Genomic DNA, 144,179 nt, shown 5'->3' with positions numbered 1-144,179 from the left:
GTATGATAAAACATCTTGTTTGAAACAAAACACTAACAAAAACTGTCTTAAAGCTTATATTGATGTGATTCGCTCTGTGATCCGATTCGCCCTGGTCTACCCTATTGGAAATCGCATCGATCATATTACGGACGATTTTTCTTGTGCAAAGACATATATATACATATGTGTATAACGAAAAATGAAGCGTGCGTGGAGCATATATGTTGCAAAATCAGTCTACGTTTGGTCTTCGAAATGGAATGAGATTTTTCTGTGCCGTACTTTGTGAATGGTGTATCAGCGACGGCATCGCCATTCAAACTGTTCACAAAACGATTTATCGACCATGCAGGAGATATAGCACTGTCGTGTTTTAATGTATAGGAAAATTTAAAGTCACTAGAACACTACAAGCGCGCGTTACGCGCGCGCCATTTAGCAAAAAGTTTTTCGAAATTGACAGCCACAGAAGCGACACAAGTGAAACACGCCGCGATGCAAAATTCGAGACAATAACTAATCAGCATCGCGGAAAAGAGGCCTCAATTCTTCGATACAAATGAAATTCACTCAGTTAACATGCCATTTTTAGAGAGAAGACTAGCTTTTTCGCCCGCGCTTCGCGCGGGCTCAAAAGCTCTTCCTTCTTTTCCCCGAATAGTAATATTTACCCCAAAAAAAATTTTTTTGAAAAAAGGGACCTTTTTTAAACAATTTTGTATGGGGGGCCCCTTGTCCCCGGGCTCAGACCCCTTCCCAAAACCCTCTACGGTTCAAGTTAGAGAATCATGAGATAGTATACCAAATTTGGTTGTTCTAATTTGAAAACTGTAGATTTGCATAGCGGACATACATACATACATACTTTCATTCTTATATATATATATATATAGAGATATTTTTTACAAAATACACACTAAAAGAAACAAAAATTATTACAACATGTTATAATTATTACCTTTTGTTTTCTTATATTGAATATTTAACAGTAAGATTTATTTCTTCTTGCTATCCCAAGCAATCGCTTCGCAGTCAAGTATAAAATTCTTAACACCAGATTGCTGCAAATATTCTTAAATCGTTTAATATAGACAAAGCCATTATCCCCCTCTTTCCTTCTCTCTCTCTCTCTCTCTCTCTCTCTCTCTCTCTCTCTCTCTCTCTCTCTTTTTCAATCGCTGTTTCGAAATTACTTGATGTAACTCTGTAATAATAATTAAGTTCAATTGCTTCATATGGATAGTATTTTAATATTCATTATTCGTACTGAAAATTTAAAGAATTAATTAGAGATAGGATTCTTATCATATATAATACCTGCGCAACGATACCGAAACTATCGTTAAGGAGTTACAGAATCCCGTCTCTGAACTCCCAAAGTCAACGTCGATTTGACATTGCGTCGATTGTAAAACCTCACTTGTACTGCTAAACCCTCTTTCAATTCATAAAAAAATTAAATTTAAAATTAAAAAAAGTGTGCAAATTACAAACTTGCACATTGCTTTCTCATTATTACAGATCGCTACCATTGCTCCTATTTTATTTCGCTTATAAAGCTTTATCTATGAAAAAACCAAACTAATAAATACTAATAATTATGCACCAAATAAAATACAAGCTTCCTTATAAGAGGAGTTTTGTGAGCTAAATAAAATAGAAGCAATAATAGCGATCTGTAATGATGAGGAAGCAATGTGCAAGTTTGTAATTTGCACATTTTTTTTTAATTTTAAATTTAATTTTTTTATGATTTTTTTTTATGAATAGGGTAAGTCATCACATTTGCATGATTTTGCTTAAAAATAAATAACGTTTTTGTGTATAAATATATACAAGTCTAATATATCTATTTTTTACACCTAAAAGATCTAACTACATTATAAAGTAGTATACGATATTACAAAATATTGCAAACATTTTTTTTTAAATCAGTATTTAAAAAGTGTGACAACCCGCCCCGGTCTCCCTTAGTTAGTTGAATGTTGAATTTATATATTCTTTCTTTATTATTATTGTCATACGTGTACTTTACTGAACGTTTAAAATTAAACGAAACATTTAAAATTAAAAAATCTTTTTAATAGATTTTCTTTTAAATCACTGTCAAAAAATTACACCAATAGGGTAATTCGAACTAACTACAATGGCGTAATTAGAACTTCAATTACCTCGGGTACACAAATTTTAAACGTATGACTGCGTAGCCTGTAAAAAGGCAAACAATTTCATTTGCAACTTTGGATTCGTAAAAATTAATTATAAAATGATAAAAAGACTTGAATTTAACATTTGACTGTAAATTTGATAACATTTAAAATAACATTTTAATTTATAAATTTATGAATTATAAAGTGTTTTATCAAAGTTTACATAAATCGTTCTTATAATAATTAATTGCTCTTATAATTAAATAGATAATCACGTTAACGTTGAATATACAGAATAAAATGCAGATATTTTTTCCGTTATATAACAGACATATACCATTCAATGTAAATGAATAAGTAAGAAAAAATAGATTACTTGTACTACACGTTTTTATGTCTTCAGCAGAAAATCAACATCCATTTTTGTATTAAAAACGTGGGAGAATTTATGCATAACGTATGCATAACGCGAGAGAATGGTACACGATGGAAGGAACACGATTTGCACACAATGGTTATTGTGATGATTACTTAATGCGAGTTATGCAAATTTGCGAACTTCATATCTTTCTTATCGGTTTCTATTGTTAAATAACTTTTATTACACTGAAAATTTTATCACCTAATAAATAAAAACATTTGTTAAATTGCAATTTTAATAAAATATAGCGACATGAAGCAATATGCGATTTTTATACGCCGCTTTTCTTTTAGGCAGTTTTTTTACGCGGTAAATAATTCCTCCGTTTACGCGGTGCTTTTTATATGCGGGCAAAAAATGTATCTTTCTATCATATTTATTAAACTTATTATATGTATATCAGTAAGCTAAACGTTCTTACTCCGCTTACTCGATCGTACTTATTACGATAATCTGACTTCTTTTGAAATTTGTTTTACATGAACCATTTGTTTAAATAAGTAATGTAGAGAAAATATTTATGTGTGTGTGACATTTATTTAATATCTATTTTGCATTAATTATTTAAAATAATGATTTGTAAAAGAGTTACTTAATAGTTATTTAACATCACTTGAATGTTTATTAATTTGTGGAGAGCACAAAGCTAATTCACACGCGAGTCTCAGCCGCGTAAAAAAATGCCACGTGGAACGAATATTCCGTGTAAATCGAGTAAGTGTATATATAGAATTTGCGTATCTATGTTCAGAATGTATTAGAATATATTAGAATAATGTTTAGATAAATATCACTAAATTGACCGATGCGGCGGAAAAGAAGAAGGTCATCGCACATAAAAAAATCAGCGTATTATTAGTCGTACTTTTGATTATTCGACGCAATACTTTTTTATATTAGGAAAATTCCTGTATTTACGCCGCGCCGTACAGCTTTAGAGTAACTCCGATATGTATACGCCGCACCTAAGGAAAACTTTTACCAGGTAGCACATATTAGTTCCATATATTTTTTTTGAACGTACATATAGTTTTATAACCGTAAAGAAATATTAAGAAACGTTTGAACAAAAAAGCTCTAAAAAACATGAAAAAAATTAAAAAGAAAATTAAAAAAGCTGTAAAAAGTATGAAATAATACTTTTAAGAATTCCTTTCAATTTTTTGAAGTCGGCGCCAAATTATTTGTGATTTTGTTTTCAAATGTCAGCTCGATTAAGAAATGCGATGCAAAAATATTCATACATTCATGACATTTCGTCATGCTATTTATCTACTTAATTTATCGTTAATACATGTAACCGCATTTGTGTCTCTTCATTATTACTTACATCATGAATTATACTTAAGTATCATCATTACCAAATATCTCTCAGAATAAAGCGCTAATTAGTAGATAAAGCAATATATGCGTAACATATTTATGCATACATATAATTCTGCAATTCCCATAGTTCTGTAAAAAGAAAAAGGGGCGAGGGCGAGATAGGGGAAGAAAGAGAACAAGAGAGAGAGAGAGAGAAAGAGAGAGAGGGATGAGTAATAAAATTCCAGCTCTGAACTGCGATAGGATCATGTGTGGGAATCGGTTACGGCAATTAGACAGCAGAACGTTGATTAGAGGGGGAATTTTATAACTCCTCCTTAAGAATGTATAGGTCGTACAGTCCTTGCTAAAAGTTAAACTTTCAATAAAAGAAGACTTTGCATGTATGTTAAACAACTCAAAATTTTTTATATGTTAGAAGGGATTACCGTTAACAGTTTGAGTATGATTTTTTGTTATTTAAATAATTAGTATTGTTTAAACAAGTAAAAAAATTGTTTTGTTATAAAAACTTTTGAAACTTAAAATACAATATCAATGATGTATATTTTACACATAAAAAAAGTTTAAAAAATATCTTAATGGTTTATTTATATTTTATTTATATTTATAGCTAAAATGTCGATTCTCTATAAAGGATAATGTTAATTTTATCAACTTTAAACTTAAATAATTCTTCAATAACTTCAAAATTTTGCAGAGTATTTTTAATTTAATTTAGAAACAATTTACAGCATTTTCTGAATATATTTGAAATACCTCGAGTACATCCTTAATTACAATAACTTTTAAACCAGTAAGAAAATTGTGTTGAAATTTTACACAAATACTTAGACGTAATAATAGAACAATCTATGAAATTTTTAGATTTTTGGTAATGCTTTAAGATGTCACCCATACATCCTTAACGACAGTTTCGGTATCATTGTGCAGCCTTTTTATCATACATAATATACCGGCGATACCGGCGATATCGGCACTGTCATTAAATAGTTATTTGTGTAACAAGTGAAGTTGAGAATTGGACACGAGTGCGGAGTGGACGCACGAGCCGAAGGCGAGTGCGATCATCCGCACTCGTGTCCAATTCTCAACCCGCACGTGTTACACACCCTATTTTATATTACAAAGTGCGTGGAAAGTGGCCCCTTATTGCGCGCGCGTCATCTGTGCGACGGATGGCCGATTCCGTACACGAGTCAAAACTGTGCGGTAATGTTACATTATACAGGGTGAATTTTAATGGATGTCCCATTCACAATTGTCATCTGCCAATTTGTCTCAATTTTCTTTCTATATATATAAAAAAATTTTCCATTTTGTAACGAAGACGTAAAGTTTAACATATTCTATATAAGTGAAGTGCTTATCAAAAAAAGGATGCTCGATGAAGTATTGATGGTAAAAGGATGGGACATCCATTAAAATTCACCCTGTATATACAGGGTGTCCGAAAAATCGCCTACTCCACTTCGGGAGGTGATTCGGGACCCAAAAACAAGCAAAAAAGTTCATACAAACATAGGTCCGGAAATGAGCCGTTTCCGAGTTATAGCCACTTTTATGTTCAAAAATCGTAATTTAGAATCCGCTTGGCATCCCTTTTTCTTAATTATTTTTTAAATTAAAAATTTTCATTTTTAAATATTTTTAATTTTTTTAATTTCAATTTTTTTATTTTTTTTTAATTTTTCAATATTTGTAAATACGATTACATTATTTTTAAAAGAAATCAGTTGTTTTCACGGCTACTTGAAATCAGTTGTTTTCACGCCTATTCAAAATCAGTAAGTAAATAACGGCTTTTCAATAAGTTTCAAATTATTATTTAACAACACCTTACTTTTAGATTGTATCTAATCTTTCCGTATTCATCAATGGATCGTTTAAGTTTTAATGAATTAGCTGATATTTAAAAATAAAAATTTTTAATTTAAGAAATAATTAAGAAAGAGGGATGTCAAGCGGATTCTAAATTACGATTTTTGAACATAAAAGTGGCTATAACTCGGAAACGGCTCATTTCCGGACCTATGTTTGTATGAACTTTTTGGCTTGTTTTTGGGTCCCGAATCACCTCCCGAAGTGGAGTAGGCAATTTTTCGGCCACCCTGTATATATATATATATATATATATATATATATATATATATATATATATAACTTATATATAATAACTTTTGGTTCTTACGGAAAAGCAACTCGTTGATTGGCTACCGCGTCGCTTGTTGCCGCGCGGCAAGTGTTTCCGTATCCTGTGTGCAAAAGCCATCAGAGTATTATAATGCCGGTCTTGAAACGCAATCTCAAAAGCTAAAGCCGTAATAGTACGCGTAATTAAATTGATAATTACTTCAATAACCACGATACTAAATAACCGTCTTTTAGAAACAAACTGTAAACGACTTATTGTGATTGACCACATTCCAGACGCTGAATGATTAAGTATATCAAAAGCGACGCCCAGCCCGGCCGGCTCGGCCTAGCCGGAGGAGCGTCTCTTTCACAATTCGACCATTGAGGCTGATATTTTTAAATTTGACGGTAAATGTAACAGGAAACTTTATATCAGCATTATAACTCAAAATCCGATAGGTATTATACCTATAAAAGGTAGAGTTAAAAAGTAAGTGGGGGAGAGACTAAGAAAGCATGAAGTATGCTGCCCCGTGGAGCCCCCATTAGAGGGGAATATAATCCCGTGGAGCTAGTTAGAACTGGTTTTCTATTTCTACCTGCCTGAATTTCTTTCTGGAAGATCTTCTACGATCAGATAGCTGGTCAGGTTTTAGATTTTAGACCTGTAAAAGATGGAGTTAAAAACCTAAATGAAAGAAAGAGAGAGAACATATCGGGGAAAAACGGAAGAAAATCTTCTTCGGAGGACTTCTAAAATCAATAAGAAAACAATGCTAAGAAATTTTTGCTTAAATATTATTCTTAGAATGTGTATCCAGAATTCTTTCTTAACTTTTTATTTATCTACCCAAGCGCATGATATTATTTAATATTAAGTAGTAGGTATTCTAAGCATAATCTTAGAACATCAAATACAATATTCTAGTAATATTGTATAACATTAAATAATATTTCTAAAGGATATTGTGTGAAGTGACTATATAGCATCAACAGAATAATCCTACGATATTAGAAAAAAAGTGTGCAAATTAGAAACTTGCACATTGCGGAGCTCCGAAGGGTTATAGAGCAACAGCCCGGGAAAAAAAGATTATATATAATTATATATAATTATATATAAATATATATGATTATATATGATTATATATCAAATTTGGTCCTTTATATGAAATTATATATGGGTCCATATATGATTATATATGGACATATATAATTCCAAATATAACTAGATATGAACAATAGATCATATATGCACTCATATCTCTCTCTCTCTCTCTCTCTCTCCCTCCCTCCCTCCTTCCCTCCCTCCCTCCCTCCCTCCCTCCCTCACTCACTCACTGTTAATTCTGTGTATATTATTATACTATGTGATAGATTATATAAATTGATATCTTGAAAACTATGCATCGTAGCGCATTGTGGTTTGCGGCATTCTTTTTCTCAATGAAAGATTTATCAAATACACCTATTATAAATTGAGGCGCCCCGGAAATAAAATTCTTGCCGTATTTATTAAACTTATTATATGTATATCAGTAATTACCCAACATCCCACTATTATTTGGTTTTACCCTCTGGCATAAATCACATTTTTTCATTGCTTTTTTAGTATCTTTATGCATTTTCTTCCAATAATATAATCGATCTAAATATTTTATAGTCTTATACATGCCTATATGACCCAGAGTGTTATATACTTCGTCAATTAATCTTTTTGTTACTGTCTGAGGAATAACTAATCTCCATTATTCGAATATTTTGTTTTTTGAAATAATATATCCTGATTTAAACAATAACCTTTAACATCTTTATTATTTTTTATTTTTTCAACAATCGCGTTTACTTCGCTGTTTTCACGCTGGAATCTTTTAATATTTTTAATTTTATTTTTTAAATTATTTTCCGGAAACGTCTTTACTACTTCGTGAATTTCTCACTAAAAAAAAAAATGCTGCTAAATTAAAAAAAAATGTGGTTGCTTCAATTAAACGTCGACGTCACGGGCTGCCAGAAAAATAAATAGTTCATTTAATTGTATTTGCTATTGATTTTTATTTTAAATATGTATGTTAAAAGAACAATATATAAATTTCAATTAATGATATAGGATATTGCATTAAACGTATATTGAATTATAAGAACGCTACTAAATTACGAATTGAATTACATTGTAATCTAGGATAATAATATATATGATTGTTAGAATGACGTACATTATTCTTTCATTATAAATTGTACTGGAATCGACTCATTTGAAATTAATATTAATTAAATTTAAAGTAATATACAACAAATGTTGTATTGTATCAACTTAAAATGGAATAAATGCAACCGTACTTCTACTTAAATCTTGTACAAGTTATATTTTATTTGATTGAACATATAATCCAATATACAAATTATACATTTAGTTGTTTTATACGTACGATTGATTTAATCATTGTCGCTTGCCCTGAGAAGAAAAAAGTAATTCTTTTAAAAGTATTTTTATTTAAAATGTATCAGTTTGTTTTAAAAGTAAACACAAAATTATTTGATCACATTTTTCATACAGATGAAGCTACGTTAAACTTAAATATACTTTAATTGATTAAATATGTTATTCAATATATATAACATACGTTTCGCTCAATTATTTTAACGATTAAATAAATAGTTGTTAATTGAAAATGCTTAAATAAATTGCGCATGCAAACAAAGCTACAATACGTATAATCATATTAATCTAATTATATTTTATTGGACTGGATATATTATCTAACAGACAAGTTATACCTTTCGATGGATTATATTTACGTTTGCATGAAATGAACCACTGATGCTTGCTTTAAGAATAAGAAAACTGTTGTTTTGAAAGCAAGTGAATTTATTTAGATCATTTAAGGATGTTTTATACGTATAGCTATATGTAGTATAATTTTGTTTTCTTGATTGAACAGTGTAAAGCTAGTCTCAGAAATTATTCATAAACATGTTATTATTGGGACAGAAAAAGCGTAAAAATCGCAATTTTGTCGCATTTTGTACTTGATATTGTTTAAATAAATCATTAAAAAATTGAAAAAAAATATTAGAAATACAGAAAAACTTAAAAAATCGTAATTTTTTTGTTTATAACTTTATTGGAACATCCTCATGACCTTAAAGATGTCTTGTAACATTTACCGACGACTCTACTTGACGATTTTTACTTGAAATGGACAAAAACTATCAAAACGTCGTGAATTTTGCTTCCTTTAACTTTATCTACAAAATCAATATTTAAATTTTCGAATTTTTTATTTCTCATAATGACTCCTTCTCTCTTTTATATTAGAATCCATATGCTTATAATTGTGTAACCAAAAAATCTTACCTAATTTATCTACTTATCTAACCTCGTCCTGTCAGTAAATTCCGTCGAGAAATTATGCCGCACATGTATATCCACGTCACTGTTCACCGTTACGTAAAGCCACGCATATGCCATGCTGCCATGCAGCCTGGCTCGAATCGCAACACGAGACCGGTATATTCATAGTCGGATCTTATATTTAAAACCGTCTTAAGTACGATTTTAAGATGTTATAAACCAATCACAGAGCCATATTAGCATCTTAAGACATTACCTAAAACGGTCTTGAAATAAGATCAGGTTGAATGAATACCGGCCTTATCAGCCTTAACCTCTGAGATATAAGTACACTGGAAAGGGCACTGGTTCGGCTATAGTTTGATTGGCCCGCCATTTCTCCTCAAAAGCAAGAGAAAGAGAAAGAGATATAAGAGAGAAAGAGAAAGCGATATAAATGTATATCTGATATATAAACGTATTCCTCTCTTATATATATATCCTTTCCTCTCGCAGGATTTTCGCTGAGGAAATCGCCTGATGGCCAGATTCTGATTATAGGATCTCTAAGCAAAGCGAAGGCACATTCGTGTGCTGTCGAGTGTTTCGAATGTTTCCTCCTTCTTCCTCTGATATTGGCTCTCAAGCAGTTCCGCTCCAAAAACGGCCAGGACAAACTAATAGTCGTGACCTAAATGTTTCTGAGTCTAGCCGAAGTTTGTCGAAAAGGACATATCCAGCCTCTTGCGTTGATTTCAGGGGTGGGCAAAGTGGTGAACAATTACCGCTTTATATATCAGTTAATTATATATCTATTACTTCCGGAAAAGCAAGACGGTGATTGGTCACCTCTAACCACCTTTTGTAATTCCAATGCCGACAGTATCGGAAAATACGCGATATATCTGTTTTCAACAGAAATATTGACTATATTATAAGTCTTTGGAAACGTCTCAACTACAAAATTGTGTTATCAAAAATGTAATATTCTATTTAAGAAATTGAAGGTGACTTTTATATGATCTTGAAAATAGATATTTTTCGAAAATTAATTTCACCATATATTTGCCCCCTTCAGATCATACAACTTTTGTTTGAAACACTTCTTTCTAAAATTGAAAAAATAAAAATTTTGAGAGACAATTGTTTAAAATGGGATATTTTGTATAATACATACAGGGTAAGGAAAAAGTCTGGAACCGGTAAAATATCTCGAAAACAAGACATTTTAGAAAAAACGTTTTATACATAAGTTGTAGGGCTTCAACAAATGCATCAAACGGTGGTACTTATTTGACCTTGAGCGTAAATATGAAGGAGTTTTCAAATTCAACTTTAAAATTTTAAATAGAAACCCCCACTTTTTATTTAATATTCTTATAGCTGACATCGAGAGCTTTTTAAAACACTATCAATAAACTTTTTTCGGTTAAGTACTTTTCGAGATATGGGTTGACGAAGTTCAAGTACCGCCGGCATTAGCATTATATAGCCAAGTTATACCGCGTGGTTGAAAGGTCCTCCATACTTACGCTCAAGGTCAAATAAGTACCACCGTTTGATACATTTGTTGAAGCTCTACAACTTATGTATAAAACATTTTTTCCTAAAATGTCTTGTTTTCGAGATTTCACCGGTTCCAGACTTTTTCCTCACTCTGTATATTGCTTAGGGGAACTATAATTCCATTATACTTAGTATGCATGACGCTCGTGTGTGTGTGTGTGTGTGTGTGTGTGTGTGTGTGTGTGTGTGTGTGTGTGTGTGTGTGTGTGTGTGTGCGTGTGTGCGCGCGCGCGCGCGCTTCTAAATCCCGGTTCTGTGGTAAAGTATTTAGTCTTCTAATAAAAAACACTTTTTGACAGCAGTTTAAAAAAAAATAACTTATAACAATAATTGCACACAATTAATATACCATTTACGAACAACATTGTAATAAGCAGTAACAAAAGAGTAACCTATGGGCCTATTCTGTAACTCTTAACGACAGTTTCGTTATCCTGAAAATCTATAGTTTAAATTATACACCATAGATTTTTAGTACTGACAGTGAATATCGGAACGCAGCCTGAATAGGCCTACTGAGAGTAGAGACGGTTCAATTTTATGGCTTTCGAAAACCATAAAACTGAACCGGTTCGCAATAGAGAACGTTGGAAAACCGGTTTATCCTAAACAACCGCATGTCTTAATAACGTCTGTAATTACCAAAAGACGTCCTCGAACCTTCTTCCGAATTTTTCCATATACATCTAAAAATTGTCTTTTATAAGAAATTTTTTGGAACATGTACAAGTATTTACAGTTTAACATTATCAATTAATACATACAACGTAATCAATTTGGTTATAGCATAGCCTATAAAAAAATTTACTGCCAGCTAATTTGGTACTCAGCTATTTTGCATTTGTTTAGTATCGTAACACTACAATTAAAAAGAGAAACTGTTCGGAAACGTGTTAACAAGAGAAAAAATACGAGACAGAAACTGGAATTAATTGAGAGAGATACATTGCTATATCAATGATTTAATACTCACTTAATTTTACTAAACAAAACCGAATCTCTGTTGTTTCAAGATTATTATCAAAATTATGTAAATATTAAGTTATTTATACATACCGATTTATTAAGCAACACATTCTTCCCTTTCGTATTTTTTTCCTTATTAAATTGTATTCTGTACCATTAATTTTTATTTTACAATTAATATATCTAAAAGTGGTCTAAAATAAAAAAACGTCTGTATACTTCAAAAACGTCATAAATCGGGTTATAAGACGCCTCATGAACGTATTACCATCGCGACTGAGAAGAATATGACAGTCACCAATAAATGACAAAGTTTTTGGTCCTGGTAAAATATTTAGTCTTAAAAAAAAAAACTTTTTGACAGAGTAGTTCTAAAAAAAGTAACTTATAACAATAATTGCCAGACAAATCAAAATACACCATTTACGAACAACATTGTAAAAAGCAATAACCTATGCAAAATATTAGTCCAACTTTATGTATATAAAAAAACTAAATAATGTTACTATCAAAATGATGTTACGTCTAAACCCCGGGATAGGCGGAAATTTCTGGAAAGCGAAGGAAAGGTTAGCCAGAGGTGGGGCTATAGGAGGACGTAATACAGATACTTAGGGCTTTGGCACATAGAAAAACTTAAGCAGTAAAACGTTAGCAGTAAGAAAATCAACAGTTTGAGTTTGCTAGTACTTACGTTATGCTACTTACCTTAAAAGTTCTTGACTGTAATTGGCTGATTTGCTTTTTTAAGTTTTACTGCATGATTAAGTTTTTTTGTGTGCCATGGTCTTTACTAATGTTATCTCGAGTAGGGGAGACCGGGGCGAAGTCGGCCCTTTTTTTCGGTGCCGATTTTTAACAACAAAATAAATCATTTTAGTGAAATATAGTGTACCATTGTAAAGAGTGAATCCTTGGCTACAAAATTTACATAGGCATTTTTGGCCTACGTCGCTTTGTTCAACCGGTATAGAGTAAAAACGACAAAGATGCAAAAATCGAAAAGTCAAAATTCCCGGGGCGGAGTCGTGTCTTCATTCTCGGACTGGATTTTAAATAAAGATACATAATTTTGATCATAAAAAATAATAGAATACATTTTATTCATTGTTTTTTAGTAAAAAATGGAAAGCGGAAAATAATTTCAAGAAAATCAATTTTCTTTTTTGCTATCAGTTAAAGCATGTAAAAACAAAGTCTGACGAGCGCACGCACTTGTTGTGTGCCTTACGCCTGCACGAAATGCACTGTTTTTCATCGGCTCTGTTTTCTATTATCTCCGAGCATACGCAGCACATATTATTCAGCTTTCTTGACTTCGTTTTGGCTTGGAAACGACTTCGCCCCAAACACAAGTTTTAGGTTTGGTCGCTTATAAAATAATAGAAATCAATGAAAATAAAAAAATTGCATTGGATTCGTGTTCAGCATGCATTACTCTTTAGAATCACTTACTTTGAGATTCGGAGAGACAATAATACTTAAGATATTACAAACTTTCGACGCGGAAGAAATTTTACTTTTGACCTGCGAAAACACGTTTGCTTCGATAAGAATCACAACATAGCACGTAACCTCACTAAACCGTCGGTCACGTGGGTACCATAAGCCGCGGTTACAGTACTAATGGCGAGTTCACACAACATACAGATTTCGAGATATCATTGCAAAAATGACTCCGCCCCGGGGCCGACTTCGCCCCGATCTCCCCTACACACATGGAGGCGCGTGGCTCGATCGAGTCAAACGTACTTTTCCGATGGCTCGAATCCGGTTATGGGTCAACGTCCTCATGGAACGCTACGACGCTTATCGAGAGGGATGTCACGTCGATGCTATTTCAGGTCAAAGATGCTAATCTCTATTACCTAAGATCGGACCATGTACGAATTGAGAGTGTAAAGAGCTGAGGCCGAGGTATTAATTTATAAGAAATAAATGGAAATTAAGTTTTCTTTAAAAACTAAATAATATAACATTTATTATAAAAGAAAAAAAGAATTTAAACACTAGCATTACAAGTTGAGAAAGCTGGCAATTTATACGGATGATGTGTGTAAGTGTCGGATCGCAATTGTATGGAATTAAAATAAAAATGAGAAATAAAGTGTCGCGCTTAATTAAAAAAGTTACTAAGTTTTCCTTGAATATCTCAAAAAGTATTAAGCAAATAAAAGAATTTTTTAAACAAAAGTTGTTCAAATTAATTAATAGAGAAAAATAGTACAATAAAAAAATAGAGGTTTTCATTTAAAAAATTTGACTTAAGCCCTATATTTACAAGCCATGGATCCAAAATCCAATAAGATCTTCTATTAGCCCCTTTCAAACCTTTCAACTTTTATGAAACACTTTTACAATAAACCAAGCCGTCAATTGACGAGATATTCAAGGAAAACTTGATAACTTTTTTGATATTTAGCTTGTGATATCTTGATGATTGTTTGCCAGAGAAAAAAGAGGTACAGAGGACTTTTTAACTTAATTTTATTTTAAAAATGTGCTGTTGCAATAGTATACTCCAATTTTTTTTAAATATTTGTGTATGCATCTTCTTAGAGTGTTTAGACTGAGATAATTCCTTTCCTCATCTATCTCTCTTTACTCTACTTATTTTTTTTATCTACGTCAAATATCCATCTTCCTTTATCGTTTCTTGCGCACACAAAAGATTTCTAATCTAATTGAATTAATAAAATATCTTCCAACAATCGTGTCTGTTCGTTTGAGATTAAAAATAAGTTCTAAACATAAATTTTTTTAAGTTCTTCTTATTGCATAAGTTTTATCATCTCTTGATTGAAAATATTCTTATTTTATTTTAATAATGTATTTTAATTTATTTTTTGCACAAACATGTGGATATATAAATAATGGGAATACTTGATATCAAGAAGTTTTTCTTCCATGAAAATGTTAGCCAAGCAGCAGTAAACGCTGCTAGAGTACATTACAAAAGGTAAGTGCAAAATGTGTTGTTCATGTTATACAAAATAATGCTCTCTATAAATATTAAATAAATGTTATAAATGTTAAACATCGCTGAAGTAATATAAAAATTTTATAATCAGCATTCACAAAATTATACGATATTTTCTTAACTTCTTACTCATTATTAAATGCTAAATGTATATGATTATAAATATGATTACCATACGGTTTAACTGAAACATTGAGAAATTTAAAAAAAACTATTTATAAAAAGATTTAAGACACATGTTATATAAAAAATAAATTTTTATTCTATTTAACTAGAAATAATTTTGTTGAATAAACTAACTTTGTATTTAAAAATTAATACTGTAGTTAATGTATTAATTGTATTTATTTTACATTTTTCTTAGAATGACACTGTTTGTTGCTGCATTTAAAATTTGCGTTGCCGTTGGCACATTGTGGGCGGTTTACAAATGGAAAATTTACTCATTTATTTTAGTTTTTTATTTAATTTACTTCTTTAATTATATAATATAACATCTTTATAACATTGTATATCAATATTTGAGCTTGGTGCATTAAAAGTAAGAATCAAACTAATTTTTTTGTGTAATTACATATTTCTACTTTTAATTTTGCTTTTTCCGCAACGGCTAGGTATACGTGTGCTTACACGCGTAACCTTTCCGCCGAGGGACACCATTCCTATCGATGCGTGTCCATCCGCGTCAATTTGTATGGTAATACGTTATAAAATATAAGATCTTAAAAGATGATAAATCTGCGAATGTGCGTATAATTAGCGCGATTCAGTGGCGAAGAAAATAGCTTAACGTTACGCAACGATTGTGGTGGCTATACGTGCGGCGTAGTATTAATAAGAGAATAAGCGCATGTAGATCTTTTTATTGATTTAATTCGTTATCAGTTTAATTCGCTTTACTTAGAGTCCTAGATAACAGAAAGGCGACATTGAAGAAAATGATCTAATTGACTAACAAGTAAATCACGTTATTCAACGCCATATTGTTTTCTACTATGAATAAATAAATAAGATGTAATGCTTATAAATATATTGCAAACACATTAGAAATAGAAACAAGCTCCGCTATAATTTCAATATATTGTCGTGAACTTCCAAAATATGCTTTACATGTCATCTTGCTCTAATCTGCTTTGACATCTCCTACCCAGATTCTACTGTCAGATGTGAAAAAATAAAATGGCAATTTTTCGATATATCGCACAATAATCGCACCCATCAATTTCAATGTCGTCTCTTTATTTCTAACTCTACCTGTTTACTCCCGCGACCGGTATTATATAAATTTTTAGACATTCTGTACACTTATCAGAGTCTACACGGAAATTTTTTATGAAAGTATTTGCAAACAATCATAACAACTTTGCTAAAAATTCTCACATTACTATGTGCGCTTACCGTGAATCCGCTTTAAACGTCATCGATTACGCCAGTATCAGATAGTATCAGAGAACTTTTTCACAAACATATAAATAAAATATTTTTTTACAGAAAAAACCCGTTATTTTTATTCACACACAGTGTAAATATATATATATTTATTTATAAAATTGTAAAAATAAATTTTGATTGTAAAAATTTTTATAAGACAGACAAGACTCGCCAATTAAGAAACGAAAATTACTTCAAGAAACATATTCTGCGAACAAATATGCCAAAATATGTTACGCTCTTCGTGAGAAAATGTTCAGTATTAAAGATAAGAAATTAGAGGAACAGAAACAGAGACATTATATAACGCAAAAGATGAGTTTCATAAAACAAGTGATAACAATTTAAAGATTAGAATTTTAACGTTATTTTTGGATTGGACCTTTTCAGAAATTTTAACACACTTCAAAGCTTCTAAACATATGATTACTGTGGCAAAGAAAGTAAAAAAAGAAAAAAAGATTTTATCATGCATAAATTTAAAGAGAGGAAAGCAATTGAGTGATGCATTAGTTGAAAAAATCTTACGATTTTACGAGTCAGATGACATAAGCCGCATAATGCCTGGAAAGAAAGACTATGTCATCATTTATAAAAATGGAGAAAATTCATAAACAAAAACGTTTAGTGTTGTGCAATTTGGAGGAAGCATTCACAGAATTTAAGAAACAATTTTCCGATGAAAAACTCGGCTTTAGTAAAAGGACCTATCTAGCGAAACCACTGCCAAGGGAACGGGCTTGGAAAAATTAGCGGGGAAAGAAGACCCTGTTGAGCTTGACTCTAGTCTGGCACTGTAAGGAGACATGAGAGGTGTAGCATAAGTGGGAGATGGCAACATCGCCGGTGAAATACCACTACTTTCATCGTTACCTTACTTACTCGGTTAGGCGGAGCCGAATTAAAACCAAAATATTGTACCTTAGCTGGAGCAAGTGGTAGGTACACATATAGTTTGCGTGTGTGCAATTCACCAAAATGTAAAATTGATGCTTGATAGTGGCAAAATTGTCTCAAAGTATGACTATAAACCTATAACAACTATCGCGGATTGCTTAAACCAAATTATTTGTAAAAATGCAACAGCAGATTGTAATTTGAATTGTTGCAAAAAATGCCCAGGAACAACAGATCTTATTAATTCATTACAATCTGCTTACGATGAACAATTTACTGACACAATTCCTTTCTAAAAAAAAGGCATGTTACTCGCATATCTCAAAGTTTTTTATTGCCGCTTTTCCGCGATGCCAATTGGTTCTCTCGCTGCGCTTACTTTATTTGCAGCTGTCATCGTATATTTTGACAGTTGTGTGTATCAAGAAGTTAATAGTGTAATAGTAATTGCATAATGTTAAAGCTAAATAGCGCGCGCGAAGCGCGCGTCTGTGGTGTCTACTGAATATAAACAATGGGTTACTGTTGATCAAGAAATTTTAGAAACAATCCAGACCTCTGTACCAGAATTTTTGGAAAAATTGTCATCTGTCTTACCAAAATTATTATTACATAATTTTATTGCTCAGCAACAATCAAACTTCTTAAAACATAAAAAAGAAAATTTAACAAACGAGGAATGCATTGTAACAGGTAATTGTAAAAACATTTTGGAAATATAACGTTGTTTAAGATGTAGTCAATATAGTGCTGTCTGTTAAGTATTCGGATATACGTATTTTCTAAAAAACATTATATTTCAAAAATGTTTTCACGCTATCTTGGAGCAACAAAAAAGCTACAAATTCTGGTGTATTGTTTTTTTGGATTTGAGCACTCTATATGTGTTTTTTAGTATGGGGGGAGGGCTAACTTGACGACAAGCTGCCCCCCCCCCATTTCGATCGCCGTTTCCTGCTAAACGGTTTGAGCAACAAAATCCGGAAATTTTCAAAAAGAATATTACATGGAACTCACATTTCAAAAATCGAAATAATAAACACTTATGAAAATTTTAAGCACTTATTATCAAATGATATTGGTAATTATGATATCATAGAATGGGTTAATATTAATGGTATAGATTATCGAAAGAATGATGTATATACTAAATGTTGCATGTAGCGGAAAAATAAAAACATTTTTCAAGAAAAATAACTTCATCCGCCAGTGATTAAAATATAAATGTTAGTTTATTGCTCGACTAACTGGCACACTAAGTACAAAGACTGCACAACGTTCGGTCCACGGTTAGGGCTCTTTTCAAGTGTGATCTAAAGTTGTTTATGAAACAACAATATGCAATACAAAATATATAAAATATAATAAGCGGACTAAAATTAATGATCGTTATGTTCGAGAACAATACCTATTCGTCTAACCGACTCGTCATAAGAAATCAACGGACATGCCTGTGATCACGAAAATGTTCCAGCATAATCATATATAGCAGCTGTGAACAATTATTCATAAAGCAATAACAATATGTGAAAGAAGTGTGTAAAAATCAAGCGAGACTCACGTGTCCAATGTGTAAAAATTCAATTTGCGTGTTAAAGATCTCCGTTGCGACATGTTGTGCTAATGTAAGGAGAATGTGGACAGAAAAGAAGGAGTCGGGACATCAGGGAGGTATAGGGAAGGGGGGAGGAATTATAAACATTAAACAGACGTAATGACACCGTCATATACTGAGTTTAAATTCTCCGTGTCTTTCTTAAGGTTAATAGTGTTATTGTGCTTTTTTATGAAGAACATTTCGGCAATCTCTCTCATTTTCATGTTGCATTTTATGTAGAACCTTAGGATCTGACCACTTAATATATAAAGAAAAACATTTTTCTTTAATATAAAGAATTATGTATAAAGAAAAATTTTTTTCTTTATATATCGACCCCAAGCTATCGCTCAAGCCTACTTAGAACTTGATCCGTTCACTCGTTATATGAGATCTCAACATCTCGAGTACTCGGAACTCGTCCGGTCGCGTAAAAGAGTCACGGTCGGTCTCGCTCCGCGTACTTGGCGCGAGACACTACCGTGATAATTAAGCGCGTGACACTCTTGTAAATTAAATTTTATTGCGAAAAATACTATCTCAGCTAGGTTTCGAACCTTCTCCTTTATTCCGTAAATTCCGTACGTATTCGATCACTGAGGCATGTGCTTTCAAGTCTGACATCGGAAATCGAAATATCGGTGAATAATTCAATACTAAGCACCAGTAGTTCTGTGTAGTATTAATCACTACCTATAATATTTATCACTACCAGTATTTTCCCAGTATTTCCCAAATAAATATTGACAATATTAAATCACTGAGATTTTAAGTATTTAGTCAGTAATACTTTTCTGTGAGGGACGTTGCATTGCTGGCGAAGATATTGTCGCGAATATCGTGATTTTGCTTCGCCGGAGGCCTGCTTATATTAGATCCCAACTAAAATTTACTTACGAGTTAGTTTTACCATTATGCGCCGCCTAGCGGCATCGTTGCAAACTAGCACATACAGCAGAATTCAACAAGAATTACGACAGATGCTTGTGTAAGAAGTAGAGCAGCAGAAATACAAATGATTTTGGCAAAATATATACCGTACATCTGATTTATCAATCAAACATTTTTCGAAATTCGTAACGCCAAAATGGGCCGTATAGGCGTATAGCCTACATCTTACAGCACGAAGCTATAACAGTTTCACAATCTCCAGTTAACCTACAGTAATTATTTCTATAAATATTTATATAACATAAATTAAAAACAACTTTAATAATATTGATGATAATTATTTACACTTTATTTTAAAATATTTATTATAATCTTTTAGATACTTTTATTTTCCGGACATTATAATATTTACAAAATATTCAACGTATATATTTTTAAAATATTTAAATCTTTTTTTTTAATATTTTATAAATATTTTATAAATATTTTGTGCTGTCTGGGAGTTTAGCGCGCTCGGCTGTTCTTTTTCTGACGGGCAGATGCTTGCACGCTTTTTTCACATTTCTGTCACTCGGATCTGTATGGCAAAAACAATTTAAGCGACATTATACACTTGTGAAATTTTGCTGCAAATATGTTTGAAGAGTCTAGCACACTCGACTGCTCTTTTTCTCACGGGCAGATGCTTGCACGTTCTTTTCGCGTTTTTGCCGGTCGGATCTGTACGGCAAAAACAACAAAATTTAAGCGACATACACTTGTGAAATTTTGCTGCAAATATGTTTCAAGCGTCTAGCACACTCGACTGCTCTTTTTCTCACGGGCAGATGCTTGCACGTTCTTTTCGCGTTTCTGCCGGTCGGATCTGTGTACGGCAAAAACAACAAAATTTAAGCGACATACACTTGTGAAATTTTGCTGCAAATATGTTTCAAGCGTCTAGCACACTCGACTGCTCTTTTTCTCACGGGCAGATGCTTACATGTTCTTTTCACGTTTCTGCCGGTCGGATCTGTACTCAAAACTCTGCTGCAAAAAGCAGTACCTAAGTCGTCTACAGACGATTCCGAGTCTCGACATCGAACTCGCGAAACTCATGTTCGACCGTTAGACGCCGTGCCGTCGTAAACGGTGGGGGACCGGCCGCCTAGTAAGTGTGTCACATTGTTTTGAGCCTTTCGACTCACGATTCGAGACTCCTAGAGATATCATTGCCACCTTTGACTAGAGAGGATACGGCCTTAGAGGCGTTCAGGCATAATCCCACGGATGGTAGCTTCGCACCACCGCACCGGCCGCTCGACCGAGTGCGTGAACCAAATGTCCGAACCTGCGGTTTTTCTCTAACGCGATTTGCTGTTATTTTTCGGTTGGGCAGATACTTCCATATTATTTTCACATTTCTGCTGCATGTTTACTTTTAACAAATAGTATAAAATTTCACAGTAGCTTCTTACAGCAGACTACTGCAATAGTACAGTAAGTACTCGTTAAACACAGATATTATGCACTACTGTCGCAATTTTTGACTGTTTTCTTGCGCACTTCTTCGGGCCGTATCTGAACTATCAGACTGTGTTACCTGCAGGGTACAGGTGTGCTCATATTCGAGACGAATTTTGTACGGTTCTGCGCAGATGCCAGATGCAGCCATTTTTTTAAATAAATAAGACACTTTGACATAACACCGAATTCAACTGTCGCGGAAAGATGGAGATATCTGACATCAATTTCTCATTTGTTGTTAGAAATATATGAGGACACCTGTATTCTTCCACCATGATTAGGCTCATGTTTTGCTAGCAAGATCTGTCGATATAAACATTATAGCAAATTGGCCGCAAAACCGAGTAAGTGCACAATGCGATTGACCGTTTAAAAGTATTTAAAGGTAGTTGTCACGTAAAATAAATTTCTTAAGAATGTTTTAAAATTTTAGCTGTCTATGTGTTAATTTAAACATTTAATTATCTAAATGTCACATTATCGAGCCGAACTTTGAGCTGAACTTTGCCGCGAGCTGATCATGCGTCAACATTGTCGAGCACGGGTTCGCGAAACCTCCAATCGAACATCGGTGCGAACCAATCGCGTGAATCGCGTGCTCACTCCACGAATCTGCAAGCATTTTGGTGATCGCGGCTCGCAGTGTCCCACCAAAAGTCGGTATTTCGACAAAACATCAAAATATGTTTTTTATGATTGCAGATTACACGCTTTGTCGGTTAGACTGGTAGTTAAGCTTCGAGCTACACAAATAATGACAAAAGACGAAAAATGAACGATGAAAGAAAACGTGAGTAATTGCCCGGGAAAAAAGATTATATATACATAATTATATATAATTATATATAAATATATATGATTATATGTGATTATATATGAAATTTGGTGCTTCATATAAAATCATATATGGCTCCATATATCATTATATATGAGCATATATAATTCCAAGTAAAGTAGGAATCTTGTAGGTCAAAATAGAAATAAAAGTATAAATAATAATAAATAAGTAAATATGTATAAATATTATTCTTCCAAGGAAGAATCGCAAAGAGGTTAAAAGAGCAAAAAACAGGAAGCAAAGAACACTTGTAGATCAGGCCCGGCTTACATCATGCATATACGTTCCCATTTTAAATAAATTTAAATAAATTGTAACCTTGCGCTTTCCAAGGAAGCGTTACGCAACACGGAATTGCGAAATACGAGGTAGCTTTCCAAGGAAGCGCAAGGTTACAATTTATTTAATTTTATTTAAAATGGGAACGTATGCATGATGTAAGCCTGATCTACAATAAACTTTGCTTCCTGTTTTTTGCTCTTTTAACCTCTTTGCGACTATCTCGTATTTGGCAATTCCGTTGCGTAACGCGATGTTTTTTGTTCTCTGTCGCCCAAGATAAAAATTGACGAACTTCAAAAGAGACTAGAAACATCACGTTACGCGACGGAATTGCGAAATACGAGATAGTCGCAAAGAGGATAAGAGCAGAAAACAGGAAGCAATAAAGAACACATTGTAGATTAGCCTGTAGGAATTCGGAAAACATGTATCTAAATTTAAATTCAATTTTTTGTACAAAATATCATATATATTTTATGTGATATTACTCATTCTAATAAATATACTTGAAATAATACTATTATTTTACTTCTTTTTCATGGCATTATATATTTAATTTTTTTCTTTTGTGTTTTTCAAATAAATATTAATTATTTGCATGGTCTGATCAGATCACGGAAGCGCAAGGTGACAATTTATTTAAATTTATTTAAAATGGGAACGTATGTATAATGTAGGAATTCGGTATCCTTTTGTAAATTAGAATTATTTCTTGTAATTTGATGTAAATCATTTCTGAAACCAGTCGTTTAGATTCTAACCCCTCGGAGCTCCGCAATGTGCAAGTTTCTAATTTGCACACTTTTTTTCTAATATCATAAGATTATTCTGTTGATGCTATATGGCCACTTCACACAATATCCTTTGGAAATATTATTTAATGTTATATAATATTGTTGCGTTCGCCGAGTCGTTCGTTCTCACACACACGCTCACACTCCCGACGCCCGCGGAAATGAGGAAACACTGCGGTTATTAAGGAGAACAAACTTAATGTTTATTAAAGGCTCGCGATACAGAGGAGCGTGTACCATGTCCGCACGGTCCAGCAGCTCGAGACAAAATCTCTCAGCTGTTTCCTAAAATCAATAAATCCATAAATCAACAAGCTCGTTGCTAAGGACATTTCGGAAAGACGGCTCGTCGCACGCTTCAGCTCGGACTCGAAACATACCGGGCGGCATGCACGCAACAATATTACTATAAAATATTGTATTTAATGTTCTAAGATTATGCTTAGAATACTACTTAATATTAAATAATATCATGCGCTTATAGGGCAGATGAATAAAAAGTTAAGAAATAATCCTGGATACTCATTCTAAGAATAATATTTAGGCAAAAATTCCTGAGCATTGTTTTCTTATTGATTTAAGAAGTCCTTCGAAAAAGATTTTCTTCCGTTTTTCCCCGATGTTCTCTCGCTTTTTTTCATATAGGTTTCTAACTCCATCTTTTACAGGTCTAAAACCTACCTGACCAGTTGTCTGATCGTAGAAGATCTTCCAGAAAGAAATTCAGGCAGGTAGAAATAAAAAACCAGTTCTAACTAGCTCCAAGAGATTAGAGGGGAAGGGGAGGGGCTCCACGGCGCAGCATACTCCATGCTCTCTTAAGCTCCTTGCAGAATGCCAGGCAACAGGCAATAGAAACAGGAAATAACCAAAAAATCGTTAATTACAACCTAAAAAATTTGAATGTTATAATTGGTTTGCAAAAGGCAATAGGCACAGAATTTCCAACGTGACGGAAACTCTGTGTCTATTGCCTGTGTCACTGTTTATTCTGCATTTATACATGACTTCTGATTTATATTCCCTGTTCCTATTGCCTGTTGCCTGGCATTGTGCAAGGGGCTTAAGTCTCTCCCCCACTTACTTTCTAACTCTACCTTCTCTACCCGGGAAAAAAAGATAATATATAATTATATATAAATATATATATATGATTATATATATAATTATATATAATCATATATAATCATATATAAACATATATAATAAGATTGTACATATATATGTAAATAGATATAATCATATATGACCATATATAGCCAATATATATTGAAAAAGAACCGCGGAGTCCGAGGAGTGTTCCCATATGTTAGGATGATCCAAGATTCAGGTCCACTTTTAACATTTCTGTGAAACATCATTCCAAGTATAGGGTCTTGTCAAATATGCCGGTAAAAAAAAGAGACGTAGAAGAAGAAAACGAGATGCGTTGGACGCATTTTGAAACAACTCTTCCGATACCTACTTATCTCGTGGCGATTACGCTGAACGGATTCGGCAACTCTGATTCTATTTAACGAAAGAATTTCCATATCGAGCAGACCGAACGTAAGAAAATATACAGCATTAGCTTACAAGGTTGTTAAAGAAGTTACATCGCTGTTGGAATCCAAATGGAAAAACATAAAAAAAGATTCCGAAAATGGATTACGTTGCAATTCGCCTCACATTTTTGGGGCGACGGCATGTCGAATACTGGACTCACTTTATATAGGCAACATTTAACTTAATTAAGAAGTAATATTAAAACCCATTAAATAGCAATGTTATTTTTATTATTAAGTTTCGATACTCAAGTTTTACAAATTTTTACGCTTAGACGAATTTGCCTTTATTATGCTTTTATTTAAGACAACTCTGTTTTTTCTCTATATTTGCTTACAAAAATTATTAAAAATTTTTTTTTCTAATTATTAAAGACGAGAACTAGTTTATCTAACGATGAATGACATATGTGCACATTTTCAAATTTAAATTACAATAAGTGTAATATAATTAATGATGTAATTACTGTACATATTAAGACAATTATAATACACGTAATACATTATAATTACATGTACATATGTATTATAAGAGAATTATAATATACGTAATATAAATAAACCCCTTGTGAACGCTTATGAAAGGACTTCAAAGTACTAAGATGAATCATGTTGCGATGTTTATGGAGGATATTCTTTGTATACTCAGGGACGATTCTGTTGCACGCCAAATAGAAGTGGTGCAATTAATAAAATATAATATAGCATATCAATTGTTTAGTACTATAGTCAATCCATCTTGGTGGTCTCACCTGTGGATAAACCAGGGTCTTAGCTTGTTAATCAGAATGGAGGCCATCGATGAGATTATTTTATAATTTTAGTTTTGGTTAATTATAGTTTTATCTATCGTGCTTATACGCATCTACAGAAAATACCGGTTAATATTATAATGATTCAATTCAAACAAATTCTTTTGCGAATTTTTTCTATTAAGATCAAAGTGCTGATTTTTTTTCAAATTTTTATTAAAATTGAAGTATTAACCCTTAACGGTCACACTATGGGGTCTACACCCCAGCGTTTTTTTGACTTCGAAAACGACCCAGTAAACCAATGGAAATGAGCCTTGTGCCGCTATCTACAGGTAGTTGGGACCTTCAAGTATCGATCCCCGTCGGTGGTATATTTTTCGGCCCGTTAGTTTTCTCTCGGCATTTTTTTTCTGCAAAAAATCGCACCTTCATACCTCAAAATCAACATACTTTTTGGAACGGCCGCATAAACTGCAATAATGAGTGAAAAGTGCGTCATCTGAGGATGAAAAAACCGTTTGAAAAATTAAAATATCTTAAAAATTGAAAAAGTTACATTAGTTTTTGTGAAAAGTCACTTTTCCGACTTTTTTTTCAACAATTTTTTTACATATGTTAAATTAATTTTTTGCAAATCAAACCTATACAGTCTTTTTAAGGAAGACTTAAACTACAACAGGATATTTTTTTTTCCTTAAGGTCACCTACAATTTTTTATACACGTGCAAACACGCTGGGGGTGTATTTCACCCAGTGTGACTGGTACGGGATTCTCGGGAAGTGTGACCGAAAAGGGTTAAAAAGAGATTGGTAAAAATACGTTTAAATAACAATAGTACAGAAAAGATTGTACAAGAATTTTTTCTCATTAATTTTAATGTACAGTTTTATTGTACATTATGTTAGATACAGTTTACTATGTTTAACCCTTTGTTGCGCAATCTTTTTTTAAAAATATATTTTACTGAATTTTAGTAGATGGGTGTTTTTGGGATCGTTAGTTTGAAATTTAAAAAGTCAAGATAACAGATTCAATATGGCCATTGATTTTTAAAGAATTACTATGGCTTATATAACTAACATTTTATACTTGAGATGGGTTTTTTCTATAATTGAGAATATATGTTTCAAAAACATAAAGATACCAAATGTATTACACAAACCAATTGGTGTGATTATGGAATGTGTAAAAACACGAAAGAACTGCAGAAAAGACAGGTGTTTCTCATATGTAAGTAACTATGCAACAAAGGGTTAAACTAAATAACGAAGCCTTAAATAAAATTTTTGAAACTCTTGCTATACATATAGCTTTAAGCATTTTTTCCGAATATTATGAATTATATCAAATTTTCTTATCTTTAGATTTTCGTACATTTCGAAATAATGGATTTATTTATAGTTCAAAATCAGTACGAATCTTTCAAATTAAATTCTTACTTTGCTGAAGTTCAAGACCAAGTCGATAGCCCTTCTGAAATTAATTCACTCTCGTATTTGCCTCATCATTTTAAAGGTAAGACTACAAATAATTAAATAATCGTTCATAAATTTCTGGATGCTTATTATTAAAAAATAAAAGAGTATGAATTATGATAAATATTATCTGCAATTTACCAATATATTAATTTTGTTTTGATAGAATTTTGTTTCTGATTGAAAAACGTTCAATTCAAACTTGAAATTAATTTTTTTGGCTGCAGAGAACGAAACATAAGACTCTTACGTCTATTGTAGTCATAGTTATGCATACGGTTTTCTCTGCCTTGCTTTACGTCTATGCCTACGATAGACGTAATCACGAATTTATGGATATGTTATATAATAAACTTATTTTAAATATATTTAATGTACTACTGTGTAATACAAATTAGCATCCTATTTACTGCTCATGTTGCAACATTTACTATTGCGTGACATATTTTAGAAGGGTGTCCAAATATATTTAGACAAACAGTAAGTAAAAATTGTAACATAATAATTCTGTACAACATAGAATCAAATGTAATAAGCATAACTGAAAATCCTATAAAATGTTTTTTCCTTTTGCTTTTTATATTTCGATTTATCTTTCAATATTCTTATTTCGCTATCATATACTCTTTTTTTCTCTTCTTAGCAGACTGATTCTGTTTTTATTATTTTACACACAGTTTTTACACTACAATTTCTTAAACAGAAACTTTCTCTTTGTTATTGCTGACAGATTCTTTGTATATTCAGACTATTATTATATTATTGTTTATTTCTTTTTTTTCTACTAAGTTGTTTTCTATTTCCTCTGCTTTTATTTTATCTTTTAATCTTTTTAACTAAACATTTCTTCTATTATATTCTCTATTTGTCTACCTTCAACTTTGTCTTTTCGTTTTTTTCTTATCTTCTCTTTTTAACTTTTTCTCTTATTATTCTTTTCTTATTACTAATATTTCTAAGCTTATCCCGTTATCCATAATGATTTTCTTGTTTTATGTTCTGTTCTTCTCCACCATAATCTTTTTCCCCAATCTCTAACATCCCTGTTTTGTTTTTTCTCTTTTTATTTTTCTCTTCTTCCCATTTAATCCCCTTCCTTAATTTCTCCATTTCTCCGCTTTGTTTTTCAAGTTTTTCCTCCAAGCGTTATATCTGCATCTTCTAATCACTCATTTTCCTTTCTTTTTCTTTTTTTCCTCTTATCAATCTTATCAAAGATTTTTGCAGTCTCTTCAAAGACTAAAAAATTTTCTTCTCTTCTATTATTATACTTGTTTAATTATTTTAATAACTTTAAATTTTATAAACTTAGTGAGTTTAATTCGGCAACTTTCGACAATTTGTGGGACGCTATGCAAATTGCCTTAAACGAAAAGAATGTGGTACGTGAGCCGCATGATCTAAAGGAAGTAATGAATAGTTGGACACAACAAAAGAATTATCCTGTAATAATTGCAACACTATATAATAGTGGATGGGTAAAAATATCGATGCCCAATTTCAATGAAACGGATCGCAGCTGGATACCTCTGACCTATACTACACAGTCGGTTTCCAATTTTAACGCTACGTCAATTACTGACACGTTGTGGCTACGATGTAATCCAAAAACACCTACAGCTACTACGTTTGATATATAGTAACCCTGAAGTGGATAATTGGATAATTGTCAATTTACAACAATCTGGTGAATATTATATCGATAAAAAATAATTATCCTTATCCTACGTTATATGTAACAACATTTATTCTACTACGTTTGAATGAAGATTTTACTTTATACATCTTATTAAATTTTTATATTTGCTATTTCTATAATATAAAATATCACATTATATGTGTAATATTTTAAACAATTTAAACACATGATAATGTTCGTTTATGATAATATCAAATAGTGCAAAGAAAAACTATTCTACTCTCTATTATCATTGAATTGAACCCAAATTCTTACATGTAATGTAATTATTATTTATTTATTTTTTATAACTAAATTAATGTAAGTTTATATAAAATATCTTGCTTGACTTTATTTTATATATTTTACTTTATTATTAAAAAATAGTCTTATATTTAATAATCTAATTTGCAGCTTTTTTCTTAATGTAGTATGATTTCTTACATACGTTCTTTAATTTAAAAGAAAAGTATAAAGATTCGAAAATATTTCTTGATAAGCTCAATCAAGAGATATCAATAATTAGCTAAATTTATTTGCCGCGAGTAAACAGTAATATATATGTGCCTTGTTTTAAAATTCATTTATTATATACGACATTATACTATCGCGTCAATTACAACGCGTCAATTACGACAAAAATAACTGGTTAGGGATTGCAGTATATCTGAAAAATCCAAATTACATGAAAATGCATGTTCTCAATCGTGCTAAAATCATCGATGATGCATTTTACTTTATGGTATAGCAGGCAAACTCAATCCCTTTATATTCTGGGACCTTATACGAGTTATTTATCACAGAAGACAGATTTTATAGCATATGGTATCCTATGATCAAAGTTTTTGAACACATGTCGACTATCCTTCCATTTTCAAATAAAAGAGTTGAAAAAATCCAGGTAAATAATAATATATTTCTTTAATAGAAAAAATTGAAAATATATTAGAATTTGTTATATTTAATATTAATATATTGACATTAATTTTGTCAATATTAATATATTGACTTTATATTAATATGTACATATATGTATAAAACTGTGCGTAAACAACAAAATGTTACATTTATCTAAAAATAAAAAAATATATTATAATATTTGTGTAATAATAATTTATTTTGTATATAAAATAAAAAATTGAGGACGTCTCAAAATTATTAAATAAGGCGATTTTAATACGTCTTAAAATAACGTTTAAACTACGTCTTTTTGAAACCTGTTTAAAGCGTCTAAGGAATTTTATGACGTCTTTTAAACAAATATTCCGATCATGTAATTATGTAATATTACAACATATTTATATGTATGTCAATTATGTAACTCCATATATATTTTAGTTCAATCGATGTTTGCAAGCCCAAAAATTCCCTGGCAGTTGTATAAAACTCGGCATATAATTAAACGAACACCTTATATTTATATTTTTACCCTCGATTGCGTTCGAAAGATACATTTATTTTCATAAAAGGTGAAAGAGTTACATTTAAATGTAATTCAACAGGACGCGTCGTTCGAATCGCATCGCCGAACGTTGAAACAAAAAAGTGTCAAGTCGACGATAGGGTTCCTATAAGGGAGTTGGGCAAATGTGGCGGAAGTCGCCATTTTCCTTCCTCAGCGTATAAAGAGCGGCAAATTTTAAATCCTGTATCGCAACTATATGAAATGATAATGCAACGTATAAAAAGGCTATTATAACTTTATTGTAGCAAACGTAATATGTATATATTAATATAGAATATATATATATAAAATAAAAAATAAAAATAGAAGAATAAATGAAAAATTGATGAAGTTATAAACTTAACCTAAGATGACAGTAAAAATATTGAAGCCATCATAAATTTAACACATTTATTACAGTTAACAGCAAAAATAAAAGTTATTAGTAAACCAAAATTATACTTTTAACAACGAGGGAAGAAGAAAAATAAAAATTTTTATAGTAAACTTTAGATAAATATGTATTTTATTTTAATACAAGAAACTTTTTTTTTTAATTATACGTATAATTATGTTATATGAAAATCAATTTATACTCCGATAGGAAAATTACGCAAATATTGTACAATAATTGCATCATTTAATTGAGAAGAATTTTATTGCGCAAAATGATTACTCATAACGCTGCTTTTTTGCTGAAATACTATTTAGAAATAAATTGTCCAAATATTTTTGTATTAGAATTAAATCTATTAACTAAGCAAATCCATGATGTCTTGCGTGGATGAATTAGGTTTGTTCGTATTGGTTTGCATATTAAAGAAGTTGCAAAGTTCCAGGAAAGTTTAAGTTTGGTTTAACTTCTGGTTGTGGTACAAAATTTACATTATTCTGGGGAATAATAAAGTTCCACATCAAGGTAGATTGTGGCGAGTTCCAGTTCATGGGCGCGTTCATTCAATTGGAATTCCAATTCATTGGCCTATTCAATGTTGTTTGCGAATTTAGCGTTGGAGATGTTAAAAATTGCGATTGCGTTAGACCAATGTAGTTATATTTATATGCATTTTTAGTAGCCGAGTAATCCGGTTGTGACGTGGTCGATCTTGACATAGACAGATTTAATTCGTCTAGATTGTTTTTTAACAAAGTCGCAGTTATTAAGTCCTTTAGCTGCGACTTTACAGGTTGTGGCACAGCTTTAAGAGTCAACATAGATTGAGACTGCAATCTTTGATGCGTTTCTTGCTGTTGAATTAATCTGGAAAGAAATCAATGTAAATAGCAATTAGTATGTCGAGTAAAATATGAAATTTTTCAAAATAGCTGAGACAAACCTGTACTTGTCTTCGATGGTTAATCCATTTTCAATATTTACTGTGCGTTCGGGGATAGAACTTGAGGCGATAGATTAATGTCGCTTATAGACTGTTGTTTTGCATAAAAGTGGGCGACGTCACTTGAGAAAGTGCCTGATCGAGTTGTTGCGTCTCACGGCGCACCGAATCCAATTGTCGTAATGCCTCTCGATGCTCGCTGGTTACTCGATTTATCATATCGACTAGCATGGAAAGTGCCTCGTATTGTGTCATGCTAAGGTTTTGTTCTATGCAGAGAGGCAACAGAAACGGTAGTACTTTCGTTGCCAATATTTCTTTGCCCATACATAGCTTACCGTGAGTAAGCAACATTCTGTAAATACCTGGCAACATAAAAAAAATAAACAAAACAATTTTCATCGCCAGTAAATAATTCAAAATAAGTCGTTTTATTTTCGACCCAACTGGCCAATTAAAACAAGATTGCACGACGTTTCGACCGAATTCCGGTCCTTATCAAGTGCTATTAATTTAAGTTACACCGATCCGCATAACAAATTGCATCGTTGACGTGGTGTCCTGACAACGTCAAGACAAACGCAAAACTAAACAAAAAAGAAAATAATACATTTAACTATCTATTTATAACCGGGTCATAGGTATTACTTAGTCGGCCCTGTATATTCGGTTCTGCTCGTTTTTCCATCAGAGCGCCGTTTGCTATCCGCGGATTACGTTTGACAACTTCATTTCGACTTTGACTGTCTTACTGTTCGGACATTGTGCCTCGATATGGCTGGTGACGTTTTGATTTCACCGTTTGTTTTGGAACGCATAAGAATTGTAAGCTTTTAACTAATTTTTACAGTGTTAATTAATTTTATTGTTTTTGACCAGCGCGATATTGTAACGATTTTGTATAGTTTTTCTATTGTTAAATGTATTATTTTCTCTTTTGTTTAGTTTTGCGTTTGTCTTGACGTTGTCAGGACACCACGTCAACGATGCAATTTGTTATGCGGATCGGTGTTACTTAAATTAATAGCACTTGATAAGGACCGGAATTCGGTCGAAACGTCGTGCAATCTTGTTTTAATTGGCCAGTTGGGTCGAAAATAAAACGACTTATAAAAAAAATATTTTTATCAATTTTTTTTCGGAACAAAATTGGACAAACTGCAATAAATGTAAAATTATTTTTAAAATATTACCTAATAGCCATCAAAATTGCTGGTTCGCCAGAATGAGGAACTTCCTGAAGGAATGGTAATATCTAATCGAATACCAGTGGGTTTAGTATCGGAGAGAAATTCTTTCTCTCTCTGAACCAGATTAGATATCTCAATTTCTGCAACAGCTTCGATATTGGGAACATATCCTTCATCCCCCTGAGCTGTTAATTCAGAAGCTACTACGATTTCTGTAGCTGATGTAGTATAAACGCTAAAATATAAATACCAATATTTAGCAAAACAAACAACGTAAACTGTACAAATATGACTTACAAATTTCTGTCGTATATGATATACTGATGTAAAAAAAAAAAATAAGCCATGAGTGTTAATATTATTGAATACACGGTCTTGACGAATTAATTAAAAACAAATATTATTGATATATTATTTACCTGCAACATTTTTTTTTATTTTGTTGAATGACAAGTTCTCCAAAAACCGTTGGAACAGCAGATAATTTTAATTGTTTTCCGGCCATCAACACGTTCCTTCTTATACATGTCAACCGTGAAATAGAACTATAAAATGGAACAGTATATTAAAAATGAAATATATTACGTTGTACGTCGTCAGAATCCTCATGCTTGTGGACAATAATAAATCGTTAATAAATCAACTCCTCATAAATAGAAAACGTACCTCACATAAATATGAATTTTTGTTTGGAATTCTACAGTATTTGAATCCTGAAGGTCCACCAGCATTTTCTATTCATTTTTCTTTACGTTGCAAATCTCGTGGAAAGATATGCATTACTGCGCCTTTTTTGTGCGAATTGTAGCATCCAGAAGCTACACAATGCGGCATTTTCTATTTTTCACATTAATCACAAGGTATTTTATATACGGGGCATTCCATCACTTTCACTTTAATTATCTATTACAATTACACAATATTTACCTTCAATATAAACAGTTTTCTTCGTATGTGAATAATATACAGCACTTATCACGTTATTGGGTGCGTTCAGCCGATACTCCGCTAGCCTAGCAATCGTGAGCAGTCGCTCGTTTTCGCTCGTTTCCTCTCCTTTGACCCAATGAGGTCAAACGATTGCTAAAACGATTGCTAGGCTAGCGGAGTATCGGCTGAACGCACCCATTGCGTCGATCATCGATGATAGCTATGCCAAGATTGCCAAGCTGTGCAGCTGTGCCGGTGTTGCCGGAACTACCGGAAGTTAATAGGAAAATGGCGGAGCCAATCACAATCGAGCAACGGTATCTGCCCAACTCCCTTATAGGAACCCTAGTACCAGCAGCAGTCTGTAATGATACAATTACATTCACACGTTAAATATTGCCAATTTAAAAAATTATAAATTGAAGTAAAAAAGTAAAAAATTAGTCAAATTTAACAAAGGAAATTTACCTTCGACATCACACTGTTGTGCCACTGTACGGATGAGGCAAAAGTGTCCTCCCTTCCTGCAACAGTTGGTACATTCACTTTTTCGTCCATCTGAAATATATGCATTTCATTAATTGATACAGTTTCAGATTGTATATAAAACAAATGTGAACAGTAAACAAATCAGTACATGGTTATATATATATATATATATATATATATATATATATATATATATACCGGGTGTCTCAGACCACCCGTATCACCCGATTTATTTGTAAACGCAACATTTTAGAGAAAAATGTTCCAGACCAAAGTTGTATGGTTTCAAGGGGTACATAAGATGGTGTCATTAGTTTCACCTTAAATAGTTGCTTGAAGGTCACGTAAAAGTCACCTTTGATTTTTTAAATGGAACCACCTACTTTTTATTGCATATTCTTGTAGCTTATCTCGAGGGCTTTCCAAAACACTATAAGAAAGTATTTTTTCATTAAGAACTTTTGGACGTATAAGGCTTGATAGTTCTAGTATTTTGACAAATGAATTTTGAATTTTTAAAAGACATAGTTGCTTTTAAGAAAAAGTATGCAAATGCGTGTTGCAAATTACATATTTTTTCTTTAAAAAACTATGCTTTTTTTATACCAATTGATTCGTCTCATTATTCTGTGCATAAAAGTATTAAGGTAACATTACCGAAAACTTGATGTTTTACAAGATATTTTGTATTTTATGTCAAAATACTAGAACTTTCAAGCCTTATAATTCCAAAAGTTCTTAATGAAAAAATACTTTCTTATAGTGTTTTGGAAAGCCCTCGAGATAAGCTACAAGAATATGCAATAAAAAGTAGGTGGTTCTATTTAAAAAATTAAAGGTGACCTTTACGTGACCTTCGAGCAACTATTTAAGTTGAAACTAATGACACCATCTTATGTACCCCTTGAAACCATACAACTTTAGTCTAAAACATTTTTCTCTAAAATGTTGCGTTTACGAATAAATCGGGTGATACGGGTGGTCTGAGACACCCGGTATATATATATATATATATATATATATATATATATATATATATATATATTTGTACTTACAAATATAAGGTGATTTGATGGCGAATCTCAGAACACGTGCAGCAGCGGTCTCACAAAATCTGTCCTTCGCCAGAGAATCTCTCTACGAGGACGAATCTCCGAATATGTGCAGCAGCGATCTCAAGAAATCTGTCCTTCAACAGGGTATCTCTCGTACGAGGGCGAACTCAGAACACGTGCAACAGCAGCGAACGCGAGATTATCTCGGAGGAATATTAGGAACGTCGTCACTCGGGATCACTCGGGATCCGTGTTTTTCACAATTCACACCGAACATTAGAACAACGGCACTTCAGTTTCACTTTTCCTTTTCGACTTCGTGCCCGATCGACAGTCTTCGGCTTGCTTCGGCTTCCCATTCCTGCCTGGCCCTGCCGCCATGACGTTTCTCCCCTTCTCCTACTACTTTCACCCCCGTGGTCAGTGCCGCACTAGAGAGAAACCTGAGAGAGGCCATCTCGGCCTTTTTCGTGGGGACGCATAGGGATCCTTTAATGAGGGATAAGACACCGAAGGTGCAGGATGCGGATTGGTCGTCCGCCATTAATGGGATACTTCCGCTTTGAGTATATTTTAGTAAAGATAGCTAGTGTATAGTATATGTCACTAATGGCCGCAGGGGAAGTGATCAAAACAGGCCGTATTGTTCTCTAAAAAGAGGCAAGAAGAAATATAAGAAATATTATAACTGATAAAGTGAGAAAAAATAAAAGTGTAAGTATTGTACATACTTAATAAATCCAATTTTATTACAATTAATTTTATATTATCATTTAACACTGAAATGAGAATACATAACTTCAACTATAAATCATCAAATTAACTAATATTGATAAATATAAATTTATTTTAGAAAATGCGATATTGCGAAGCAGTTAATTGTGACAATTCAAGTAAAAAAGGCTTCAAAATGTGCCATTTCCCTACCTCTCCGAACCGAAAAGCAAAATGGATAAAAAATGTGGGGCGTGATAACTGGTCTCCTAAAAAGTATTCAACATTATGTGAAATAAGTATATTCAAGTTTTTTGTGATTTGAGTTTACTTATATTTAACTTATTTCTTATTCTAGAAACATTTTTCGGATAAAATGTGGGAAAATGCACAAAAAATTGAAAAAAAAAAAAAAAATTAAAGCCAACAGCAGTTCCCAATCGTTTTGACCAGCCAACTCTTCCTTTATCTTTACTTACAACTATTTTAGGTAATTATTTATACTATTCGAATAATAATCATAAAAAGATTGGCAAGTAAATGATATTACTTTGATTTCATTTTAGAAGAGTATATTGAAGAACAAACTTCAAACAATCATTCTGAGCACAATTAATCTTTTTCGATATTTTTGTCTGACATCTAATGCAGTTAAGGAAGTATTTTTTATACCTGCATGTTTTATTTGTTATTGATATTATTTATTAATAATATTCAATTTTCATTAATTCATTTTTGTTATTTTCAGGCAAAAATATCCCAAGAACGTGTTAATCAAATCATGCAGACCATTATTATTCGTCATACATGAATTTTCAACATTAAAATCAACAAGATTTTTTGTATTCATAATTTTTGTGTTTTTTGAACACGAACAAAAATGTCTATAATTTAAATTCCGTTTAATTATAAATAATTTTAAATTGTACATATCATTTCAAATTGTCAGAAAATTGTTCATATTTGTCTTATTTGAGCGAAGCAAAAACTAATACTTCTTTCAAGAAATCTCGCTTTTGTCTTATTAAAGAAATACAAATGTTTTCTTTATTTTATTCTTAAATTATTTAAAAACTACTGAACCCATTGGATTACAAATCCTCTTTCTGAACCCTCAAAACATGGAGATGTATTATGAATACAATTTTTGTTAATTAAACTACTGATCGTAATATTTTCCTTATTTTCTAAAAAGTTTTAATTTTCAGAGCTGGAAGTTAATAATATACATTTGCTCAGACTATCGCGTCAACACATTTTTAATATAAAAATAATTTTTAAAATTTTTCTGTTTTTTTATTTATTTATTGAATTTACAAATTTGCTATATAAAAACTTTTAAATTTCTACAAAAAATTATTTATTGCATTGTTTACTGCATTTATTAACTTTTTGTGATACATTAAATTTATCAGTATTTATTGTTTGTTACTATTTACTTAATTTTTTAATTTACTGAATTTATTTTATTTAATTAAATTTTATTTATTGCTTCAATTTAATTGAATTAATTCCTCAATTTGAATTGAATTTATATAGACATATTTTCGATACAGTTATTTTATTTTATTCAAAAGTGACGCGTAATATGCCTGCCGTCACTTCCGCTCCCATTAATGGCGGCTTTGTCTCATCCCTCATTAAAGGATCCCTAGGGACGCATTTTCCGACGCGCCGCCTAAGAAAGTGCAACTCAACTACGTTGTTTCGCTCGGTAAAACAAAAAATTTTTTATTCAGGAAAAGTGTGGCTATCGTCTGAACTAGAACTAAACTAAATATTTTCATTTTGGCGGCCTTTTTATTAAAAATATTATAACTTTTTTTTAAATTTTGGAATTATTTTATTAAAAGAAAAAAGCTAATAAACGTATAATGTTTATTCTAGTTCAGACGGCAGTCACACTTCTTCTGAATAAGAAAATTTTTGGTTTTTGCATTTCTGATACCTAGAACAGTTAGAATCATTTACATCGTCTGTCATTTATACTTATTCTAGTAAACAGGATATAACATAAAAAAGAGCATTTTTGTTACTTAAAAAATAAAAATATATTCTCAAAATAAAGTTAAAAGAACATGAAAAGTTTAACGTTATTCGGTTTCTCCGTTTTCCTACAAAAAATTCATGAAAAATACCTATTTTCACGACCTTTCAAATCAGAATACTCCCTTAATTTATTATTGGTTATTAATATATTGTTGGTAATTACATATAAGTAATTAGAAAACATATAGTACAAAATAGTTTCAATATTTAAATTATTAGAAAAATATAGGAAGAGCGCAATTATTTTATCGTGGTTCGATAATAACATATGTACCGCCTTTTACTGCGAGAGCAAATGATTTTTCGTTGAAAATAAACGGCACTGCAGTCTAGGTATGAGGTTTGAACTTGTTACATATATTTGTATGATATTGTTACAAAACGTACAAAAATTAAAGTATGTAATAAATTAGAATATAATAAATATGTAATATAATAATTATTATAGACTATATTTCATTATTAATATGCATTAAAATACAAAACAAATTATTTTTTGCAAAAATTAATAAAGCGTATCACCCAACGTGGTTCAAATTACTCTATAAAAATTTACCTTCAAATGTTATAACATTAAACTTAATATAAATAAACAAAATTTGTTAGAATCACGTTGTAAAATTTAGCATTACAACTCAACAAGAACAAAGTTTAGTTATATTTAATAGTTTTCAAGTTATCTTATAAAAGGTTTAGAGTGGTTTGAATTACTCCATCTTTCTCTAATTAATATTTTCAAAAATAACTGTTTCATGTGTATGTAACAGTTTTTTTTACGTTTACCCGCAAACATATATACTGCAATTTGGCTGTTAAAAAACACTTGAGACACCTTGTACATTCTTCAAATATAAGCCAAAAATAGAAATATTTTTAATTCACGTAAGAGCACAATTATTTTATCGTGGCTCGATAACGAGGTATACACCACCCTTCACTGCGAGGCCGAAAGATTTTTCGTTGAAAATGAAAGGTACCGCAGTCTGGGAATGCGGTTTAAACCTATATTTTGAAAGAAGACTTACGAGTCCGATTTTGGTTTGTATATTGCCAAATGGTTCACCTAAAAATTAATAAGGGATAAAACTTATATATAAAACGTTTGCATGGTAACCTATTATAGATTTAGCAAGTTCTTTTTTATCAATATAAAAAATATTTACTCATTTTTTTCATTGAAAAAAACCATACAAAAATTTAGAAAATTAAATTAATAAGTTATTAATTAAATATTTTTATAAATATTTTTGCGAAAAGAGCGAAATTAACATATTTTAATTAAGTGTAATTTACCAAACTAAATATAATTTATATTTTATTAAATTTTTTTAATAAACATTCGCGTGATTCAACAATTATTATTAAAATAAAATCGAACAAAATGTTAAAAAATATGGTAATTTTTTAGATTAACGTACTCTCTTTCTTTAACCTTGACATGTGTTGTCCTGAGTAACTTTTTCTTATAACTTATCGTCGGTCATTATTTAAAAGTTATGATCAAACAAATTTAAATGAAATGTACTAATATTTTGCGTGTATCGTTTAGTTTGCGAGAAACCTTTATTTTGCGTGTATCGTTTATTTTGCGAGAACTCCTTATTTTGCGCGTATCGTTTATTTTGCGAGAAATTCTTATTTTGCGTGTATCGTTTCTTTTGCGAGAAATCCCTATTTTGCGTGTATCGCATTATCTTGCGAGGAACCTTTGTTTTACGTGTGTCGTTCCCTCAGAGAGAAACATTTATTTTGCGGGTACCGTTTGTTCTACGAGAAATCCTTATTTTGTGTATATTGTTCCTTTGGCGAGAATTACTTTTATTTTGCGGGGTTCGTGCGTTCTGCGAGGCATACTACTTTTGCGTGCATCGTCTATCCGGCAAGAGATACTTATTCCGCGTGTACCGTTCATTTGGCGGAACTTACTAACTTGGCGTGCGTCGTTTATTCGGCGAGAAAGACGTATTTTGCGTACATCAATTCCCCCGCGGGAGGTACGGATTCGGCGAGTACCGTTCCTTTCACGAGAACTCTCCGTTCGCGTGCATTATTCCTGGGGCGGACGATTTCTAGCAGCGCGTAGCGTTCTCTGGCGCGTAGTCTCTCTGCAGTGCGATTCTGTAACTCGTTATGCTGTCGTTATGTGTTTATAACGACAGTTGCGCAGGTATACTATATAAGAAAAAAGCTGCGCAACTGTCGTTATGAGCACATAACGACGCATAACGAGTTACAGAATCGCACTGCTGCGCGGATATAAAGTAGAGTCATTTTAAGTAATTGTTTCCTATTCGGTGTGACGTGGTGGATGTGGTCCTAATGATGGATCTCAGGATCGGGGCATACTTGGCCCTACGATAGAAACTGACGGAACACATAACGTCACACTTATTTTTATTTCGTCGGAGAGTACCACTCGGATTATAAACCGTCTATTCGTCTGGGCAGAGGCCCTAGGGCCCTGAAGGGCCCGAAGTATTGCGTATCGTGGATGGTTGCCCTTGGCAGGCTTTCGGCGGGGAATAGTTGATCACGCCCTCGTTAGAACCTCACGCGAACGGAGCGTGACTCCCGTGGAGTAAACACGATCAAGCGTTTTCGTAAATATTATCTCGCGTTCTGTACCGACGCAGTTACGGGCCCAGATGATGTATCCATCCAGTCGGGATTCTCCCTAGTGTTATTATACGTGATATTATGACCTTTTGATATGCTTTGTGTTGTGATCTTATATTATATCAGTTACGAACGAAGTTTGGTGTATTTCGACGCTGCCTAACCACAGCCAACTCCTCTAGACTCGGCCATCCGCTGAACCCCGACCTTTGACCGACTAAACTGAGCAGCTGTCGCGACCGGCCGGAGCCCGTGAGAGTATTGCGAGTAATTCAAGTATTGAGAGCAACTGAGAGTATTTAGCGTTTCGAGACAAAGGTGGTGTGGCCTTCTACACACCTGGCGCCCAACAATTTCGCGTGTAGTTTTTTTGGAGTTTCGAAGGGCTCTGCCACCCGGTCTAGATTTTGGGTCGTTCTCCCGTCGCGCCGAACCGCTCCGCGACCGAAGAGACGTCGCAGTGGCAAAACAAGAAGGTCTCTTATTGTACGGTCTGTCTATACACACATATCAGTAATTTACTTTCCTTAGCACTGACACAATTAAACTATTATATTTCTCGAACTTTTTTGTTCTCAACTTTTAAATAAGCAATGACCGACGATTAAGTTATAAATAAAAGTTACTCAGGGTTATATCAAGGTTAATGTTATTGGAGAGGGGTACGCGTTAATCTAAATAATTACCAAATACATTTCTTAAATATGATTAAAGAAGTCATTAAGACGCAACTATTGTGTTAAAATGCAAATATTACAAAAGACAGACGTGCCCAAGACGATAAAAATAACTTTAAATAATAATTTGATAAATAAATTATTATAGATATATTAAGGCTTAAGGTGTGTGGTTGACGTTTCGCTGCGGAGCGGGTGGCTCGGCAGGAGGAAAGCCAGGGTTAGATTTTCGTCGCGTGAAATAAACGAGTTTTAGCAAATAAATATGTAGAATGCATTCAATTACTGTTTCTTAAGGCTTAAAAAAAAGTTGGTACAATTGAAATCCAAATACGTTATTATCCACGTTAAAATGTGACAATAATAAATGTGGTCCTGTTTTATTTTTACAATTTCTTGATAACTATAAAGATAAATCACTTCAGTCTTCGAAAAAGTTCTTTCTAAATATGTAAAGCATTATTTGCACCTATTTTCATTAAATTCTTATTGTTTTTAATATGTTTTTGAGAGTTACATTAGAGAGGTTAGGTAATATTTTTGTTATTGGTGCGTTCCACTTATCGCTCACAACGCTCGCGAGCATCATTTCGTCCTTGTTTAACATTTGATAAACAACAAGGATGAAATGATTCCACAAGCGTTGCGAGCGATAAGTGGAACGCACCCTATGTCTCGTGTATAAGAGAGAAAGAGAGAGAGAGAGAGAGAGAGAGAGTATAACTTCAATAATTAATTACTCAACAATTATGCAGACAATTGTTTTCAACTTTAGCATGGACGACAGATTCCCGTAGACAAATATCCTCCATAAATTTCAACCAATTTTTATCATATTGATTTGAGCAACCACACACCTTAGTGGATTTATTCATATCCTTACCAATGCACTTTCGTCTGCCTCCTCCAAATGGCAAAAAGGTAAAACGATGCCTTTTCGCTTTCTCATCTTCTGCGAATCGTTCCGGATCAAATCTTTCCGGATCTGGGTATATCGAGGGATCTCGATGCAGCCCAAGCACCGGTATAACGATAGGAATCCCTTTGGGGATGCGAATGTTCACTATTGGCAAGTCTATATCTTTAGTGCAGATTCGGTTCAACATTGGGATAGGTGGATATTTTCTAAGAGTTTCTGAATATGTAAAAGAAAGGTATAAAGATATATTTGATCAAAAATACAAGCAATTTATCTATTAATAACAAAATATTATTGTTACTTATTGTAATACTTACCATTTATTACTTTTTCAAGATATGTCATTTCGTTTACGGCATCATAGGTCAGACCACCATGCTTTTCCAATATTTCGTCAATTTCCTGACGAACTTTGTTTTGAATTACTTGATTTTTCGCTAATTCATATATAGCGAACATTGACGTCGCCGCGGAGGTTTCAAAGCCAGCTAGGAAAAAGATAAAACTTTGGCTAGTAGCTTCTTCCATAGTAAGTTTATTTACGGTTGCTGCAAGTGAATAAAATAATGTAGTTTTTTAAATGATCTGTTTAAAAAAAAATCTTAATTATTTATTTTCAAAACTGCAACATATATGAGATAATAGATGTGAATTTTTAAGACATGTAGGGAAACTGCGGGTATTAATGTAATATATAATATGTAAAAATATATATTTACATGTTACGTCGGTCTTCTCATCATTGTCAGACTCAACCTCGTAGCCATTGTCCATCAATTGAATGAGAATATTCATAAAATCGTATCTTATTATTTCTTTATGCGCTCTTCTATTTTTTACACTTTTTTGAAATAGGTTCGTGAAAAAGGTGTTGACTGATCGGTCTATGAGGGGAATTGAAAATAAATCCATAATTCCAGGCATAGACATATTCAGGATAATTCTTGAAATTTTCATCCGTAAAATATTTTTGCTTTGTTTTCGATATTCATTATTTGATTCTTCAATGCAATTTGATTTTATACCAAATGCTGTTGACATGATTACATCAGTGGTGTATCTGTTGGTCAAATTGGTAACTAATTTTTAATAACTTTTATCAAAATGTACGAAACATTAAAGATGTTATAAAATTATAGTATAAGAAATAACTTAAATGAATAAAGAAAGATTGATATATATAAAAATTAAGTTAAAAGAATTTCATTACGTGAATATGTTATTTATTCTCTTTCATCCTATAATATTTACACTTTTCGTCTTAAAAACAATATACCTTGCAAACATATCTTTCATTTCGACGGAATCACTCATCTGTGCTTTGGTCTCCAGATAGTTTGTAAGTTCTTCCCCACATTCCTTCACAATATCGAACATTCGCTTTAAATGTTCCGCTTTAAAAGTGGGCATTAATTTTTTGCGTAAAGTTTTCCATTTTTTTCCATTCATAAAAACCAAATTGTCGAACAATGGATTTATTTTTTCATTAATGTACAGGCCACGGTCGTGGAAACTTTCAAACTTTTTTGCCAATATTATTTGAATAATGTTTGGATCGGCGATCACCAAGATTGGTTTAAAAAGCAGATACACTCCAAAAATACGATGATCTTTATATTTTAAATAGACATCATGAGCATATACACCTGTTGATAAATTTTTCTTTTACATAATTCTGCGATTTTTTTTTTAAGTAAAAATACAAATAAAAACAGTGTAAATTATTAATAATTTAGTAAAAGTACAAACATATCTGTAATGATTATAAAAAAGAAAGTGATTTACCATATTGCTATATTAAAAACTTTGTATTTGTAAATTACTTTTACTTTTAAATTTCAATTTTGTCATTTCTATCTAAATTATTTGTGTATTTTATTTAATGAAAAATGTGGAGACATTCAAAAAAGTAATTATACACTTACATTGTCTATGTCAATATTATGAAAAGTAATAGAGGTACTCGCCTGCTTGCTTTCTTCCTGTCATGATGGCTGTCATGTTTCCCATTGGAAACGAAGGTGTAGGGTTAAATACATTTCTCTTTTTCCAGAAATTAAAACGGTATTTATAATATACGTATGTAATTGTCAGGGCAATGATGAAAGCCTCGATTGCTTCAAAAAGTACCATAGTGGATCTGAAACAAGAGGAAAAACTTTTTTATAAAAAAAATAATAAGGAGATAGCGTACTGTCGACGCTCCCTATAACGATCCCTATAACAATCTCGCGCATAGATCTTATAAATATAAATAAAATTTATAAGCTCAAATAAAACAAGAGCGAAAATAAAACCGATGTAAGAATAAGACATACATTCATCATACACTTGCATATATACAGGGTGTATCATTTTAAGTGATTTAACTGAATATCTCTTAAAGTAAAAGAGATTGGAAAAATTGTTTCAGACAAAAATTGTCTGGTTCGAAGCTCCCATACAGCACAAAATATTTTTAAAATATTTTTTAGGAAGATTAAAATAATTTACAAAAATATTTTTAGAATGTTTCTATGTCCGCCAGATCATGTCAGAAAATATTTTCAAAAATATTTTTAAAAGATTGCAAATAAGTATATTCAATAATATTTGTAAAATTTTTTAGAAATATTGCTTCGAAAAATAAAATATGTTTGACCCAATCAGCACTAATTGTTTCACGTTTGAAAGATTTTTTTAATATTTGAAAAATATACATCTTTACATATCTTTGGAAAATATTTTGTATATTTATAGCATCGCAGTGGTAGATGTGTCGGTTCGATTAAGTCGTATAAATATCGACGAGATGTCTATCGTTTTAACCTTATAAAAACACATGCAAAGTAGAAGGTTTTCAAACGATTCAATTTATATCATTAATATACAATAGAAAACGAACCGATTTGCTGCCGTACAGAAGATGATAAGTTGTATGTCGGAAAATCCTGATAAGAAACGATAGATGTATCGGTTCGGTTAAATCGTATAAATATCGACGAGATGTCTATCGTTTTAACTTTATACAAACATATACAAAGTAGAAGGTTTTCAAACGATTCAATTTATATCATTAATATACGATAGAAAACAAACCGATTTGCTGCCATAAAGAAGATGATAAGTTGTATGTCAGAAAATCCTGATAAAAAACGATAGATGTATCGGTTATATAAATATCGATAAAATGTCTATCATTTTATTCTTATATATCCGTATTAATGCATACGGTAAAATTATTACCATAAATAACGATACATATTATATCGTGTATATACGATTGATTCAGACGGGCAATAATTGTACATATAGAAAACGATTCATAACTATAAAATTTGTATAGTTATTTTCTTATTCGGACCTAAAACGATAGAAACCGATTCGATTCGATTAATGTTTTATCTGTCTTCTAAATATGCAACGATAGAACCGATAAGATACGATTAAAAACGATACAGATATAGCCGTTTTTAATCGTTTTCTATCGGATATGGTTACCAGGGTGTTTAGTGATTCGGCAAAAAGGCTATCAATATGGTATTGAAATCGGAAAAGTGTCTATTCTTTTGAGCGATGAACAATGTGTATTCATGGTATTCGAAGTATTGGAGACGCTTTTTATTCCATATCTTCACGTTTATCAGATCGGAAAATGTATCAGATACGAATGTTTATCATTAGACGATTTGCCAAGTACGGAAAAACTGTACATATATAATATTGGGACCATTATTTGCGTGAAACCAAGCTACGGTATGGTTGCTCGCCTTCTGTAAAATTGAAGCTAATATTGAAGGTTGGTTTTTGCAAAGAAAAAAAAACTGCAATAAGTTATGTGTGTCTCAGAAATGGTGGAGGTGCATCACAAATTCACAAATAATTGTATCTTGACTTTTATGAAATGTTGTGCATTATGTTTACGCATTCAATATCTTTTCTTATGTTTTAGTGTTATTATTGCTTTATTCGCAGATCTGCAGATCAGCAGCATGTCACTGTTTAAAGTGTGCCATTCCGATCGTTCCAGAAAAGTAATGATAAAAGCAGCGACGCTAACAGAGCTAATTGCTGGTGCAAAAGCTAAATTGAAAATGGCTGACGTTGTGCGTATAAAACTGCTTAACACTGGTTAACACGGCTTTTCTTTTTTTCTTTATTCTTCAACTGTTGGCATTGACCGTTTTGTTGCATGTGCCGCATGGTAGATTTACACATTTGCATGAAGACGCCTCTTTTTGCTAATCTTCTGCAGGGCGCAATAAACTGCAAGAAGGGCGTCGCCGTTTGAAGAAAATATTATCCTTATAATGATATCGTATGACGTTTTTTGGAAATCTTTCGGCAACCTTTTCGAGATTTACTTTTTCACATTTAATATGTGTATGCAGTTATTGTTTTAATTAACTTACTTTATTTTCTATAACGTCTCTCATTCAGGTAGTATTAGAAGAAGACGGAACCGAAATCGAAGATGACGAAATTCTTTCTGACATTGCGAAGCTCTCTCAAACACCCATAAATCTTATGCTACTGTCGGAGGATTTATCGTGGTAATCATTGGCCAAGAACGGTGCTGTTGAGAACTCCGAAGCTGGACAATCTACTCCAACGACAAGCATTTCAGGGGGTCATGATGATCAGATTACTTCGTCGCACCCCGTAGAAGTATTGGGAAGCAACATATGGAAAATATTCCCAAGGCGTCTGACAGAATGCTGCAATAACGGTCAAAGAGCTCTTGAAGTCGACAGACGAACAATGGTAGCTGGTATCGCAGAGTACATGACACAAGATCTGAAAGACTACTCAAGAAGAACGGCTGAGCGGATTGCAAAGATCATCACTGAGAAATATCCCAAAACCTTCAGCGATGTGATCAACAATAAAACCGTGGGATCTGGAATGGAAAGTTTGCTGCAGCAGATTTATAACGCCGTTAATTATCGAAAAGAAATCGATAAGGAAACAAAAAGACGCCCCGAAATTCGGCTCAATGAGGAGACCGCAGATGATCCTGCTCCTGCGCTACCGAAGCCGCGAAAACAAGATGAATATGGTTGTACACTCTTAAGCATGTGTCGCCAAAAATTGGAGGTACATGTTAAAATTTTGTCCCTACGTAATTACGAGGGACATAAGTCACTCTTAAGCATGTGTCGCCAAAAATTGGAGGTACATGGTACCTCGAAGTTAGGAAGTACGTTATGGGCAACGAATATTCACCCGACAAAAAAAATTATTTATTTCGAAATTTTATTATTATTTTTTAACTAAATCTGTTTCTTAAGATGCAGTCTATGATTATAAATATTTTTTTGTATTTGAAAAACACACTTACCTTGGTGGGATTTGAACTCGGGACCTCTGCATCGTGAGCCAACTGCCTTACGTGGTCGACTACTTCTTAATTTGAAGTAAACGTTATATATAGTCTACATATGTCATACCAGCGCAAATATATAATTTTTCAAAAATTATCTTAAGAAACAAATTCAGTTTAAAAAGAGTTTCGAATTGGATATATGATAGTTTAAATAAAGTTTCGAATTGGATATATGATATAATATTGCCCGCTGCTATTCGCGAATGTCTTTCGTTCAACAAATGTCGCGATCATGCCATGGTTGGCTACGTATACAAGGTACGTATGTAGGAGGTATATACGGAAAGCCCCCTAAAAAACTGTACCTCCTATGACACGTCCGTGCACGCGTCCGCGTCGAGTGCTTCGCGAATGTCTTTTGTACGAGGTACATATGTAGGAGGTACACATTTGTACGAGGTACATATGTACGTACGAGGTACGTATGTACGGGGTACATACGGGAAGCCCCCTAAAAAACTGTACCTCCTAAAACTGTATCTCCTAAAAAATTGTACCGTGAATTTATAAGTGCGGTACCTCCAATCGGTACCTCCTTCTTTATCAGTACCTCGTGTATTCCGTACCTCGTGCTACTGTACCGGGAAAAGTATCTCCTAGCAGCATGTAACTCCAAATGTCATTTCCATTTAGAAATTAGTACCTCGAATTTGGAGATACTACGCGGTACATGCTTAAGAGTGTACTGAGTATCAACCACTTTTGCCGCCAACCGAGTCGACAACTTCACAAACAAACAAAAAATTGCAACTCATTCAATTCTTCAAATCTGACGAGAAAGACGAAAAAGAAATATCTCAATTAATGGACGATACCTACCCGACACAGAGAGTCGACATCAATAAGAAAACGAGAGATCTCGTCCAACTGCTCCAGGTCTGGCCGTACCTTCAAAGCTCAAAGTACCTCATAGACCATGCTTCACGTCTTCTTGGCAAATCAGTTCAAGCAACGTGGGAAGAAAGTTTGACTATGTACGCCAAGCCAATCCGAAAATACATTATCTTCAGCGAGAAATCGAAAATGATAAAGTTACGGCAATCGAATAGCATTAGCGAAACAAAACCGAATGATTCTAAGATTGACATTCTTCAAATAATATCTGATGCAAAAGCATCGAGTACAGCTACACAAAGTGAAGTCGCATTGATAGCGGTGATCTTTCCTCTAATCGCCACACAGTTGAAGGAAGATCCGCAATACTTATTCAGGGTCATACCCGTGAGTGCCATAATTTTCTATTTTTGACATTACTGCTTGCAAATAATTGTGAATTGATCTCAGCAATCACTGGCTTAGTGCTTTCCCTATATATTTTATTCACATTGACTCGATTTTGAATATTTTTATTTCCGTCAAATTCCTTTAACTAGTGCTCTATGTTTGAACGATTATATTTTTTTCGGCACTTTTGGATTTGGAATGGTTTTGAAACCATTTGGATGATTTAAATTTAGATTAGTTTGAAATTGTCACAGTACGACTTACTGTTACTAATCAATTTGTACGCTTTACTTTGCTTGTAGGAGGACGTAGAGAGCACCGAAATAGCAGATTACGCAAAACAGGACTCCCCGATTATGATTGTGAGAGGCAAGTTATAATTTCCATGAATAAGCATATACAAATTCAGTAATAATTGTATAAAAATTTGTAAAATTTTGAAAAATTAATTATATAAAATTTTTTAGTACTTTATTAGACAGCGGAATTGGTTTAATAGTTATATTGTTTATCTGAATTCAATATAATATAACAGGAAAATCGCTATTCGACATCGAAGCAAAGTGCGACGTCGTACTGGAGGAAAAGGTCGTCCTATGCGCCCGAGGTGTACTGGATGGATTTCTAATTACGTTTTTGGCATATTTATACGTATTTGGCTACGTATATCTGCCAGAGGTTCAAAAAACTTTGGAGTTTATTCAAAGGTGAGGTATTTTTGTGTATACCATTTTCTTATCAAGGGTCTGTGGCGCATACATATAACTGGAAAAAAAATATCAGATTACGTTTTCCTAATATATATTTCTCACAAATGATGTCAAATGGAGTAAGGAAACTCTTTCGTGCTGAACGTCTCTTGAACGTCTTTTTTTAAGAGTCTTATTTTCTTTTATTTCAGAGTATTACTTCAAATAAACCCTAAAACTGGACATAAGCGGAAGGAAAAAAAAAAACGCACTGTTCTATGATAGTTACGTGATGAAGCTGGCTAATGCTGTGGAGGCTTTTAAAGATTGAGATTTTCGACAAAAAAATGACAGAAACAAAATAATTAGTTTATTACCAAAAAGCAAATATATATTACAAAAAATGTATATTATAGTAATTTAGTTTAAAGAAATAAAAGTGTTCTGGCTATATATATGTGCAAATAATCGGAATTTATTTTTTATATTGAATCCACACCTTTTGTTTAGAAAAGGAATCAGAAGAGATCAAATTGGGCAAGCAACTTTAAAATGGTATATTCATTTTTAATATATATAATATAAGGTATATATATGGCTCGGGCGGCAATCACTGCACGAGTCTGAAAAAAAGCTTTCTCTCCGTGGTACACATACGATATTTTTCACAATTACCTTTACGGAAATGTTCGAATTTTGATGCCTGTAGAGCGAGGCGACAGTAGCCAACTTCACGCCAGGGCGGCTTACTTTCTCTTTCTAGGAAGAAAAAATATAAAGTCCTGGTGTGAAATTGCGGGCATCACTTTCGTCCCGCTCTACAGGAATCAAAATTCCAACATTTCCGTAAAGGTAGGAGAGACCGGGGCTAAGCCGACACTATTTTTTCAAAGGCAATTTTTAATATTTAATTAAAATTTTTAGGCAAATTCAATGATGTATATTTAAAGAGTGTTTCTTCAGGTACAAAATTGATTCAGGAAGTTTTGCTGTACGTCGCTTTGTTTTGCCGCCAGGAAAGGAAAAGTGACGCGAAGACAAATTTTCGAATTGAAAAATGACGGGGCGAACTCGACACCCCGCCGGGGCAAACTCAACACTTTGTTTGATCGACACAATTTGATCTAGAACTTATTTTTTTATTGTTTAAAAATAAAAATACATTGTTTATCAAATGAAAAGACATTGTGTATTAGAAACAAAAAGTCGGAATAAAGTAAACAATTATTTAAAATAATGAGAAAAAAAAGATTAAACTTTTAATTATCTTTTTATGAACTGTCTGAAAAACAATTTATACACGTAAACTCGCGATCAGATGTGCGCACACATTCGTCATGAGCCATACGGTTGCATAAAATGCATTGTTTGTTATTAGAAGCTAATGAAATGTTTTCCGAACACACGCAACAGATGTTCCTTAAATCGTCATCGGAATCGGACGAAACAGTGACCTTTTTTGCGATAATGTCACTTTAGGTTAGTGTCGTCTTTGCCCCGGTGGCGTCGTGTCGACTTAGCCCCGAACGTCGTTTTTTACTTTTGTTACTCCAAAAATATATAAATTTTAAAAATATGCAAAAATTATTATCGGATTCGTAAAGCATCGAATTTCCCATCAAAATCACTTAGCGGTAGATTCGCAAGAGTAAAGCTCGATGAAAGAGTAGACATTTTCGAGAGATCAGAAAAATTACTTTTCACTATCAAAAACACTTATGTCGCGTTAAAAATTACACTATAACTCAGAATATTACTAAATTCCGTTGATAATACTGGCACATAAAGACGCATTTACAGTAGCAAAGGCAAGTTTCTACGATAGATTTAAATTGGCAAAAAGCCTAGTGTCAAGTTCGCCCCGCTGTCGGCTTAGCCGCGGTCTCCCTTATTGTGAAAAAAATATTTTTATTTAATATTCAATATTTTTGTATTAAAATAAGTACAAATATGTAGGTAGTTTTTATGCAGATACCGTAAATAAAAGTTCAAATAAGATATTGAAAATTAAAAAAGTTGTATTTTGAAAATAAAAGTAACGAGCATTTATATTACTATGCGCATCTGTTTGAAAAATCAGATACTTGTAAAGCAATTTTGACCTTTAAATATACGTAAATTAAGAAACAGGTCCCAGAATTCTCAGAATCAAGACCATACAATTAATGCACTGTATGACACTTTTGTGACACTTGTTTCTATGATATTTCTACAGATTTGTCCCGTAATAACCACTATGTATATTGATAATAATATTCCAACATAGTAAAATTACAACACTTCATGTACTTGAAATTTATTTAGTCTTGAGACAATTCTCAGGTCAATGTTCATGAAAATTAGAAAACCTGTTTCTTAATTTAAATATGCTTAAAGATCAAAATTCATTTACAGGTATATGAATTTGCAAACAGATGAGCATACTAATATTACTGCTCGATACTTTTATTTTCGAAATACCACTCCTTCAAATTTCAACTTCGTATTTGAAATTTCATATACGGTATATGCATAAAAACTTCCTACATTTTTATATTAATTTTAATACAGATTTTTTTTACAGTGATTATATGTTTATATTGTTATGCAATATTGGTGTTAGTTTTCTACTACGTTCAAACAAGCAAATCTACTTAAGTTCTCAAATAATAATTCTAATTTTTTAAATCTAATATTAAATTTGCATGCTTATTAACATAACTTAAACTTTTATTAATATTTTTTATTGCCTTTAACTTATTTACCTAGGTAACTCTAATGCTATAGTGTACGTATAATAGAGACGTAAACTATAGCTCAAAGTTATCCAGATTGAATTTCTGAACGCAGCCCTGATTATATAGTTTTTCGTATCTAAATTGCTTAGGCGCACATTTGCGCAAAAAGTTCAAATTGTCTCATGTAAGTAACGCTTCAAATTTTCGATATAGACCAAAATTAACACAGTGTAACACAATGTACGTAACATAATTCAATATTCCTGTTTCTTATTATGAGATTTGTAAATAATTTGGATTATGGTATATATAGAAGCAAAAAATGCAAACTAGTACGTTTAAAAAATGTTTTGTCTTAGAATTTCAATTTTTTGGAATTTTCTTGAATTTCCTATTTAAAGCGTCAATTTTTAACCCATAAACATTGTAGTGTTTTTAATTACCTACATTAAAAAAAAAAACATTTAAATCCGAGTAGTTTTAACCGGTTCCGAGATAAAAACCTAATTTTCCTCTACTATGTTGCAAAAAATTTCGGCGCGGGTTATTGCGTAAAGGAGGGTCCACATTATCGAGCCAAACGGCGAACCGAGTCCCGAACCGAATCTCGAGCAGAACTTGCAGACGAACCTCAAATCGAACTCCATCGCGAACCGCGAACATGAGTTAAAATTTTTTGAAGTCAAATCTCGTATTGAAATTTATAATAAAATTAATATAAATTCTTAATACATGTATGCAAAATGCATATTTATATTTACAATCGTATTTTTTAACATTGCAATATATATATTATAAATTTATTGCGTATTTATCACAGGTTTAGAGTATGTTTATGCAATATTAATTCTAAATTTTGTTTTATGGTTTGAAAAGGAATTAAGTTTTGAATACAGGAAAATAATAAAAGCACATATACATATATTCACTCACCTTTTCCTGTTTCCATACTTTTTTTATTTTTGCTTTTTCTCTTTGCAGAGATGCCAATAATATCGTCATCTTTTTTTTGCACATGTCACTATCACATTCGAGTTCTTTACTTATTTCTTCTTATAAAAAAAAGTATGAGAACAGGAAAAGACGACTAAATATGTGTATACATATGCGTGCTTTCATTATTTTCTTGTATTCAAAGCTTAATTCCTTTTCAAACCATAAAACAATATTTAGAGTGTTACCAACCATATTTAATTAATATTGCATAAACATACTCTAAATCTATGATAAATACGCAATAAATTTATAATATATATTGCAACGTTAAAAATACGATTGTAAATATAAATATGCATTTTTTTAATTGTTATAATATTCGGGATTTTTAGCGTCCCGTATATAATAATCTTTTCTGCTCATAATCACTAATTAATTTTAAACATTTTTTATCAGACCATTCCATTTTGTCTATCAGTAGTCGTGTAGACTGCACATACGTGGATAGAATCAAATACAGCGACTGGGCAATTACTCACGTTTTCTTTCATCGTTCATTTTTTGTTTTTTGTCATTATTTGTCTAGCTCGAAGCTTAAATACCAGTCTACCACCCGACAAAGCGTATAATCTGATCATAAAAAGCATCTTTTGATGTTTCGTCGAAATACCGACTTTTGGTGGGACACTGCGAGCCAAACCGCGTATCATCAAAATCCTTGCAGATTCGTGGGGTGAGTACGCGATGGTTCGCACTGATGTTCGATTCGAGGTTCGCGAGCCTCGCGCGAGCCCGTCGGCTCGACAATGTGGACGCATGATCGGCTCGCAACGAAGTTCGGCTTGCGGTTCGGCTCGATAATGTGGACCCTCCTTAACGTCGCGCGCGCGAAGAGGCTTGGAGGACGTGTTTACGACACGGCCTCAACGCAGTTCCGTGAAGTTGGCACCCGACTTTAACAAAATGAATTTTAAAAAAAAGGAAATTGTAGCATTTTCTTTGTAGTTGTTTGTAGTAACAATAATTTCGTTTGTAGTTTTACCGATTTTGCAAAAACAAAGATTTTTAAAAATCACTCTTGCCTAAAATTGAGATATTTGAAATTCGCTCGCGCCATGTGTTTTAGAATCGTTTGTAGTTGTTTGTAGTAACAATAATTTCGTTTGTAGTTTTATCCATTTTGCAAAAACAAAAATTTTTTTAAATCACTCTTACCCAAAATTTAGATATTTGAAATTCGCTCGCGCCATGTGTTTTACAATCGTTTGTAGTTGTTTGTAGTAACAATAATTTCGTTTGTAGGTTTATCCATTTCGAAATAACAAAAAATTTTAAAAATCACTCTTACCCAAAATTGAGATATCTGAAATCCGCTCGCGCCATGTGTTGTAGAATCGTTTGTAGTTGTTTGTAGTAACAATAATTTCGTTTGTAGTGGAATAATTTAAAAGTTGCAATGTATTTGTAATAAACAAATTACGTATCTTTGTCAATTTTAAAGATATCTCGAATCCGCTTGCGCCATGTGTTTTAGAATCGTTTGTAGTTGTTAAACAACTACAAACTTGTCAGACAACTACAAACGATTCTAAAACAACTACAAACAACTACAAACTTGTCAGACAACTACAAACGATTCTAAAACACATGGCGCAAGCGGATTCGAGATATCTTTAAAATTGACAAAGATACGTAATTTGTTTATTACAAATACATTGCAACTTTTAAATTATTCCACTACAAACGAAATTATTGTTACTACAAACAACTACAAACAATTCTAAAACACATGGCGCGAGCGGATTTCAGATATCTCAATTTTGGGTAAAAGTGATTTTTAAAATTTTTCGTTATTTTGAAATGGATAAAACTACAAACAAAATTATTGTTACTACAAACAACTACAAACGATTGTAAAACACATGGCGCGAGCGAATTTCAAATATCTCAATTTTGAGTAAGAGTGATTTTTTAAATTTTTTGTTATTTCCAAATGGATAAAACTACAAACGAAATTATTGTTACTACAAACAACTACAAACGATTCTAAAACACATGGCGCAAGCGGATTCGAGATATCTTTAAAATTGACAAAGATACGTTATTTGTTTATTACAAATACATTGCAACTTTTAAATTATTCCACTACAAACGAAATTGTTGTTACTACAAACAACTACAAACGATTCTAAAACACATGGCGCGAACGAATTTCAAATATCTCAATTTTGAGTAAGAGTGATTTTTTTAATTTTTCGTTATTTCCAAATGAATAAAACTACAAACGAAATTATTGTTACTACAAACAACTACAAACGATTCTAAAACACATGGCGCGAGCGAATTTCAAATATCTCAATTTTGAGTAAGAGTGATTTTTTAAATTTTTTGTTATTTCCAAATGGATAAATCTACAAACGATATTATTGTTACTACAAACAACTACAAACGATTCTAAAACACATGGCGCGAGCGAATTTTAAATATCTCAATTTTAGGCAAGAGTGATTTTTAAAAATCTTTGTTTTTGCAAAATCGATAAAACTACAAACGAAATTATTGTTACTACAAACAACTACAATGAATATGCTACAATTTCCTTTTTTTAAAAATTCATTTTGTTAAAGTCGGGTGCCAATTTGACGGAACTCCTCAGCGCCGTCATCGACTCGTCGAGCAAACGAGAGTAGGGCTGTTACTGAATGAGCGAGTAGAGATAACGCGCACGATCACATATGAAAATGCTCAAGACATATGAGAACATTTAGCCTTCTGGGCTCCCCTACTATATTGTAAGCGGCTTGAATCTCGGAAGAAATATAGATTGAAGTGAACGGCGTAAACCTTATCTTCTTTTCCCACATCACTATCCTCGTCTTAATTACGTATCAAACGCGGGGTCTGATATTAATTAATACCCGTGCTACGTTGATGAGTTTGTCACGCACATTCCACCGGGAATATTAACAATAGTGAGACATTTACAGTACGAATATAAGAACTGTTTAAAAGCATTAGACATACTTTTCAAAAATTTCCATGTTATGGGTATTTATTATCCTCCACAAAGCGAGCATATATTTATGAAATTATTGAAGTAGTAATCTTTAATAGCCAAAGAAAATGTTTGAAAAGATATGCCTATATTCAAGATATTGAAAATATAAAATTTGATTAATAACTTTGATTGATACGTGAACTATCACTTACAATAAAAAATATAACTTGTTGTTATGTTCCTATCCAAAAACAATTACAAGCGTTTCTTGAACTTCCCGGTGTTTTACAACAAATTTTGGATTATCAGAAAGACACTTTTGTAACAGGTGAAAACACAACTTACTCGTGTGACTTCTTCCAGCAGTTTCACTCTTGAAGACTTGATTACAACTACACGGAAAAAGGTATTCACCGTATGAGATCATGCAAGGCGGACCATGAAACGCGCTGCGCCCTGCCACTACGCTGGGCCGTGTCCCTCACTCTCTTCCGTCGTGCGCCCATGTCAAAACACGCTGCCGCGCAACAACGTCTTAGGAAAGCAGAGGAAAGACGTTGCTGCGCGGCAGCGTGTTTTGACATGGGCGCACGACGGAAGAGAGTGAGGGACACGGTCCAGCGTAGTGGCAGGGCGCAGCGCGTTTCATGGTCCGCCTTGCATGATCTCATACGGTGAATACCTTTTTCCGTGATACCAAACAGCTCCTGTTCCATGGCTTTTATAAGAGGGCGAATCCTGATAAACGGGCCTGATTGCATCGTGAATTTGGCGTTTACGAGCTCTGGCGAAAACCATTCAATAATTAAAAAGTGGTTACATTAATTTCCATACATTAATCTCGGAATTTCGATTATATAAGACGCCATAGTGTTGCGACTGTTGCGCAGCGCCCATTGGACAAAAGCCGTTTTATGAAACGTAAAATAGAAAGTTTTTCTTTCTATTTTAAGTATTGCATAAGTAGTAACAATGTTACTACTTATGCAAAAACAATAAATAACTATTTTTTACTTTTTATTATATATTAATTAATCACTCATTGATTGTTGCTTTCTCAGGAAGCTGTTTTTGTGAAAAAAAATTTTTTTTAGTTTTCTATGCCAACGTGTTCAGAATGTTCTAAAACTAGAACTAAAATTACATTTTTACAAAATGTCCGTGTGTGTGTATGTTTGAGATATCGAGCTATTTCTAATTCTATTATATTCTTCAGTCTTTTCTACCTTTATTTTGTATATAATACTTTAAGATTTGGTTGATTAAACCAAGCTTTATATACGCGATCAAAGATTCATATGCGAAGTTCATATATGGACCATGTAGCCTGAACTTCTAAAGTCAACATCGATTTGACATTACGTCGATTGTGAAACCCCACTTGTGCTACTTTGTAAGACTCTCTATGAATTCATAAAAAGGTTAAAGTTGAAATTTAAAAAAGTGTGCAAATGCTATGCTAATTAGCTTTCTGCTATGTTTATCGTCTCGGTGTTTTTCTCTGCCTGAGGCATGTTTGAATAGTAAATTGAGGATCGATAACCGCGCTTATTTAACCGGTTATTGTAAAATCTATAAAAAACTGCGGCTATTAATAACATCATTAAAAAATATTGCGGCGTTATATTATTCAGCTAAACCGTCGTATTGACCTGTTCTAATCGATCGTACGCCGTTATACCTAATTTTTTTTTGCCGCAAAAGGGGATTTATTTCGTATATTTATCTCGTAGCTCGATAACCTTAAGCGATCGTTTCGAGATAACGTACGTTGCGCGATCCAAGTTTTGGATGTTTGGTAGATACACGATAACCGGCTAAATAATTTCTATACCGCCGTTACACGCTCCTAGAGAATTGAGGAAGCAGAGATAGATATTCTCGCTATATTCCTCCATCTCTGTCATTGGTCCAATCAGGGTCAACAAGATCGGCTTTCGTGCGAGATTTACAACCTCCGGTAAGATTCCACTAATTTTACGCTCCCGGTGGTCGAAAAGTTTAGCTCGTTCTGACGATCGCCGAAGAACGTGAATCCGAATGATCTCCGGAGACCCGTGAAGAATCCTAATCATAGAAAGGAATTAAAATAGCTCTCTGGAGCACGACTCTGAGCTCTACTTTCGCGAGCTCCATTTCCGCTCCAGATTCAAATGGCGCTCCAAGATCTCTCGAATAGAATAAGATTCCGAAATCCGGGACGGAATTGTGAGAAATTTCGCCATTGCGTAACGCGCAAAAGAACGATGCGCCGCAATTCTATTAGCGAATCTTGAAACGTGGAGGTAAGAACCTAGCCGTGATTATGTTTCTTCTATCGCGACTTAGAACAAATGACTTATTCGACGGGCGCCATTGGCGGCCGGACGATCCGGTCGCGGCGATGCAATAAAGTCGAGTTCCCCATGCCGCCGCGACACCGCGGGTGTGTGCGCTCTCATATGGAGACCGGTTTACCGTGGCTGGAATGAGCCACGAGCACTCAAGGATGGCCGCCATCCGCGCGCGAGCCTGCCCGCTTCGTGTCGCAACTTCCATCCGACCACGTCATCAGTGCGCATGTCGGACTTCAAGAAGCTCTCGCTATCGTCGTATTCAGGGTCAGTTGCAACGACATAAATTAGCTGTCTAATCTGAGACTAATTAATTTTCTTTCTCCGCTCATCTCACGCGGAATTGTAAAGAGAGAGAATGATTAATCGCTCGTGCCAATCGATTTGACGTCAACTAATCCGGAATTAATAAACTTACTAAAGGCGTATATATGTGCGTATGTATGAATGAAAAAGTATACAGTCGACTGAGCAACAATATTTATTTGAGAGATATTTATTCGACACCATTTCCCCGCGGAGAATTACAACTTCGAGATGGGACATCTCGCACAAAATGACGCGATTTCGCGAAGCGGTGTTTTTCTGGCCGCGCCATAAACGCCGGCGATAAGCAATAAAAACGACTGCCGCGGTGCGGACGGATACGCGTAGCGTTTTAAACGACGCAAGTTTTGTCACGGTGTAAACGGGCAGTCAAGGATGTCTACCGCACGGTGCAAGCTGTAGCGGCGGCTGTTACGTGTCGCAACGTTCATCGAACGGCGTCATCGGTGTCCACGAGAGACCTTAACGAGCGTCCACTCGGTCACGCTTGATTCCGTCGCGAAACAATCGTCGCGTCGGTCAAAATCTCATGAAGCATATAACACTGCCAGTGTCAATGATGCACCGAATATCTGACAATCGAATGCCACGGTTATCATGACTGCACAGTCACGATGACTTCCTGAATATCCGATTCATCGTAACAATGCGATGCCTTAGATCAACGCAATCCAAGAGAGATTCTTATAATATATGTAAATCGCTAGGCGAAAAAGTGTGGAATATTTTTGGACAAAATAGAAGTTTATTAGAAGTTCAATTAGTAATTGATATTGTTTTAGCGTTCTTTACAATTTTGTAAAGAAGAATATAAAATACATTATCTTAAAATAATAAAGATAATATAGATATATATTAAGTTTTTATTTTTATAGATTTATATGCTACGAATCTCTCTCTACTCAATTATAGTTTAATGTAAATCACGATCTACGATGAACTATACCCGAAATTTATTTCGCCGATATTATCATTATCCCCAAGAGAGAGAGAGAGAGAGAGAGAGAGAGAGAGAGAGAGAGAGAGAGAGAGAGAGAGACCGATTCCGTATAGGCGTAGGCGGGCAGAGTATTCTTCGCACCTATTTCGAAGAAATGCGCTTTACAAAATGCAAATTCGACACGCAAGTTAACACATGTTATAATTTTCTCAACCGACCTAACAGATCAATGGCTAACGAGATCGTGCGGTTTAACGAGATATAATGTATACGGATGGGCTGGCGGCGGCGCACGGGTAAATGTACGCAAATGTATCGTGTAATTAGCGTATCGCTTCTCCGGCTACGACTGTTCGCTGTCCGACCGATCGGATTACCATCTTTTCCCGCTAAAAAGTGACTGTAATCTCTCGGACGGGCTAACGTTCGAGCGAGCTGAAGAAGGGATCTAATCGGCATTGGTATCAAAATCCGACGTGGCAGAGAGAGCGAGCCCTTATATAGAAAGCCCGTCCTTGAGCTCCACTTTGAGCGCGTCGTGTTAGACGAAACGCCTTTGGTACGTTTAAGCCCCGTTATCTCGATCGAGCCTCGATCGTTCCGGCTACTGCTTACTCTCATCCGTGCGAGCCTTGACGATAATTTACCCATATATTCGCCGCAAATCGTCTTAATGGTATCGTCGTTCCAACGCGATTGGAAAATTGCGATTCCTTAGCGAATATAACTTTTAATCTTAACAGCGACTACGATCAAAATCGATCCTTACTACGAAACAATATATCGGTTTATTACTTCTTTATTATGTATACGTAGAACCTGACCACTTCTACACAAGTCGCACTTGACCATCTCAAGACTCATTTATATGTATTATGTAGGATTAACACTTATCTCATTCTTCAATCGTATTCAAATACAAACGATATCTGCTTCCGCGTCGAGACAGTTCATATTTTGCTGTTTATTGCAATTATCTCACTTCCGCCGTAATTACGGAGTCCGATACGGAGCCACTCTTCATAAAGCCCCTTGCACAATAGGCGATAGCGATAGCGATAGCGACAGCGACAAAGTTGCCGACAAAGGTATAGCTTTGTCGGCAACCTTGTCGCTGTCGCTGTCGCTATCGCTATCGCTATCGCCTATTGAGCAAGGGGCTTTAAAGCGCTCTCAGTCAGCCGCTACCGCGTTTAGCTATCTTATGCGCTCCTTCGACACCCTGCATGACGAGTCTCGTAGGAAATTTCCAGGCGCGCAAAATGTCTCGTTTATTAATCCGCGAAACCTGCTGAAAAACCTGTCGATAGCCGCCGTTCGAGATAACTCCGATACGAAACGATTAAATAGCGAAATGAAAGGAGCTATACACGGTGAGAAAAGAAAAAAGGCGGCTGTGCAACGCGGATGTGTGTAGGTGTATGTTACGGCGCGTTATATGTATTTTGCAAGGTTTAAAACCGGTATAATCTCATTGTCAGTGAGTTCATTTTTCGATGCTATAAATATGGAGATAGTCGCTTACGTCAATTATCTCGTTTTCATTGTCACGAATACCTAAACGTACCGATTGTTATCTAACATCTAGCGTCACATAATATCAATATATATATATATATATATATATATATATGTATATATATATATATATATATATATATATATATATATTTTTGCCTTTATCAAAGCAAAATTGTAAAATATATCGAATTTTCTCTTTGTTGCATGACGTCCATCTTTTACGCGCTGTAACTCACAACTGAATCGACCAATCACAAAACAGTTATAGAATAACCTATGCGATTAATACATAACGTGATATATATCACTCTAGCCATCTAGCGAAAAAATAATGGATTACTTTTTCCCCGACCTAATATATATAAAATGTCTCAATTTTTCTTTCTTCCTTTCTTTTTAATAAATATCGAGTCTCATTGTCAGATACAAGCTTACGCAACTTTTACCCATCCGCGCCGGTTCCTGTTTTCAAAAGTGCCATATAATTGTCTCTTCGTTCGAAATGAAAGAACCAATCTATTGAAAGTCTTCAAATATAAAATTCAAATAATATTAAAAATTAACAAACGTTAATTTAATAAAAAATTATTCAATTAGACAATTATTTTTCTGTTTAAGTAAAATGCCAACTAGTCTTTAAATACATAATTCATATTATTCCCAAATTATTCTCTAAATTACACCATTTTCATCATCATTAATTGTTATAAAGTTTTGTTGGGTCCACCTGAAAATCGCAAAACAGCTAAAAATTTCAGATTTCTGTATCTTTGATCCCGATCAAAGGACGTTTCCCATTGATCTTGGACGAGGAACGCGTTCACCCTCGCGCGGACGAAAGCCGGCGGAATCGTGGAAAGAGATAGTCTTGCGCTGAGAATCTCGATAAAGGGTGAATGGTAGATATAATAGATGACGGCGGCCGGTCTCTCTCTCCGAAGCATCGAAACATCGATGGGTTCAGCGTGGGGCCCTCGCCTTATCCGAAGGTATCAGCCCTAGCCGGTGGAGCACTAGATCAACGACAACTTTCGGCTTTTTGACTTTCATGTGTCCGATTGGAGGCCCCCATCGAGCGCTTATAAGAGAGACCGCAGTTAGGGGGGCCCCACCGAGGGGCCCCACCCTTTCCAACAAATAGAAGATGCACACGCGCCCTTCGTCTCTCCCTCGCCACATAATCTCTTCTTCCTCGTCCTTCTTTCCCGTGCATTCTTGCCTTCTCTCTTTCTTTTTTTCCTTCCCTCTCTCTCTTTCTTTCACTCTCTTCTCATTCTTCGGTCCTCTTGCTCAGCACGTCTATTTCCTTCTTTCCCTCGAGCCACAACTTAAACCAGAGACGAGAAAATCAAGCAAAAACGATCGCTGGGCTCCGATGGAACCATCCGCCGAAGGAGGAGGAATGGGCAAACGGCACCGGCCGCCTTCTCTTCTCCAGTCAGCGAAATAAAACGGCGCGGAAGGAATTTGGCGGAGGGCTGTAAATATTATAAAGTGACGCTATGCAGAATGAGGGAGCTCAAAAACTTGCCACGGGAGGGGAGGGAAGCGCGGGCACCGGGGGACAATGCAAGCGAGTGAGCAAACGTGAGGCCCCTTCCCCCCCTCTCGGACGTGAATTATGTCCAAAAGGGATAACTTGCGCCACCGTTCGCGATGGGGAGTCCTTGGAGCACTCTCATGCCATCCACCTTCTTCCCTGTTCTTCTGTCATTTCACTAACAATCACCGCTCCGAAGAAAATATGCTATACTTGTTTAATCAGCTTCACACATATTGTATAAGATTACTACGTACCTATACCAGTATAATCGCGGTTGTCGTGTCTGTATTTTTTTCATTGATGCAAGTGTAAAATTTAGAAGAGATAAAATTTAATTAACTACGCAATTTTTCAATTAAAAAATTTCCGTGATTTTTGTTGCCTTGTTACGCGCAAGATGAATAGGACGGACACGATGTATTCACTCGCGTTTAATCATTTCGCGCGAGCTCGTTAAATATTCATCTCTTCGGCGATCGGTCGTTTTACCCGTAACGAAATAGACAGCATCACAAAAATAACGGTAAATAAATGTAATAACCGTACGTTATATGGTGAGGAAGCTCATGGTGAAACGTATAGCGGTTTTCAACGTCTCTCGGACGTGGCACCGTGCTTGATGCACGCGTGCTGCCTCGTGGTAGACCGACCATAACTTATTCACGCGTACAGCTATGGTACCTGACACGTAACAGTGTTCCGAGGTCGAGGGCCTCTCTCTCTCTCTTTCTCTCTCTTCCTCTCTCTTTCTCTCTCCTCGAGCCGACCATACGGGCATAAAAGCCCCTTGCACAATGCCAGGCAACAGGCAATAGGAACAGAGAATAGAAATCAAAAATCATGTATAAATGCAGAATAAACAGTGACACAGGCAATAGACATAGAGTTTCCGTCACGTTGGAATTTCTGTGCCTAATTGGCCTGTTTTCAACCAATCATAGCATTCGAATTTTTTAAGTTGTAATTAACGATTTTTTTGTTATTTCCTGTTCCTATTGCTTATTGCCTAGCATTGTGCAAGGGGTTTAAATGTGGAAACGCACCGCCGTTTGTGGATCTGTTCGGAACAGAAAGTTACGGGATGCCGGCGCTAGAGTCGAAACGCACGAGCCGCTCGAACGAGCCGACGCGACGTCCATCACGGAAGAGTGCACAACGTCGAGCGTGAATCTCCTCTCTTTTTTTTTACGTGTTGTAATATGCGGGTTACAAGAGAGTACGCAGAATACAAGGTGGAATAACGAAATATTTTATAAAGCTTGTATCCCGAATTTGTATCGGATTTAAAATGCATATTTCGGAGTAAGTACTTGTAAAGCACTTGTAAAGCACATTTTTTCATATTGACGGGACAAAAATGAAGATGAGGCAGTCCCGACACTGTCTATAAAGATGCGTCAGAAGAGAGATTGGTGAAGGGTAAAAGTGAAGAATCCACCGGTCCTTTCTCCTCCCCCTCGTAGATCCCCGGAGCACGTTTAGCGCGTAGCTCACTTTGAGAGCCCCGAAGAGGTAGGCGCAGACCGTGGAATGGATGAGCGCGACGTGTGCAGTCGGAAAAAAGAGCAAATTAAACTATAGAGGATCTTGGACGATATTTACTGAGATCCGCGATGCGGAAAGTATTCCTTACGTATAAATTGCGATCGACATCAGTGAGGCGTCATTGCAAAAAATTACATTGAAGCTGAAAAGCAAACTCGCACGGTAGAATTTGATATGATTCACTCGACATTGTATCGGCTGTAATTATGGTGGAATTACATTGCGTATAATAACGATGATCCGACTTCTTGCCGCCGAGCATCGCAAGATTATATCGACGTACAATCAACGTATTTGTATACATCTGGTCATCTATTTTTCATATCGACACATCGCGAACGATTGGACGATCTCGACGCATTTCTTGCGCGGCGTAAAAAGGACACGTAGCGAAAAGAGCTATCGATCAAGCCTACTTACAACTTGATCCGTTCACTCGTTATCGAGATCTCAACATCTCGAGTACTCGCAACCCGTCGCGTCGCGTAAAAGAGTCACGGTCGGTCTCGCTCCGCGTATACTTGGCGCGAGACACTGCTGTGTCTCTTGATTCTTCATACATCAGATAAGAGGCCCGAACGGGAATATCTCCATGATATAGGAAGGTAGAGGAACGTAAGGCGAACCCGAGACGCGTAGTCACCGCAGCTGCAACGATAGCTTCGAGTGCGTCCATACGCTAACGTAACCGTTGGTTGCCCACTCGCGAGCCACTTCGAGGTGATCTCGGAATCGCGGATTCGTATCTAGCAAAGGCGTGCATAAAAGGCGCTGCGTAACAAGCAACGTTACAGCGATACGTGCGCCTACTTACAAAGAGATCGTACGTAAAAAAAAAGTAAAGATAGAAGGAAAATTCTACAGAAGAAACCGGACAACTTGCGTTACGCTCCTCTTCGGCTTTTCATTTTGACACTTTTCTTTATGGCAAGATCACGATAAAAATGTGTTTACGATGGATAATCTACCGTCCAGCACACGTCACGAAGTTTCTCCATATCTTAAATACGGCATGAAATAGGATTATCTGTCTTCGTAATTTAGAATCTTAATAAAGAAATTATTCTTTATTATCAATTAGGTTTAATTTATTCATTTAGTTAATCTGTGTAATATATTTTTTTATATACTAATCGAATTATTGTGCACGGTTGTATGAGTATACTGTTGAATAAAAGAAAATTATCATCTGTTCACATGCTTATTAATCGAAGTAAGCTGTCTTTACAATAATCGCTTGCGTGAATCGACTGGTTATAGTGGCACTCTCAAATCACGGCAATTTTCGCCGCAACGGCGGCAGTATAAATATCCTTGAGTGAGTTAAGGGGGTCGTCTGGTCAAGAGGCTGTTTTTTGGGGAAGAATTTTTTGTAAGGAATCATAAGAATACACTTTTTTGAAACTTTTACATCATATTTATTGATATTTGAAGAGTATTTAGAAATTTTTCCAAGTTGATATATGGCCAAGAATCCGCTGTAGAGCGCCCCGACGACAGCTGTGTAAAAAAAACGGTACCCACGATTCCGGATCTCCAGTTCATCCTAAAAAAAAAAAAAAAAATTCTCTTAATCTGTGGATGTGTGGCTATCGTGTGAACTAAAACCAAATAAAAATATTAAAATTTCAATTTTTGCCAACGTTTTGAAAAAAAGTTTCATTATGAACTTTTTTCAAAACGTTAGCAAAAACTGAAATTTCAATATTGTTATTTGGTTCTAGTTCACACGATAGCCACACATCCACAGATTAAGAGGAATTTTTTTTTTTTTTAGAATGAACTGGAGATCCGGAATCGTGGGTACCGTTTTTTTACACAGTTGTCTTCGGGGCGCTCTACAGCGGATTCTTGGCCATATATCAACTTGGAAAAATTTCTAAATACTCTTCAAATATCAATAAATATGATGTAAAAGTTTCAAAAAAGTGTATTCTTATAATTTCTTACAAAAAATTCCCCCAAAAAAACAGCCTCTTGACCAGACGACCCCCTTAAACTGCACGTTTAATTTTAAATGCCTCGTACGCAATCGCGCAAAGTTTCTATCGTTTTCTCAAGCACCTTCACGTACGCGCGTCCTGAGTCACGCTCGGAGCTGAGAGATACGCGGAAATAATAAGACGCACGTATCCACGGATCAGTTTTAGAATAGCGATCGAGATGGCGAATGGCGTTCCCATTCGCTTCTCGATATAAGCAATTATCCGAATTCCTATTATCTTCTGTATCGAGAAAGGAAACGGCGAAACCGCATTCCGAGATGAGGTCGCGACCGACCGATCGTCTCCGATGCGAAAAATCCGTATTCCGCTCTTACGGTAATCATTTAGTCATCGTATTAACGATTGAATGTTGTTCACTTTCGTACGACCTAAAATCGTTCGATAGCAAATATTACTCATCTATCAAATGAACGAGGAAGAAATGGAGAACCGATGGCGCGACGTGTTACCGTACGCTTACTATACGCTTCTCGACGCCGCCATTCACCAGATCCCTATGAATGAACGCACGACGGCGACTTCATACGCGGCGTGTTGCAACGTTGAAGTAAGCAGGCTGGCCGGGCGATCGAAAGACGGAGAAAGAGACGCGAGAGCGCGGGCAGGAAGGTAAGCGAGCGAAGAGGAAAGAGGAAGAGAGGAAGGCGAGGATGCAGGTAAAATGTATGCACATGCACACGCGAGCGTGGTCTCTCATTGTGTTATTATTCAATAGCGATAGAGTAATTGATCTCGCGCGGCTATCGCGTGTGCGGACGTACATGTATACGCTGCGTCTGCGAAACACACGGCCGCGGCTCCGGCTCCGGCTCCGCTTGTCCGTGGCGGAAACGCGCGCGAAAGTATTCGCCAGGGAACGAGATGGAGAGGGAAAGTATCGTTTAATGACTTTGATATGAGAGGTAGGCACGTCCCTCCGTGTAATCTTCATTATTCACGCGATGTCTCGGCGCGCTCGCGAAGCCGCGCCGCCCGGTTGAACCAGCCGGAGAGCAACAGCGATCTCCCCGAACCAATATCTTGATCGATAAATGCCGCTCTCGCGCTTCGAGAGACAAAACTCGACTTTTTTTTGTCAAGCGAGTCAATTGTGGACTTCGAGTGGTCCCTCGCTTTATTTGGACACAGTACATCTCGAGTGCGACAGATATGAAGCGGCATGCTGGTATGAATCAATAATGAGTAGTCAATAATTGGTACAGAATATTCCAATCGTCGCACTTTCACCAAAAATTTCCTAAAAATATTTCTAGATTTTCTGAATTTTACAGGATGAAATTTTTTTCGGAATTTTGTCGAGAGTTCTATCGTTTATTTATCGTTTATTTATCGTTAAAGTTTAAGATAAAATTGTAATGTTTAAGATTAATGTTTAAGATAAAAATTACGACACTTTGAAATTACACAGTCGTGAAGTTGGCCCCCCTCCCCCATACTTTTATTTGTGTTTATTGACGACTTTAATCGACGAAATTCTTTTTAATATCAATAGAGAACTCTAGAACTCTGGGGGACAATTAGAAATAGGTATGCTCATTTTTTTCAAACTTTGAAAATGTCTTTCTTGGGGAAAATTTGGTTGATGTTGATACGATGAGATATGTTAATCTGTAAATAATTGATTTTGGTAAATTTACTTTTATTTTTAAAAATTCGATATAAGTATATAGGGATGTATGTTATCCTGCATAGCGGACAAACATACATACATTCATTTATATATATAGAGAGATATTCTTTACAAAATACACACTAAAAGAAACAAAAATTATTACAACATGTTATAATTATTAGATACCTTGTTTTGTTATATTAATATTTAACAGTAAGATTTATTTCTTCTTGCTATCCCAAGCAATCGCTTCGCAGTCGAGTATAAAATTCTTCACCAGATTGCTGCAAATATTCTCAAATCGTTTAATATAGACAAAGCCATCCCCCTCCCTCCTTCTTTCTCTCTCTCTCTCTCTTTTAATCGCTATTTTGAAATTATTTGATGTAACTCTGTAATAATAATTAAGTTCAATTGCTTCATATGGATAGTATTTTAATATTTATTATTCGTACTGAAAATTTACTGAGAATTACTACGTACTGAGAATTAATTAGAGATAGGATTCTTATCATATATAATACCTGCGCAACGCGATACCGAAACTGTCGTTAAGTAGTTACAGAATCCCATCTCTGAACTCCTAAAGTCAACGTCGATTTGACATTGCGTCGATTGTAAAACCCCACTTGTACTGCTAAACTGACCCTCTTTTAATTCATAAAAAAATTAAATTTAAAATTAAAAAAAGTGTGCAAATTACAAACTTGCACATTGCTTTCTCATTATTACAGATCGCCATTGCTCCTATTTTATTTCGCTTATAAAGCTTTATCTATGAAAAAACCAAACTAATAAATACTAATTATTATGCACCAAATAAAATACAAGCTTCCTCATAAGAGGAGCTTTGTGAGCTAAATAAAATAGGAGCAATGATAGCGATCTGTAATGATGAGGAAGCAATGTGCAAGTTTGTAATTTGCACACTTTTTTTAATTTTAAATTTAATTTTTTTATGAATTTTTTTATGAATAGGGTAAGTCATCACATTTGCATGATTTTGCTTAGAAATAAATAACGTTTTTGTGTATAAATATACACAAGTCTAATATATCTATTTTTTACACCTAAAAGATCTAACTACATTATAAAGTAGTATACAATATTACAAAATATTGCAAACATTTTTTTTTAAATCAGTATTTAAAAAGTGTGACAACCCGCTCCGGTCTCCCTTAGTTAGTTGAATTTATATATTCTTTCTTTATTATTATTGTCATACGTGTACTTTACTGAACGTTTAAAATTAAACGAAACATTTAAAATTAAAAAATCTTTTTAATAGATTTTCTTTTAAATCACTGTCAAAAAATTACACCAATAGGGTAATTCGAACTAACTACAATGGCGTAATTAGAACTTCAATTACCTCGGGTACACAAATTTTAAACGTATGACTGCGTAGCCTGTAAAAAGGCAAACAATTTCATTTGCAGCCGCACTTCGGGAACATTTCGCTTTCATTAAACACAATAGAGCCGCCGTTTACACCCGAGTCAAAGACTTGGAAACGACTAGTAACGCGGGACAACATTCCCAACAGTTCCGTAAACTCTTGCGTCACTTAATAACTGATGTATCTTTTAATGTTTTCATCGGAATCTGCATTAAGTACGCATATGTTTCGCACTAAATTTTGGTCCACATTTTCGTGCGACGGTGACCCGAAACATCAGATTTCTCCGGACGATCCTACCTTTCGCTCAGTGGATCGATTTAATTTACCTACTTTTGCACGTGCGCATGGACGATCGTCGTCTCGCGGGGCAGATGTAAATCACAACGGTTGTCGAATAATGTAAAAGTATATCCGGCGTGTCATAGCGACATGTATTATTCCTTTGATCGCGCACATCCAGTCGAACGTATATAAAGCGGTACGCTTCAGAAATCACATCTCTGATAAATATTGACTTGTCGAAAAGTCAAATGCGGTACATTTTAAAGGAAATTAATAAACCTAGTTGGACATGACCGAAAATTGGCGTTTTCTCCTTTAAAAATTATTAAACTAGGTATTTCTAAAAAAAAAAAAAAACCATAGAAGTATTAATTTAATATTTCTTTGATAATTTAATAACTTTTGTTTATAAAACGCATAGAATTTTTATTTACTTTAGGAATCCAAAATTTCCAAACTATCATTGATACTACATTTTATCTTGTAGAAATGTACAATATACGTACATTTTCTTTTTGGATATATAAATATATTTTTTTGTATAGTTTACATATTTTGTGTAGTTATATTTATGTATATACCGCCGGTCAAAAGTTTGAGATTATTAATTAAAAATGTCTATCACATAAAATGAAATTACTTATGCGTTATAACTTAACATATTAATATTACGAAATTAATTGGAATATTTTTAAATTTTATATGTGGTCATCCCACTTTTGGCCAGCAGCACATCTAATATACATGGAAAAATCACAAATATGTAATCACCGCGGTTCCAGGCATGGGGGACAGTCAGAAAAAATATCGAGCGGAAACGAAGGAGCACCGGATCCACGTATCTCCCGCAAATACCGGGAAAATAATATACGAGCGCGGCGCGGGTCGGAAACGCGTCGAGACCGCCGCCCTTGGCTTATTAGACGTGAGTATACTCACGAAAGGTCGCCGATGCACGTAAATCCGCTCTCTATCGGTACTAATAAATCCGCTGAACTTTTGCCGTTACTTTGAATAACTTGTTTTATCGCGCAACCAAACTCTCTAGACCGAAAAAGTTCATAACCCCCCCGTAGTACATTAAAAGGTACGCTCAGAGATTCGCGTTGCTCATTGACGATTTAATCGTAGCATCTATAAATTTATACTATGATAAATCTGTCTAACTCATCCGATATTTGTATTGACTGGCCTCGCGTCATTTTGGTAATCACCTTTGTAATCATGTATGGTACTGTAATCGTCATAAGGTCGATTTGACTAAACGCGTGATGGGTTCAAGGGTTCTTCGTCGATTGGAATAATGTATGCAGCAGCAACCTGCGAATTGCGGTGACCACCCGTTAGTCCAGTACACGACTTCCGTTGGTATTCATGCACGTCTGGATTGTTTAGGATTGATAATAAGAACACTTTGCACTATATACGTACGTTTTTTGCGTGATGAGATTTGCATTCGCCATACGTAAGGAAGGAGGAATGGAGAACGCGTATGCGAAAAGGAGGAAAATGGGAGGCGTTAGAGAAAGTTTGCTTGGTTACCGATGAAGACGGAAAAAGATGTTACCTAGAAACGGTCCAGGGAGCATGCAAACCGGATTATTCGGATTCGTTCAACCTCGTCGGAGGAACCGGTCCCGAAAAGGGACCTATTCTATTTCTTCCGCTGGCTGCGCAGCCCACTTTTGCGCGAGACAATGATACATTGTTCAGGGATTTGCCTTCGACCTATGTATAGACGATGTGAATAATGAGCTCGATCCGCACGGTAGATACGCTAATAAGCGAATTACCGGTTATTCGCGATCAACGCTAGAAAGTCTGACAAAAGAAGGGTGAAAGTTTTTTCTCGAAAGAGATTTTTACGATCCACACCCACACGCATACACACATACACACTTCCGCATGCACTTGCATACAGGGTGTTTATATATTCGGACTCATATTCCTAAATCAAGTGATTGCGAGAAAGAAAAATGGGATTTGATTGTAGTTTGATCAATAAAGGTCAAACCGGTTGAGAGACGTTAACTGGTGGAACGCGCTTGCTTTTCAGACGATGCGGTAGTGGACAGCTTCGCAGCGGCGGAGTCCTTTTACGGGCATCGAAGGTTGAATTTGGAGAAGAGAGATATTTCGCGTGGAGCGGAGGGGAAGAAGGGAATCTAGATGCTAGGCCGGGTCAAAACGAAATAGAAGAGAGAAAGAGAGTTCTTAACAGGAAGAGCAGGCGAGGGCGAGATAAGGGAGGAAAGAGAACGAGAGAGAGAGAGAGATGGGTAATAAAATTCCAGCTCTGAACTGCGATAGGATCATGTGTGGGAATCGGTTACGGCAATTAGACAGCAGAACGTTGATTAGAGGGGGAATTTTATAACTCCTCCTTAAGGATGTATAGGTCGTACAGTCCTTGTTAAAAGTTAAACTTTCAATAAAAGAAGACTTTGCATGTATGTAAAACAACTCAAAATTTTTTATATGTTAGAAGGGATTACCGTTAACAGTTTGAGTATGATTTTTTGTTATTTAAATAATTAGTATTGTTTAAACAATTAAAAAAATTGTTTTGTTATAAAAACTTTTGAAACTTAAAATACAATATCAATGATGTATGTTTTACACATAAAAAAAGTTTAAGAAATATCTTAATGGTTTATTTATATTTACAGCAAAAATGTCGATTCTCTATAAGGGATAATGTTAAGGGATAATGTTATCAACTTTAAACTTAAATAACTTCAAAATTTTACAGAGTATTTTAAATTTAATTTAGAAACAATTTACAGCACTTTCTGAATATATTTGAAATACCTCCAATAATACATCCTTAATTACAATAACTTTTAAACCAGTAAGAGAATTGTGCTGAAATTTTACACAGATACTTAGACGTAATAATAGAACAATCTATGAAATTTTTAGATTTTTGGTAATGCTTTAAGATGTCACCCGTACATCCTTAACGACAGTTCCGGTATCGTTGCGCAGCCTTTTTACCATACATAATATGCGCAACAATACCGGCACTGTCATTAAAAAGCTATACCTAGTGTTGTCGGACTCGGTGGTATGCGGTAGCGTGTGGAACTACCGCATGCCAGCGATCCTGTTTTTACAAACAATGCGGCCGCGGCCAAGGTCAACGTGCCGAGCAAGCGAGAGAGAGAATATTATTCTCTCTTTCTCGCTCTGATTCAGCTGATACGATCTTGTTGATTCAAATATAAATTTATTTAATCTATGTACTTTGTGTATATTGCTACAAATCAGCTATTTGTCAGATATTGCACTTAAATATTGTTGATTCATGTACAATTGTTTTTTAGAGAAAATAGAAATGTGTGTATATTAATTATATAAATGCTCGATGCAATCGACACACATATGTAATCATTAATATTTTTGTGTGTGTGTGTGTGTATATATATATATAGTATAAGGGTAAAGATACATGAAGATAAGTCGGGGGAAAGGAGAATGAATGAATGAATACATTTATTAGCTTTTAGCTATCATACAATACACACATCTTCTTTTAAATTCGCTTACATTATTATCAATGTTTCTTATTTCCTCAGGCAACTCATTATAAATCCTTATACCATCATAAAACAAATCTTTCTGTCCTGTTCGCGTTTTTCTAAATTGTACTTGTAATTGGTTTACTTGCCTCGTTTTGTACTTATGTCGCTTTCCTACCTTCTCAATCTTATTACACAACCCCCTCGGTAACAATCCATTAGCTAGTTTATACATAAATATACATACATTATACTCAATTCTCTTTTCTACACTCATAATTCCTAGGACACTCCTCATTTCATCGCATGAGGTATATATATCGAACATTTAAGTACTGCCCTAATTGCCCTATTTTGACATAATTGCAACTTATCTAATTGTACTCTACTCAAACCTATAAATACTGTTGAGCAATATTCCATATGTGGTGCCACAATTGCCTTATACAATATGCTTCTTACATATAATGATAGGTCGACACCCACTCTCCTAATAAATTGTGTCTTAGCACTCATCTTTTTAATAACATATTGCTTATGCTTCTCAAATGTCAATACCTCATCTACCATTACACCTAAATATTTGTATTCATTTACTTGCTCCAATCTTTCGTTCGCAATTCTTATATTACACTCCGTATTTTCCTCGCATCACCACTTCTTAGTAACATGAACTTGCTCTTTTCCTCGTTCAATTTCAACTTATTTACACGTAACCAACCATATATTTTCTCCAGTTGCTTATTAATAACATATTCAATAGCATCTATTCTTAAGTTTTCAAAGTATACAATAGTATCGTCTGCAAATATTCTAATTTTGCATCCAAAAATCATTAAGTTTACAATATTATTGATATATAATATAAACAAAAGAGGCCCAAGAACTGATCCCTGGGGTACTCCATTTTTTACCTTCCTTAATTGCTTCAGACATTACATTCTTATATTTTACCTTTTGTACTCTATTATTCACATAATCTTGTAATCAAGAGATAACCGTTCCTTCAAATCCAAGAAATTCCAATTTAGCAATTAATATCTTTCTATCTATTGTCTCGAAAGCTCTACGATAGTCCAGAAAAACAACTCCAATCTTATTACCTTTAGTTATTGCTAATTTCCACTCAGATATTACACTTTGTAACGCAGTTTCACACGAGTAGCTATTTCTGAAGCCCGATTGGCAATCGGTAATAATATTGTGCCCCTCACAGAATTTATCTAATCGCGATTTTACTACGGTTTCTAATACCTTCTCATACATTGGCAACATATTAATCGGTCGCAAATTTTTCGCATCATTTGATCCTGTTACTTTAGGTATCGGTACAACAGTAGAACATTTCCACTCCGACGGAAAGACCCCTTTGGCTAGAGACATATTGCAAACCTCCAAAAATATTCCATTCATTGTTTCATATGCCCATTGCATGTAAAACTATCGTACTAATACCCTCATCCGTCCCACTTTTACGTTTTAACTTTCTAACTATCTTTGATAATTCATCATTTGTTACCTCCTCAAAACTCTCCATCACACCTTCTCCCTTATTACCTAAGTAATCACAAAACTTTTCATCCCCTATTTCTATACTTTCAACAATTTCATCAATACTTTCAATAAAATATTTATTTAGTTTATCAGCTATCTCTAAATCATTCTCATATCTTATTCCGTCTATCAATATACCTAGTCCATATTCAGTATTTTTACTAGATTTCAATATATTAGTCTTAACTGCTTTCCATAATTTATATGAGTCGCCTTTAAATGTGTCAATTTGATCTAACAAGTATTTTGTTTTTTTATCTATGATTAGTTTAACGACTCTGTTTCTACACCTTTTAAAATCCGTCCACACCTCCGGATTCCTACTCTCTATGGCCTCTTTATATTTCTTATCCCTCTCCTTAATTGCTTCCAATATGTCTCCATTAAACCATTTATTATGCAACCATTTTATCTGTACAATCTTTTCTTCTATCGGCGCCAACTCATTAACCGCATCACTTTATTACGCGTACTAGCCAGTCTGCCTTAACATCTATATCACATATTGTCATATTACTATGTTTATAGTCTCTTCTCGCATTACGTAATAAATAACTAAACGTCTCTACATCGATTTTATTAATGTTCCTTTTTCTAATAACCGTATTTCCTAATATTATTTCTTTGTTCCCTTTAACTTTAACACATACTATGGCATGATCAGTTATTCTCGGCGTATGAATTAACCACCTCACACATTATCTCCTCATTAGCATAAACATGATCTGTTAGCGTTCGCGATGTTTGAGTAATTCTTGTTGGTTTCTTTACATATTGCTTATATCCTAGACCCTGCATGATTTCATTTATCCGTTTTTTGTATACACTCTCCTTCATTAAATCAATATTAAAGTCGCCTACCATACTACCATACTATATCGTGAGATTATTTTATTACATAACTCCTCAAGGAGCCTCAAAAAGTCCGCATTACTAGCTCCGGGTGAGTGATACACGGTCGTAATACACTTCTTAAAACATTATCAATAATACAATTTAATGTAACTGTCCACAGATTCAATTCACATTCCCTATTGTCCAATATTTCATACTTAATATGTTACCTTTTCAGATATATTATAACCCCTCCAGTTCTTCTTGACTTAGAGTTACATCTCACTATATTATATCCAAGTATTTCAATTTCACTGCTCTCCACCTCACTTCCTATATGTATTTCAGTCAGACAACATATACTGGGCTTCTCTTCATCAATTATAAAATGTACGATTTCTTCATAATGACGTAATAAACCTTGTATATTGAAGACTATTAAACTATTTATTATATCTGTATTTGTTTGATCTACTCCATTACACTGTTGTCAATACTCGCTTTCGTATTTCGTTTTCTGCCTCTCTTTTTCGAGAGCACTCACATAACATGGACAGCATTTATCCGTAGCTCTGTGACTAATATCTAGTTTACCTTCCTTGATGAACCTATTTCTTGCTATACAATTGACGCATTTAATATCATTCATTTTATCCTTCATCACACATCTCTCTGATCCGTGGCTCCCTGCACAGTGTAGACACGTTTCCTCCTTCTTGCACTCTTTCGCCATATGCCAGAACCCCCAGCATTTATAACATCTCAGCGTCCTTAATTATAACCTATCATTCTTGACGTCCTTAATTTTTTATTTTATATACAAAATAAATTATTATTACACAAATATTATAATATATATTTTTTTTATTTTTAGATAATGTAACATTTTGTTGTTTACGCACAGTTTTATACATATGTGTATATAATGCACATAACTTAGATGCATTAAGGGGACTGGAGAGTCAAATCTTCAATTTTTTAAATTTCATTTTTTGAAATTATTATCTAATAGTTTTTTGTATAAAGTAAGTATCATTAATTAAAGTAAGTAAGTATCATAATTAAAGTATGATTAATTGATGTGTAAATCGCATTTAAACGCGCTTTTCTCCAAGTTTTACTTTTTAACTTTTTGCAGTGATTTCTCTGAAACTAAGCTTCGAATTAATTTTAATTTTAAAGCAATGTTCGTTCATCTGGCTCTCGGGTAAATCATGGAGAGACAAGCCCGTAAATATATTTTATTTTGAGATATTAATTTTTTTATTGTAAAAGGACAGAAAAATTTGAATTTTTTCTTAATAATAACTGCCATTTTGTCAATTTTTATTCGATTTATTGTTTCTTGTAGTAATTTATCGGATAATGATAAGCTTCCTCAAGATTTCTAATTAAAATTCGCCTTGATCAGACCACCGAGAGCCGAGATATTATTGCAAAACGACGATCTTGAAAGGAAAAGCGGTATTTACTTCAACCATATACATCATATATTTATATGCGTATTTGTTAATATAAAAAATATATTTTTTTCTACTTTTTATATGTTAGTGTTTATATGTATAATATACCTCTTTTACTTTCGCGCACATTTAATTGGTTTGTCACAAAATATTGTCAAAATATTGTTAAAATGTTGTCAAAATATTGTCAAAATATTTCGAAAAACAAGCATGATTTTCTGGCAATTTGACCCTCCCGGTCCCCTTAAGATGCTAATTCAGATCACCCTCTTTGTGAAACTTTTTGCATCTCTCTAAAGGCCAGTTTCACCAAATTGACACATATCATGACAAATTCATCAAACATTTGCTTGAACTCTTTGAGACGCAAAAGCACAATTATATAAAAAATGCAGAAAAAGTTATACGCATTATACGTTGAGTTCGAGAGTAACTTTTTCTGAATTTTTTATATAATTGTGCTTTTGCGTCTCAAAGAGTTCAACCAAATGTTTGATGAATTTTTCATGATGTATGTCAATTTCTTCAGGCGTGGGGTCCGTTATTTTCGGCAGTTCGATAGGACTGCCCACTAAAACAAAGTAAAACATGAAATTTGAAATAATTATATTAATACAAATAAATATAAATATAAATACGAAAAATTGTATAAACACAAAAAGAACTTTACCGACTACGGTGACAGGTAATCGCTTCGGAATAAGGCCAAATGAATATTGAAAGAACCCTCTGCCCGAGAAAACGACGGGTGGTACGCCAATGAGATTGCGAATATGATTCTGTATACGTCTAAAAGTCGATCCTTCTGGACGATATATTTGATTGTATAAATCCGTTTCACCAAAGGAGAAGACAGGAACCAATGATGTACTAAATCATAAAATTGTATTAGATTCGAATCGCATTGATTATTATGAGTGTCTATTGTTCTACGGCGTGTGATTCATGTTTTATAAAAACTATTATCTGAACAGATTGCAAGACAATATTTTCTTTTAATGTGATTTTCGCTGAACATTAAAATATAGTTCGTGTACGTTAAAAACTATATATGCAAATGTAAACAAATATCTTTAATCGTTCACCCGTGTTTTAATGCTAATTTTATGAAGCCTTTTCTTCTTTTCAAAAGAATACGATAAGTGCCTGGCATAGATTCCATCATTTCGGAAACACCACCGACAATAAGAATTGTAGCTTTTCCTGTATACGGGCTTTCCGGTGGTGTTGATAATAAATACTCGATACTTCTCACGCTAGAAGCGCAGAAACCTGTATGCGTAAACATCATTATTGTTATAATCTTATCTCGTAAAATGTGGGATAAATGCTTAATCATCGAGATTCATTTACATATAAAAATATCTCTTTCGAAGCATCCACGCTTAAATTATCATTACAATAACATATCAAACCGTTTCTTCTTAATGAAAACTCAGGGCACACTTACACAATCTTCTTTACAGACAAGAAATACGTTACGTATTATCATATGTTATTTATTAATATAATATTACTACACATAAATGTATTTATGTATTGCAAAAGATATCGAAAGCATTTACTATAAAATTCATTGCTTATTATAAACGAGGAAAATTTATAATAAAGAGAAAAAATAATAAAAGCCTTTTTACCTAGGAATAAACATATTCCCTGAACAGAGGTACTTTGAAGTGTTGATCGAGAGTAATTGGACGTATTTCAAGTCCGGGAAATAGCTTCTTGCAATCCAATGCGTCCGTTCCGAATGAACTAATTATCCCCATCGAGAAAATACCATGAGGTACACAAACGAAAAGATAAGACTTATTGGGATTTAAGTCCACCGTTTTCACTAATTTTAACGGAAAATAATTGCAAAAATAATGCCAGAATACGTTCTTTTTCACCACTCTTGTCCATAATTCACTGAAATATAAAACATAGTTAGTTTTTAATAAACATTAATAATTCATCAATAATCATTTCTATAAACACTTTTTTTATCGCGCGGCTAATATTATTCTCTTATATATAACATTCAATAAATGTCACAACAGACTTTTTATAGTTTTTATTCATTTACTGTACTGCATTAATTGTCTTCAAGCAATTGTCAAAATTTTTATTTGTACACAGTGTCGGCTACTTTAATAGTGTGATTAGTAGAATTATTACCTTCTACCGCCACGATAGCAGGTGTCCCAATCGTAATACATCCAGAGGAAGTACGGTACCAGGAAGTAACGTATTGTTTCTGTGTAGAGTAGAAGATAAGCCGTGATTATGTAACCCCAAAAAGCACCGAAAAGGGTGATGAATATCCATATCGCGGCAGTTAACGTTTGTAGTCTTCTTTGTAGAGGTACATTTAACGGTGCAAATTTCACGCCTAAAATTTCCATGCTCGATCTTCGCTAAATCTTCGTATCGAGTCCAAATTATTGCAGAAATCCGATCCTTCCTATTTAATTCATACACAATTATTCGCCTGTGATTAAATTTTTATATAAGTAATTGGAAATTGTCTTTTTTCTTTAATTCTTTAGATGAATCAAGTTGCTGATTTAATTAATCGAGAATCTTACACGAATTGGAACAATCAAGTATTCTACTATATCTACTTTGACTTTCTATTCTTATGAAAAATGAATCTTGTATCCTCAGGCCGATTTCACAGTCTCTGATTAACTTGATCTTCCGATTAAACTCACTCTTCGTCTCTTTCTAAGGGGACAGTTAGAAAGAGATGCAGAGTGAGTTTAATCGGAGGATCAAGTTAATCGGAGACTGTGAAATCGGCCCTCACTATGCCTTTTTTTTGTAGAACGTAGTAATTAGCAATTTATTATCCTTGAATACTTATTTATGAATTACTCATATACTCACTCATATACTCGTTATATAACTACTATTTTAATGCAATGATTGTGGTTACAATAGCAAAACTGCTTTCAAAACATGTTTGTTTGTACATTTAGAAATTGCGATGAATAAATTGCGTGAATAAATCATTTTTTATATATATATATAATTCAAAATAAACTATATAGAAATACTTCTTTCTTTTATTTTCATAAAAAATATTGAATCAATTACGATACAATTAGTTCTCTGCGACATATAAATAAACGGTTTTACGGGATAAATAAACTGAATAAATAGAGTATATAAGAATGCAAATAATAAAATATTACTACACTTTATCGAAATTTATTTTTCAGTAACATTTATGTAATGAAATAAATTTATTGCTCTGAATATAAATAAATTTTTTCTGATGCATCCAGAAACACATAGTACCACACTATGAAATAACACATGCTGCTCAATTTATGTAAATATCGAATATAAAAACGTGATAAACAAAATTCTGATTTATTATTTAAAAAATAAAGAAATAGAAAAATGCAGACGATGTTCTTTCTTAATATTAATTTAAAATTTTCTAAAAAATTTAAACCTTGTCAAGCCTCACGTTATTCTTTTTGAAATTATAGACAAATATATCGAAACCGGCGTACCACCAAAAAACTAATATTTTCGTTCAAAATTTCTTTCACATTCGAATTATTCAAACAATCAAATCTTCTATTATTGGAAAATAAATTCAAACAATTGGTTTTACATGTCCGCACGAGCTTGCAACTCTTCTTAATAATCACTAAATACGAATGATGAATTCTTTTTCTAAAATAAAATATATAAAAATGGATAAACATTCTAAATTAAACACACATTTTTATCTTCACTGACAAACAAGCTATGTCACGTTGTAATTATAATATAAATATATTGATAGCTTATATAAAAAAAATAAAGAAGACGTAAAGGATTTCGATAAGAAATAACTCGATAAGGATAGATTAGTAATTTTAGAAACAGCTCCTTTCGCAAAACCGCCTCCTGCGGACATGTGACAGTCCTGGTGCTTGAGCGGCACGCTCATTAGAGTCCCTGTATAGGGATTCTAACGCTCATCACTTGTGTGGTGCCAGTCGAGCGAAGATGCAAAGTGAGAGAAGTAGAAGTAGCTTTCAAAAATTGCCTCAAAAGTACAAGTAATTCCGACCACTAGTTCACACTATATACACTGGAGCTTAAATAGTTAGATCACTATGATATTCACATTTTTCCGCATTCCACTCATTACCTGCAGATCAAGCAAGTTGTCGCGGCAACTATATAAAGAATTTCAGATTGCACTCCTGTCCTACAGAACCGAAAATATTGTACCGCGGTCTCTACGGTACTGATTGTGAGTACAGTGATCTCCAGAGACCGGATCGCGGTGCCGTTTTTCCCCCTCCATCCCCCTCCAAGCACGTGCTAGCGGCTGAGCGTCGGTCGTAAGAAGCAGTACCGTCTATGCCGCGCCGGTCTAACGGTGTGACGTAGCAAAAGGGGCACCGTCGTCATATAGTGTATAATAATATTTATAATAAGAACAAATTTTCTTCAAAATTATCTGTAAAAACACTGTTTTGCAGTTTTAATGGAAACGACATCAGGTGGAAGCATTTCGATAATCAACTTTAATTGTTGCGTAATTATCCGCGTAATATTTTTTCGATAATGTTTACACGTTTTTTAAAACAGCGATTCCGCCTTTCTGGGCATTTTAAAGCTCACGGAGACTGCGCGAAAAAATTTTTCAGGACGTTTATGGTCACGACTTTAATAAAAAGGCGCCAAGTACACGCGTGGTTGTTACCTCGAAAAAAAACTGAGTAGTAGTATCATTAATTTTAAATTAAAAAATAAATATAATTTATTCTAACCTAGGTGGTAGTAGCTTTAATTTTTCTTAACAAAATTATTATATTACAAAATTTTTACTTTATTCAATCCAAGTGATATCTACCTCAAAAAAACTTAAATAACAAGTGGTATCTATTTAAAAAAAATATGTGAAATCTTTTAATACTGCGCCAATTACAAAGAGAAAATATATATAGGTATATATATACATATATACCTTGACAAAATTATTATTAGGGTAACTCGGGGGAATATGCCATACTTAAGAAAAATATAATTTTTTTTCCTATTTCTCTTTCTTTTTGAGGTATCTTTGTATACTGATGGTCTTCTTTTTCCTTCTTTTATCTGTTATTTATACATGGTTTTAATGAAATATTTTGAAGGATTTTAAAGCTTGAAATTTCTACTTTCAAAAAGTTACTATTATTTTTTAATTTCTGTAAGTTTGGTAATTTTTACATATAGAAAACTACGAGCTGGACAAAATAGAAAATTTTTCTTTCACTTTGTGGGCCTGTCATGTTTACAAAAAAATCTGAAAATTTTCGACTTTTTAACGTGAAAGCTTGAAGTTTTTCTTGCAAAATCTTTTTTTAAAAATGTTTCTACAATTTTTTGTTACTAATTTATCGCGGATTGAACAAGAAATAAGCTTTTTGACATTGATTGCTCATAACTCCCTTAGAAATCATCGTATTGCAATTAAAAAAACAGATTCTTAAAGCTGAAACTTTGCTCTATTAAACGGTAGATTGCCAAATTTTTTTAAATAACGTAGATGTGATACAAATTGATGAAAATAATGTAAAAATTAGCGATTTTTATCTTTTTCATTTTGACCCAGAAAACAATTGTACAGAACAACAACGCGCACACGTAGAAACATTTTTAAAAGAAGATTTTGGAAGAAAAACTTCAAGCTTTTACATTGGAAAGTTAAAAATTTTCGCAGATTTTTTTTTGCACGTGACAGGCCTACAAAGTGAGAGAAAAACTTTATATTTTGTCCAGCTGGTAATTTTCTATATGCAAAAGTTACCTAACTTACAGAAACTAAAAAATAATAGTAACCTTTCGAAAGTAGAGGTTTTAAACTTGAAATTTAAATTTTATTCATTTTTAACAAAGTTACAGCTGCTTGAATTTTGCCTATTTTTAAAGATAAATTTAGTGTTCCTTCAATTTTTGTGAGAAATGTATAATTTACTTTTACTTAAATATTAACAATTTTTATGTATTTGTTGTTATTGCTAATTTTGTGAATAATCAAAAAATAAAAAATAAAAATTTTTGCAGATCCTCTTGCTTAAGGCTCCTGGGTAGTCACCACGGCCATATTGGATTCTTACTATCGAGGCGAGGAAAACACCCAATTTTGTTGTGCATGCCATTTTCAAATAAAAAGACATTTCAATAAAACATCACTATAAATCGTTTCAGAACACTTCCGAAATTGGCCGAAAACTACCCTTTTCCCTCGACACGAAACAAACAGCCATAAAACGAAGCCTAATAAACATACAAGAAAAACAGCCATTTAATGACTATCAAAAGGAGGTGAAAACGTTCCTTCCGCATGCAAATCTTACTTTTCGGCCAATTTTACGACTTTCACGAATACGTTAAACGTTAGAGAACAAGCACAGAACGAATAATAAAGAAATAACATGTACAACAAAATAGGTTGTCAACATGTCACAACGGACAGAATTCTCCATTGGAAAGAGTTCTGATTTCTGCCGCGACGGTACGTCGCCACCGTCAACGCAGAGTTCTCGGCTCAGGGACCAGGAGCCTCAACACTACAAAATAGGTGATATCAGTACAAAATTACCTTTTTCAAAAAAGGTAAAAAAAAGTGCCAAGTACACGCAATGTATTTTGTAAATTCAAAAATCTAACTTAAGTGATAGCTTTATATATATCTTTTTTACAAAATTATATTATCTAACTTAACTCAAGTAACATGTATTTAAAAAAAAAGATGTAAAGTCTTTAATTTCTTCTTCACAAAATTATATTACCTAACTTAACTCAAGTAACATGTATTTAAAAAAAAATGTGAAATCTTTATTTTCTTCTTCACAAAATTATATTACCTAACTTAACTCAAGTGACATGTATTTCAAAAAAGATATGAAATCTTTAAATCAAATTGTGCCAATTGTAAAGAGAATATGTATATTGCTTTGAAAGATAATTGTTATGCAACTTTAAAGAAATAAAACCCAAGTGGTATCTTAATTCGTATTCCTATTCAAGGATCTTCCTATTCTAACCCAAGTGGTAATAGCTTTTTAATTCTTTTTAACAAATTTTTAATATTACAAAGAATCATTTTAATTACAAAGAATTAAAGAAGTAACAGTACAAAAAATAAAAATATTTAATTAAAACAAAATAAATACATTTTTCTTGTAAAAAAACTTGGCGCTGCTTTTTTACTTCTGTCGCTTTCTTCCCTAAATTATGTTTTGCTTCCTCATAGAAAAAGCTTTGTTTTCGTAAAAAAAAAAAAAATTTTTTTTTGTTTTTCTGAATGTGTTCAGAATGTTCTAAAACGTCGAAAAATTGCAATTTTAAAAAATGTCTGTATGTATGTATGTGTGTGTGTGTGTGTGTATGTGTGTGTGTATGTGCCAAATTTACCAAAATTTCTATAACTAATCATCCAAATCTTAACGAATTATATATGAAATAGGGGTAGAAAAAACTGAAGAATATAATAGAATTAATAAAAATTGCTAATAATCAAGGGGTTCTTTTTTTTATTCAATCAAAAATCTTAGTACTAATGTTTAAATTTTAATGTTTTTTCAAATTCTAGCAGCGCAAAGTTTTTTTACAATAAAAATTTATTAGATTTATATATTTTTGGACAAAACGTCGTCCGATTAAATAATTGCTAAGATTTTTTTGTTGCTTTTTTTGTTGTTATTTATTTTAACATTTTATTAGAACATATTACTTTGGAACATTACAACATTTTTGCATAATATTTCTTGCTTCACAAAATTATTTTCCGTGTCGTCCTCGTCTTCGTCCTCGTCCTCCACGCTGTTTGGTTTGCGTCGCTGCTTCCCTTTTCTCTGCTAGAATGGATTCAGATGATTCCGTCTGCGTTGACGAATCCTGTTTTTCTCGATGTTCCGTCTACCCAGTGGGAATCTCGTTAATCCATTCATGCGTGTCACTAATTAGATGACGAGGCATTTGGCTACTATAATGAGAGTCATAGTTACGACCGCACCGGGGGGTCTGGGGGGACGGTTAGCCCCCCCAGAATCCTCTCCGTGGTCGGAGTGCGATCAACGTCAGCAGTACTTCCCTTCACGCTAGAATCAGAGCCGACACCGGGAATTTCCCCCTTACAGAGCCCATACCTGACGATTACGTACTCCCGGACCAGCCGACCCTTCAAACGTAGGGACACGGTTTCCCGTAACGCACTCATGACTCACTATTGTACCTGTGGTGTTCCCCAGGTAGCAGGGTTTCTGCAGCGGGCGTGATCCACTCGGATTAGATCAGCCCAACTACCTCTCTAAATTTTTTGGAGTGAAATTTTCACTCTAAACATGGAGTTACTGACCAGTTCACTCAAAAAGAGTGAATATTCGCTCCAATAGAGTGAATTTATTTACTCTAAGGTAAAAAGAGTTGAGTTTCACTCTGATTTTTAAAGTGAAGTTGTTAGTGTGAAGTTGTCACTCCAAATTTCACTCCAACTTGAAGTGAAATCGCCTTCCCGCTTCCCGCGTGTTCAATTGTTCCTGTGTAGAAATTTGTTAGGGATGGCCTTACATAACATAAGGCCCCGATTATTTACGAATATATTTACGAACACAAAATTTCATAATGATCCGGCACTGGTTTCTGACATTCACCCGACATTAAGAAATATTATATCATATATCTAATTCAAAATTTTATTACTCTTTTTAAACTGAATTTGTTTCTTAAGATGATTTTTGAAAAATTATTTATTTGCGCTGGTTGTGATATATGTAGACCATATATACACGCTTACATCAAATTAAGAAGTAGTCTACCACGTAAGGCAGTTGGCTCACGATGCAGAGGTCCCGAGTTCGAATCCCACCAAGGTAAGTGTGTTTTTCAAATACGAGAAAATATTTATAATCATAGACAGCATCTTAAGAAACAAATTTAGTTAAAAAATAGTAATAAAATTTCGAAATAAATAATTTTTTTTATGTCGGGTGAATAATTATTCAGTGAAACATGTCACTCTTTCCAGAGTTGAACAATCACTCCAAGTAAAAAGTGAATAAGCACTCTTTCGCAAAGTGAAAATTCGCTCTATTTAGACTGGCAGTATTTTCATTATTCGTAAGAGTGGGATCTCACTCTTTTGGAGTGAGATTCCACTCCAAGAAATTTAGAGAGACAGGGTTGGGGTGCCATAACACCCCCATTATAGGTAATGCGCAACATAAGCTTCATAGCGTGACCCACACTAGGCCCCCTATGCCGCTCACTCGGCTATGCGAATCCTCTGCCCCTACGAGTCCGACACCATCTGGTAGGGCACCGGTAGCTTCCCGGCGGGGCTCCCTACCCCCGTAGTACTCGTGTCGAGCGATCTTAGCTCACGTTTGACGAGTCGCCGTCGCTGGTGCCATGCCCCCAGCTACCACGTAATCGCACAAGTCGCCCCGTACTATTAACGCGTTGCTCATCGGTTGCCCGGAGATCCGGGATTCGACAGCAGTCGACGCGCCTTAGGAATATACGGCACGTGGTGCGCCATATACCCCGCTCGTATTGGGCACCTCCCACGCACGAGCACGCCGCGCTCGCCTCGCGAAACGCTACCCTGTTCAGTACTACCGGCTGCATCCGTTACCCAGCTGATAGGACCTGGGATTGGGCAGCAGCCCAGCAGTTTTATGGGTAAAGGGCACAGGGTGCACCGTTTACCCACGCTTGCTTGAATTTCTTCACGTTGACATTCAGAGCACTGGGCAGAAATCACATTGCGTCGAGGAATCTGGATTTTCCTGCCGTAATGTCTGCGTCCCTTCAGTAGTCCTCACTTCTCCTGATGGGTGATAACGGAGGCGGAGAGATCAAGGGTGGAAGAACCCACGGATTCTTCGGCGTAGATCCTCCTGATTCTGGCGTCGACGTCCCGATTTCAAATGGCCGTTTCCTCTTTGGCGTTGTTGATTCCACCGAGATTGGGCGACTTGCGCCGAGGATTGGCGAATGGCCGGTGGGGCAACCGGCGCCGGAAGTCGGCGTTAAGCCGGGGGACGAGCGACTAGCGCAGGAAGTCGAAGAGCGACTAGCGCTAGGAGTCAGCGGAGCGACTAGCGCTAAGAGTCGGCGGAGCGACGGAGACTGGGCGACTGGCGCCGGGAACAGGGCGCCTTGCGCCGGCAGACGACGGCTTGGAGCCGTGAGCCAGGCGTCCTGCGCCGGAAGCTGAGCGACTAGCGCTTGGAAGAAGCGGCTTAGCGCCTTCCACTGGGCGACTAGCGTTTGGGGCTGCGACGGGCGCAACCACCTTCCTTTTGACCGCGAAAATCTGATCAAGAGGAAGAGGGCGAGTCTTGTGCTTCTTGGTTCGTATGAACGAGGAGGATTCTTGTTATCCAAAAGACGAGGCGTTTTGACCTGTATATGTATCGCCAGGACAATTCGCCGAATCGCCGAATTTCCTCGAAACCGCACGCCTTTATATTTCCTCACGACAGAATTTGAAATACGAGTTACGACATCCATCTATGGGCGACTTTTTGCAAAACCCGATTGCTAGGAGACACGAAGTCTTGTCAAACAAATCGGAGTAATTGCAATTTGACAGATTGCATCGATCTTTTTAACCTGTCGCGTCGTACAATGTCTCCAGTACTTTCCGCGACTTCCTGGTGGCTGACAACGGCTGCCACATATTATATATAATAAATTAGTTATGTAGATACATGTTACTTGAGTTAAGTTAGGTAATATAATTCATCAATTTCATCAAAATCGGAGGTGAGGGGTGTAAACTGAATAATTACCATATTTTGTGAAGAAGAAATTAAAGATTTTACATCTTTTTTTTGAAATACATGTCACTTGAGTTAAGTTAGATAATATAATTTTGTGAAAAAGATATAAAGCTACCACTTAAGTTAGATTTTTGAATTTACAAAATAATACATTGCGTGTACTTGGCACTTTTTTTTACTTTTTTTGAAAAAGGTAATTAATTACTCGACAACCATGCAAATGATTATCTTCAACTTTGGCATGGACGACAGATTCCCATAGACGAATATTCTCCATAAATTTGAACTAATTCTTATCAAATTGATTTGACTAACCACCCTCTTTAATCGCATAATATAATTAAATTGTCATTCATTAAATTGATATTTTTCTTTTTCCCTTTTAAATATAATTTTTCTTTTTTGATAATTCAGAAGACAGCTGCTTAATTTTTTTTAAATTTTAATTAGCCTTTGGCTAGTGGACATCAAAATTAAATTAGTTTATAACGAAAAATGTTGCAATTCGAAAAAAATTAAAAATCTTTTTTGATATTTTTGTCTGACATATTTAATGCAGTTAAGGAAGTATACCTGTATTTTTTATACCTGCATGTTTCATTTATTATTAATATTATTTATTAATAATATTCAATTTTTATTAATCAAATTTTTTTTGTATTTTTAGGCAAAATTATCACAAGAACGTAAGTATTTGTTTTAGCTGCATGTTTCATTTATTATTAATAATATTCAATTTTTATTAATTTATTTTGACGTAGAACTACGTCTTTCTCCGCGGTATGGGGAGTATCCACGGATGCAACAATGTAACGAAAATATGTCACACTTTGAACGTTTAGATCTTCGAAACTAATAATCGTAGAGTAATCATTGACATCTGATTTTAAAGCTTAAGAAGTCCCATTTATGATAAATCTAGCCCGAACTCTCTATTTCTTTCCGTTTAGATATAGTAGCGTTAGAAAATTCAGCTAAATTTCTTGTAGATGCAACGAAAACATGTCATACTTTGAACGTTTATATCTTCGAAACTAATAATCGTAGAGTAATCATTGACATCTCAATTTAAAGCTTAAGAAGTCCCATTTATGATAAATCTAGCCCAAACTCTCTATTTCTTTCCGTTTAGATATAATAGCGTTAGAAAGTTTAGCTAAATTTCTTGTAGATGCAACGAAAACATGTCATACTTTGAACGTTTATACCTTCGAAACTAATAATCGTAGAGTAATCATTAACATCTCAATTTAAAGCTTAAGAAGTCCCATTTATGATAAAACAAGAGAGAGAGAGAGAGAGAGAAGTCCAAGACGAGCCAACTGTCTCCATAGTTTAGCCGGATCAGTGATGTTATTCAGAGAACTCAAGTGAAACTCACTCTTAGCACGATTAATGTCTGCATTAAGCTAATTCCGAAGGAGTATCTAGCATATTCTGTATCTAGCATATTCAAGCAAACTATTCGAACGCTTAGTCTGTTTGTATAACAAGTTACGATCACGAAGACGCATCCTGAGCTCATACGAGAGCCACGGCACAGGGCGCCTTCTAACAACAAATGCTCGAGCAGGCGCAAAAACATCAAGTGCGCCACATAAAGTACGGGATAACAAAGCACAAGATTCCTCAACGTAAGTATCATGTGACAGATTGTTGATTACAGATGCAGCGTTATTTACACAAGGCTGAAGAAATTCAAGAAACTCAGAATCAACAATACCTTTATAACTTCGTCGTAAAATAGAGCGCTGAATGTTGACATTGAAATTAATTGAAAGCGAAAGTTCAATGAGATCGTGACCAGCTATAAAAGGACACGAGGATTTGTTAAACGATAATATTTTGTCGCGATCATCAACTACTAAGACATCGAGCCATGAGTCAGAGGAAGCGGTATGATGTGTGGCGTCCGAGTTCACAATATGTAACGATAGGCTAAACATAAGTTCGCGTAAGTAATTCGCCTCATAATTATTCGCTAGCAGATTACAATTAAAGTCGCCACCAATAATAATATTCTTATAAAGATGAGAGCCGCCAGTTAACGACTCAACAAAATCTTGGAGAAGGTGACCCTTTGGTCTTCTATAGACTGACGCGAACAATATCGATTCATTCTGTGGCAAGCAAACTTCAATAATTAAATATTCAGAATCATTAACATGGCCACTCACAGATGCAGCTATAACCATAGCCTTTAGCGAATTATGCACGTAGCAGGCAACACCCCCGCCAATCCGACCAGCTCGATCATTGTGAATCAAAAAGTAATTATCCAAAGCCACAAGATCGTCAGAGACGCCCGCATAGAGCCAGGTCTCGGATACAGAAATAATGTGGTAAAAATTAGTGTTGAAGTGAAGTCGGATAAATTCGATATGTCCCCGCAAAGAGTTAGCATTAAATTGAGCTACACGAATTGAACCAGCACGAATTGAAGATGATAAGCGATCAGGATGAGTGTGTCAAACGAGCTTATCGAGATCAACAGCAGAATTAACCAAAATAGCGGGCTCACCATCAGAGAGTCTGACATGTATACGACCCCTCCTTACCCAGACATACTTGTACAACTTATCCCTGGCAACACGCTTTGGTACGCTGCAACAATTCATGTATCTCCTTAGGCAGTAGCTCATTAACATAAATGCTCCGATCAGAGTCGTTCCCGCAGACCTCCCTCTGCATGAGTGCGCGACGTGCCCTCTTTTTGGAAATAACAATGTCGCGGATTGCACTCGAAGATAAGGTGACAATAAATGAAGTATTGATAGAGCCCGGCAACGATTGGTCATGCGGTGACACCGGCAGAGGCTTACGAAGAGAGGCAGAGAGAGAGAGAAAGAGAGAGATTGATCTTGATTGATTGAGCTTTATTTCTCGGCTATTTTTTACATAAAATATCCTTAAATTAATTCCTCTACATGAGGTACAATATATTATTCTCTTAACCTACGTTTAAATGGTACAATTCTTTCGCATTGCTTAATTTCTATCGGTAGGGCGTTATACATATTCAAACCTTCATAAAATAGATTTTTCTGTGCGCTTCTCGTCCTGCGATATTGAATTCTAATATTCTCAGCCTGCCTCGTTCGCCGTCTACTCACATCTCCTACTATTTCTATCCTATTACTTAAATGTTTTGGCATTATGCCTCTTACTATCTTAAAAATAAAAATACATACATTGTACATTAGCCTCTGTCTTACATTCAGAAACTTAAGGGTTTGCAGCATCAAATCTACCTTTGTATATCGCGAGCATTGCAGTATGACTCTCATGGCACGGTTTTGTGCCACTTGCAGTCGATTCAGTTTTGTTTCACCCATGCCTACTAACATCGTTGCGCAATATTCAAAGTGAGGCGCTATGATAGACTTATACACAGTACATCGAGTGTACGCCGATATATCATTTCTTATTCTATTCAGAAAACTCACTTTTTTCCCTATTTTCTTTAACATATAATCACAGTGATTCTCCCAACGGAGTTTACTATCGATCATTACATCCAGATGTTTCGTTATCTCGACACGCTCAATTATAGTTCCATCCAAACTTTTTACTATTATGTCTGTTTTTATTTCTTTCCTTATACTTCTAACTATCATATATTTGGTCTTATCTGCATTCATTTTTAACATATTCACATTCATCCATTCTTCAAGTATACCGAGCACCATATTTAGTTTTATTTCTAATTCCTCACAACTTTCTCCTGTTACACTTGCGGTCGTGTCATCTGCAAATAATCTAAATATACTTCCCTCCAGACAGACTTTAACTATATCATTTATATACAAAATAAACAATAGAGGTCTTAATACTGATCCCTGTGGCACGCCATATACTGTCTCAATTATTTTAGAACATATATCATTGAATCTAACTTGCTGCTTTCTGTTACTTAAATACGATATTATCCATTCCAGTACCACTCCTTTTATTCCATATCCATACTGATATAATTTTTCCATTAATCTTACCCTATCTATTGTCTCAAACGCTCTCCTGAGATCCAAGAATAACACCCTCACCATTTTTTTCTCCTCAATTATCAACTTCCATTCTTCGATAAAACTTTGAATTGCTGTCTCACACGACTGCTGTTTCCTAAATCCCGATTGGTATTCAGTTATTATTTCATTGTCTTCTAGAATTTTTTACCTTTGGTATCGGTATTATCGTGGATGTTTTCCATCCTTCTGGAAATTTACTTGTCCTAAGCGAATCATTTATTATCCCTACAAACTCATCTTTTATCACAGGTAGCACCATTTTCAGTATATCCCTTCCTCTGTTCCGTTCTTTCGTGGTATAGTTCCCTAACAATTTGTTCCAGATCACTTACACTAATTGACTCAAAATTTTCCATAATTCCCTTATTCTCAATTACATAAATAGGTCTCCTACCTGTCCCACTCGGCATGTTATGTTGCTGAAATATTGAAATATTCGTAAATAGTACAGAAATATTTCGTTAACATTTCATTTGTAACTATGCATCTGAAATATTTCAGAAATGTACCTGCATCATGTTTTTTATAATATTGCATTAACAATATTTCTGAAATCTTTCAGAAAGTTGTTTACAATATTTGTAAGTGTCTGTAATATTGCAAAAAATGTAGCAGATGCAATATTTCAGAAATATTTCTGAAACATTATAAAAGTAATATTACGTTTGCATTGCACAAATAATATTTCTGTAACATATCAAACGCAACATTGCATTTAAAATATTTCTGAAAAATTTCTGAAGGATTGCGTAGGTAATGAAAAATTGAATTGCAGGCAGTGAATTTCTACAATATTGCAGAAGAAATATTGCAGATGTAATGGTTTAGAAACATTTCTGATACATGATAAAACTATTATTTACATTTAAATTGCACGCGTTATATTTTTGAATGTTTCACATATACAACATTGCATTTGTAATATTTCCGAAAAGTTGCTGACAGACTTTAGAACTCATAAAAAATTAAATTTATTATTATATAATTATTACATTTTATTGCATTTTTTCTCTTTTATAATATTAAGAATTTTCTGATATTCCAAATTTTGTCATATGGCATTTTTAATATAAAATATAAAATACTTAATAATATTTAATACAAATTAAAATATTCGACGTTGACTGGCAAAAAAGATTTATTCGTATATCTGTATTGTTAATATTGTTATGCGATAGCTTTATGGTCACCAAAATAAGCAAGTATAAGAAAGAAAGAAGCGTCAGAGTCAGAGAATCACCACTACCCTGTTCGATCATCGATGTCAAGCAACAAGGCGCCGGTATACTACTTGGATGGGTGACCGGCTGAGAGAGCGGATTTCTTTGGACAAATGCGCGGCGGCTATACGCACATGGCTTAATATATTTTTTTTGTTCCGGTAACAAAATATTTCATTTTTCACATATCAACAAATAGTTTTTACGTCAGTAACAAAATTTTGTTTGCTAATACAAAACATTTTTCTCAGTGTAAAATGTATTTGAAATATCTCTGAAGTGTTTCTGCAATATTTCGTAAATATATTTTAGAAATATTTCAGTAATATTACCGAAATATTGCCGAAATTTTTCAGCAAAGTTGCATTTGAAATAATTGTGCCGATTGAAACATTGCAGAAATGTTGCAGAAACGATCGTGAAATATTTCTGAAATATTGATGAAAGGTGTAATATTTCAAATGGAATTTTGCAGAAATGTTTCTGAAATATTACATGCCGAGTGGGGTGCCTTCTATCCCCTTATTACTAATAGATTGCACAATGTTGCTAATACTTTTTACATAATATATATTAAATTTATCAGCTATATTGCATTCTTCTATGTCTTCTAATATTTCAAAATCTACATTATCGATGTTCTCTGAACCCCTTTGCTCACCTTTAATTAATTCTTTCAAAGTTTTCCACATTTTTGTAGGATCACTCCTATTATTATCTATCATATTCTCATAATATTCTTTCTTTTTTGCCCTGATAAGTTTAACTACTGCATTTATTCTTTCATTCTTGAAAAATTCCCAGTCCTGTTCTTTACCTGAGCTTATTGCTCTACTGTCCCTTCTATCTGCTGCCATTCTATAATTTCATCTAAATACCACATTTTTCCTTCCCATATTTTCGGAATCTTAAACTCTGGAAGTTAATAATATACATTTGCTCAGACTTTCGCGTCAACACATTTTTAGTATAAAAATTATTTTTTCAAAATTGTTTTGTTTTTTTTATTTATTGAACTTACAAATTTTCTAAATTTATATAAAAACTCTTGGATTTATAAAAAAAATTATTTATTGCATATTTACTTTTACTGCATTTACTGCATTTATTAACTTTTTGTGATAAGTTAAATTTATCAGTATTTATTGTTTGTTACTATTTACACTCAATTTCTTAATTTACGGAATTTATTTCATTTAATTAAGTTTTATTTATTTACTTCAATTTAATTGAAATAATTCCTCAATTAGAATTGAATTTATGTAGATATATTTTTGATACAGTTATTTTGTTTTATTCAAAAATGACGCGTAATGCCTGCCGTCACTTCCGCTCTCATTAATGGCGGCTTTATCCCACCCCTCATTAAAGGATCCCTAGTGGAAAGATACAGGTGTGCTCATATATTCGAGACGAATTTCGTACGGTTCTGCGCAGATGCCAGATGCAGCCATTTTTTTAAATAAATAAGACATTTTGACATAACACCGAATTCAACTGTCGCGGAAAGATGGAGGTATCTGACATCAATTTCTCATTTGTTGTTAGAAATATATGCGCATGAAGACACCTGTATTCTTCCACCATGATTAGGCTCATGTTTTGCTAGCAAGATCTGTCGATATAAACATTATAGCAAATTGGCCGCAAAACCGAGTAAGTTCCTGCACAATGCAATTGACCGTTTAAAAGTATTTAAAGGTAGTTGTCACGTAAAATAAATTTCTTAAGAATGTTTTAAAATTTTAGCTGTCTATGCGTTAATTTAAACATTTAATTATCTAAATGTCACATTATCGAGCCAAACTTTGAGCTGAACTTTGCCGCGAGCTGATCATGCGTCGACATTGTCGAGCACAGGTTCGCGAAACCTCCAATCGAACATCGGTGCGAACCAATCGCGTGAATCGCGTGCTCACTCCACGAATCTGCAAGCATTTTGGTGATCGCGGCTCGCAGTGTCCCACCAAAAGTCGGTATTTCGACAAAACATCAAAATATGTTTTTTATGATTGCAGATTACACGCTTTGTCGGTTAGACTGGTAGTTAAGCTTCGAGCTACACAAATAATGACAAAAGACGAAAAATGAACGATGAAAGAAAACGTGAGTAATTGCCCGGGAAAAAAGATTATATATACATAATTATATATAATTATATATAAATATATATGATTATATGTGATTATATATGAAATTTGGTGCTTCATATAAAATCATATATGGCTCCATATATCATATTATATATGAGCAAATATAATTCCAAGTAAAGTAGGAATCTTGTAGGTCAAAATAGAAATAAAAGTATAAATAATAATAAATAAGTAAATATGTATAAATATTATTCTTCCAAGGAAGAATCGCAAAGAGGTTAAAAGAGCAAAAAACAGGAAGCAAAGAACACTTGTAGATCAGACTTACATCATGCATATACGTTCCCATTTTAAATAAATTTAAATAAATTGTAACCTTGCGCTTTCCAAGGAAGCGTTACGCAACACGGAATTGCGAAATACGAGGTAGCTTTCCAAGGAAGCGCAAGGTTACAATTTATTTAATTTTATTTAAAATGGGAACGTATGCATGATGTAAGCCTGATCTACAATAAACTTTGCTTCCTGTTTTTTGCTCTTTTAACCTCTTTGCGACTATCTCGTATTTGGCAATTCCGTTGCGTAACGCGATGTTTTTTGTTCTCTGTCGCCCAAGATAAAAATTGACGAACTTCAAAAGAGACTAGAAACATCACGTTACGCGACGGAATTGCGAAATACGAGATAGTCGCAAAGAGGATAAGAGCAGAAAACAGGAAGCAATAAAGAACACATTGTAGATTAGCCTGTAGGAATTCGGAAAACATGTATCTAAATTTAAATTCAATTTTTTGTACAAAATATCATATATATTTTATGTGATATTACTCATTCTAATAAATATACTTGAAATAATACTATTATTTTACTTCTTTTTCATGGCATTATATATTTAATTTTTTTCTTTTGTGTTTTTCAAATAAATATTAATTATTTGCATGGTCTGATCAGATCACGGAAGCGCAAGGTGACAATTTATTTAAATTTATTTAAAATGGGAACGTATGTATAATGTAGGAATTCGGTATCCTTTTGTAAATTAGAATTATTTCTTGTAATTTGATGTAAATCATTTCTGAAACCAGTCGTTTAGATTCTAACCCCTCGGAGCTCCGCAATGTGCAAGTTTCTAATTTGCACACTTTTTTTCTAATATCATAAGATTATTCTGTTGATGCTATATGGCCACTTCACACAATATCCTTTGGAAATATTATTTAATGTTATATAATATTGTTGCGTTCGCCGAGTCGTTCGTTCTCACACACACGCTCACACTCCCGACGCCCGCGGAAATGAGGAAACACTGCGGTTATTAAGGAGAACAAACTTAATGTTTATTAAAGGCTCGCGATACAGAGGAGCGTGTACCATGTCCGCACGGTCCAGCAGCTCGAGACAAAATCTCTCAGCTGTTTCCTAAAATCAATAAATCCATAAATCAACAAGCTCGTTGCTAAGGACATTTCGGAAAGACGGCTCGTCGCACGCTTCAGCTCGGACTCGAAGCATACCGGGCGGCATGCACGCAACAATATTACTATAGAATATTGTATTTAATGTTCTAAGATTATGCTTAGAATACTACTTAATATTAAATAATATCATGCGCTTATAGGGCAGATGAATAAAAAGTTAAGAAATAATCCTGGATACTCATTCTAAGAATAATATTTAGGCAAAAATTCCTGAGCATTGTTTTCTTATTGATTTAAGAAGTCCTTCGAAAAAGATTTTCTTCCGTTTTTCCCCGATGTTCTCTCGCTTTTTTTCATATAGGTTTCTAACTCCATCTTTTACAGGTCTAAAACCTACCTGACCAGTTGTCTGATCGTAGAAGATCTTCCAGAAAGAAATTCAGGCAGGTAGAAATAAAAAACCAGTTCTAACTAGCTCCGTGAGATTAGAGGGGAAGGGGAGGGGCTCCACGGCGCAGCATACTCCATGCTCTCTTAAGCCCCTTGCAGAATGCCAGGCAACAGGCAATAGAAACAGGAAATAACCAAAAAATCGTTAATTACAACCTAAAAAATTTGAATGCTATAATTGGTTTGCAAAAGGCAATAGGCACAGAATTTCCAACGTGACGGAAACTCTGTGTCTATTGCCTGTGTCACTGTTTATTCTGAATTTATACATGACTTCTGATTTATATTCCCTGTTCCTATTGCCTGTTGCCTGGCATTGTGCAAGGGGCTTAAGTCTCTCCCCCACTTACTTTCTAACTCTACCTTCTCTACCCGGGAAAAAAAGATAATATATAATTATATATAAATATATATATATGATTATATATATAATTATATATAATCATATATAATCATATATAAACATATATAATAAGATTGTACATATATATGTAAATAGATATAATCATATATATGACCATATATATAGCCAATATATATTGAAAAAGAACCGCGGAGCCCGAGGAGTGTTCCCATGTTAGGATGATCCAAGATTCAGGTCCACTTTTAACATTTCTGTGAAACATCGTTCCAAGTATAGGGTTTTGTCAAATATGCCGGTAAAAAAAAGAGACGTAGAAGAAGAAAACGAGATGCGTTGGACGCATTTTGAAACAACTCTTCCGATACCTACTTATCTCGTGGCGATTACGCTGAACGGATTCGGCGACTCTGATTCTATTTAATGAAAGAATTTCCATATCGAGCAGACCGAACGTAAGAAAATATACAGCATTAGCTTACAAGGTTGTTAAAGAAGTTACATCGCTGTTGGAATCCAAATGGAAAAACATAAAAAAGATTCCGAAAATGGATTACGTTGCAATTCGCCCCACATTTTTGGGGCGACGGCATGTCGAATACTGGACTCACTTTATATAGGTAACATTTAACTTAATTAAGAAGTAATATTAAAACCCACTAAAAAGCAATGTTATTTTTATTATTAAATTTCGATACTCAAGTTTTACAAATTTTTACGCTTAAACGAATTTGCCTTTATTATGCTTTTATTTGAGACAACTCTGTTTTTTCTCTATATTTGCTTACAAAAATTATTAAAAATTTTTTTTTCTAATTATTAAAGACAAGAACTAGTTTATCTAACGATGAATTACATTTGTGCACATTTTCAAATTTAAATTACAATAAGTGTAATATAATTAATGACGTAATTACTGTACATATTAAGACAATTATAATACACGTAATACATTATAATTACATGTATGTACATATGTATTATAAGTGAATTATAATATACGTAATATAAATAAACCCCTTGTGAACGCTTATGAAAGGACTTCAAAATAATCATGTTGCGATGTTTATGGAGGATATTCTTTGTATACTCAGGGACGATTCTGTTGCACGCCAAATAGAAGTGGTGCAATTAATAAAATATAATATAGCATATCAATTGTTTAGTACTATAGTCAATCCATCTTGGTGGTCTCACCTGTGGATAAACCAGGGTCTTAGCTTGTTAATCAGAATGGAGGCCATCGATGAGATTATTTTATAATTTTAGTTTTGGTTAATTATAGTTTTATCTATCGTGCTTATACGCATCTACAGAAAATACCGGTTAATATTGTAATGATTCAATTCAAACAAATTCTTTTGCGAATTTTTTTTATTAAGATCAAAGTGCTGATTTTTTTTCAAATTTTTATTAAAATTGAAGTATTAACCCTTAACGGTTACACTATATATGGGGTCTACACTCCAGCGTTTTTTTGACTTCGAAAACGACCCAGTAAACCAATGGAAATGGGCCTTGTGCCGCTATCTACAGGTAGTTGGGACCTTCAAGTATCGATCCCCGTCGGTGGTATATTTTTCGGCCCGTTAGTTTTCTCTCGGCATTTTTTTTTTCTGCAAAAAATCGCACACCTTTATACCTCAAAATCAACATACTTTTTGGAACGGCCGCATAAACTGCAATAATGAGTGAAAAGTGCGTCATCTGAGGATGAAAAAACCGTTTGAAAAATTAAAATATCTTAAAAATTGAAAAAGTTACATTAGTTTTTGTGAAAAGTTACTTTTCCGACTTTTTTTTCAACAATTTTTTTACATATGTTAAATTAATTTTTTGCAAATCAAACCTATACAGTCTTTTTAAGGAAGACTTAAACTACAACAGGATATTTTTCTTTTCCTTAAGGTCACTTACAATTTTTTATACACGTGCAAACACGCTGGGGGTGTATTTCACCCAGTGTGACCGGTACGGGATTCTCGGGAAGTGTGACCGAAAAGGGTTAAAAAGAAATTGGTAAAAATACGTTTAAATAACAATAGTACAGAAAAGAATGTACAAGAATTTGTTCTCATTAATTTTAATGACATTAATTTTAATGTACAGTTTTATTGTACATTATGTTAGATACAATTTACTATGTTTAACCCTTTGTTGCGCAATCTTTTTTTAAAAATATATTTTACTTAATTTTAGTAGATGGGTGTTTTTGGGATCGTTAGTTTGAAATTTAAAAAGTCAAGATAACAGATTCAATATGGCCATTAATTTTTAAAGAATTAACTATGTCTTATATAACTAACATTTTATTATACTTGAGATGGGTTTTTTTTATAATTGAGAATATATGTTTCAAGAACATAAAGATACCAAATGTATTACACAAACCAATTGGTTTGATTATGGAATGTGTAAAAACACAAAAAAACTGCAGAAAAGACAGGTGTTTCTCATATGTAAGTAACTATGCAACAAAGGGTTAAACTAAATAACGAAGCCATAAATAAAATTTTTGAAACTCTTGCTATACCCCAAGTACCGACTTGTACATGTTAGTACATATAGCTTTAAGCATTTTTTCCGAATATTATGAATTATATCAAATTTTCTTATCTTTAGATTTTCGTACATTTCGAAATAATGGATTTATTTATAGTTCAAAATCAGTACAAATCTTTCAAATTAAATTCTTACTTTGCTGAAGTTCAAGACCAAATCGATAGCCCTTCTGAAATTAATTCACTCTTGTATTTGCCTCATCATTTTAAAGGTAAGACTACAAATAATTAAATAATCGTTCATAAATTTCTGGATGCTTATTATTAAAAAATAAAAGAGTATGAATTATGATAAATATTATCTGCAATTTACCAATACTAGACACTACAGACGCGCGCTTCGCGCGCGCTATTTAGCTTTGACATTATGCAATTACTATTACACTATTAACTTCTTGATACACAACTGTCAAAATATACGATGACAGCTGCAAATGAAGTAAGCGCAGCGAGAGAACCAATTGGCATCGCGGAAAAGCGGCAACAAAAAACTTCGAGATATGCGAGTATCGACTTAACATGCCTTTTTTTAGAAAGAGAAGAGGAGGATATTAATTTTGTTTTGATACAATTTTGTTTCTGATTGAAAAACGTTCAATTCAAACTTGAAATTAATTTTTTTGGCTGCAGAGAACGAAACATTATAGACTCTTACGTCTATTGTAGTCATAGTTATGTATACGGTTTTCTCTGCCTTGCTTTACGTCTATGCCTACGATAGACGTAATCACGAATTTATGGATATGTTATATAATAAACTGATTTTAAATATATTTAATGTACTACTGTGTAATACAAATTGTAGCATCCTACTTACTGCTCATGTTGCAACATTTACTATTGCGTGACATATTTTAGAAGGGTGTCCAAATATATTTAGACAAACAGTAAGTAAAAATTGTAACATAATAATTCTGTACAACATAGAATCAAATGTAATAAGCATAACTAGGGTTCTAAAGCATGGAAAATTTTCCGGTAAAATTGGAAAAATTTCCGTTTTTTTCGGAAAAATTTCCATTGTATTTTTTTCCAAGAAAAATATGAAAAAATATTTAATTTCTTTCATTTTGTATATTTTGCTTAAAACCGTTACTTAAAAATCTTAAGAGACTACAGAAAACTAATATTCTTCTTTACGTTGACATGAACTACATCCTACATCACATGCACATGCTATAATATTATTGTATATTGTAGGGGAGACCGGGGCTAACTCGACACTATTTTTTCAAAGGCAATTTTTAATATTTAATTAAAATTTTTAGGCAAATTCAATGGTATGTATATATTTAAAGAGTGTTCCTTCACAAAATTGATTCAGAAAGTTTTGCTGTAGGGGAGACCGGGGCTAAGCCGACAGCAGGGCAAACTTGACACTAGGCTTTTTGCCAATTTAAATCTATCGTAGAAACTTGCCTTTGCTACTGTAAATGCGTCTTTATGTGCCAGTATTATCAACGGAATTTGGTAACATTCTGAGTTATAGTGTAATTTTTAACGCGACATAAGTGTTTTTGAGAGTGAAAAGTAATTTTTTTGATCTCTCGAAAATGTCTACTCTTTCATCGAGCTTTACTCTTGCGAATCTACCGGTAAGTGATTTTGATGGGAAATTCGATGCTTTATACGAATCCGATAATAATTTTTGCATATTTTCAAAATTTATATATTTTTGGAGTAACAAAAGTAAAAAACGACATTCGGGGCTAAGTCGACACAACGCCACCAGGGCAAAAACGACACTAACCTAAAGTGACATTATCGCAAAAAAGGTCACTGTTTCGTCCGATTCCGATGACGATTTAAGGAACATCTGTTGCGTGTGTTCGGAAAACATTTCATTAGCTTCTAACAAACAATGCATCTTATGCAACCGTATGGCTCATGACGAATGTGTGCGCACATCTGATCGCGAGTTTATGTGTATAAATTGTTTTTCAGACAGTTCAGAAAAAGATAATTAAAAATTTAATCTTTTTTTCTCATTATTTTAAATAATTGTTTACTTTATTCCGACTTTTTGTTTCTAATACACAATGTCTTTTCATTTGATAAACAATGTATTTTTATTTTTAAACAATAAAAAAATAAGTTCCAGATCAAATTGTGTCGATCAAACAAAGTGTTGAGTTTGCCCCGGCGGGGTGTCGAGTTCGCCCCGTCATTTTTTAATTCGAAAATTTGTCTTCGCGTCACTTTTCCTTTCCTGGCGGCAAAACAAAGCGACGTACAGCAAAACTTCCTGAATCAATTTTGTACCTGAAGAAACGCTCTTTAAATATATATCATTGAATTTGCCTAGAAATTTTAATTAAATATTAAAAATTGCCTTTGAAAAAATAGTGTCGGCTTAGCCCCGGTCTCCCCTACGTTGCTTTGTTTTGCCGCCAGGAAAGGAAAAGTGACGCGAAGACAAATTTTCGAATTGAAAAATGCCGGGGCAAACTCAACACTTTGATCGACACAATTTGATCTGGAACTTATTTTTTACTGTCTGAAAATGAAAATACATTGTTTATTGTGTATTTAAAAAGTACAAAAATTCGGAATAAAGTAGCCAGAACAATCATTTGAAATAATGAGAACAAAAATTGTTGAACTTTCAATTATCTTTATCTAATCTAAACTCATGTCTGAAAAACAATTAATGCAGGTAAACTCGTGATCGGACGTGCACATACATTTGTCATGAGCCATACGGCTGCATGACAAGCATCGTTTGTTACACTGGAAGCCGACGAAACGGCGTGGTGTTGACTTTGCCCCGGACGTCGTTTTTCACTTTTGTCTTTTGTTTTTGTCACTTCAAAAACATGAAAATTTCAAAATCCAAAAACGATTATCGGATTCATATAGAGCATCAAATTTCCCATGAAAATCACTTACATATAGGTTTGCAAGAGTAAAGCTCGATGAAAGCAGAAAAAGTAGAAATTTTCGAGAGATCAGAAAAATTACTTTTTACCATCAAGATACAGACCTGATGTATATACGTATATACGAGCATACAGCTGGTTTAGGTCGTAGGCGCGGCGCGCCGCGCGCCAGATTCAAAACTGCAACAACTCGAAGACCGAACTAATGACGTCAGAGAAAAATTCTACAGCTGTAGACAGGTCAATTAAAAGCAAAATAACAAAAAAAAGAATTTTTCTAATTTTTCTTATTTTTCGGAAAAATATGAAAAATTTCACGGAAATTTTTCCAAAAAAATATTTTTCCAGAAAATTTTGAACCCTAAGCATAACTGAAAATCCTATAAAATGTTTTTTCCTTTTGCTTTTTATATTTCGATTTATCTTTCAATATTCTTATTTTGCTATCATATACTCTTTTTTTCTCTTCTTAGCAGACTGATTCTGTTTTTATTATTTTACGCACAGTTTTTATTTTCAATTTCTTAAACAGAAACTTTTTCTTTCTTATTGCTGACAGATTCTTTGTATATTCAGACTATTATTATATTATTGTTTATTTCTTTTTTTTCTACTAAGTTGTTTTCTATTTCCTCTGCTTTTATTTTATCTTTTAATCTTTTTAACTAAACATTTCTTTTATTATATTCTCTATTTGTCTACCTTCAACTTTGTCTTTTCGTTTTTTTTCTTATCTTCTCTTTTTAACTTTTTCTCTTATTATTATTTTCTTATTACTAATATTTCTAAGCTTATCCATAATGATTTTCTTGTTTTATGTTCCGTTCTTCTCCACCATAATCTTTTTCCCCAATCTCTAACATCCCTGTTTTGTTTTTTCTCTTTCTATTTTTCCCTTCTTCCCATTTGATCCCCTTCTTTAATTTCTCCATTTCTCCGCTTTGTTTTTCAAGTTTTTCCTCCAAGCGTTATATCTGCATCTTCTAATCACTCATTTTCCTTTCTTTTTCTTCCTCTCCTCTTATCAAAGATTTTTGCAGCCTCTTCAAAGACTAAAAAATTTTCTTCTCTTCTATTATTATACTTGTTTAATTATTTTAATAACTTTAAATTTTATAAACTTAGTGAGTTTAATTCGGCAACTTTCGACAATTTGTGGGACGCTATGCAAATTGCCTTAAACGAAAAGAATGTGATACGTGAGCCGCATGATCTAAAGGAAGTAATGAATAGTTGGACACAACAAAATAATTATCCTGTAATAATTGCAACATTATATAATAGTGGATGGGTAAAAATATCAATGCCTAATTTCAATGAAACAGATCGCAGCTGGATACCTCTGACCTATACTACACAGTCGGTTTCCAATTTTAACGCTACGTCAATTACTGACACGTTGTGGCTAGGATGTAATCCAAAAACACCTACAACTACTACGTTTAATATATAGTAACCCTGAAGAGGATAATTGGATAATTGTCAATTTACAACAATCTGGTGAATATTATATCGATAAACAATAATTATCCTTATCCTACGTTATATGTAACAACATTTATTCTATAATGAAGATTTTACTTTATACATCTTATTAAATTTTTATATTTGCTATTTCTATAATATAAAATATCACATTATATGTGTGATATTTTAAACAATTTAAACACATGATAATGTTCGTTTATGATAATATCAAATAGTGCAAAGAAAAACTATTCTACTCTCTATTATCATTGAATTGAACCCAAATTTTTACATGTAATGTAATTATTATTTATTTATTTTTTATAACTAAATTAATGTAAGTTTATATAAAATATCTTGCTTGACTTTATTTTATATATTTTACTTTATTATTAAAAAATAGTCTTATATTTAATAATCTAATTTGCAGCTTTCTTCTTAATGTGTATGATTTCTTACATACGTTCTTTAATTTAAAAGAAAAGTATAAAGATTTGAAAATATTTCTTGATAAACTCAATCAAGAGATATCAATAATTAGCTAAATTTATTTGCCGCGAGTAAACAGTAATATATATGTGCCTTGTTTTAAAATTTATTTATTGTATACGACATTATACTATCGCGTCAATTACGACAAGAACTGGTTAGGGATTGCAGTATATCTGAAAACTCCAAATTACATGAAAATGCATGTTCTCAATCGTGCTAAAATCATCGATGATGCATTTTACTTTATGGTAGCAGGCAAACTCAATCCCTCTATATTCTGGGACCTTACGAGTTATTTATCACAGGAGACAGATTTTATAGCATGGTATCCTATGATCAAAGTTTTTGAACACATATATGTCGACTATCCTTCCATTTTCAAATAAAAAGTTGAAAAAATCCAGGTAAATAATAATATATTTCTTTAATAGAAAAAATTGAAAATATATTAGAATTTGTTATATTTCATATTAATATATTGACATTAATTTTGTCAATATTAATATATTGACTTTATATTAATATGTACATATATGTATAAAACTGTGCGTAAACAACAAAATGTTACATTTATCTAAAAATAAAAAAATATATTATAATATTTGTGTAATAATAATTTATTTTGTATATAAAATAAAAAATTGAGGACGTCTCAAAATTATTAAATAAGGCGATTTTAATACGTACGTCTTAAAATAACGTCTAAACTACGTCTTTTTGAAACCTCTGTTTAAAACGTCTAATAAATTTTATGACGTCTTTTAAACAAATAATATTCCGATCATGTAATTATGTAATATTACAACATATTTATATGTATGTCAATTATGTAACTCCATATATATTTTAGTTCAATCGATGTTTGCAAGCCCAAAAATTCCCTGGCAGTTGTATAAAACTCGGCATATAAACGAACACCTTATATTTATATTTTTACCCTCGATTGCGTTCGAAAGATACATTTATTTTCACAAAAGGTGAAAGAGTTACATTTAAATGTAATTCAACAGGACGCGTCGTTCGAATCGCATCGCTGAACGTTGAAACAAAAAAGTTTCAAGTCGACGACTGTTGAACGCGACGTGACGGCCGTGAGCCGTGAAGCGCTCGCTCGGTGGCGGCGTCGCGCGATGTCGCGCTTTGAGGTTAGGTATCGATCAGTGCGCTGGCGCCGTCTCGGCAGCGACGGGGACGCGAGAGCGGTGCTCGTCATGTTCCCATCCCGGCGGATCCCGCCGATCCGCGCGAGTTAGGAAGTCCGGTGCCTCCGCTACGATGACGACGTGCTGATCGCGAAACATGGCGCAGTCTATCCTCGATGCTCTGACAGGTGAGAGCGCGCGTTGGCCCGTGAGATAGGCGGGGTTTACCCGAGCCCGGAAACGTCAACAACCCGCCCCGAGCCTCCGTTCCTTCGGGCCTCGGGGTGGGTTGTTGTCTCCTTCCTGATTGTTGCGTTCCCTCGACAAGCTCGTCTCTCGGCGACGATTTCGAATATGCTCCAGTGGCACGACACGAGAGTGTGCGGATCTTTAGACCCTTTAGACGCAAGTTTGAAGAGTATAGAGAATAGGGGTCACTGACTTGACCGTCGACTCGATGCATTTTATATACAGCGACCTGTGCTTTGCACTCTCAGCAACGTTCCGTTGCCACCATCTCCAGATGTTGTAGTTAACACTTGGTTTTAATTATTTCAACTTTGTTATGTTTTTATAGATGTCTCGCTGGACGGTTCCTCTGTGCAATCCTTGCTGGAGTCGCAAACCTTGATAGCTGAAGTCGAACAGTCAGGTATATATTCTTAAACGCAAAGAATAGATATTTTTTTATTATATAATAATTTTATTATGTACAGAACGATCTTATATCGTATATTGATGCTTCAAAGGATGAATCTGGAGTCTAAAACAAGAAGAGAATGTCAGACGGACATAGATTATTTAGATGTTATTTTCTGAGTTACAATAAATTAAGAGATCTAATTAAAAGTGCTCGTCTTTCACAATGAGATTTAGGGTATTGCGAAGCGACCTGATGTTTTAACATATATTACAGTTTTAAGATTTGCTGTAGTAAAACCGCTACAGATACTTTGAATATTTCTTTAAAATTTATTATAAATTGGGAGAATAAATCCTAAACTTGTTTATATAATTTTTGTTTTGGGTTTAAATTTATTCTTTAAGCATTGGCATTGATATTTGATTATGTTATGTTTTATTAAAAGATCTTCTCTCTTAAAAATGTAACTTTGACAATTTTTTCATAGTATCAAAGGATATGTATTCCAACTTTAGTTTAACTTGTTAGTTTGTAATTGTCTCGGAAAAAACAGAAATTCATATAAATACAGATATTCGATCTGAAATATAGATATAAGTTAATATATTTTCTAATTATTCTTTATACATATCATTTGTTATATAATACTAATTTCTTCACCAGCGATTGATCAAGATGAGGAAGACATATTCCAATGTGGCAAGTGCAAGAGCCAGTTTACGTCGCTCCAGATGTTCGTACTCCATAAGAGGACGCACCAGAAGACGCAACAGCAAGTGGATTTGACTCAGTTCTTAACAAACGACGAGAGTCAGGTGATGCACGTGGAAGATGCCGCTCAAGATGAGTCGCAGTACAATTCGCAGGAAACCTTTCAGCTTGGAGAACCTATTATTCTCGAAGAAGCAGACATGTTATTTAGGTATATCACCATTGATAATTGTAATTATAATTCGTTACATAGTACAATAAATTTGAATTAAATATTTTGTACCATTTTGAACATATAGATCATTTGTTGCTTTTGTACAATTTATTCTTTAATATGTATGCGATTTTTCATGAATCTGATTCAATTGTTACAGCGTGGACCAGGATGCTGCTAATTATTTCATGACAGACTCCACGTTCAGCGTACCGATTATCTTGAGTACAGAGAGCCTGGACACTTTCGGTAACGCTGCTATCGAGGCGACGGAAGACTCGAGCGAGGTGCCGACGATACATCTACAAAACGACATTAGCTCACAGGAGGACGCCTCCAGCCAGTCTGAACAACCTTGCGCCTCGTTGACGGACAACGAGCCATCCCTGGCGGAAAACGAGCCGCCTTTAGAGGACAACGAATCCTCTCTTGAGAACAACGAGACATCCCTCCAAGATCCACTCGGTGAATCAGAAAATGGCATTAGTCGAACGCAGAACTTAAAGGTATTGTTGTGTTAGCGACTCTCTGTTGCCAACTAAAATGAAACATAAGATCCATAAAATTCGATTGTATAATGTTAAATTAAATTGTAATAAATGTTTTCAAATTGTTTGATTATGAAATTTTACTTACTTTAATTATAATAATAAAAAATATAATACAAATTTGCTTTCAAGTAATTTTTCTAAAATGCAAGTTTTCATAAGTTACTAAATAAATCACGAGATTAATACAAACCTTTTGTACTAAGACACACATATCTGATTACATCGTTGCAGTATAAGTGTGGTTATTGCAACAAGCAGTTTGCGAAAAAATTCTACTGGCAGCAACACGAACGTTCTCACACTGGAGAAAAGCCTTATCAATGCGTGGTGTGTGGTCGTGCATTCGCGCAGAAGTCGAACGTGAAGAAGCACATGTCCTCGCACAAAGTATGGCCCGGCACCGCCATTCATTCGTTACCACCAGAGGTAAGAAATTTTTAATTAAAATTACCACGTAAGATTTACTTTTTTCTTTTTCGAATATTTACAAGGAGAAAATTTCTTATGTATTTCTTTTATAAAACTGCATTCTTGCTAGAATAACAACTTTTCTAAGAGAAAAGTTTTATATCGTATTTTATTATTGCTATATTGTAATTAACCGTTTGAAATATTATAACAAATAGTTGTATATTTTTAAGGCACAAGAAACATTTAAAAAAATTAAATTTTAATTTTATATTTTTTACTGCTTAATCTTTATATTCTTTCTTTTCACTTTATTTACTATATTTTATTTTCATTATTTTCTTCTAAACTTTTAGGCACCTCCGGATGGAAGTATCGACCGCACATACCATTGCCAATTCTGCAAGGAGACGTTTGACTCGTATAAAGCTCTGAAAGGCCACCTAATTGTCTCGCATTTAGCGCTGAAAGTGTACAAATGCGTGCAGAGCAGCTGCAGCATGATGTTTTCGGATCTGGAAGAGTTCCTGGAGCACACGCGCAGCCACAAGTGCTCGGAATACCGGTGCCACGTGTGCGGCGAAGTATTCAGCACCCTGTCGGATCTTGGTCACCATCAGTACGTCCACTCCGTCCAGAAGCAGAAGACCACGGAGAAGTATTACTGCTGCTCGACTTGCAAATCATCGTTCTCGAATCTGGAGGCATTGCAGCACCATAAAGAAACCACCACACACAATTACGCGTGCCTGCACTGCGGCAAGAGCTTTCTCATTGAGAGATTTCTGCGCCGCCATCTCAAGACTCATTCGGCATCAGCAAGATTCGCCTGCGAGGATTGTGGCAAAGCTTTTAAAACCGAGCAGTACCTGGCCAATCATAAGCTGATACACAGCGAGGAGACGCCTTTTACATGTCCGGTAAGTAGGAATAATTGCAATAATGTATGTTTAAGATGCTAAAACAATTTCCGCAATTAAGCAAATAAACTGAGATATAACTGCATATTGCTTATTTGGGAATTGATGTTTGCATTTTATATTTAAAATTACAGCATTGCCCAGCCAGATTCAAGCGGAAAGATCGACTGGGCCGGCACATGCTGATTCACGATCTGACAAAAAGGCTCAAGTGCCCATTTCGCAACTATCTGGGCTGCATGAGTGAGTTTTCACGGCCAGACAAACTCAAACGACACTTGCTGACGCACAGCAACGTCAAGCGGTTCAGTTGCAGCCACTGCAATCGCAACTTCCACCGGGCGCAAGCGCTCAAGCATCACGAGATGAACAAGCACAGTCTTAAGTGCGATATCTGTTCTCACGTGAGTCTCATTCTCGAATCACTCGGAACGCTATTCGGGTAACTCTTTAAACCTGACTATTAACATTATGCAGGCTTTTAAGACTAAGGAGCAGCTGGTTACTCACAATTGCGAACAATCGAACGAGACCAAGAAGCATACGAGCTCGCAGCTACCGAAAAAAGCATCCGGATCATTTAAGCCGAGGAAGCCCACCCCAAAGAGACAAACGTTATCAAAGACTGCAATCCCGCTCGCTGACAAAGAGAAATTAGAAAAGCTTAAGACTGATGAGATAGAGAAAAAAGTAATTTACATCTTAAATCACTTTTCGTATCTTTCTCAATATATGATATAGTATAAAACTTTTCCTTTTTGCTTTGATATTTTGATCGTATTTCAATCTTCCTGCTTGTAATCTTCTCGTTTAAGAACTTATATATTTTGCATATAAATTTTTTCCTTTTAATCTGGGATTTCTTTCTTTTTGTCTGTATATATTAATTATACTAAATTCTTTAATCTCATTGCAGATCGCCTCCGAAACATTTAAATCTGGCGATTTCAACGAAGAATCCAGCAAAAAAATAGGGAACGTCCCTCCCATCTCGAAAGCAGTCGAATCGGCCAGCGGTGAATTAAACGAGCGCTCCGACTCGCCAGTTATGGACTTCGAGAACGATTTAAAACGCAACATGGAGTTCTATTCGCCCGACACGAGCGAGTAGAGTTTTACAATATATATACCTATATACATACACGCGTATATATATATTTTTGATTCGTATTTAAATTGTACATCAATTAGGACGTAGACGAATCGTCGTAGCACGTGCAATGGGATCATCGGCGAAGGCGCAAGTTGCATTTTATATTTGCGTACGGTATTTTGTAGTTTACATATCTGTGATAATTGTATTATAAATGCTCTATCGACGTAAGTAACTTATATATACATTTGCGCGCACATCGAAGATGTTCGATGTCGCTAATTTCGATTCTTCTATGAGAAAACTTGTTGTATAGGCACTGCTGTAGTTATACTCCGAGTACCCTTTCGAACACTTTCGTTCGTTACATTTTTTAACAATTACAAGGCATACGCACGATATCAGAGCTGTAACGAAACATTTTGACAGCGCGACGTCTTTTTAATTTATTTGTTATAAAATAATAAATCTAGATCAGAAGTCGCAAATGCGAAAGGTGTAAAATAACTTAAGAAAGAATATCAATTTTATGAAATAGCCCAAGTTTGTATTATAATTATTCCTGAAGATTCTTTCCTTTAGGCTTAAATCCTACTTGATCAGTGCTCCTTCAACTCCAATGCGTTAGTTATTTCAATTAAATAAATTTATCAACTTTTTATATATATATAAATTAATATTTACATTACACCTAAATAGAATATTTTATACTGAATGAAAAAAAAAGTTGAATTTACTACTAGTTTAGGGTCAATCTAAGCATTCTGTTGTGTGCAAGCTATTATCTTGTGATAATTTTTGTGATATTTGAAAGGAAGCGGTCAGTGAAAACCGCAATCAATCTTGGAAGATTAGAAGCAAAAATACGTCGCATATTCATTACAATGTAAAATCGAGACTTTCTTAGCTGCGTTCAAATTAACGTATATAGTTCTGAGTTAACTGTGTTGAAGAAACCATGTCGCTCCGCAAAACGTATCAGATTAACAATCGGGAGCAGGGCAAGGCCGCTCAACGGGATCAGTCGTACAGAAGCTGCCTCATCACCCTGCTCATCTTCTTCTTCATATGCCTTATCCTTATCCTCGCCTGCGTACCCTGGAAGATGCGGAATCAAAAAGAATACAAGGATCGATATATTGAACACGAGCCACAGGTGTATTATATGAGTAAAATATCTTCAGACAATCTAAATATATAAGTAAATTATATAAAAAATAGGAAGCAACTTATTTAACAAATTTAAGAAAATTTTACAGAAATTATTACAAATTTTACACACAATTTTCTTCTTAATTGTTGGCTCAATTGTCTTAGCAAACATTTTCCGAAAAATTCTTAAAGAAAAAAAAATTTAATAAGATATTTCCTGCAACATGTCTCTTCTATATATTACATAAGAGTGTCTTTCTTTTTAAATTTACTTATTAATATTCATTGCTAATAAATTTATTTACCTTTAAATAATTTTATTGGGTATTTTAAACAGCATCATCATCAAGAACGCACAAAGGAAGCAGCAATCATGACAGATTCATCAACAACTCAAAGAACTTCAACGACAGAAAGGGCAGTTCTTTCAAGAACTCTGAAACCTCCAAAAACAGTAATTTCAACAATTACATCCACACACAGTACACCGATCATAGACAATAACAGAACCAATAGACCAATAGAAGATAACGATGCCATTACTATAGATTATTCTAAGGATAATATTCTAAGAAATGTTAAAGGCTCTCGTTATTTCGAGCGTTACTTCGAAAAGAGCGTAGATGAAATAACATCGTCTGCTCCTATAGCTCAAGAAGATACTGAGGACTACATCACGAAGGAAATCCTAAAAGATATAGAAACTACAGAAGAAAGCATCGACTTGTCTACATTGCCGCATGATCGGCATGATATTGTGACTGATGATGTTATCGTTAAAGAAGCAGCTTTAACATCGCCGAGTAGACCAACCATCAGCACCACTACATTAAAATACGTTACGATTGTTGATATTATAAAAGATGTGGTGACTTCAAAATTCGTTAAGAATTCTACGAACGATTCTACTGATGGATATTACAATTTGAATAAATCAGAAGTTGACATTGTAACTAATAATATTATAACTCCAACATTGTCAGCTCGGTCAAATGGTCTCGAAGACAACGCTTCCGAGAATTTTACTAAAAAATATGAGAGATTAAGGATCGGTATTGATGATATTACATTTTCAACAGTGCCGAGTTTTCATCAGATTGATCTTAAAGAAAACGCAAGTGCTAAATATCCCTCCAATAAGAATAATTCTAAGGATTCACAATTCGAGGTAACGAGTGATATTATTTCAACGTTGCCAACTCAATCAGACCCTGAAGAAGATAGAGATACTGAAAATTCTACAAAACATTTAAATTATGAAGAATCTATAGTCACGGAGTACAATGCGACGTTAATTAATGAGATCGTAACGAGAGAGAGTTCTTCTTCCACAATAAATTATACTCCACTTATGGATGAGAAGTTTTCATCAACAACAACGGAAGTTAAAAATGTAATGAAAGTCTAATGCATTGAAATTGATTTGATATAACGTATTAATTAACGAATGTGGAGTTAATAAAGGGCATTGAGAATACAACGCGGTTATTGGTGCGTGAGTTATCAAAATAACAATATTTAATTATTATTAACAATAAAGTGTTAAAGTATTAACAATACATAATTAAAAATTGTAATTTGGATAACTCACTCACCAATAATTGCGTTGTATTCTCAATGTCCTTTATTCACCCTCATTAGGCTAGTTTCATTATTGAAAGTCCATCATTAATTTGTTTCTATTATAATATAAGTTAATTCTTTCTATAAATAAATTTCTATTAAATTTTTTATATAGATATTTTCAAATCTGCAAAACTTACATCAATATTTATGATATTATTTAACTTTATAGGAAGCTGAAAACGTAATGAATGAAACGACTATGAACGAAGAGAATTATACTACCGAGAAATACAACGTGACTTCTGATGAAATGGAGAAATACAGCATACCTTACATGTCCAATTATACGAACGCAACTGCTACTTCTAGTTCTTACAACCATACAACCAGCACAACCGTTTCAATAAGTTACAATGAAAAAAATCCCTCGACTACGACAAGGACCACAAGGGCGACAAGGACCACATTTCCTGATAAAAATACGAGCGTTTGCGAGACAGGACACTGCAAGCATGTCGCCAGCAAGATATTGTCCTACATGAATCACTTGGCAGATCCTTGCGACGATTTCTACGAGTATGCCTGCGGTGGTTTTGAAGCAAATCCACAGTTGACGGACGGAGATCTAGTTCGGAGATCTAAGAATTACCAACGAATCGCCGGTAAGATTATAACGCATAATTACTAATAAATAATAAATAGCATGCAAATCAAACCAGGAAGCATTCATCTTGATCCAAGATGAAAAAGATTGACTTGCTACAGAGATTAATTATTGAATATGTTTACATCTCTCATTCTGTGATAATAATTGTTCTAAATAATTTTAGATCAGATGTTAAAGGAGAAGCATGAGAACGTGCATTCGACTTTCGCAACATATTACGACAGCTGCGTGCAATACGAAAGAAATATGATGTTTAGTGAAAGAGCAAGAATGGGTAAATTGAAGCCATGTAGTATTTAATGAATAAAGATTTACGTGAATGTAAACATAGTAAAATTATATAAAATTGTCGGCCGTTAATCAATTCTGTTGCAGCTAATGACGCGTTAAAAAAAATAGGACAGTTCTATATACCTGCCACGTGGTCTGATCATTACACGAACTTCACCAAATTATTCGCTCAATTAATGTTACACCATAGGTAAGTTCTCAGGAAGGTTTATTGAAATAAAATTTATAAATTAGGATTATTTCTCTTTAGCGCTCTTTTATTTGACGTCGTGCCAGAATTGGACGAATATCGTCCAAAGATTTTCACGTTGAAGATAGGTCCTACCACATACGAGAGTCCTTTCAAAGCGGAATATACGGAAGATCCGTGTTCTGAGGACAAATTCGAGATGAAAGGACAATATGTGGATCTCGAAATTTTGTACAATAATTATAAAAGCTGCAAGGTACAAATCGCTTAAACTATCGCGAATTGTTTTAAGGGAAAGTTAAATTTTATTAATACGAAGAAATAAAAAATAATTTTTCTTTTGTTTTCATAAAATCCTTTTTTAATTTTTTAATCTTTCTAATTTAGTCAATGCTCTTTCTCTTTATCTACAATTAGTAGATAATTATAAACTTGTTAATTTTTAAACAATATTTGTCAATTATAAAATATAAATTAGAATAATTTTTTTTTTACAGAACGATACGAGTGGATTTATGAGATCTATCAGGAAAGCGCTAACAGAGCTTAACGTTTTTAAAGGCTTAAATGCCAGCTATTCAGAACAGAATGAATCAGAGTACATAGAAAAAACCGTTGACGTGATTGATTCTATTATAATGCAAGAGTACTTTTCGGTAATTAAATGACAGAGCCTTTGATAACTATTTTTATTCATCAATAAAATGCTATCTTGCATTAATTTCGCAGAACTTTCCGTCTAAAAGTGAAATACGGGAAGCATACTTGATGAACAATTATAGCAAAGTCAGTTTAGAGGAATTGCAGAGCAACAGTAATCTCGTAAGTGACAACGCAGGGAATTTTAGCAATTTTTCCATAAAGACAAAAAATTGTGAAATCGAATATTTAACTCCAATCTTTTAGTTAGAGTGTTACATTTTTAGCTCTTACTCTTCCCTTCAATTTTCTCTCGCAGGTAAATTGGGCGCAATTAATTCCCTCGTTAACAGGACTGGACATGAACACTAGCGAGAGTATTCAAGTTTATTTCTATACCGCGTTGACTAAAGGTTTACGTAGATTAGAAGTATACGCTAAAAAGGATCCTATGGGTCTTAACAATGCGATAATGGGATTGTATGCGCACAGACTTTATCATGAGGTAATTTACATGTTAAGATACTTCGCCTTCAAATATAATAAAATAAAAATACGTGTGTAAACTGAAATAAATATGAAACTTATGTATATAAAGTACATTACAATTTAGCGAATAATGAAATTGGTTTTTAACAATTTTATAGTATTTTGTATTAATAAAAATTATTTTTATTTTTATTGATACGATAAAGTGAAATTCTTCACAGCTGGTCTTGCCGAAGCGCGATAATGTAAAGGATCATTGTTTGCATGTGGCTACCTATCTTCTGAAGTTGGAGGCGTCCAGTTTATATATATCATCTTTTGCCGATCACGAAATAGAGCAAATGAATAGTATGGTAAGTGATTTTAAATATATAAATAAAATTTAATATAGATATATTAAATGTAAATAAATGCCCAATTTTTCAAATTTACGTATTATTTGTGTATTTTTTGCTATTATTTCATTCAATAGATAGAAAAAATATTCAACGAGTTGAAACAAACGTTATCAATAAAAATGCAAGAAGCGCAATGGGCGAAAGAGAAAGGACGAGAAGAATTGTTAAAAAAGATCAACAGTCTGGAGCTCGCACTACCAGTTGTTTCCTATTTCAAGAACAGAGACTTACTATATAGCGAGTATAATGTATCAGAGGTAAAACATTTTACAACACAGAGGTTTTTATAACATTTACACATTCATATAACGTGTACCATCTTTTTCTTATTTTGGATTTTGAATTCATCTTCTGTATTGGCATGTAATTAAAAATCATTCCGTGTCTTGCTTGATTTTTTCAATTATGCTCTATACATATCGACAATCGAATTTCAGATAACCCTGTACGATTATTTTAACACTTCGATGATTCTGCTAAAAAGATACAGAACTCTAATGTACGCCGAATTGAGAAGACAAGTTGGTGACCCAAAACAAATGTAAATAAGATACAAATAATTAATTCCTTGCGACCAATCAATTAATCCAACTTAAAACAAAAGTATTCGTAGAATTGTCGTAGAAAGACGCGTGTTTAACTCTACATATTTATATATTTCATTAGATTGTTTTATTTATACATAAATCATAAATCTAGATCAAAATTTTTATATCTTTTAATTTTAAGAATTTTCAATTTCTTTATAAGTTCTCCGACTTGGAAAATCTTTTCAAATCTACGTTTATATTACTTTCATAAATTGCAGTTGGACATACTATGCCACGCCTTTCCAGTCCAAGGCCCGAGTGATCTATCCCCTAAACCTTATCGTGATTCCTTACGGTATCATCGATTGGTCCTTAATAAACGACGAATCATCTTTTGACTATCTTCTGCTGGCAACGCTTGGGAATTTAATAGCTCACCAAATCGCCCATCATTTTGACACAAATGGTAAATGTACTAATAATATAAATACCTAGAAATCTTACAAATCATTAATAACTTTTTCTTTATCATTTCTCAGATCTACTATGCAACTATATATAATTCATATTAAAATTTAAAATAATTGAAAAAATTGCATAATACTGATTTCAAGAAAAAATTAAAAAAATTAAAATAAATCACAATGATCATTTTTTCCTAATATCTTTTAAATCTTCTATTATCCGAATCGTTCTTTGTAACAGGTATACACTATTGGGACCAAAGTAGGAATACTCAGAATTCCCTGATGTTTGGAAACACTCTCACAAACACTCATTTCGACGATTACATCAACTGTCAAAAGGAGAACCTGTACCAAGAACCAATGAACATGACGTTACCCTTCACTGACCAAACCGTATCCTTTAGGGTAAGCTGCTTAAGAATGCTTAGTCCCATAACGCATAATTTCCCTCGTTGTAAAATACAATAACAAAACGGGAGAAGGGACAGTTAGAAAGACTCTGTTCAAGGTTTAACATAACAAACGTGATGCTTCTTTTGCGTAACGCTTGATTTATTAAATCGTTCGTAGACGCAAAATGTCGACATGTGTAAATATTCTAGATCCCGCGGTTGACCTTGAACGAGCGGTTGTCTGAAATTATGGGACTCAGACTAGCCTATGATACTTTGGCTCTTACGAAGTCAGATGCGAAGAGACTACCATGGATACAACTCCGCATCGACCAATTATTCTACCTCGCCTACGCTCAGGTACTGTTCTCACAGTTCGTTTTACATTAACAGCAGTTCATTTAATGAGGCGAATGATTTCTCTCGGAGCATGCTGGAGAATCGTGTGATCCTCGAGGCATTTTGTATGCATATTCAGATAAGCCCGAAAATCTGCAATGATCACGGTCGATTCTTAATTTCCTCGAAACCTTTGACCATCGTCGGGTTGCCTCAGATGATTAACATTTTTATATCTCTGCCATTCCAGACGTATTGCACGAAGATGCCACTCGCGTCGTCGTACGTCTCCCTGTATGAGAGCGAGGACCTACCGAGTCGGATCCGCGTATTCGTCTCGGCGTCGAACGACAAGCTCCTTGCTGAGGCATGGAACTGCCCACTTGGCTCGCAGATCGCGCCCAACGACGTTTGCAGCGTGTTCCCGTACATAGAGACCAAGGAGACTGCGATGATCCCAGAGTGAGGGCCGTTCACGGAAAATACGACTGAACGAGCACCCGCGGACGTCGCGATCTAGCAAATGAGCCAATCGGCTATGATTATTCGCGAGTTAATCGACGGACACAGAAACAAAACTTGGATCGGTCCATCTTGCGAGATTCGCGTATCAATATCTTTAACATGCAGTTTCGAAATCGAATTAGAAATACCAAGCGTCAATTTCATCACGGTTTCATCCGTGAGGCGTAAAACTGTCCTTAGTTCTAAAAATAAAAAAAAATAAGTTGGAGAACATATGTTTTGCTTCTGTATCCTTCAATATATGAAGAGATTCTCATTCACATACAATAAAAACGTGTGTCTTAAGATTAAAAGCAATGCTTCGATGAACACATTGCCGCAAGCGCATCATTTGCGAGGTAACTAAAACAGAACAAGAAAGTAAACGAACAATGTAATCACTAAATGAATACGAATCTACCTATAAATGATTTTTACGCGAATGGTTTTTCCATCGAATTTGATGAAACGCTAAATACGAGCGCCCGCGGATCACTTTAAGCGATAATAACGTTCTCCATTTATTCTGAGGAACAAAAGTAACAACAGCTTTGGAGACCACTCATACCACGTCATAAACAATCGAACGCACACATCTTACTCTTACGCGCGATTGTCCCATTCGACTAGAAAATATAATTAGTGTCCACAGTTCACGATCAAGCGGTTTTCACTTTTCCTCTCACAGTTTCTTCTTATCCAATTCTTCCACGGATTTCGTACGACGAGCCATATTCCCTGAAATACACAGATACGTTCGTAAATAGCACGTCGAGACTGTCGCTTCAACGTCGACTGAGTTGTGACATTTGATTGAGAACTTTAAAAATCTTGATTTGAAAAGAATAGATATAGAATAGATATACAGTAGATATAAAAAAGAAAGAAAAATTTAATTAAAATACAAAACATGGAAAAAAAATGTAATTAAAAAGAAATTTTCAATCAAGATCAATTTCTCTAGTCTGATTATTTTTCAAAAAATCAGGAAATGATTTATTATAAATATTTTAGAATTTAAAGAAGAGATCCGAGGATGTAAAAGAATAAAATTTTTAGAAATTCAAGAATTAGAGTATTTCAAGATCCAAAAAGTCCAGAATTAAGGCTCCTATGGTCTCGCCTTTGATGTCATGATTTAACATAGCCGCGGCGAGTACCCAGGAGCCTTAAAAAATGCTAGAATCCAAGACTCTGAAATCTAATATTCAAAGATCTGAAGAATCCTAAAGTTCAGAAATTGCGGATGATTAATCGTTGTTCTTCATTACTTGAGTCACCAATAAAAACAAGATTTACAAGATAGTTCAGTTAGAATATTATACATGTACAAGTCATGAATAAATCACGGGCAAGTTTTAGGATGACTGAAAATAACAGTGATAGAACAATGGCAGTAGCAAACAAACGATTAATCAAGTGTCGCAAACTCAGTAGATTGCAAACCACTAATGCCCGATCTACAATAGCTGTAGTAAGCTGTAGTAAGCCTCAAGATGTAAGAAATTGACCAATCACAGTCGATTATTCTCCTCACATTCGCCTGTAATTGGTCAATTTCTTACGGCTTGAGGCTTACTACAGCTTACTACAGCTATTGTAGATCGGGCATAAGCGATTACACATCGTATGACGCGTAATCAATTAACACATACCACTTATATCCGTGTCAAACTTGTTCAGATAGGAGACGGACCGTCTTATAGTGACTTTCTTTCCTGTCTGTAGTGATCAGCACCATGCATTTGAAAGGAGCAATGAGAGTTAGTTACAAAAATTAATCAGCTATTGACGAACAATGCTTATCTAGGTTGACACGTAAAATCACTGTAAGTTTGCGTAAAAAAAGAGATATTTATACGATACTTTCATTTCAAATTATTATGCAATTATTATCCTTTCATTTTCTCTGATAATAAAAATATTGTAGTAACATTTTTCCTGAATCATATTCTTAGAAATCTAGAGGGATTAAAATCTAAACGTGTTTATACCTACCTCGAAGTATTGATGCCACAAAACGCAGCCGTAGACACAGAGAACGGAGACTAGAGACTGGCAAAGCAGCCAGAGGAGGATGTTGAGAGCTTGAGTGCGCTCAAACAGGGCAGCACCGTGGCGTATACATAGCAAAGCTTCTGTCACCATAATTGCCCCGTAAACCCAACACTGAGTTCCCACTCGACTACACGTCGGATCAGTCACGTACATGTAATACTGTCTGTAATTATGTTTATGATAACAAACCCTATCTCGCATACTCAAATACTTGTATTCACATATTTTAAAGTATTTTGTTAGATCAATTTATTAATATATGAGACCAAATTAGATTAGAAGCTTTAAATTTACAATTATACCATTTTAAAAATATGATATATGTATAATATTAATAATATTTAATCTACAAATTATATATAACAATATAATTTTTTGAAGTAATCACAATTCCAATGTTCTGAAATTTCAATATTCAAATTTGGCACAAATATAAAATTCTAACATACCTAATATTTCTAAGATGTGGCATACTATTATTTGCATCTTATTAAATGTCAAAATTCGTGCTCTTACTCACCTAACAGACGGCGCGACTATGACGCCGATCAATACTAATCTGGCCACAACAAACGGATGGGATGGTGGAAATTCGTACACGTGCTTCAAGAAAAAGGTATTCAGCTCAGAAACTTGCCAGAATATCACCAGCTGGCACAAAGCGACCAATCGCATATGTGTACAAGTTGGATCCAGCCATCTGACAGATGTCCAACTGCCAGGAGTAAACTGCAACATTGCTCGCTTCAGCTTCCCAGTGGTGCTCTCGATGTCACGAATACTGACCCACCTGTATTCAGGAAACAAATAAAAAGATTCAGTATGCTTCAACACTTTTCGTTGAAACAAAGGAAAAATTACTTCTTTTATGAAACGGAAATAGTTTCCACAAAAAAAAGAAATAAAATTATGCAAAATAAACTCCTTGTTACAAACGATTTAATTTAAAGGACATTTTAAGATTCAAACTAACTTACTTGTATTCTCTCATCTCTAATATGGAGCAGATCTTCAGGCCGACCCAGATACCCAATCCATTACACACTAGAACGTCCAGAATTAACGCGTCCCACCAGCACTCGACAAAGTTTGGCAATAAGTGAGCAAAGGCGATCTCCGTCACCTCCCACATGACGCTGATAGCCCAAAGGATACCGAGGTGTCGAATCAGAATAGCCTTGAAGGCCCAGCCGAGGAAGTGGGCCAGCGCAAACACGTCCAGGTGGCTCCAGATCTTTTCCACCGTGACGTCCGAGCAGTTGACGCCGTACTCCTTGTCCATATCGATGTGGAAGGAAGCTAAACCTGGATCCACCCATACCAGGATCCTCCTGACCGTCTCATAGTTTTGGAACAATAGGAAGAGCAGGAACATCAGATAGAGTACGCTGCAGCCGAATACTATCCGCCATACTACAGGATGAGGTCTAGTAAATGGACCGTTAGGGAATGTCAGGACAGATATGATGAGGAAGAAGAAAATGACGCACAACATGCCCGCCCACATGTTGTCCTCCACATTGGTGGTATTTCTGAAAGAAATGTTCTTAAATGTGACAAAATGTATAACATAATTGTGTATCCCGACAATACGACACACTAGCCCCTGTGACTTGTGAATTACATCTACATAAATTTTCTCATTGACTCCATTGTAAGCAACGACTAAAAGAATAATCAAGTTCCAAAGTTCACCTGCGTTTCAAGCCGTAATAAACATATAACAATTGATGTATATTTTTCTATATATCTATTGTGTGAAAAATTGAACTTAATAATACAAGCTAGATCAAATTCAATTTAAATCTCTGACAATTAGGACTGCTGTCTAAACAAGGACATAAAATATCAAGCAGAATTGATGGCGCAAGTTATATAAGTTATATAATGTAGAATAAGCCAAACAAAAGCATGAATGGCTTATAATAGATGAGCCAAGGACAGAAATCCCTCTATAGTATTTTCATAGATAGAATTAGCTACATATTTACTTATCTTATAGAAAAAATTGCAACATTTTTTTCCTTTTTACCAACATTTTCTTGTGCATAAAAAATTAAGGTTTCCTTTATATGCAAGAACATAACAAAGCTTGCATCATTTAAAGCACAATATTAGATTATCACCAAGGAATTTCGCATTGTATTCTCAGAGGGATTATCTTATCGAAATTGGATACTGATCGCGTAGCAGATATAAACCTAATTACACTCAGAACACGAAATTCCTTTGGTCTCTTACGTGGTCTTCTAACTGAGACAGGTGTATATTTTACATCGTGTGAAGAAAGACAAGAGGGAAGAGTAAAAAAAGAGAAGAGATTCATGCGAGACGTAATCCGCATGAATTCGAAAGAGCTAAAAGGTCAACGTGAGAGCCTGCAGCTACCTGGCAAACGCCGAGTATATGACGGCGCCGATGGAGATGAGCAGCAGGGTGATCGTATGCGGCTGATAGAAGAACTCGAGGGAGATGTCGTCGACCGGCCTCTCGTTGATGCTCGGGAAGCTGTCGGTCCCGGCGCGAAGCCTGTGTTCCTCGGCATGATCGACGACGGTGTTGTCGGCGACGGCGGCGGTGGCCGCCTTGGAGTCGCCCTCCTGCAATGCTGTCGACATCCTTCCGCGGTGACTCTGCCTCAGCCTTCGATCAACATCGGCGAGCAGACACGCGTCCGAAAAACGTGCCCACTACCTACTGCCTGCGCCTGCCCTCGCCTGCGGCAGATTCGCGTGAACTCGCGTGCGTTCGCGCGGCGCGTCAACAACTCGCTTGAACTCCACTCAGCGGCGAGCGCGCGCAACTTCACACCGATGGGCGCGCGCGCGATTGGCCGTGAACGAGGCGATATACGTAGACGGAAGCGAGCGTGAGATGGCGTCAGACTCGCGCGTTTTCTTGGAGGGGTGGGAAACAGGCGGGAAGGAGGAAGGAGGCTCGCTTGATAGGACACGTGATAGGACGATTAGATAGATCATTTCTTGCGAACACTTTTATATCTCCCGATCGTTATTCAACGTCATATTAGATGCGTCAATTAGGGAACAATTACCAATTGACCATGTGTATTGAAATGAACAGCAGCGGCACTTTACTGTGTTATATATAATTAAAAGTATATATATATATATATATATTCTGATATATTTTAATCACGTGATAAGGCATGACCTCGCGTGTGTGTATTATACACACACGCGAGGTCATGCCTTATCACGTGATTAAAATATATCAGAATTAATTGTGCTCATTTTCCACACGCATCGATATAAGCGTCTAAATTTAAGTGAAGGCATTATTATTATATAATTAAGGTATTATTATTATATTATATATAATGTATAATGTATTATATATGTATATAGTTAATATCCAGGACAAAAATTTTCCATATAATATATATATTTTTTTCTTTTGTATAATCTCTGTTTATATATGTGTATCAGAAAAATAATATAAGAATAATTGGAAAATAATTAAAAAAATAAAAACTTGCATTTTTTTGCAATAAATAAAAAATTGCGATTATACATTCTACTACATTATCTACTATATTAGAAGTTTAAAGATTTTTGTATATAAAATTTACGTAGATAAAAGCACGACGTGTAATATAACCGTCTTGATCAATGAGTCAGTCTAGACGCCGTTATTTCTCGCAAAGATCAAACTAAGCATTTTATTGGTCGAGACGTTTGTATCCTCAACTTCTCACTTATGTAAATTTACATGCAACCGCAGACATATATTATATACAAACGTCATGTGCGACGATTTTTCAGAGGTGTATCCGTCATATCGCATTCCCACATTAATTAAATTCAAAGTACGAAAGTCGTTTTACTTGAATCAATCGCTTCTAAAATTATGGACTTTAATATTATTCAACATTCAGTTTTAATTGCAAGCTGCAAAAAAATTAGATTCCATAAAAACAACCAATATATAGCTCGCTCTGATCGTATCGCCAATAGATTGGATGGACTTCTGCAATCAATTTGCCATCATATTCTGCTAACATTCTATTGACAATATTTGTAACAGATAATATTATTTGCAAGATCTTTTCGACAGATTTTTTTTACTATCTCGATCAATTAATCCATATTTAAAATCCGCGTTATTCCTGCAACATTAAATGACGACTGTCCGAACCCGAGTCTCCCTTGGCGTATAAAAGACATGCATGCAGTGGCATGCACTAATCTCTTATCTCATACGTGCGGAGATCCGGATAACAATCTAAATGCGCAATAAAACGAGCGCCACGTGCGAATGGGAGTCGCGTAACGCCGTTGTGTGCACGAGGCGTCAACGAAAAGTCGATCGAAGACCGCGGAAGGAGTAAATCGAGCTACTTCGCGGGCGCACAGGCCGCTCGGAGAGGAAAGACGACGGGTGTGGTGTCTCGAGTTCCTGACAGAACCAGTCGCGAACGTTCCGCCCATATTTGGGACACATTTTTTTACGCGGTAAGGCTCGGCGCGACCGCGCAACGGTCGCGACGTCCCACACACTCCTGCCTGAAGGATGCAGCCATATGATTCATCCGGAATGACTGTTTTTTTTTTAAGACGGTTCTAACGGTTTCGCGTTCGAAGACAATGCGTCGTTCGCGACCCATCGATACGTACCAAAAAAAAGACAATTCTTCCCGAAAAAGATCATGAAAAAGATTTTAAAAAAGGCAGATTAAAAAGAAAATATAAAACAATTAGAAATATTATATAAAGAATGATAATTACATAAACGATGATCAAGGTGATGTTCTTCGAAAATATTTTCTTTAATTTTGTCAGTATAATATTTGAATATTATTTAATTTTAAACTTAATTACCAATTTAATTTGAATATATATATTTAAATTGGTGACAGTAGAGATTGTCCCAAGAAATTATTTATCGTATGCGAGGCAATTCATTTTTATTCAAATATTTCGGAAGGCATTGAAAGAATTAATAGATTAATGTGTTTGTAAAACACATGCATGAATTTATAAAACTGTAGGCTATAAATAAAAGCAAGCTTTTAGTACTAAAATATTACAAAAAAAATTATTGATTAAAAAAAAATAGTATAAAACATTGAAATTATTATTTAGATTGGCACTTAATTGGCACCCGTTATAACAACAAATTGTTAATCGATATTTAAATTCAGCTAATAAATACGGCGTTTAAAAAATTAACAATAAATCTATCCATTATATTTAAGCAGCGCTTTTCACAGTGAAAAGTAAGTAAAGAGACGTTTTCAAGAATAGATGGAAAGTATAGACAATAAAAAAAAAAAGGAAAAAAAACAGATAAATAGACCAAGCGACGCGTGTGACGCGGGAGCAGCCGTCAAGTTAATCGAGAACGATCTCGCCAAGTGCACACGGCGGCACAGCGTCGACAACGTACAGCGATTCAAACGGACCAATGGGCGCGACGCGGCGCCGGCGGCGAACCAATCGGGCGGTCTCGCCGGCGGCGACTCGTCCAGCCTCGCCGGCGCTCGGCCGCCTTCGGCGACTCGAATGCCGCACAAAGACGTCGCGCGATAAAAGCGGCGTGCGAAGCGACCGGTTTGGTATACACACACGGCGACTCGCTTCGTCCTGCGGTCCTGCGTCGTCGCGTCCCGGCGTTGCATCTGCGTGCGTGCGTACGAGTTTACGTCCGAAATTCGTGAGTGGACAGGGCCCGTCGTCGAACGATCGTCGAGAGCAGCAGTTTCTTCCTCCGCGAGAGAGAAAGAGAGAGAGAGGGATAAGGAGAGCGAGAGAGAAGCACAGGTAAATGTTTCCTGCTCTTCCCTCGGCTCTTTGCCGACGCGAACAAAGGGACGCCGCCGACCTTCGCGCCACGATTTATCAGAACGACGCGACGCGTCGGCTCGTCTTTTCGGAGGTTTGATCGAGGAGCAGGATTTTATCGTCGTTCGTCAATCTCGTGCTGCGTTTTCTCGTGCTGAATTATTGAGACGGGGCAAGGTGCGTTGTTATTGTTTTGCAAGTTACGCGAATAACGCGAAGCGGCGGCTATTATCACTGGCTTTTGAGCGATGAGGACAGGAAAGGAAATCATGGCGGAATGGTTGGATTGGTTGGTAAATAAAGTGTTAGGCCTTGGTTTAATTTTATTAAGGTATTTATCTGATTATATCTAGCCGTCTAATGTAAAATTTGTTAATTTGCTTTATAATTGTACCTTCGATTTGTAAAAATGTAATATAAATTTAAATTATATATTTTACAAGTTGTGGTTATATTTATTCGCTGCTAAATTCGGAATGGAAAAAGGCGTATGTAGGGTGTTTCAAATATCCTGTTTGCACGTTCTTATTTAGGAAGTTTATTAGTTTATTTCTTAGTAATAATCGACACGCTAATTTAATCAAAATATTTAATATTCACGCATTATAACTATTATGATTATGACTAATTAGTTAATTTATGTTTGAAAAAATAATTTTCTTGTTTTAAGGATAAGATTTACTAACGTCTCATTTGATTTTAAAGAGATATTCTTTGACGAAAAAGCAAATTCAAGTAAATAACGTTAGTCACTAGATGTCGCTATATAACTTATCGAATCTGGACCGACCTTACACACTGATAACCATGTATCTTATATACCAAAGCTACTTGGCCGCAGGGGGAAGTGATCCGCGCAGTTCCTTGGGCTTAACGAACCTACGGCAATACCGAGTTCAATACATCGCGGACATAAACACACAGTTACACAGACATTCATACATATACACAGTGTCATATAGCCCAAAGGTGGGGCTGAAGGCACTATAAAATCCCTCATCCGAGGGATATAACCCTAAAAAAAAAAATACCAAAGCTACTTTGTGTTGCTATGGTTTTATAAAAGAAGAATAGGAAAAGAAAGAATCATTTTTTTTCAATCAAATAAAACATATATACTTTTACTATAGTCAAAAGATTAAATGGCATAAGACGATATACTTGTTTAATTATCATTTTACTTCTTACTTATTTATGTTATTTTATTGTCTATCAAAAACTTCGAGCTCTCCGTCGTTTAAAATCGTTTAGAGTTTAGAGCTTCGACTTCAAGTGACTTTCAAACTTTACTTTTATGTAATATACAGTTTCAAGAATTCGTAAGTGTTTTCATCGTCATCGTTGTTTGCTACATAATAATAGTAAATAATAAATTCTTGTTAATTATGAAATAATAAATTATTTCATGAAATACATTTCGAAAATCAATGCTCCAGTCTAGATATATAGTTAACGTTAAGATATATTTGAGCGGAATAAAGAAGAAAACGTGATTGAACTTCTTTTTCACTAGGTACTCCACACGTATAATTACAATTTTAATAACGAGTACGAATAATAAAGATCTTTATATATAATATTTATATAATATCACATTAGGGTTTTATTTTTTACTAAATAAAGGAAAGGCCAAAAAAAAAAAACTTACACATATTATACACATATTACATATCTAGAATGAAACAGAAATTATATCTTGCATTATTAAAAAAATTCTTTTAATTAATACAAACAGGTTTAGCATAAAGCAAATCGATCATACTTATAACGTCGCTGTGAGTCTTCCTTCGAATTCAAGAATTCCTAAAAACATCGGTAATAATAGATCATTCTTTTTAGTTGCACTTTCTGCAGTTCTATTTATAATTCTCCTCCCTCCCTCTCTCTCTCTCTCTCTCTCTCTCTCTCTCTCTCTCTTTTCTTATATCTCTGCCAAATCTGCTGGTGAACGCTACATTTCGCGAGCTGAGAATATAATAAAATTGAAAAAGATCGATGTTACGATGATATTAGGAGTCCTTATTTGTATTTTTCCTCGAACATCCGATATATCCAGTGTTTATTTAAACATATATTTACGAAACGTTTTTGTTGCAGAGATAACGCTATGGCCACCGCAGCGGAATCGCCTGTTCCCAACGAATGTGAGTAACCGTCTTAAAGATACGTAAAACAATGTTGAGCGGTCGATAGATGATGTGCATATTCGTTCTACATGTTCGACAAACACAATTATCAGGAAAGTGATCACAAGCGATACTCAAACTTGGATTATTCGCTCGAATCGATTTACAATTTATTATAATTAAATCAATATTTTATATATATATATCCAAGCACACACACACAAAAAGCACGGAATGCGAATACGCTTTATATGTATTTTTTAGTATTTGTTAGTATTCGTACATGGAACATTATCGGCCCCTAATCTTTCGATGCGTCCCATGTTTTTTGTGGAATGGGTCACGTTTGATACGGGGGTGCAGGTCTTGCGTGTCCCTTGGACGATATTGAGACAATGGTTCAGCAATTAGGGAGTAGGACCGAGGCGACCGGACGGTTCGGCGCCGCGACGGAGAATATACACTCCAAGGCACCGCCGAGACCGGCGAGACCGGGAGGCGGCAAGAGGACAAGAGGTCAGAGCCCCCGGACCCCGGTGGCCGCGTCTTCGTGGCTGGCGAGCAAGAATAAGAATGAGCGCTGCGGAGGAAGAAGTTGCTTGCGAGCCTGCATCGGACGGCTTGCCGGCTGTGCCTTAACGGCTGACAACTGCTGCAGTGGTGCACGCCGGCGACCCGTCGCCTCCGTGGCTCTCAACTTGGAATCGCCAGTCGCGAATCGCGCGACTGCGAACAATAGCGTGACCTGGAGAGGGACTTGAGGGAACTCGATTCTTCGATCCTCGCGTCTGTTTCTCTTCGTGCGAAAAAGCGAGCTAAAAATTGAGTTTAGAGTTGAACATGAGTCGAGCAACATAAAATTAATATAAAAGTATTATTTCTGAAAATGTTTTGATTTTGGAATAATAATAATAATAATAATGATTTTTATTGCTAATGTAGAAAATTAATGAGTTTCATGGTTATAAAAGACGAAAAGAAAAGTGAAGGAAAAAATTTCAAATTTGTAAAAATTTTTATTGCATAATATGCTCTTAAATTGAGCATTTTTTATGGTCAATCCAACAAAGAAAGTCGTGAAGGATGTCATGGAGGGAAGGGATTGTTGAATGAGACCCGTGATGAGAATTTCGTCCTTGGGGCAAACTTTTATTGGGAAGAAGCCAATAGAGGGATAACATGACGATAAACTCGATTTTTTCTCCGATCTTTCCGCTCGCTTTTTCTGGTTATCGCTGTCGTTTAGATACAATTAAAACGATCGAATGCGGCTCATTACACGGAGCTTATTAGATTGACATTTCTCGGGCGTTCAGAGTAAATACATCTTTTTTTGTGTGATTGCACTTAAAACTTCAACGCCAGATTTTTTTTGCTAAACAAAATAAGTCAGGAAAGCTATCTTAACCGCGATACGAGTCTATTTTTTTTTTCGTTTTGGATTATGAAACTGCAAAGATAAAAGAAGATGTTGGAAGAATTCTAAAAAAGAAATAGGGCGAAGTTTTGAGGAAGGGAGAATCTTCTCGAAACTTTGACTCTTACACTCTCTCTCTTTTGAACGTCCAGATGTAAACTATATGTATAATATCAGGACCAAACTAAATTATTTATTAAATTAATATAAACTAATAATTGTAATAACAATTGTATATGTTAATATAATTATTACATGATTAATATAATAATTATTATGTTAATAATCATATTAAACTAATATAATTATTACATGATTAATATAATAATTATTATGTTAATAATCATATTAAACTAATATAAAGTAATTAATGACACGTATAAAAATTTAAATATTAGAATATATTTTTCAATTCTTGTTTCATTAAAAAATTAATTACCTGTTACATAAATAGGTACGAATTCGTTGGTAAATAAGCATATTATGTTTGGGCGGGTATTTCAATTATTTTTTATCGAGTTTTTTAAAATTAGTTAAATTTTTTTCTATAATTAATCTTATCGAAGATAAAACTCGAATCATAATTCTATTACAATTCGGAGTTTACGATGTATCCCTATAGTTATGGATGAATTATCTCGAGAGATAAGTTTTTAATGTGAGATTATTACGAAATTGATAATCGTTAGCTTGACTTCACCTGTCTCGATTTAAACTAACTCGAGCCGTTTGATGATAAGGGATGCTTCAAATCGCTTGGATTAAACCGTCACTTCTTGCACGAGACAATTAATAACATAAGAACCGACTTAAAAAAAAAACATTTTTCTTTGTTTGTCCCTCTAATAAATCCGACCGTGGCTACGGTCATCATGCACCATGAAAATTTTATTTCTCATTTAACAACGAAGGAGCCGTAACTAGGTGTTAATGTTAATGTATTCACATATAATTTAAATAACAGACGTTTCGGTCAACATATTGGACTATCCTCAGTATCGTACAATAAACTCAATTTGTTAAATCGGAGTAACATTAAACAGGAATTACACGTTCAAAAATTAAAAACTATACGCAAACGTTCGTTGTTTTTGGAGTACGTCATGATAAAGGTTCGTTTCGTTCATTGAGCGATCATTTGTCGAGTCAGCATTATCGGAAATGTGTTCTCTTACAATGATATGACAAAAAAAACTTTATTATGACGTACTCCGAAAACAACGAACGTTTGCGCTTAGTTTTTAATTTTTGAACGTGTAATTTCTGTTCAATGTTACTCCGATTTAACAAATTGCGTTTATTGTACGACACTGAAGATGGTCCAATATGTTGACCGAAACGTCTGTTATTTAAATTATATGTGAATAAATTAACATTAACACCTAGTTACGGCTCGATGCTCCTTCGTTGTTAATTGATTTTTAATCCTGTGAGCCTTTACTTTTATATTTTATTTCTCATTGATTTCCACGGGTAATCGATTCGCCATGCAGTATCTGCGTCACAACGCGAGTTCCAACAAAACAGCTTCTTCGATCGTTCGTGTTCAGTGGAAAACTTTACACAAAGCACAATTATTAGGTGCCCCATATTTTCCAGTCCCGTCGCGACGCCTTTGTCGAATCCCATAGGTGTGAATAACGACTCGAATTTAGAGAGATATTAAAGAAAATTAAAGAGAGGAATTAGAGAGAAGAATATATCTTAGGGATCTGGGAGCTTTGAAATTGAATTAAGGACTTCAGAGTTCTAAAACCTTAGAATTTACAGATCTAATACATTCAAAGACTCGAGAATCTGAAAGTGCCGAAATATCGAATTTAGAGAGAGAATTAAAGAGAGGAATTTAGAGAGAAGAATATATCTCTTGGGATTTGGGACCTTTGGAATTGAATTAACGACTTCAGAGTTCTAAAGCCTTAGAATTTACAGATTTAATATATTCAAAGACTCGAGAATCTCAAAGTATTGAAATATCGAATTTAGAGAGAAAATTAAAGAGAATTAAAGAGAAGAATATATTTGGGATCTGGGGGGGGGGGGATCCCAAATCTTTAAAATTGACTTAAGAACTTTAGAGTTGCAAAGCCTTAGAATTTACAGATCTATGCCCGGTATTTATAGTTGGATCTTATATTACCGTCTTAAGTACGATCTTAAGATGTTATGAACTGATAATCACAGGGCCGTATTAGCATCTTAAGATATTACTTAAAACGTTGTTGAAATAAGAACCGACTATAAATACCGGCCTAAGAGATCCAAAGATTCAAGAACTCAAAATAATATTTAGGTAAATATATTTAGTCATTAAATAGAGATTGTGTTAAATCACTAAATTTTAGTGATTTAACATGATCTCACATATTATTGGAAACATACGGGAGGAAAGCCTGAGAGCGCAAAATCAATTCGAATCTGTCGCAGTACTTTGCGAAATTTCGCGCCAATCACGCAGACTTTCCCCAGGCGGATTTTTTCGTCAATCGTTTCGGAAATTGAAGCCGGTCCTTCGTTAGGATGGTGACGGCAGTTCGGAGAATCCTGGAGAGCGGTCCATCTCCGATGGGACGGGAAAAGGACAGGAGAACGGGAGATAGACAGATGGTATTTTACGCCTGCATATATAGGTTTCCGCACACGTGTCTAAAGGCCTGTGTCCACGATGCTAGAACTCCAAGTTCTCGGACCGAGGAAAAGTTATTAAAACTTGGATCGTGCATGGACACACTGAACTTGGATGCAAAACTGATGTGTCCATGATCCAAGCTTCAGTAACTTTCTCTCGGTCCGAGAACTTGGACCAAGTTCTAGCATCGTGGACACAGGCCTTAACAACGGCTTCGAGCTATACCGAGTGTCCGAAAAAAAACGGAAGAATCTTTAAGTAATCAAATCTTTCAAGAACGTAGAATTTCTGAAGAACAAAGAAATCTTAATGGGTTCTGGGATCTTGAGGACCTGAAATTTCATGTATATATAAGCACGTCGGGTTTCGGGGAAATATGAATCACGGAACTTTGAAAGATTTCAGCTCTCAGAAGTATTTCAGAATAAAGTTCCTGAGAAAAATGTAATCCTCTTAAATATTGCATGTATAAAATATCTGCATGACGAAGCAGCCTTTTAACGTCTAAGACTCGCAAAATATCTAACCCCAAACCACCGCCCCAATTAAAGTTTTCCTTTTTAATGTCACGACTTTGACCATCCCTCTGTCTGACGTTCTTACCTTCCTCTTGCGCATCCATTAAGCCCTCTCTTCCATGCCTAACGCGGCCTACTCGCGAGACACCCCGTATAGCCAATAACACCCCTCCGACGGCTACTCTATATAGTAGTAGTGGCGATCGCAAGTTGGAGTTTGCTAGCTGGAAGGGTGGCTTGTCGTCGGGTAGGCTGTTGGTTGCAGGGCGCGGGGGAGAGCGAGGAACAGGAGGAGGAGGAGGAAGAAGAGGAAGAGGTGGAGGTGGAGGAGAGGGTGGTCGAATATTGAGCGACGCCGGGCGTCGCGGCGCAGCGTGCGGGCCAGTCGCCCTCCAGCCACCGCCCCAGTTACGACCTGAGCGACATTGCTTAACTCTTTTCTAATCCGATTTCCTTCTTTTCGTCCTTCCAAGCCCGCGTCTCTCAGTCTCGCGCGCCCGATCCCGTCGCCGAGATCCGCGAGACCTTCCGCGTAACAACATTCCCCTTGTACGAAACGAAACGACAATATGCTGATCGGTCTCGTGCGCGACTCGGTGCTCCAGTGCTTCTGTCACAGCTGCAAGGCCCCGCTGAACGTCGTAGGTGAGTGAGTTCCTGTCGCGCGAGGACCACTACCCCCTGTCCGTCCCCTCGCTGAGGCCTTCCTTCCGGTTTCTCCGTAAATTCGGAAATCCGTAAAGATTGGCTGTCAAAGCGCTCTTGATACTCGATCTAGAACAGTATTTGAAGATCATTTTCCTGTTCAATTTTTCATGATCTTAAATTATCATTTCACAATCATGACTTTAATAGTCGGTCTTGGAAGAATGGAAGAAGTGTAGATTTTATATTTTAAAATTACAAAATTTTTAGGAACTTAAAGGAGCAAAATATTAGAACTTGCGGTAGAGATAGCGGCACTTACAGCACAGTGCTTTATCAGAGTGGAGTTCTACTATAGAGATATAAGACTAGAGTGCGCGAGTCATATGCTAGCACGTAAGAGGCTGCGATATAGGAATAGAAAAAGAACGCTGCAGTATGGGCCCCTTCTGTCAGACAAAGACAGAAGGGGCCCATACTGCAGCTTTTTCTTTCTATTCCTATCGCGAAAAGACAGCTTTCTCTTTCTATTTCTATATCGCTTTTTCAGCTCGCTTGCGTACTCTATTCTTATATCTCTATAAGTTCTACAGAGGCAGTCTCTCACGAGAAATCTTTGCAAAAAATTTTTAAATTGCTTTAAAATTTTGAATATATAATTTCTTATTTCTGTATAATTCTCCGAGAAGCGATTTCGTGACAGTATTCTCGACGGAATCAATCTTTATGCAGCAATTATCGGGTAATCTATTTCAGTTCTTGCTAAATAATTCGTCGATTTTTGAACGGAATTATTCAGTAACAGCTTTTACAGCAATCGTAAAGTAATTTAATATTAATCGAGCCAAACTTGATTAAGTACCTTTTACGTTATTTATAGAATAAGGTGCTGAATTACAATTCGTTGCTTTTTATAGACAGCGCCTTTATTAAAGTTTTTTATACGTAAATCTCGAAGCTAGAGATTATTATAAATTATTTATATTTTTAGAGTGCATTTTTTTTATAGAGGTAAATGACGTTGCTTTCTCGGATTTTTGTAGGAAATACTTCTTTTTACGCGCGGATTGCCTCTTTACATTCTTTAGGATAGAAACTCTGAGATACCGAGTATCTTTTTTCACGACGATCTTGAAATTTTATGATTATGAAGTAAAATTCGAGGTCCTGAAACCGGAAGGAAGTAAAATGTGGTCTGCAAGCGACAATGACTGGACATATTCTCGGGAAAATCTCCTAACAAATCGTTCTATTTTATCTTACCTTATCCTTCGAGGAAGAAACTCACAGAAGGGGGTGCTTGGAAATAAATGCGACCGTCTCCTGTTGACAAGGAATATCCGAAAAAACGTACCCTGATTTCAGATTTATTTAATTGCGAAATGGATACAATTTTGATTATATATATTTTACAAATACTTTGTTTAAATAACGTAATTTAATTGTATGCTGTGTCCGTTTATTTTTCTTATTTTTTTATGTCAGCTTTCTCTTCAATGTTTTATATTCAATGTGTATTATTAATTCAATGTATTATTAATTTTTAATAACTTTATTCACTCGAGATTTCCTCGATTATTCAACATTCTTGCTAATCATTCTGAAATAATTATTCCGCGTAGTTTATTTTATCACTCAGTTGCGCGTGTAAATATTCTCGATCGATACTTAATATCGCATAGAGAAATTGAAGAATTTTGTACAGTAATGCTTTCGGCGGAGAAATTATGCTTTTTCGTGACCTCCGCAGGTCAGAGCACTGTCCTTACCGCAGTGCACGACGGTCGACATCACGGTGGTATCGTGACATTATCCTGGGCCACCTGCAGTTCGATCAATTTCTCAGACCGTCCGCGAATCGATACTCACGGTCCACCATTTTTCTCTCTACGGGGTGTCGCGAAACTTCGCCAATTCGTAAAAATTGTTTTGAATATCTGCGAATAAAGTTCTCTCCAAAAAATCCAATTAATGACCCACAATTATGAAAAAAAATTTGACATAAATACATATATACTTGAAATAAATTATCGAGTAAATTATTTGCAATGACGCAAAGTATTTTGTATAAAAAAAAGTATTATATATACTCTTTATTGAATTTTCCAGTTCGCAATTTTTTCAAACTTAATTACACTCGTTTTATTTGACAAATTAATATAAGCCTCTTTTTATTCTGTATATATAAAAAATTATATAGTGTTTATATTTTATACATAAATTAAATATATTTAAAGCAATACTTATCAATGTATTATAATACATTGAATTGAATTCGGATTACTTTATTAATAATATTTATCATTAACGTTAAAAATTATTTGGTAACAATACATATTTTTTTAACTTTTTTTTTTTTTTAATTTCTAAAGGATAATTATGAGTTGAATTATTTTCAGAGATGCATGCAATACGGCAATTTTTTGTTAACCGCACTAACGATGGTTTATGTTAAAATCAGTTGGAATAACCAGCGTTATTTTGATACATGTAGACATTCTATCATATACAGAATTTCGAAATCAGAGTGATTGATGGAAAATAAATTGGCATATGTAATCATTTTTTATCTTGAGAAAAATCATAACATAAATTTCAATAAAAGCATTCTCAATAATTTTTGTAATTTAAAATAAGAAATTAGAAATCTGCCATTTTGTCACGCCGATACGCACGTGCTCGGCTTGAAATGATCGGGGTGCGGTCCAACATGGCCACGGCGAAACGGTTGCATTGATTTCCCGATAATTAACCCATTGTGACACCAATCGATCCATCGTGCGAGCCGCACGACGGCACGCACGATGCTAATTTTGTTCCCTTTACAGCTTCGCTGTTTTTGAAATACCTGATGCTGCGCGTTGATTTAAACTCAAGCGAAGCTTTTTATACCTCGTGAAATATGATCGTTTCTCTTCCGTCTTTACGATTATCGCGTAACAAGATCTCCATAAATTTTACGAGATCAATATTTACAAAGAAAACGAAATAAAGGAGTAAGTAAAATCGACCTTTGTTTGTGGTATATTTTTGAAGTACCGCAATGACTCAAAAGCCTTTTTACACTGTTAAATGTTAAAAAGGATGACGTTTAAAACAATATCTCGAGTTAAATAACATTTTGTTATTTTTAACTGTTGTTATTTTTAACTTCGATACTATGTGTATCGAAATTTAATATTTTAACACAAAGCAGTATTATTTTTACTCCATTGATAAATTAACGACATATTGAGTAGGAGCAGTGGCGATCTACAGGATTAATTAAAAATTACTCGAATTGAGTACAATTTTTCACTACGAATTTGATAATTACGTTAAACGAATGACGGTGGTGTCTCAGTGGGTCAGAGCGCAATCCCGGCTGTTCCTCCCTTCTCCCTCGTTAATCTCTCTCTGGAAAGCGCTTCGAGTGCTTTGACCGTATCTGAATTTCCGAAGCGGGACAGAGACGGAATAATGCGCCGTTTAAGAAGCCGAGCGGCAAGGGCAAGCCGCGGACCAAGCAGCCGAAAAAGGTGAAGTTCATCAGTGAGTATCCGGATAATTAAGGGGGCTTTAGACGACGTTGAAGAACGTACTTGAGACGCGCTTATACTCATTCAATCGAATCATATCGATTGCCTTAGAATCCTAGGGCTTTCTCGCTAAAGAAACGTTCCAGAGAATCGCAATTCCAAGATTATACCAATAAAAATGTTGTCTTGATTTTTATCACCGACGATATATAAAATAAGAAATTTTATTGGATAAATTTCTACGAAAAATTGGCCTCCAAATTCAATATTGTTTTTTTTTAACCCTTTTCGGTCACACTGGGTAAAATACACCCCAGCGTTTTTTGACTTCGAAAACGACCCTGTAAACCAATGGAAATGGGCCTTGTGCCGCTATCTACAGGTAGTTGGGACCTTCAAGTATCGATCCCCGTACGTCGGTGGTATATTTTTCGGCCCGTTATAGTTCTCTCTCGGGATTTTTTTTTCGCAAAAAATCGCACTTTCATACCTCAAAATCAATATACTTTTTGGAACGGCCGCATAAACTGCAATAATCAGCGAAAAGTGCGTCATCAGACGATGAAAAAACCGTTTAAAAAATTAAAATATCTTAAAAAGTTACATTATTGAAAAAGTTACATTAGTTTTTATCGTTGTGAAAAGTCACTTTTCCGACTTTTTTTTCAACAATTTTTTTACATATTTTAAATTAATTTTTTGCAAATCAAACCTATACAGTCTTTTTAAGGAAGACTTAAACTACAACAGGATATATATATATATATTTTTTTTTTAAGGTCACCTACAATTTTTTTATACACGTGCAAACACGCGGGGGTGTATTTCACCCAGCGTGACCGGTACGGGATTCTCGGGAAGTGTGACCAAAAAAAGTTAAGAAGGTTTCTCTGGAATGTTTTGCAGAAGAATGCATTTTGTTATATTTCCGTTTTTTATCACGCAATTGCGTTAGATTGTGATTTTATTTTATTAATAATTGTGGCGTCAGGAGATGTTTTATCTTCTTTTCTTAGCCGAGTCTGTTTCTTGCACCGGACGATTTTTATCTGTAATTGCCGCGTAGTGCACCTGCGTCGTTTTACTTTTATTCGCGCAACATGAGAATTCCCAGCGTCTCTGAGAGTTAAAAGGGAGCACCTTCGCCGCGTTAAAGATCGGTGCAATGCCCCCGGCATGAGAATGGTCGCGCCAATGTGTCGCCGCTGAATTATAAATCGAAAGCGGGGAGCATTTGTAAACTTGTATTACGTAGAGATGTACAGTGGTATCGACAACTTTTCATAACAATGACACAGCAGTTCTACTATCGTCGTCTCATTCCGCCGAGAAAAAGAGGGAGAGAAACAGATATTGGGAACGCGAAGTTGAGATAACCTCTAGTTATAAAATAATATAAAATATAATAAGATAATCTTTCGATTAAACGTTCGTTTGAACTTCATTAATTTACATAACTCATCCATCGAGACACATGGCGAAAGAATAGGGACGAAGGATGTAATTTGAAAGATCGCGATTCACTTTTGCAATTAAATAATTGCTAGAATTCCCGAAGATCGCTATGGTAGGGAAATTATACACGACACGGTATGATATACGGTAATTACGGCTGGTAGCGGCGGAGTGTACACGGCGCGAGATGAGGAAAGAGGAGGAGGTGGTGGAGGCGGTGGAGGAGGTGGAGGTGCGTGCGACGACGCTAGACGTCGCGGCGCCTACGGCCGATCGTTCCCTCTGATCGATCCCTCCTCGCCGCGCCGCTCTCGTGCTTCTGATTGTGAGTCATATGCTTCCGCAACCAGCCGGCGCCGGAAATCGTGGAATCACGCCCGGGGCTGTTGCGCCGAGACGTCGCGTCGATGCTCGGTAGATTAGGGGTGTCGATACCAAACATTCGAAGATTGAGTACGCATCGATATCCGTGCGGGACAGTCTTGGTCTTGACGGTTAAAACTGGAAAATATTGATTTTTGGGCAAACTGAGCCCCCGGATGCTTCGGTTTCTCAATATTGGTGTCAATTTTTGAAGATATCACATGGCAGAGAAGCTCTATTCTTTTTATGAAATAAAATAAAAATTATTTTTTTCATTGTTTATAATTATGTAATATTAATAATTATTCTATAATTATATTATAATTATTATTATACGTAATTATTTTATTATCAATTATTCTACAAGGACGTTATTATGTAATAGCATTTATTATATGATGGAGGAATAATGGCAATACATTTTCATTATACATCTAACAATAATGGTTATATAATTATTAATGGTGCTTGTGTTATTTATTATTAATAGTAATATCTCTATTATATAATTATTGATCGTTGTGTATGCCGCATTGAAAATGTACCATTATTATTTTTTGATCCACAAAGTTTATTGTGTCGTACCGAACATTCGTTACATCGATGGAAACTTTACAGCGACCGAGATTCGATGCCAGGAGAAGTCCAAGGGCGGACTATGCTACGAGGTGATCCTGGCGGAGCCGACGGTGCCTAAGAGAGCTCCTTCGCCGCCGCAGCAGAGCCCGACGCAGCAGACCGCGATCGAGGACAAGTTGAAGGCCGCCGAGGAGCGAAGACTGTCTATCGAGGCGCACAAGCTCGCTGCTCTCGCCGCTAAGCTCAGCAAGATCGAGGAGGCGTCCCGCAAGAAGGACGAGCTCAGCGCGGCCTTTATCGCCGCCACCCGCGAGTCCTTGGACGCGAAAATGAACAACACGGAAGAGAAGCGAGAGGCCCACATTGCCGAGCTGAAGAACAAACTGAAGGAGCATGTGAGTGGAGATCGGAGACGAGAATTAGTTTCGACCGATATGTTCACTTTTTTAATTGATTAGTTGCCGCTTATTAAACTTTGCTTAGTTTCGGTTGTGCAGATGGTTAAGCGCATTAAGCGGTTATTCAACGAACATTTATCTAGATGACTGTTGTGATATTTAATTTCACTTTTCGTTGCAGTTGGAGAGTGTTGAGAAGACTCGCCTGAGCCTCGAGCAACAAACCGAGGAAGTGCGATGCGCCGTCGAGGAGAAACTGAAGACTGCCGCGGCTCAGCGTGACGAAAATATCAAGAGAATGCTGGATCGTCTCAAGGAGCATGTTAGTACAGTATAAAATCGAAATAAACATTATTATAATTACGAGAATTAGATAAATTGATTATAAGATGTAGATCAGAATTCGTTAAATGAGAAATTTAATGTAATTTTTTCATTTATAATTATATAATACGCAATATCTTTTTATTTACCTAAAATTCATTATGTATGAAGTGATTTGAAAACGCGAAGCAACAATGAAACGCTTCTGAATTTGCATTTGCAACTATATCGTCGCTTTTTTCTTTTCTGCAAGGCTGCTACTTTGTTTTGCATATTTTAACAGGCAAACCATATAGGTAGATAATAGGCCCGGCAAGAATAGACATAAGTTATTGATTCGTGGGCTGTTTGCAGGAAGAGCAGGTAGCTCGCGTACGTCAAGGTATGTCGGAGCGCGTGCAGCAGTTGGAGTCCCAAATCCAGGGCAAGTTGGAGCAGGCACGTGAACGTCGCGAGAGCATCGAGCGCGAGCAGAAGGAGAAGCTACGCAATCATGTAAGTTTTTGGTCGAATGTAACTCTCGGAGTTAATTTAGTAGCTCGTAGTAGCTTTAGTACGTCGGTCTGTATCAGGTTGTTACGAAACATCGCCGGTTTTTGGATAAATAAAAAATAAAGTTTAAATTTTAAATCATCAAAGTTTTAAAAATCTGTTTAAAGAATGAGTAATTGAAGAAATATAAAATCAGTAGAATTAAACGCGAAATAATCTTAATATTAAAATAATTTTAAATATCAATATGTTTAACTCCAATGAAAGTCTTCTAACAAACAGTAGAACGATTGCAAAAAGTGACAAAGGGTTGCGTAACAACCTGAAATCTTTAAGCATTGCATTCGCGTGCTTTTATAAGAAAGAGAGAAAAGTAAGAAAAACAAACCGGGTAGCTAGATATATAGTTATCTTTCTTTTAGTATGTAGCTGTGTTCATTTGGCTCATACGTAATTGTTTATGTACGGGATGTGCCGGAGAAGGCTTATATACCGATACTAAATTTTATCTGTTACGTAATGTGGAAACTCAGCAACAGTTAGACTTTGTTGCCTGCAATAAAGTCGGCGTCAGTCAGTTTAAATCGTAAATTTAAGGATCCTGTAATATGACTGGAAGTTCGAGTAAATCCAAAAACTTCGACGCATCCTGTTTAAGCCACTCGTCAGCTTGTTAGAGAGCATGACGTATTTTTCGACCTTTGTCTTTAACAGAATCGCACTAGAGAACAACATTCTAATTCTGTAAATTTTATTTTTTTCTGTTACTGTAGGAGAGGCGCGCCGAAATCGTAAGACAAAATAAGAAGGAGCGTAAGGATGGTAATCCTACAGAGTTATCGCATCCAATGCCGGTGGAGAACGAGACCGCCAGTTCCGGCTAAGTGTCAGGCGCTCTCTTCAAGGCCGTTCGAACGCCCTGCAAAGCTCTGTTTCGCTTTGTGCCATTATTTTCTGACTCGAAATAAAACGGGAGATCGATCGCCGCGCATCAGACATGTTCGCATTTCGAAAGAAAGAGGTAGAGGGAACCGGATCGTTTCTCCTTGCGGTTCCTGAATGTCGCGTGGACAATACTGCCTTCATCACGTTGCTACCACTTCGTCAACGTTCCGCATTGAAAGAATGTATGGTTTCCTGAAATTTTCGAAGGAAAAAGCGAGGGTAGTCAACTATTTCGAGGAGGTTGTTGCGAAAGTTTGATTCGGCTTTACATATGAGAGAGTTATAGGCGTTAAGATATGGGACCTAGTTCTAGAATCTGAAAAAACGTAAGAATTAAAAGAATTATTACAAGATTGAGCTATTCAAAGATTTAGAAGAGTTCAAGATTGTCAAAATTCAAGAACTTTTTTCTATTTTTTTACTCATTAAAAATATAGAAATTACAAGAGTCTACGATACTGTAATATCGATATATTCCAAGATCAAGATATCGAGAATTTGTAGAAACTAGAAACTTTTTTACAAGATTATTATAAGAGTCTATGAAAAGGCCAAAGAACTCTCGCAGCAATCCGAAGAAAATATGTTCCAGAGAAATACACAATTTTTTTACATAAAATATAATTCAAGATGAAATTAAAAATCAGATTTTAAAGCGCGTTTAAGGGATTCAACCTTGGCCTTTATTAATACTACAAAATACAATAATATGCTAATAATAATAATAGAAATCTTTATTTTTTATTTTGATCGATTGACTACAAATATATCCAAGGAAAAACAAAAAAAAATACAAAGATGCTCTTTTTAATCCGTTATTTATATGGATTTTTGCGCGTTGACTAATTAGATTCGTCTTCTTTTTTAATATTAATCTTGTTAATCTTGTTCTCAATGGGAAAAAAGTATAAAGTATGAGAAAAGACCGCTACGATGGCTAACGATCGATTAACCGTGATTATCGGCTGTTCATTTTGAATCGCAACACAATGCATCGTTTCCCGGAGAAGAAAGGAGAAGATTTAGTTTGAGAGAGATTAATGGATTATTATAAATCTATCACTATCGCTACAACTTAGGTACTAAATGATGCGACTGCAGCTTTGTGTGTGCGTGTACACACACAAGAGGATATATGTGCGCGCGATGTGTTAAGCACACTCATGATTATATATATAATAGACATACAATTATAATGATATATTAATGATAATAATAATACAATAATGATAATAGTGCTTTATACTAGGCTTGAAAAACTTGAGAAAACATTTTGTACTCATTGTAATATTACTGCGCTAACCAAAATGAGATAACACTCACACGAGAAATGTAGTCTAACGAAATATGATAATGTGACGCTTCTGTGATGACTTTAATTATTTGTCAAAATGTGTACGGTTAAGTGTGGGCGAGAGAAAGAAAGAGAGAGCGACAGAGTGAGAATGAGAGAAAGAATAAATGGGAGAATGTGCGAAAAGTATAGGAGGAGAAAAAAAGAATGGAACACTTTTTTCAAGTTAGCACGGTTGTCGTGACCAGGGAAAGTTCGATGGCGTCGAGGATTCGAAACACATATGGCATATAATATAATCTTGTTGGGACCCGATTCCGACTCACACGAAGTAGCGTCTGCTACAATCGCTGGTTTATATGCTTGCAGAAAAATAATAAAACAAATGAAAAAAAAGCAAAAATAAGGACGTTACAGTATTTTCAGATGCGATGAAAAAAGATTTTCTGGTGGTATCTGAAGCGAGCTTTGAAGCTTGCAACTTCCAAGTAATCTTCAGATTCTTCAGAAAGTTTTAAGATTAATAGAGAAATAAGAGTGTAGTTAAATTTGGCGTATAGACAATTCTGTGTACAAGAAACTAGAGTTTAATAAGCGCCGAAGCTTTGGATAAACAAAAGAAACGCAAGTTTTTGGAGTCCTAGAAGTCGATACGATGAGCCACATGGAGGCTTTCCGAAGTATCTAAAATACTCTTTGAAAGGAAATCTAAAAAAAATGAGAAAAAGAAAAAGAAAATGAGCTTGGAGAACTTAAGCCTTGGTCACAGTGCCGCTGCAATTCCAAGGTCTAGAACACGACACGTCGCGACTATATAATCATGATATTCATCAGCTTGCATCTCATAATCCGGCTCAGCAGTTCCCAAGTTTAAGCAATTTACTTTCTAAGATCTTGTAAAGACTCAAGTACTGCGATATCTTTAGAATCTAGGAGTCGAAGATTCTTAGGTCCAAGGTTCTGCGAGGAGTAGTAATCGATCGTCGCATTCCATGATAGATAATTAGATTGCCTTACTATATATTTTTTATTTTTTAAATAAACTTATTACATTTAGTATATTTTGCACTTTAATTAGTCTTTATAATAATTCACGTATGAATAGCAGATCTTATTAGTCGATTATATTCTTGGGGACGTCTGGTCGTTATCGGCGTGCATTTAATTAGCTCTGAATTTACGAGTTTCTAGATGTCCAAAAATTGGAACGCAAACTTGGGGAAGTTTTGAAATAATTCCTGTATAAATAAATTTTTTTTTAATTTCAATAAGCATCCTACTATTTGGATGAATCAATTCGCTCAATTCCTCTTTTCAGTAAATTTGATTGTAATATGCGCTGTTTTTTTTACTCTACATAATATATACATATATAGTCTTCAGTTAATTTTGCACCTTACTCGACGTAAATAGAAGTTAATTAGCTTTGATATTCGCTATTTATCGGCTACACGATTATAGTCACGCTTAAAAATAATTGATGTAGTTAATGACTCGTAAGTGAACTAAACGTGCGTTTTTTCCCAAGACGTAAGGAAGCCTCACAGAACGCCTAATTGCACGAATATTAATTAAGTGTGGAAGTGACGAGTGGAAAGGAGAGAGAGAGAGAGAGAGAGAGAGAGAGAGAGAGATGTGGTGAAAGGGTGCACGACGAGAAATTTCCGGCGTACTTTCAGGAGTCCGAGGAGAAATTCGTCTTGTCGTGTCGCGACGAGTGGTGGGTAACGTCTATTTTTGCATCTCGTTTTTGTAATCTTTTGGAAATTGTATATCCACGTATAACGATTATAA

The 144,179-nt window shown here is 34.6% G+C and overlaps 6 protein-coding genes, 2 long non-coding RNA genes and 1 pseudogene across 14 annotated transcripts; 5 read left to right on the top strand and 4 right to left on the bottom strand.

Moving 5' to 3' along the window:
- Nucleotides 1-30,502: 30,502 nt before the first annotated feature.
- On the bottom strand, nucleotides 30,503-35,418 carry LOC139821804 (uncharacterized). 2 transcript variants are annotated; one of them, XM_071793137.1, is made up of 9 exons: nucleotides 35,402-35,418; nucleotides 34,996-35,340; nucleotides 33,920-34,009; nucleotides 33,449-33,813; nucleotides 33,188-33,358; nucleotides 32,941-33,066; nucleotides 32,525-32,756; nucleotides 31,332-31,696; nucleotides 30,503-31,255 (listed from the first exon to the last, which is right to left on the bottom strand). In XM_071793137.1, the coding sequence occupies exons 5-7, from the start codon at nucleotides 33,250-33,252 to the stop codon at nucleotides 32,525-32,527; spliced, it is 423 nt and encodes a 140-aa protein (XP_071649238.1). In that variant the 5' UTR covers nucleotides 33,253-33,358; nucleotides 33,449-33,813; nucleotides 33,920-34,009; nucleotides 34,996-35,340; nucleotides 35,402-35,418; the 3' UTR covers nucleotides 30,503-31,255; nucleotides 31,332-31,696. The 2 variants fall into 2 exon arrangements, with proteins under 2 accessions (XP_071649238.1, XP_071649239.1); XM_071793138.1 differs by lacking the exon at nucleotides 35,402-35,418 and having other exon boundaries at nucleotides 33,920-33,975; nucleotides 34,996-35,369.
- Nucleotides 35,419-38,094: 2,676 nt separating this feature from the next.
- On the bottom strand, nucleotides 38,095-56,406 carry LOC139822389 (cytochrome P450 6k1-like). 2 transcript variants are annotated; one of them, XM_071794048.1, is made up of 7 exons: nucleotides 56,245-56,406; nucleotides 43,938-44,110; nucleotides 43,247-43,616; nucleotides 42,690-43,030; nucleotides 42,288-42,518; nucleotides 41,935-42,186; nucleotides 38,095-38,821 (listed from the first exon to the last, which is right to left on the bottom strand). In XM_071794048.1, exons 2-7 carry the CDS (start codon nucleotides 44,101-44,103, stop codon nucleotides 38,658-38,660), a joined length of 1,524 nt encoding a protein of 507 aa, XP_071650149.1. In that variant the 5' UTR covers nucleotides 44,104-44,110; nucleotides 56,245-56,406; the 3' UTR covers nucleotides 38,095-38,657. The 2 variants fall into 2 exon arrangements, with proteins under 2 accessions (XP_071650149.1, XP_071650150.1); XM_071794049.1 differs by having other exon boundaries at nucleotides 42,288-42,458; nucleotides 56,245-56,403.
- Nucleotides 56,407-58,186: 1,780 nt separating this feature from the next.
- On the top strand, nucleotides 58,187-97,937 carry LOC139822117 (uncharacterized). The gene is made up of 5 exons (XR_011734452.1): nucleotides 58,187-58,499; nucleotides 82,825-83,341; nucleotides 88,219-89,505; nucleotides 89,582-90,150; nucleotides 94,815-97,937. It is a non-coding gene; the product is annotated as an uncharacterized lncRNA (long non-coding RNA).
- Nucleotides 74,750-81,070, bottom strand: LOC139821872 (diacylglycerol O-acyltransferase 2-like; annotated as a pseudogene).
- Nucleotides 97,938-105,575: 7,638 nt separating the features above from the next.
- Nucleotides 105,576-110,742, top strand: LOC139821776 (uncharacterized). The gene is made up of 9 exons (XM_071793089.1): nucleotides 105,576-105,847; nucleotides 106,237-106,311; nucleotides 106,966-107,224; nucleotides 107,388-107,733; nucleotides 108,010-108,204; nucleotides 108,543-109,106; nucleotides 109,241-109,510; nucleotides 109,584-109,796; nucleotides 110,023-110,742. The coding sequence occupies exons 1-9, from the start codon at nucleotides 105,817-105,819 to the stop codon at nucleotides 110,215-110,217; spliced, it is 2,148 nt and encodes a 715-aa protein (XP_071649190.1). The 5' UTR covers nucleotides 105,576-105,816; the 3' UTR covers nucleotides 110,218-110,742.
- Nucleotides 110,743-110,844: 102 nt separating this feature from the next.
- On the top strand, nucleotides 110,845-118,477 carry LOC139821774 (endothelin-converting enzyme 2). Of its 2 annotated transcripts, XM_071793087.1 has the most exons (16): nucleotides 110,875-111,355; nucleotides 111,689-112,744; nucleotides 113,147-113,579; nucleotides 113,748-113,858; nucleotides 113,960-114,065; nucleotides 114,126-114,321; nucleotides 114,563-114,721; nucleotides 114,795-114,887; nucleotides 115,024-115,209; nucleotides 115,415-115,546; nucleotides 115,666-115,848; nucleotides 116,029-116,132; nucleotides 116,400-116,587; nucleotides 116,827-116,993; nucleotides 117,191-117,340; nucleotides 117,570-118,477. In XM_071793087.1, exons 1-16 carry the CDS (start codon nucleotides 111,158-111,160, stop codon nucleotides 117,783-117,785), a joined length of 3,678 nt encoding a protein of 1,225 aa, XP_071649188.1. In that variant the 5' UTR covers nucleotides 110,875-111,157; the 3' UTR covers nucleotides 117,786-118,477. The 2 variants fall into 2 exon arrangements, 1 of the variants encoding a protein (XP_071649188.1); XR_011734328.1 differs by lacking the exons at nucleotides 116,029-116,132; nucleotides 117,191-117,340; nucleotides 117,570-118,477 and having other exon boundaries at nucleotides 110,845-111,355; nucleotides 116,827-116,966.
- Nucleotides 117,120-122,955, bottom strand: L(3)77cdf (phosphatidylserine synthase 1 homolog l(3)77CDf). The gene is made up of 6 exons (XM_071793093.1): nucleotides 122,270-122,955; nucleotides 120,859-121,413; nucleotides 120,402-120,671; nucleotides 119,822-120,044; nucleotides 119,479-119,545; nucleotides 117,120-118,561 (listed from the first exon to the last, which is right to left on the bottom strand). The coding sequence occupies exons 1-6, from the start codon at nucleotides 122,497-122,499 to the stop codon at nucleotides 118,506-118,508; spliced, it is 1,401 nt and encodes a 466-aa protein (XP_071649194.1). The 5' UTR covers nucleotides 122,500-122,955; the 3' UTR covers nucleotides 117,120-118,505.
- Nucleotides 119,512-120,549, top strand: LOC139821782 (uncharacterized). The gene is made up of 3 exons (XR_011734329.1): nucleotides 119,512-119,652; nucleotides 119,782-120,034; nucleotides 120,409-120,549. It is a non-coding gene; the product is annotated as an uncharacterized lncRNA (long non-coding RNA).
- Nucleotides 122,956-124,172: 1,217 nt separating the features above from the next.
- On the top strand, nucleotides 124,173-142,456 carry Stai (stathmin). Of its 4 annotated transcripts, none has more exons than XM_071793099.1 (6): nucleotides 124,173-124,353; nucleotides 127,780-127,826; nucleotides 138,972-139,327; nucleotides 139,512-139,652; nucleotides 140,009-140,149; nucleotides 140,920-142,456. In XM_071793099.1, the coding sequence occupies exons 2-6, from the start codon at nucleotides 127,790-127,792 to the stop codon at nucleotides 141,028-141,030; spliced, it is 786 nt and encodes a 261-aa protein (XP_071649200.1). In that variant the 5' UTR covers nucleotides 124,173-124,353; nucleotides 127,780-127,789; the 3' UTR covers nucleotides 141,031-142,456. The 4 variants fall into 4 exon arrangements, with proteins under 4 accessions (XP_071649200.1, XP_071649198.1, XP_071649197.1 ...); XM_071793097.1 differs by lacking the exon at nucleotides 124,173-124,353 and adding an exon at nucleotides 125,916-126,013; XM_071793096.1 differs by lacking the exons at nucleotides 124,173-124,353; nucleotides 127,780-127,826 and adding exons at nucleotides 132,743-133,017; nucleotides 136,459-136,548.
- Nucleotides 142,457-144,179: the final 1,723 nt, after the last annotated feature.

The sequence above is a fragment of the Temnothorax longispinosus genome, chromosome 11 (assembly GCF_030848805.1).
Source record: "Temnothorax longispinosus isolate EJ_2023e chromosome 11, Tlon_JGU_v1, whole genome shotgun sequence".
In the NCBI taxonomy this organism is placed as follows: Eukaryota; Metazoa; Arthropoda; class Insecta; order Hymenoptera; family Formicidae; genus Temnothorax; species Temnothorax longispinosus.
This window is presented reverse-complemented; position numbering and strand designations above follow the sequence as displayed.

What these genes read in the sequence shown, in the direction of transcription:
- LOC139822389 (XM_071794048.1), bottom strand. Translation starts at nt 44,103, where the DNA reads ATGGTACTTTTTGAAGCAATCGAGGCTTTCATCATTGCCCTGACAATT. An exon ending in TGAGAAGACCGACGTAACAT is followed by an intron (nt 42,519 to 42,689) that starts GTAAATATATAT and finishes ATTCACTTGCAG; the next exon opens with CAACCGTAAATAAACTTACT. An exon ending in AGGCAGACGAAAGTGCATTG is followed by an intron (nt 38,822 to 41,934) that starts GTAAGGATATGA and finishes ATTAATTTTTAG; the next exon opens with GTGAACCATTTGGCAATATA.
- LOC139821804 (XM_071793137.1), bottom strand. Translation starts at nt 33,252, where the DNA reads ATGCTGGTGGACCTTCAGGATTCAAATACTGTAGAATTCCAAACAAAA. An exon ending in AAAATTCATATTTATGTGAG is followed by an intron (nt 33,067 to 33,187) that starts GTACGTTTTCTA and finishes TCCATTTTATAG; the next exon opens with TTCTATTTCACGGTTGACAT. An exon ending in AATAAAAAAAAATGTTGCAG is followed by an intron (nt 32,757 to 32,940) that starts GTAAATAATATA and finishes TTTATATTTTAG; the next exon opens with CGTTTATACTACATCAGCTA.
- LOC139821774 (XM_071793087.1), top strand. Translation starts at nt 111,158, where the DNA reads ATGTCGCTCCGCAAAACGTATCAGATTAACAATCGGGAGCAGGGCAAG. An exon ending in GAATTACCAACGAATCGCCG is followed by an intron (nt 113,580 to 113,747) that starts GTAAGATTATAA and finishes AAATAATTTTAG; the next exon opens with ATCAGATGTTAAAGGAGAAG. An exon ending in GTTGGTGACCCAAAACAAAT is followed by an intron (nt 116,133 to 116,399) that starts GTAAATAAGATA and finishes CATAAATTGCAG; the next exon opens with TTGGACATACTATGCCACGC.
- LOC139821776 (XM_071793089.1), top strand. Translation starts at nt 105,817, where the DNA reads ATGGCGCAGTCTATCCTCGATGCTCTGACAG. An exon ending in GTCGAACGCAGAACTTAAAG is followed by an intron (nt 107,734 to 108,009) that starts GTATTGTTGTGT and finishes ACATCGTTGCAG; the next exon opens with TATAAGTGTGGTTATTGCAA. An exon ending in CTGATGAGATAGAGAAAAAA is followed by an intron (nt 109,797 to 110,022) that starts GTAATTTACATC and finishes ATCTCATTGCAG; the next exon opens with ATCGCCTCCGAAACATTTAA.
- Stai (XM_071793096.1), top strand. Translation starts at nt 132,942, where the DNA reads ATGCTGATCGGTCTCGTGCGCGACTCGGTGCTCCAGTGCTTCTGTCAC. An exon ending in AGAACAAACTGAAGGAGCAT is followed by an intron (nt 139,328 to 139,511) that starts GTGAGTGGAGAT and finishes TTTTCGTTGCAG; the next exon opens with TTGGAGAGTGTTGAGAAGAC. An exon ending in TGGATCGTCTCAAGGAGCAT is followed by an intron (nt 139,653 to 140,008) that starts GTTAGTACAGTA and finishes GGCTGTTTGCAG; the next exon opens with GAAGAGCAGGTAGCTCGCGT.